The sequence below is a fragment of the Ixodes scapularis genome, unplaced genomic scaffold, assembly GCF_016920785.2.
Source record: "Ixodes scapularis isolate PalLabHiFi unplaced genomic scaffold, ASM1692078v2 PGA_scaffold2__306_contigs__length_199485367, whole genome shotgun sequence".
NCBI classification, from domain to species: domain Eukaryota; kingdom Metazoa; phylum Arthropoda; class Arachnida; order Ixodida; family Ixodidae; genus Ixodes; species Ixodes scapularis.
Window position 1 is genome coordinate 116,850,026 of NW_024609857.1, and position 121,896 is coordinate 116,971,921.

The 121,896-nt window shown below is 46.4% G+C and overlaps 2 protein-coding genes across 2 annotated transcripts; one reads left to right on the top strand and one right to left on the bottom strand.

Moving 5' to 3' along the window:
• The first annotated feature begins 55,432 nt into the window (after positions 1-55,432).
• On the top strand, positions 55,433-113,744 carry LOC120838325. The gene is made up of 5 exons (XM_040208183.2): positions 55,433-55,493; positions 58,432-58,521; positions 67,526-67,623; positions 69,062-69,163; positions 113,643-113,744. Exons 1-5 carry the CDS (start codon positions 55,433-55,435, stop codon positions 113,742-113,744), a joined length of 453 nt encoding a protein of 150 aa, XP_040064117.2.
• A 3,660-nt stretch (positions 113,745-117,404) lies between these two features.
• Positions 117,405-119,873, bottom strand: LOC121836389. Its single transcript, XM_042291283.1, has one exon. The coding sequence runs from the start codon at positions 119,865-119,867 to the stop codon at positions 117,405-117,407; it is 2,463 nt and encodes an 820-aa protein (XP_042147217.1). The 5' UTR covers positions 119,868-119,873.
• Positions 119,874-121,896: the final 2,023 nt, after the last annotated feature.

Here is a 121,896-nt window from a genome sequence, read left to right on the forward strand (position 1 = left end):
TTGACCAGCCTCCCCAAATGCCTATGCTGGGGAGAATGACACAATAGCACCCATCGTGCTGTGCCAATGATGAAGTGAAGCGAATGGAATAAGAGGAGAGAAAAACTGCAGGTCGTTTATGGCGGCCCCCATGCACAGCTACCTGAAAGCGTCTATAGCTCATGGGTGTTGAAAACCACCAGGTTGTGACATGGTGATGCCGAATACTTTACTTTGAAAATATCTTGCTCCATGAAAATCTAATGGCCTTGGCACGAATAGGCTTTGCGTGGTTGCAACGACTGGATGCGCACCAGCCTCAGGGTTTTCCCCTTTGAATAGACTGATCTCACCAGCTAGTTTCGTTCAGCTGCCACTGCCACAATCCATTGAAGGAACATTACAATTCTGCATGTGGGAAAACCCTGCTGGAGCTTTGCGCATGACGAGACGACACGAGCCGTCTTGTGCACTACCGCCTGCCTCCTGTGAACTAAAGTTATGGTAGCGTCACGCATGTGTGGAACGCTTAAGGCCTTGTCACACTGAGGCAACGCAATGGGAACAGCAACGCAGCACGTTGTCGAACAGTCGGGCAACTTGTTGCTCGCTCCCCGTGGTGTCCAATAAACTTGTCACATCGTGACAACAGCTGCACAACATGGACGGCAACGAAAATGTTGCCTCGGTATGATAGCTTTCGGCAACAAAACAGCAGCAACTTCCGTTGGACATTGTGTGTTGCATTGATCGCTGGCTGAACGAATTTCGGGCCGGCAGCACGACAACAGGCATAGCTTCGATGGCAGAGCTAATTCCCTATCAGTAACATCTGACTCAAATAAAGGCATGGAAAATTATATTTAACAATAATTAAGGCTGGCGTGCAGCTAATATAATTTTATGAATGTTTTGACTGTGTAATTATTGCGGAAGGCGATTGTCGAAATGGTCACAGCCACGGTCGCGAACGTTCATACTGGTGTTGAAATTAGAACTGTTGAGTGACCAGCTCACATTACTGCTAGAGAAATAAATTGACATGCCTACTCATCCGCTGATGAAGTAAAATAAAAAGAATCCAGGAACGAAAAGATAAAAAGAAATCGAAGCATTAAAATGACCACTCTGATGATGATTGTTGATGCTTGGAACTTGGAAACAGCTGCTACCAGACACCTGACTTTTTTTTTTTTGAAAAATACCCGGGACATCTTTGGGAATGAAGCGATCACATAGCAGGCAGTAGGCAAATAGACAGCGGTAAAAATATTTATTCCGCGATTGTTATGAAGGCTGATCGTGTCGGTGTCGGAGTTTTTAGGCATTGTCAGGTCAGTTCGACACCATGCTACAAAAGCAGCTTTGGGGTGCTGCCAGTGCTAGCTCAATCTTACTGCAGAAATAGAAATTGCACGAAAGAAAGAACCGGGCAGAAACACTTTATACGGTGGCGTAAATCCCAAACATACATCAGCGATCTCACTCTTCTCGGTTTGGGCTATCTGCTTTGTCAGCGAATGAAGAACATTTTGGTAAAATAAAAGGTAAATGATACTCTCCGTGTCAAGTTTTTTCATCACAGTCACTGGTTGATGTCGTCCCGTGGTAATTTCTGGCCCTTCGAACAAACTAGCACTTTGTAGTCCCATTTCAAGCACCACCGCCGTGCCGCTCAAGAACGAAGGTAAACAATGAAGGTGGCAGAGCGTTCCCGGTATTGTTTCTGACGCGTCAGCGCGGTAGGATAACAAATTGGCGAACACGGTTGCAAGGCAGCAGCAGCATGTTGCCCAATTGTTGTTGCTGCGATGTGACAGGGTTGCCGGCAACATGATGTCCTCGTGTTGCCGGATAGAGTTGTCCAACTGCTGCTTCAGTTTGACAGGGCCTTTAGTGCGATCGGTCTATTGGTAAGATTGATGGCAACAATAGATGACAGTTTCCATCTACGGTTGCGGACACCTGGAGCACTAGCGGAGGCAGCTGTCTCTAATGTCTCGGCTTTTCTTGGTGTGCCAACGGCATCCTTCTCCCTTGGTGTGGCATGACTGCTTTACAGCGTGGACGGTGTGATCGTCATGCATTCTCTCAGATGCGTGGTGTCTACACCGCTAGGAGAGTAGCAGCGCACCCACAGTGCCAAACTGTCGGTGCGCTGGCGTATATGAATGGAGACGAATGTATTTTTCCTGGTAAAGTATTTGATGACATTGCCAACTGGCATGCTTGCAGCCAGGCTAGCAATGGCTGTGGAGAGGTGACTCGCATCCCAAATGTCCCAGAGGCCTCTGTCTCATTTCGATCACTGCAATTGATATGCTTGCGAAAATGGGACATTTACAATAAAAATATAGCAATTCATCCAAGATGGGTATTAAAAATATCCTTTTAATGAATCTGTAGATGCTTGTAGTTTAATTTTATTATCGCTGCAGGTTCAGGAGGTTAATTAATAACACAATTTGATTGTTTTAGTTTTTCTGGTTTTGTAATTTATGGTTCCAGGTGCTTCAGCAAAAGTCATAGGCATAGTTGCATGTTATCCCTTCAAAAGTTTATAAAGCATGAACTAACTGTATTTTCGATGGTGATCATATGATCATAACAAAAATAGCATGTCACTATTTCAGCGGTTGCTGCTTGTGAACTTGAGACTGGAGTGGATCTTTTAGGGGAAGCGTTCTGCACACGCGCGAGCGCCCAATGCCAAGCGGTGGAAGTCGGCACGAGAAATCGAGGGAACTCGGAAGGAGGTTGCGGATCAGCGAGTAGAACACATAAATGCAGCATATATATAATTGGTTACACAAAAAAAGAAAGCGGACGGAAAGAAATACACGATGTTTGGGTGGGCGCCACGGATGCCCCTCTTTTAAGTCGCGTTGGTCACGCGATCAGCCAACAACTCCGTAGAAAAAAAGTACCTAGAATGCGGCTGTACCTCTAATTCCCGTAGTCATCAGCTGTGCAAATCACTGGAATAACCGGTTCTTCACGCCTTCATGGCCTCTTCCTATAGATTACGGTCAATCCCCCCTCCCGTGGCCGTGCCCATGGTCACCCAACTTTTGACAATCCGCCAGATTGAGCGAAAGTTTCCCTTTTTGTGATCGGCCGCCCTCAGTGGGGCCGGGCTCCCGTCTCCCGTTGGCACCGAGGACGTAGAACACCGTCTTTCGGCTCATTTCGGCTCCGGCGGCCCGATTTCGGTTCGAAACCGGTCCGAAAACCTTCTCTCCCGGCGGAAACGCCGCCCAGCTCTATTCGCGTCTCCAGCTCGACGCTCGCCCTCCCGCGGCGGAAACGGAAAGCGCGCTAGTGAGGGTCCCCCAATTCTCTTGCTCAGAGGGCACGGCGGAACTGCTCGCGATCATGGCTCGCGAAATGTCGTTTCCGAATGCAAACAACACTCTTCACTGTACCAACGTAGTGCTGCAGCCGGTATGGGATTGTACCTTACAGGAGAGTTTTAGTATTGCGCATAGAAGCAAACGCAAGCGGTGTGCGTTTGCGTTAGAGTTGCGTGCCCCACGTTGTGCGTGCGCCTCATCGCCATGTGCCATCCAAGACCGCGATTTCGGGCTCCGCGCACGCGCAGTGTGGAACGCGCAAAACTAACGCAAAAACACAGGGCTTGAATTCGCTCGTATACGCAATATTAAAACTCACTACTGTTTCACCGGCTTCCAACGCCAACGAAACGTGCTGCAGTGAGGAGACGTGCAAGCAGTTAGCGTTCCTTTGAACTGGAAAGGCTGAGATTGGTAAAAACGACGGCGAGCAAGTACAAAAGTAAATAAATGTTATGTAAAAACTACTAATTAAAAAAAAGCATTTTTTTTAACTTTTGGGCATTTGGTCTGGTATTATATTGGCAGCGACTTTGGACGTTTCCCGATTGTCAAAAGTCGCGACTTTGATAGCACAGTATACTTTACCCACAATTAATGTAATTTTACATGGATTTCTCACATTAGCTAGAATGTTTTCGTTGCTTTTAGACTATTTTTATTTTGTTTGTAATTAAAATGCAGCAAATTGGAACCAGTGATGATAATTAGCACAGTTTTCATTGTCATATTTCTTCGCGCGTTTAAAATTAGATCATAAGCAACATATTATGTTAGAGCTTGAAGAATTACTTATTCAAATAGGTGAATTTTAATATTATTATTATTTATACAAATCGCGGCAATGTATGCCTCTAATTAACGCCAAGATCACAAGAATACTCTATTTAACCATAATAGTCTTTCCAGAAAGGTATAATTCTGTTTTCTTTTTAGCATATAAAAAACTCTGACATAGTTATCAAGATAGACAAACAGTTAAACGCTGGATGTAATATGAAGTCCTACGCGTCACGCGGTGCTATAAAAACACACACACACTTCAGCTGTCTGACTCGGATTTCGTCTTAGGTTGTTGCAGTGAGAGCAGCGTTTATTAGTTTATGCGTTTCGTGGACATATTGTAAAAATTCGAATTATTCTCTTATTCTTATGCTGGGGTAATTGTCATTATTTCCCATGACAATTATCTGAGCGAGAAAAAGGCAGAGAGAACGCAAAGATGTATCAGCACTGATTTTTCCAACCACCACGAATATCAGCCTGGATCGAACAGTATGTCACAAAATAAAGTTTCCGCGAACAATTTTTCTAAGGAAATAATTACGATATGAGACACATCTTGAGTCATGGAAGAATCCGAAATTAAGACCGCTGTCGAGAAATTAAATTCAAAATAGAGGTAAGTTTCGGTTTCGTTCCAGAATTAAAACGCGCATCCTTCCGTAATTAATACGCTAAACACCGTTCTTGTTTTCAGGTTAAAGAGGTGACCTGCTCTCATAAAACATTAGCTACCTCGTATTAGCAAAAATAATTTATGTCGCTCAGTGAAGCCAGCACACTAGACAGGCTCAACAGCGGCACGCATCTCTGACCCTCACTAAACCCGCCATCTTGGAAAATGAGTGGCGCCACCTATAGTTACTTGGAGTCGCGAATAGCCAGGACGGGGTAAAAGACGACTTTCTGGTTGCCTTCTGATTCTTCCGCCACCGTCGTCATCGTTGCTCGCTAGATTACCTTGTTTTTCGTAGGTTCCCCCTAGTTCTCCCTACCAGGCTGATAATGAGGTATGAAAGTCCCTAGGTGCGTACCTTCGACTACTCGCGTGGCTCACGTGCTGTCGCGCACGCGCCGCAGCTCAGACAGCGAAGAAATTGGTAGCATAGCTTCTGTTATTGACTGCAGTAGTGCAGGTCACTTCCTCAATTTTTATTTCGTGCAGCCACCGCCTGGTGCCGTCGGTACGTGGAAAAAATCCATTGCAGCAATTGCGACTTCAAGATAAAATGACATTTCAACTGCTCGTCAAGCCATAATGGTGGAAATTAAACCTCAATCCTTTGGTGGGGCGTGCTTGTTTGTTTAGACCGTTAAACTTCCAAAATTGTGTTTGACCTGCGATGTCAAAACGTGGAAAAAAGTTTTTTCGTGTCAAGCCAGCCAAAAAACATCTCTGTCTGCTACACTGTTTCAGGCTTGTCACACTGTATCTTTTTTTCTCTATAGTGATTTCGAACTGCTATAAGCAACACCGGAGCCCACCGCCGAGTGCAGCACCTCATGTGGCAAGCACCAGCAAAAAGACGCGAAAGAGGGATGGCAGAGAAAGGCCCATCCTGTAATCGATGCCACCAGCCTGACAGCCCTCGAGACCACATATGGTATGCAGTAAACCAGTTGTCGTCGTTAACCTGTCTCGACCACGACATGGTGGCAGCGGTGGGAACCAGTGTCGCCCACGACCAGAATAAAAATTATATGAGGCGAGTGAACATTGCAGTATGCGCATTCTGCCATTTGTGTTGCAGCCACCTACAGCTTGTCAGCAACCCTTAAATAGACCCTTTTCAAAAGTGTGCACCATCCATACTCCGTTCGCCCTTAAGCTGAGACTACAGTGGGAGCTACGTGCCTGCCGAACCAATCAGCCGCCTCCCTCTCATCACCTGACCCGGCTCTGCGCGCATGGGTATGGCCGGGAGCGTGATGACGAGGCAAAAGAGAGGCGTATGACTGGTCTAACGAGGACGTAGCTTCCACCGCAGTCTCAGCTTAGAGGTGAACAGAGTATGGTAGCTGCAGCACCAACTATCAAAGCTCGCTATTGTTTGGGCACACACTCTGGGCATGTATTGGACACGAGGGCTGTGCAAGCATTCGGCGTGCACTCGGCTTGGCTTGTATCGAGAATGAATGTTCCGTCAGAGTTCGGTAAGGACTCTGATGCCATTACAGGTTTCGTGCCTAAGAGGAGGCGACCGCCAATGTTGCTCGATGGGATCATGAAAGGGTCCGTTACAGAGAAAATTGCCTTATCTCGATAAGCCTTACGCAAAATTGCTTGGTAGACTGACAACACTACGAGCGTCGCTATTTTAATGTTAGGAAGCGTTGTCGTAAGCGGTGGAGGCGTCGGGGACAACCGTACGATACGACAGTGTGGATGGCGCGGCAGCTGTGTTTTCCACCGTCTGACCATAAAATGTGAACGAACAGTTTAAGAGGCCTGTGTACACGTTGGCGACAACGGACAGTGTGTAAGCTTCCGCAGCGAAGGTGTAAGACTTGCTCCGCTGCTTCGACGAGATTTTCGCCGCCGTGCACAGGCCTCCGAGAGTTTCGTCAGACAGTTGCGGTAGGTTGTTTGATTATAATGCAATTAAATGCAAAGGTGCAAGCGAGCTGGACAAGAATGACGAAAATAATCCCTGGAGAAGGGGAACAAGGGGGACAAAGGACAAACATAAATCTGTTCGTCCACATTCCATGGTCGGAAGGCAGAAAACACAGCAGCTGCGCCATCGCACACTGCCCGTACGGCTCTCTTTGATGCCTCCACCGCACTTCGGTAACGACGACGTTTGCCAACATTAAAATGGCGATGCTCTTTGTGTCGTCAGACCACCAAGCGATTTCGCATAAGGTATATTGAGCCTAATTGACCGGTTGCTATTTCTTAATTTTTTTTAAGCAGAGCATATGTTGAAATCTTTTGACACAGTAAATCATGCGGGGGTGGCCGCAAAAGTAACTAAAATGTATTTCTGAAGGGCGGACCGTTTGTAGTACCAGCTTCCGCAGCTAGCAGCACTTAGCAGCACCCTTTCCGAGTGAGTGTGCCGACCTGCATTTTCTGGTATATTTTTTTTTTTCTCAAGCGGTTAAAACAATTTTGCCTTTTTTTTTTTGCATTGTTTGATATGAAGGAACAGCATGCGGCCGTGAAGTTTTGTTTTCTTTTAGAGAAAACGCTTCCGGAAACTCTAGTAATGCTTAAGAGAGTTTACAAAGAAGATGCTAATGAGAAATCGCAAGTCTACGAATGGTTTTCTCACTTTAAGGCCGGGGGATTTCTATTGATCGCCGACCAACCTTGTGCAGGGCGACCCTCAACCTCCTGAACTGATAAAAATAAAAAAAAAATAAAAAATTGGGCATTGTTCGTTTCGAGTTTGTTCCTCTTATGAAACTGTTAATCGGGCGTTTTACCTGGGAATTTTGCGAAGCTTGCGAAACTCAGTAAGGGAGAAACACCCTGATGTGAGGGAAAGGGGCAATGATACTTCCACCACAACAATGCCCCAGCACGCTCTGCCACGTCAGTGCAACAATTTATTTAGCAAAAATGGCATGACGCTAATCTTCATTTACTTTATTCTTAAGACCTCGCCCCTTGTCACTTCTTTCTCTTCGCTTGTATGAAAAGTCTCGAAAGGAAATAGGTTTGCGAACGTGGAAGGCCCTTCAAGTCAGACATTGCAAAAAGCGAGGAATGATTTTAAAGTGCTTGGGGAAAATATTAACAGCATGCCGCTAGATCCTTAGCAGACGATGCCGGTGGGCAAACTGACTCAGGAAGTGTGCCGCTTAGCGCTGCTGGAGGCGGATGCTGGTACTACAAACGGCCCTGGCTCCCTGAAATTCATTCCAGTTACTTTTGGGTACCGCCTCATACTTTTTTTTATTGCTAAAAGTAGTTCTATGGCCTAGTATCCTGCTTGGTGTAAATCATATCCCCTTCTTGTGTTGTACATATTTTCAGATATATTTTTTTTAGAATGGTGAAATGACTGCAGTGTTGTATGTTTTAATATGTTTGTAATCCATACATAGCATTGTTTTTGTCGGTTAAATGTTCCTTGTTATCATGTGTTTATTGGTTTGTTTTATATTCAAATGTGCCAAAAAGAAAGCTGCACAGTTGTTTTCTGGCTTCAGAAAGTATTATTACTATAATTATTATGGTTTGATAGTCCAGTGCTGAAAAAAGATTCCTTTTCAAATTTCCATCTCCACACCGTTTCGATAGTTGTTGTTTTAAAACAAGGCTGTTTTGAAATGTTTATTTATTTTTTAAAAGAAAATGTTCTCAATATAAACTTGCATTTCAGGTTTGGAAAAAAAAATACAAGCAACTGTTACCTGAACACTGTCTCCATTATAGCCATTTTATATACTGTATATACAGTATAGTTTTGGTTGTAATGCCCTAAAGTTTTCAGCTTAATACACTGTTTATATGAAGTGTCCCCCTGCTTGGAAAGTGCCAACCTTTTGTTGACAACGAAAAACTGCAAGATTTAAAATAATTTTATAGGCGTGTATATATATTCTCCGAATGCAGCACATAGAAGAAAAAAACAAGAAAAAAAAAACGTGGCTATGCTAGTTTATATAAATTATATATAGATCACAATACTTTTTTAGACATAAGTTTAATTTTGGGGTTTTTAAAGTGGAGCGAGTAAAGCGAGTCATCGGTTGCTCGACCGACGCTGGAAAGCGTGCCGCCACATTTGCCCGCTACAATTAAGTTACCTATTCGCAAGCACTGATTTCAAAGGGAAAAAAAAATAACGAATAGAACAACACAAAACTAAGAATTATATGTTACCTTTAGCCGATTATTGATTAGGAATGCAGATATTATTGCAACTTTTGCTGCTATTATACGTGCGGAACGAGCATGGGGCAACATGGCTTGAGTAAGCTTATCACTCACTGCGTGAATCTGAAACCGAAACTGATCTGGAGCATGCCGTGCGGTTTAACTTTAGCCGATTACGGTCATGTCGTGTTACCTTTCGAAGCGCTAGATTAAGAGAGATGTCTACCCTGCCAATTTGAATACAGAAAAAACTTCTATACCAACAATACTTGCAAATACTCTTTGTATTCATCTAGTAAACAGCGGCACTCACTTGCGGAATGGTTATCAGAAAATGGTAGGGCATACATACGAATCGGGTCGGTGGGGTGGTAGAGTAGAGAGTCGCGGACGTGCTGTGTTGGAGTTGTTTGTGCCTTGTTGTGCTACTGACCTGTATGCGCCTGTAACTGTTTGGTATGTTGGTTGGTGTTCGTGCGGTGTGTGTGCCGGTGTATGAGTTGTTGTACCGTCAAATCTGGAATATTCGCAACTCCAGCCCGCCGTTCGCCCTCCCGACCACGAGCGGAGAACTAGAGGCAGCGGCGGCGGCGGCGCGGAAAAGGTGGCAAGGGCTGTCGGCTTTGATACGTGAAGCCGTTGCAACGAAAAAAGTGAGCGCGTTAAAACAGGAATACTTGTGCTCCCCCTCGCTACAGCGTTGCACGAAGAATCGGGATGTCTAATTTCATTAGAGACTCTTCATATATTGCATACGCTGCGGATTGCTGGTCTTGTGCATGACCGCCAGCTCGATCTGTGCTCAACGTGACGGCAAACGCTCCCGCTAATAATGTAGAGCTCTAAAGTACGGCCTGCGAAAAGTGTATCTTTTTCCCTAAGTAGGAGGAAACTGGTCGCGCAACGGACATGTCGAGCAATACACGTCGGGAATGGGTTTCCATTTTAAGGCCGTAGGAACATGACGTTTTATTCCCAGCACTCTAAAAAGATAGAATACGCGTACTTGGTTTCAGGTAATTACAAAGTAAATAAAAAATGCCCGAGGCATTTTAAGCGCATCTGTAGCCAGCCGTTCGTGACGAGAGCTTAGAACGGGCAGTTTCGGCAAACTGAACCGCAAAATTGCAAAAAAACACGGTACAAAAAAAAAAAGCAGTATATTAAAATATGCATTTCTGGTAGAGCAATAAATAAAACCCCTAAACACCCCGGTTATGGTAATAGGCAGTTTTAGCATAGCGTTACCGCAGGCTACCGTTGGCTACCGTGAGCACAGCAACGCTCCTCGCACGCGCTGAAAATTGTGCTTCAAAGGCGCAGCGCGAGCCTCCGGTTGTAATGCAAGACCGCACGGTAGCCTGCGGTAACAAACTTTCTATCAATAACCATAGAGCAGTTTCACGACCACTCGATCCCCCCTGTTGGTGCGGCCTGCCGATATTCTTCCGAAATCAAAAGAGCGCGCGTGAGAGGAGACCTTCTCCCATTTTCCGTGGGGGTGCTGCACACCGGTGAGCGGTCTTCCGCAACTCCAGCGCGCCGCTCGCCCTCCCGCGGACGAACGGAGAACCAGAGGAGCGGGGACGGCAGCGGCGGCGGCGGCGCAGAAACAGTGGCAGGGACTGCGGGCCTTCATGCGTGAAGCCGTTTTAACGAAAAAATGAGCGCGTTAAAAAAGGAATTCTTGTGCTCCGCCTTGCAACAGCCTTGCACGAAGAACCGGGATGTCTAATTTCATCAGGGACTTTTCGTGTATCGCATACGCTGCGGATTTCTGGTCTTGTGCATAGCCGCCAGCTCGATCTGTGCTCAACGTGACGGAAGACGCTCCCGCTAATAATGAAGAACTCTATAGTACGGTCTACGGAAAGTCTATTCTTTGCCATAAGTAGGAGAAAACTCGTCGCGCAACGGAATATGTCGACCAATACAAATCGAGAATGGGTTCGCGTTTTAAGGCCGTTACAAGGAACATGACCATTTATTCCAAGCACTTTAATAATACCGAATACCCGTACTTGCTTTCAGGTAATTACAAAGCAAATAAAAAAATGCTCGAAACATTTCAAGCGCGTCTGTGTTAGCCAGCCGTTCGTGACGAGAGCTTAGAACGCGCAGTTTTGGCCAGAGGGACCGCAATGTTTTCAAATAACACGGTACAAAAATGTACAGTATTTTAAAATATTTTTTTTGTTAGAGGAATAAATGAGACCCCTAAACCCGCCGATTATATTAATAGGCAGCTTTTGCGTAGCGTACTACACCCCTAAACTTCAGTTGGGCGTACAGCGCACTGACGTTCAACTGGCGCCACCAACTTTGACGAGCAGCTTGATAACCGAGTTGTGCAACTTATTAAAATAGCTTAAATAAGTGTAAATGACTGTAAAAAATAAGTAGTCGGTTTTTTTTTAATTTTACTGCAACACCTTGGCGTTTTTTTTCTGTACTCTTTGATGCGTACATTAGCTGTTTAATATCTTATATTGCGCCGTCATCAAGCCTCTCGTGAAAGTTGGGGCCGTCAGTTTGACGTTAGTGGGCTGCACGGCGAACTGAAGTTTTGGAGTGTCGTATATCTGACAAGAGGTGTAACAACTACAACATTTTTTGTTTTTTAGAGTGAAAAGCACGGCAACGCTCCTGGCGCGCACTGAAAATTGTGCTTCAAAGGCGCAGCGCGAGCTTCCGGTTTTAATGCTACACCGAACGGTAGCCTGCGATAACAAGCTTCCTATCAATAACCATACAGCAGTTTAATTACGTGTTGCAATACACTAAAACCGAGACAGTGAGCAGCGAGTTGTGAGGCTGTAACGCGAAGACACCAATACTGTTAGCGGTGCTCTTCCGAAGCTTGATGGTCACCGTTCGTGACTCTCTTTTTAGAGCATTAATGGCCAGGCAAAGCGCAAGCATATCTTCATCACCCTCAACAATATTCTGCCGCAAACAGTAACGTGACTGGTGTCTAAAACGCGCACGCTCACCACAAAGCTGCGCAATTTGAGGTTTCTGCAACTTCTAAATAGCAGCCTGCTCGTGTTCCTAACGTGCATCAGCATCTCCGTCACCTGTAATACGATCCCTCCCCAACCACTTAGCATTTGTAGACAAATAAATCATTTTAAGAGCGCTGAACAGCGTCAGCGAGCAGGTACACGGGATATCCTGGAGAATCTATCCCCGTCTCTTCCGCCGTCTTGGAACTACCGCCCCGCCACCTATAGGGCGTTGGAGTTGCGATATTACGAACTCAACTGTCCTTCGTCACGCCGCGGTGGTGGAGCGCCGGACGCACTTCGGGTCTGGGGCGGTGGGCGGAAGTCGCCGTGAGAGACATGCATTCCTGTGTTCCTTCGGAAGAAACGAGACGAAAAACCTGCCTTCTCGTCAAAATGCTGCGACGGGGGTTGTTCCAAGAGAGTCTGGAAAGGTTTGAAGATCAGTTTTCGTGTGTTTTGGCCCGCTCCGTTCGTCCGAGAACGTGGATAGTAGCCGTGAAAAGGGCAAACCAGACGCTGCCGAACTACGATTGCGTGTGCGGGCGACGCTTTATGGTCACCAGATGTATTTACTTTCTCCCAACATGAACGAGAGAAAACCTCCAAGTTGTCCGGACCACCCACGGGTTCAGTGCGTCTTCAAATTCACAGGGCCGGCTGATCATTCGAACTTTCGTCTGCTCTTTCAATCTTGTCTGCTTTTTGTCGTCTGCTCGTTCAAACAAAAGCGGCCCGTAGACCAAACTTTGACCCGGTGATTTCACTAAGAAGTAATTGCAGGCCTCAAAAGACTTAAGTAGGCTCGGTGTAAACAGTAGATACAAGATGTTGATCATTGGTACCGGTGGCCATCGCCGAGCTGTTACGCTTGGTCTGTTCCCGCTTCCGATTTTCGGCATCGACGTCGATCATCGCCGCTACCTTCTACACTTTTGCAGCACGAGCGACGTCGCGACCGAATATAGCTAGAAGAATCTCATCATGGTTTTGGCGCCCATTCTGCGGCGTTCATGCGAATGAATCACCGCACGGCAAATTATTTACGGAAAGTTTAGCGGCGTAACGAGCCTTGATAATTTCGCTCAGACGATTAAACTGGTAAGATACTGCGATGACGACGTAGAATCGACAATTCCAAAGCGAAGAAAAGTATGCAGACTCACACAGACGCCGACAACATAACATTTGAATGGTTTGTTGACGCGCGACGCGGTGCTTCTTGCCCGCACTCCATTGCGCATGCGTTCGAACTGTCGTCTGCTTTTTCAAACTTGGCTGCTTTTTGTTGTCAGCTCGTTCAGACGACAGCGGCCCGTAAACCAAACGTTGACCCGGTAATTGCTACAAGAACTAAGTGCAGGCCTCAAAACACTTTCGAAGGTTGGTTGGGGTAAGTAGGCTAAGTGTAAACAGATACAAGAAGTTGTTGATCATTGTTACCAGTGGCCATCACCGACTTGTAATGCCCGATTCTACTTGCGGTTTTCAGTATCGACGTCCACCATCCCAGCTACGGTCCACGCTTTTGCAGTTCGAGCGACGTCGCGACTGAAAATAGCGAGCAGAATCTCATCGTGGGAGTCAAGCTTCAGCGCCCATTCTGCGGCGTCCACGTGAAGTGAATCGCCGCACGTCACTTCATTCCCTCAGTTTTGCCTCGTTAGTCTTGCTGAAGCCGCTCAAGTAGTCAGACATTGTTAGGAGGACGTAGCATCAACAATTCCAACGCGAAAAAAAGCAGGTGGACTCCACCGACGCCGACAACAACGCAATTCAATGGTTTGTTTATGGGCGACAACGGGCTTCTTGCCCACCATCCACCTCGCATGCGCGGCGCTGGTGGCGTCCGCTAGGGGCGCTCCGGTTTGTTTGTAAACATGAGTTCGTGTACACTCTGTTTCACCTTATGTTGTACCGCAGGAAAGGCTGTAAGCGCGAGCTCCTTGCTCTGGGGCAGATCTCGGCGGCACAAGCTCTCGTGCAGTAAGGGCAGCTGTCAGCGCTATGAGCTCGCGCTTCCAGCCTTCGCTGCGGTACAACATAAGGTGAAACGGAGTATAGAGAAGGCGCCCAACGCGCTCTTGCTCCGCTAACCAGATAATATATCTGCCTGACATTGGCTTCGCCGATACCGAGGCGCTGCTGCGGTTGCAGAAGGCAGCAAAACGCGCTTTTCCCCCACCTATGCACCGCTGTGCTCGGCGAAAATATCGTAGTGTCACTCTGCGCTCGCGTGTGTGGTTTGTGTTGGCATTTTGGAAGCTGCCGGAGATGTAAATGCGCGTTCTGGTTTTGAGTGCCAGACGGCGATGAAATGGCACTACTCCACTCGTGAAAGAGGAAATCCTGCAGTTGATGAAGTACAATGAAGTCTCTTCCGAACTTGAGTTCGCACCGCTGACTTCCATGGCTGGCTACTTGGCCCTCGATTGCGAACAAAAGGTGACCATTTTTATTTGTAGAAATTGTCGTAATTTCGAAGTAATTAGCTGAAACATTCAACCTAGCAAAGCAATAAGAATTTCTCAGTGAAACCAAGGAAGGCTAATGTGTAGAACCCTCTAAACTTTGCAGGTGACGTGTCCTCAATGCAAGCTAAACTTAAGGGAAATGCATCGCATGGCGGAGCATATCAGTCCATGTTTAGCCTTGACCAAGGAGGACTCAGCTATCCACGACCTGAAGCTGTCTGGCTGTGCAAGCTCGTCTGCACCTTTGTCGAGAGGGCTCTACAGTTGGCAGAGATTCTTCGTTGTGGAAGGTTTTGCGAGGTCCTCTCGAGCGCTGTACTTCCACACCTTATGGACTGCACGCTGATGTGGTGTGTTAACTGCCGAGATCCCTACCACAGCGAAGAGCTCTGCAAGCTCTTTCTCTGAAAACTCCTCAGAATTTTTTTGGCAAACTGGGCTGGTGACCTAAACAGCCCACTAGAGAATATGTTGAGGCCTTCGCGGAAGCCTCTTTCACGAAAGGTACTCCGCTTGTGAACTATATGATTTCCTTGGTCTGTTTTTTGTGAACAATGAAGTTTATATTGCTGAAGTAATGCACGCGGAATCCGAATTTATATTGTCCTTCACAGATGAATAAATGGCACAGCTCGCGCGTGCTCGAGCGTCGGTTAAAACCGAAAATTAAACAGCCCTAGCTATATCCAAATATAACTCCTATATTACAGTGGTAATAGAAACGGGGCAACAGTTACGGGAACAAGAAAAAGACAATTCGCTCATACTGCCAGCAGAATGCAGCTCTAACGCGCAGCCTGCAGCTAAGTGAGCTTTTCGCAGAAAGAATCACGTGCTTTTATTCTACACAGATTTGTCACATCATTCATGCAATCTGGCACTCGTTTCAATTGAGACTTGCGGCTTCACGAAAAAAAATCTAAACAGCCACACCGGGCCGGGCCGGGCGTACTGCTCCTCTCTCACTATACTTCGTTTCAGCTTCGATCCAGACGCAGCCGATGCTACTAGCGCGAGCATGTGGCCACGAACAGTGCTTGCACTGCACGAGCGCGCGTGCTTGGCAGGGATGCTGAAAGCCAGGAGCTCGCGCTTGTAGCTTTGGCTGCGTCTGGACCGAAGCTGAAACGAAGTATATATTTCGTCTTACCTTAGCATGGACTAACCGCGAACGCTGTGCTAGCGCGAGCGGCTAACCTTTACTGCCTTGACTGGAGCACTCGCTGCACGAGCGCTCATGCAGCCGTCGAGGCTTCCTTCGAAGCAACCATCTCGCGCTTTTAGCACGCGCGCTAACAAGTACATACTAACGTGAAACGAAGTATAGAGTTTCTCGATATGCTCCCCCAAAAGGAACTCTATCTCTCACCGATAACGAGCGCCAGAGCTGGCGCTGCGGGATAAAGTAGAAATATCGCTCTCACCGGCGGAGTGAGGCATACGGCAGGCCGCTCCCAAGGGGAGTCCTAATCGAGTGGCTGTGGCAGTTTGATCACGCGTTACAATACACTAAAACCGAGACGGTGAGCAGCGAGTTGCGAGCCTGTGACACAAAGACATCAATACTGTGAACGATGCTCTTCCGAAGCTTGACGGTCACCGTGCGCGGCTCACTTTTTAGAGCACTAATGGGCAGGCAAAGCGCAAACACGATATATCTTCATCACCCCCAAAAATATTCTGCCACAAACAGTGACGTGGCCGGTACGTAAAACGGGCTCGCCCACCGCAAAGCCTCGCAAGTCGAGGTTTCTGCAACTTTTAACTTTCATATAAACAAACTAAAGGCTGATTTATCCCGGGTAACAAGATGCATTTATAGAATACAGAATTTAATGCCGACCTGGTTAAAACACACGTTACGTTATTCCTTATTATACTCCAAAATTTGTTATGGTATTCTGGTCTGGGGAACGATGACAGCGACGAATTATGTTAAAATTATCCTTTTGCAAAAAAAAAAAAAAAAAAAAAATCTTACGAATGTCTGAAAATTATAAAGGGGGTGCCCAGAAATTTAAGAACACAACCACTCTTTATCAAATATAATGTGCTTAAGGCAGGTCAAATACATTACTTCCAACTTTTACTATAGATACATAAAAATAGACTTTACATTACACCAGCGAACAGCCTAAGTGCATATCCGATTAGAAATCCAAAGTGAAGGCTGCCGTCTATAAGAACCAACTATGGTCAACAAACTTTAATTTTTCAAACAACTAAAACTATAAATAGAACGGACTTCTACGTTAACTTTAACAACACGTTTCCTGGTTTTAAAATGGATTGTAGAAGTTTCCTGGTTGGAAAATTGCATTCTCATTTGGATAGTGCATTTCAACAAGAACATAATCACTTGGTATAGCTCATTTCAAAGATTTATGTTTTCATTGTATTCCTTCCTCTGAACTTGCTTGTGATGCTGATATGTCGGAGGAACACAATATTGCATTCTAGTTTTTTGTTTGTTGTTGCTGTTCGTTGTTACTGTTTTCGGTTTCTCACGACCAACACTCGTTTATAGTGTTTTTTTAGCAAACGAATGTAGTGTCTCTTTTTTCTAGTTTGTTTTACTTGTTTTTCTTGTTTTTTTTAACTGTCTAATGTTTTGTAGAATCTGTTATTATGTAACTACTTTGAGCTGCTGAACTTTAGGGGGCAGAGGCTTTGTCAGGCACCACGCCTTTCTCTGCCCCCTACGCGGCAATCCCGCAAAACAAATAAAGAAAAAAAGAAATATCAGCATGATCGTTTTGCTAACGCGAATCAACATCTCCGTCACCTGTAATATGATCCTGCCCTAACCACTTTTCATTTGCAGACAAATAAATCATTTTTAGCGCACTGATCAGCGCCAGCGAGCAGGCGCACGGGAAACCCTGAAGAATCTATCTCCGTCTCTTCCGCCATCTTGAAACTACCGCCTCGACACCTATAGGGCGTTGGAGTTGCGAATGCAAAAGCATAATTTTTTTAACGCGATCTAGTAGTCACTAGTACACTTCCTAGGTGGCGCAAGCTGCCGCCCAATTCAATAAGCGAAGTGTCGAGCAGTTATGTATTTATTGAAGTGCGAACAGCTGGTCCCAGCAATCCACTGCCCTCCTTACCTCTCCTTCGATAACAATCTTGATAACTGTGCCCCCAGCTGAATGGTTGCTCCGTGCGCTGAATAGCGCGAAGTGCGTGCACAGTCGCGATGCGGATAACCAGGCACTTGAAAGTGGATAACGAATGGTAACCGGTGAGCAGGAGCGTTGATCGGTGGGTTTCTGACGGGTTCTGACTACTCCAAAGGGTAGTCAGAAGCCGTCACACGACTATCCTTTTGTTGAGAGTGCAGTGCAAAGATAGTCTTTCAAGAGCCACTCGCCACGCGCTAGCGAATTGCGCAATCAGCCCGTAGGCCCCTAGATGATAATGGACACAGCTCGCATAAGGTCCGAGCCCATTTCATTCCCACTCCATTCCGGACAAAAGATATCCAATTCCATTCCCATTCCATTCCTCCGAGCGCTGCCGGCATTCCATTTCCATTCTGTTCCGAGGTAGCGAAAATACGGAATGATTCCGGTTCCGGAGTGGCGACTCCGCAACACCCCTTGCAACTGGCTGACGCGGGCCCGCCGTCATGGCGACGGCGCCTCCGCTAGATTCTATGCTCCAGATATTTACGCTCTGAAAGGGGCGTGGCACGAGCTTCGATCACATTTTTAGTAGAGAAGTAGGCATCGCACAAGCATAATGTTTGAATTTCTAGGATGCTTGAAGCCCGTAAGGTAAGTTATCACCAAGAACAGACGATCTCAAAGACCTCTTTAGTGCACCTTTAAATGTCTCGTGGAGTGAAGCCGGCGAGAAACGGTACCTAGATTCCCATTGGCTGAGCGAAGCGAAACCTGAATTCCCATTAACCCATCCGCAATAAAAAAAAAAAAAAAGTATATAGCAACGTAATGCTTCGGTCACGGAAGCCCTTGTGAAGCCGGCAGGTTTCGCCGGGCCTGCGCAGTGGATGAGCGTGATATCACCGCCGAAGAGCCGTGTGCGATAGGAAGACGTGGCCCGCTGCTTGTGGGAAGGCGCTTCTTAGCTGTCTCTGTCGAAGTTTCGGAGGTGCAGAGGGGGACGGCAGGGTGCACCAGTGAGGCGTGTGTTAACCCCCGCTCCCCCCTCGTTCACGCCGCTTCGCGGCGACAATCTGCGGCGGCACATGTCAAGGCGACACGAGCGGCCCAGATGTCTAGATATTTGGCGCTGAACAAAAGGCTATTTTCTAGCGAAAACCACAAACCCCAACACCGCGTAGTGGCGCTAAACCCGTCCGGCTCGCGCGACGATGATCTGGGTGCAGGAGCAGAACCCGATATTAATGGCGTCGGTTCTCGATAGGGCCGTAAGCTGCAGTGAAGCAGGTGCAGGTAAAGCCTCTTCATCTTGAGAAAAGTGGCGCCATTAATTGTTGTGGAAATGCTCGAGACACGTGCCGCGCGCCACTTCTGGGGAGGACATGGCGTCTGAAATCTTGCTCAGTGCTCCGCTGTGCCCCCATGATCTTCCTAAGGGCTGCACGTTGCACGTGCTTCGTGCATCGACGCACCTCGCGCTACTTTTGAAACATGAAGGGGCTCTAGGTGCAGCCAGCCAGCGAGCAAATATCCCGAGGCGGCATCTATACATCGAAGGCGGCGTCTCTGTACGCGCATGGCACGTTTACCCACCGGCGGAGCGCACATTTATAATGTGCCTCAAAAAAGGCCACTCAGGGGACATGGATTTGCCCCATGGTTTGGCTCCTTGGAAAGGCAACGATACGCTGCCCGAAATGCCGGCAGGAGCTTCAAACTGGGTGTCTTGCCAAAGATAGAGTCAACTAGAATTCATGCTGGTCTCACGCATAACATACGTATGACAGTATGAGCATGTGGTAGTCGCACGCGCCGGCCGCCGCTCCCGCTCGAAACAAATGTCGATTCGTCCAAACAAAAGCCGGCCGGCGGATTCGTGCCGAGCACGGTGTAAGAAGCGAGGTTAGGTGGAGGCACTTCTCCTATACACTCCCCAGCGAGCTCGCGGCCAGATTGTGGCCGTGTTCGAAAATTTACACGATACGACTCCGGAGTAAAGGTTCCGTACCGTAACCAATCAAAAGTGACTCGCGCTTACTCGATAACCTCAGAACACGCGCTCCAGAAGCGGGTTTGAATCTCCGGAGTAATTTCGCTGGCCTTCTCGATCGGTGGGGAACGTCGGACCGAATCAAGTAAATACGTCACGTGAACTGTTTCCTGTATGCTCGTCGTCTGCCTTCTGCGCCGACAACCGCCAAAGCTCGTTTAATCACGTGGCTTTGGTGGCACACGTTTGGAAGGACGAAAAATGAAATGCAGCCATTTGTGTGGTTATTTTGATTTGCTGTTTTCATCGCAGGAATTTACTGTGCACCACATCCAGAGCGCGCACTTTCCCCAGGAAGGTATACTTGTTATTATCATAGTGCTTGTTATTATCAGGGTAAAAAGGACTTCCTCCCATCTTCGTCCTCGGTGTTGGAGAGAACTCCGTATTCTTACGTTAAAGGCTGAAAATGTTTAAACGCCGTAGATGATGCGGACGTTCGTTCTTTTTTTCCCCAGTGTGTGCGCAATGAGAGGATAACGCTTGTGAAGCGTTACAGGCACCGAAGAATTCATGTATAGGCTCAGTCAACAACCCCACCACACCTCTCTCCAGAAAGAGCATATAGCGGTTTGAAAGTTCTCTTTGTGATTTCGCGATCATATTCGCATCAAAGCGAACGTAAGTTACGTATCCCCGTTGAGAAAGCCCCCTGCGTTATACCGCTACGCCGTGTGGAAGCAATTTCTGCAAAACGTAATCGGTGCAAATAACGATGCTTGGAACGCATGCGTTTAGGGCAGCTGGAATGAGCTTACAGCGACCGCGCTGATTAATAAAAACAAATTTTTGATGTATAACTGAAAGGAGTGAAAATATTAATCTTAGTATGGAGCCTAAAAGGAAGGTGAGCAAAAGGAGCTCGTGGAGCCACTTCAGTAGACGCCTCGTCAGCATTAATATTATAGTCTCTTCGAGAGCTTTCTTCATGATGAAAAACGATCGTCTCCTAGTTTCCGCCATCGCTGCTGTTTTTTGTTTTTTTTCTTAAGCTCAGGACGAGGTTAATCTGCGTACTATCAAGATGATTATCTCGGCCGTTTCAATATCGAGTCACGGATCGTTTACTCGCGGTGTCACCTGGTATTACCCGCTGACGTAAGAGACAGGCTACTCGGGTAAGATTTCGAACCGAACTTGTGTTCGCCTCTACGTTCTCTCCCATGAGCTCTTCTCCCAGTGCGGCCACAGTGGCGCTAATGCCGGGGGCCACAGGGAGCAGACAACGTCTGCGTCGTCTGCTTGAAGGAACGGTGTACGATGCTTTAAAACATCGCTCACGTTACGACAATAATGTAATCACACACCACTTTGCTGTCATATAACGTTCAGAAATTGTACAAGCTTGTAGCTAGTCGGGTTTTTGCGTAAGACTGGCATTTCATGAAAGCTTATCGAACAGTGTATGCCTTCTACCATGGCACCACCAAAACGTAATGTTGCGCAAGGCACCTCCCCGAAGAACCTTTGGACAGATTTTGCGCATGTGACTGCTTTCTTGCCAGTCAGAAATTGGCGAGAAATGGAGAAAGTTTCGCAGTAAGCCCGTAAACCGGCAGTTTCGAAATGCTTGAATGCGAGGATCTCTCGATCTCCATCTGTCGGGCGCCTCGAAACGGGCAAGAAATCCTTTGTACCAAATTGTAGCTTTGGGAACCGTTCGTGTGGGGAGCACATCTTGTTTAAATAACTTGCGGACCCGGATCGTTTCGCATTCTGGGTCGTGCAATGGGCATTTTCCGTAGTTTCCAAAGCGCATGCACAGAGCAGTAGCAGGCGGGAGTCTGCATTTTTTGATGACGCGGTGCGTCCGGGTTCGGGACTGCGAGAAGTGGTGGTGTTCGCGCGTTTCGAAGTTCTTCGACATGCCCAACTCTGTTTTGTGGTCGGCTGCCGCAGCGACAGCAAGCGTTGTGGCGGTTTAATTTTCTTCTAGTTTACGTCTAGCTTGCACCCGACGAAGTGGTAGCTGCGAATTCGGGCGATCCGTCGAAAGAATGCGGACGGTTCGTAAAGGCTGTCTTCAAAGCGCTCCCGCGTTTGCAGTTGCCACTTCAGTTTCCTGTTTTCGTTTCTTTATTTTTTATGGGCGTGTAAAACAAGTCAGCAGATTGGCTAGGCATGCTGTTGTGCTGCTTACGTGCCACGCAGAGCGAACGCCTCGGTGTTTGTGTTTCTATGACGCTGCGTTTGACTGGCGCACGTTTTTGCTTGCTAAAGTGTCGATCTTACGTTGCTACGCAAACCGCCTGTCTGCTTTTTGGCTGTTGTAAACACTGGACTCGTCCAAGGTTACCAAATGATCGCGAAGCATTGAGGCAAAGCGGTTATGCTGCACAGTTTGTTGGTATGTGCACACCCGGAAAGAAATAAGAGCAGCTGTTTCTCTCCACGGCCGCATCAGCTGCTTTTGTGGTTAAATAAGGAAGAGAAAATAACCGACTTCACATGTAGAAGGGTGGTGAGCTGGGCTGGTTTGTACCGGTTACACATGATTAAAATCAGCGAACAGCGTTAGGAAACTGTAGAAGAAAACAGAAGACAGGAAAGACCCTGAAACTCACAACTCAATGTATATTCCGAAAAGAAGAAGAAAAAAAATAATACAAAATATACAGGAACGTGCCAATGGCTAGCGAACTATGTAGCGCGAGGCGATAGCTTTAGACTTTTAACGCTTTAAAAAGAATATTTATTTTTGCGATAAAGCCACTGATGGCTGACTCACGCAGCGCTCTCCCAAAGCCTGTATAAAAAACGCCTCATAAACGTCTCTGGTAAGTTTTGCCTTATATCTACATTTAATATTAGTGTTAGCAAGAGTTGAACTACATGAAAAATTTCGACAGTGTAAAGGCAAGTCACCACGTACGTTGGATCTAAGTGATAGGTAATGTTCACGAAGCCTGTCCTTAATACAACGTCCAGTCTGTCCGACATAAGTTCTACAGACTGGAGGGTGTATTAACGACAGGCTTCGTGAACATTACCTGTCACTTAGATAAAGCGTAGGTGGTCACTTGCCTTTACAGTGTCAAAATTGTTCATGTAATTCAACTCTGGCTAACACTAATATTATAGCTAGATATAAGAAAAAGCCTACTAGAGAAATTTAGGAGGTGTTTATTACACAGGGTTTAAGGGAGCGCTGAGTGAGTCAGCCATCAGTGGCTTTATCACAAAAAGAATTGTCTTTTTAAAGCGTTAAAGGTCTAAAGCTATCGCCTCGCTCTCCAGAGTTCGCTAGCCGCACGTGCATGTATATTTTGTGTCATTTTCTTTCTTCTTCTCTTAGGAAGATATATTGAGTATTGCGTCTTTCCTGCCTTCTGTTTTCTTCAACAATTTCCTAACGTTCTTCGCTGATTATAATCGTGTGTAATCGACTTGATATGTTGTTTTTCTGTTTGTATCAAGTGAATAAATTATTTTTCAATATTGTCTCTAGTTGCGAGTCTCAAAACAAACAGTTGGGGCCGATTTTGTGTGTTTGCTTTCTTGAGGATTTACAGTGGCGCACAGCTTCAGCCTGAAGTGGGGTGACATAAACACTGATGCTCGCTCTGAAATCGTCGGCTGCACGTAAAAATCTCAAATATTCATCAAGTACGTATTTTAGTGATGAATTTGAGCTTGTGAAGTTTCAAATTGTAGCTCCCTTCCAGTAAAAAAAAAAGAGACGAGACTAACAATCTTCCCATGGCCAACGGCGTTCGCAAACGAGTCTTTCGTCCCCGAGCGTGTCCGCCGTTGTCCCGGGCAAGTTTCTTTATCTCATTTTTGAGAGGAATATATAGCTAGGCTTCGAAATTTCACAAGCTGAAATCAACCAGAAAAGTACACGTTTGATGAAAATTGCAGAATAGTACTGGCAGGCGCCGAGTTTTTCGGGTAATTTTAGAGCGAGCCTTAACATTTATGAGAGTACTATTCGATTACAATTTACGACCGTTTTAAACAAATAGCTCACTTTTCAGAAACGCTGTGTCTAAAGGCACGTCGGACGTATCCGGGACGCGGAGTCTAAAGGTACGCCGGACGTACCTGGAACTTCTAAAGGTACATCAGGCGTACCCGGGACGAGGAGTCTAAAGGTACGTCGGACGTATCCGGAACGAGAAGTCTAAAGGTACGTCAGGCGTACCCGGAACGTCTAAAGGTACGCCAGACTTACCCGGGACAAAGAGTCTAAAGGTACGTCGGACATATACGGAACGAGAAGTCAAGAGGCACGTCGGGCGTACCTGGAACGTCTTTAAGGTACGCCAGACGTACCCGGGACGAGGAGTCTAGACCTACGTCGGATGTTTCCGGAACGAGAAGTCTAAAGGTACGGCCGACGCACCCGGAACGTCGAGTCTAAAGATACGTAGGCAATATTGTACGCACCCCAATTCTGTACCAGAAATTAGAGATCGGAGACATGCGATGTCTGCTCTCTATCAAGGCTGAGCGTCCGAAACGTCGCTTGTTTTCTTTTCCCCTTTTCTTTGCGCGTCTTAACCACGTTTTTAGTTTTGTGCCCATCTTTACGTGCCGGCAGCACACCACCTTTTTGTCCCTGGCACTCAGTATTGTCATCAGCTGGTAGATGGCGGCACACAACGGCACTTGCGATACCGCGCAGGCGCGTTAGAATATACTAGGCACAAGTAAAGCGCTGTGTGATCCGTTCCTGTTTCGTCGCCGTTCGTTTGACTCCGTCGCTTGACTTGCAAGCGCGCCTCTTTTTTTTTTTTTTTTTACGGGGTTGAGGTTATTTGTTTAGGCGTTCAGACCTTTGCTGTTTATGAACGCGAAGAGGTCTTTGTACACAGTGAAGACAGAGCGAACGGTGATTACGTACGCGAAAGACAACGGCCACCACGGCACTGCAAGGCATCTGCGATACTGTGTGATACGGTGGTGAAGACAGCGGGAGTAGGTAATCAAGGGCGCCGCGACCCGTAAAAAGTGTACGGGACCGCGCAAGAAGGCAAACGTCTACATCCGGAACTCGAGAAGAAAATCCGTGACTTTGTAGGCAGCTAACTGGACGGTGTCACCGAGGACTCGTCGAGTCGTAGTGAGAACAACTGGTTCATCGTGGTGCGCGGTAAGAATGGACGTCGAGCGGGCTAATTCTCTTTAGGGTTGTTTTTTTTTTTTGTTTTTTTTGTGGCATTTATCTTATAAATTTCATTTAATACATTGATATTTCTTGCCCAGATTTTGTAATTTCGAAGCATTTCCTTAATAAACACCCGCACGCCCCCCCCCCCCCTTTTTTTTTTCTTTGAACATTGCGGGTGTGAAAAGAAAGGAGTGCTTAGCATGGACCAATTACAGTAGAAATGAGAAATAAAGATGGAATTAAAATTGACAGTTGGGTCTCAGTAAGGCGTGCAATTACCCGCTGTGATACGACCCTTCCCCATTGCGGCTACGTCCGACGTATCTCCCGGTTCCGCGCACGTCTGACATGTATCATAAGGCTCCGAAGTCCGGATACGTCCGAGGTAACTTTAGACTCCTCGTTCCGGATACGTCCGACGTACCTCTAGACTTCTCGTTCCGGGTACGTCCGACGTACAGTGTACTCAACTGTTAAACATAACGCGGGAGCGGTGGCCGGAGAGACTGCATGCGCCACCTACCAGCTCACTCCGGAAGCTTAAGCAGCTGCTGTTTTCTGGACTTACACTCCCAGCTCCGAAACAATCACCGATGCCGTGACTTGGCGATAAAGAAAAAAAAACGCCTTTTGATTTTTTTGTTTGTTGTTGTTTAAAGAAGGTGGCCTTTATTAGAGAAACTGCAAGATCACCGAGATATGGTAGCCCGGCATGGTAAATGCGTAGGTCTGACTAAACAGACTGGAAAAAACAACAAAACAAACAAGTAAAAATTTAAAGCGTGGGTGATAAAGAAAGGAACGTGGAGGTCGTGCGATAATTGTATCGGGGAGTGGCGACAATCCCAAGAAGAGCCGGCTTATTCTCTGCTGCATCATTGGTTTAATCGCTATACTTCGTCTCATCCTACGATGGACTAAAGGCCAAAGCCACGGGCCGCAAGGTCCAATGACGTTGCAAGATAAAATATGACACGTTTAGCATTGGTTAGGGGTGGACGAATGATCCTCCGAGTCCAAAAGCGCTGCATCATTTTTATAGCTTCGACACTGCAAAAAGCCTGTATGACATAGCTTTCTTTGCAATGTAAAATTGTTGAGTCACTCAGTGCTATTCAATCCAAACCACCGTCCGCCCCTCCCCATTAGTGATTCGAGACGCGGTTGCCAATACGCGCATCGAAGCGAAACACCACGCAACTTGTAAGTGGCTCGTGATTGGATCTGGCGGTCCGTAGCTTCTGCCTTTAGTCCATCGTAGGGTAAGACGAAGTATAGACAGCTCTGGTATCAGCTTCGGCCACCGCTCCCGCGTTATGTTTAACAGTTGAGCACACTGTACCTTTAGACTTCTCGTTCCGGGTACTTACGTCCGACGTACCTTTAGACTGATGAAAAGTGGCTTATTTAGACTGATGAAAAGCGGCTTATTTTCATCAATCTTGTCCAGCTCGCTTGCACCTTTGCATTTAATTGCATTATAATTACAACCTTTAGACGTTCCGGATACGTCCGACGTACCTTTAGACACAGCGTTTAAACAAGCTTGCCTTGACTGTAAGTTGCTCTCAAATATTTACTAAATTTGCTGTCGATACTGCATATAACATGAAACCTAGCTTAATGCAGCCCTTTGTACTTTCTTATCGATTGAATATAGCTTCAATTGTGCCGTCTGTCACGACGCGCACCACGGCGAAGTCTGTCGTTCATTCATTGGGCATAACAGACGAAGTCGCGTGTATAGTCAACGCGTTTACTGAAAACAAATGTAAACTGGTCGATCGCTTTGAATAGAGGAAAAACAAACGCTGAATGGCTTTACCGACAGCGTTCAGACAGCCAACATAGCTTGGGACGGGCAGAACCGGGAGCAAGTTAGGTCACCAAAAACGTTTCCCCTGCTTCCCGAAACATGGCGGCCAACATTTACGGAAAAAGCCTCCGACCTCAAGCTTCAGCCCGACGATTGTGTTTGCGACAAACATTTCAGCCCACATGTGATTTCCAAGACCTATTACCTAAAGCGTGAAGAAAAAGTACCGAAGTACGCACCAAAAAAGGTAAGTACTCTCGGCAGAAGCGGTGCCATCGATTTATTTAATTGTCCCAAGTATTTGTACTCGGCTTCGTCCAAGTCGTCAAGGAAAGCGCCGAAGAAGCGACCGCTCGTTTTCTTTTTGTGAAACTTCTGCAAAGCGACGCTGCTCTCAAATTGAGTCTAGAGCGGCGGCGGTAGTCGGCACTAAGCAGCGGTGCCTCCGGTGACCAGTCCCGACAGTGAAACAAGCCGCGCGAAGGAAGGTGTGGGGAAAAATGAAGAAGCAGAACGGCATAACCACCAGTGACCCAAGCCGTGAACACCGTCGTCGTGGGCACAGTGTTCACGACAGCAGCACTCGATAAGGACATTACAGCCATGTCAGGCATCACAACAGACAAACAACAAACAGTGAGGTTACATTAGTGCTTTAATAGTTTCAGGCCAACTTTAAACGCAGAGCTGTGCTGGGACGCTTTTAATGTCAGAAACTTTCAGTGCACAAGTTTTCACAAGCGAAGGCACGAAAAATGTGTTCTCTACCGGTTTTTAGGATGGGGGACATCGTGCAGAGAGAAGGCTGAGTGACCAGGTATGCTATCGCATACGGAATTTTTTGTTTATCGGGATACGAACTAAAACCTGACATTACTCACATGTAGTTACTAGCTTAGATGGTTTCAAAACATATGAAATCTTCTAACGCTTGAATAAATCCTTTGGTCACGCGAAACGATATGCCACCTTATGACTTCTACAGCGCCGACAAAAATATGCCCGACAAAACCAACAACAGCATTGTTATGACACCACTTCAGGAAATTTCCAGCTGAGACAAAATAAAGGGGGCTTATATCATTGCCGTATCTCGGGAAACGTACAAGCCCCAAAAAGAACACAGTTGCAGAACCTCGTTAACCGAGCACTGGATAGTGTAGGCACACGCACACTCTTCAACGCTAAATTTGGACGTGTATCTCAGCCGCTGATGTTTTCTTCTCGTTGCAAATCGGGGCACTTCAAAAGTGTTGAAATTTTTTCCGACCGAATCGCGAATAAGGCAGATTCTAGCAGCGTTCCTGGTTGCCATTTTTGAAAATACGAAAGACCCCCCCCCCCCCCCCTTCCCCTTCTAAAGCGCCACCTACATCGAAGAGTACTAAAGGCGAGAGATAGGAGCGAACATTTTTTGTCGCCCTCGCGGCAGACTGTTTTTACCTAGCCTCTTTTCTTACATCACGGTGCCGAGGGACGTTGACGCGGGAGAAATATTATGATCTTTTTCCGCCGACATTTCTAACATTTGGGATAAAATACATTCGTAATTGAACTCGCTATGTCCATCATTGGCCTCTTTTCTGACCCTATGAGGGTGCCACCAACCCCTCAGCCAAATCAGGGTTTCAATCGCGCTGTTGCCGATCGGCGGAAGTAGAAAAGACGTGAATCACTGCATGCATAGACCAAGCTGGGTGGGTGACGGGGCCAGCGGGGCGAGGTGTAGTGGATGACGTCGGCACGATTGCGTTCGGAGCCTGACTCCAAGACGATGCAAGGGGCTATAACCACAATGACAACAATGCGTAACCGCCCTCGGTGCGGCAGCCACAAGCTTAACCCGCAGCCAATTGGGCAGACGCTTCGCTCCAAACCTCCAATCAATAAATTGTACATTATACGTCATGGAGCTAAAACATTTTCTTGTTTTTGTAATCTTAATTTTCTAGGAACCCTAAAAAAAATCGCATATCAGAAAAAAAAAAATTTTTCCTCCATGTTCCTACGTTCGATGAGCTTCGTCTCAGCAGAAATTCCAGACCAGCCCGAAAATCATTCAAAGGATCCTTTAACACACAAGGTTCCACCATTCAGTAGGAAAAAGAAATATTGCGCTGCAGGTGGTAGACACAACTTGTTCGCGCGCACAAGGACATCGTCCACACGCACGTTCTCAAATAAACATCTGTGCAAAGCAACAGGAAAGACACCGTCCATCGGGTCCCGCGTCAGCTTTTTTTCGGGTCGCAGTAAACAAGTATTCCCGTGAGTAACGCACCATCAATAATTCCAATGCGTTGACCACTTCCTTCACAAACCAAACAATTGTGGCGGGAGGAGCGATGAAAGAAAACACACAGAAAAAATAGACTGCAATTGAGGGGTTACTCTGGTCTGAAGGATGATTCGCAAGAAGGGTATTTGTTTGATTTACCAGAAAAAGAAACCGCGAAACCATCTGCCAAACGAACAGGTACAAACCGAGTCCTCCATGTGAAATTTGCCGAAAAAGGTTTTCACACCTTATTGCTTCTCCTTTTCTCTTCCATATAGATACAGCGAACACTCTGTGAGTCATTTAAACATGGGGGCGTGCGCGATGTAAGACCTGCAGTTCGTAGCAGAGTTTAGCAATAAAAATAAACATTGCAAACTGCGGCTCTAGTCAATATTGGCAGGTCCCGTCCACACCTTTTGATTTCCCGTTCCCTTAAATCATTGGTAATACTCGCCCAGTACTCAGTGTTAGCTGGCATGTATTGTAATTGGATTCTAAGATATTTACACGCACCCTTTGCCATCTGAAACCATTAAAAAAGTAAGGGCTTGTACCTTACTCGTCATACTATCTGCCATTATACTTATCGAAAATCACAAAAGCACCTGTTTGTTTACAGAAATCGCTACGCAGTTCCAAAGCAACAGTGTCGCTCTCTTTGTCACTACAGTACACAACGATGTTGCTTGCATACGCTAAACGTTTTGTTCCTAATCACGGATCCGAAAACATTTAACTCGGATTTAAATAATAACGCTGAAAAAACATTTTTCCAAATAAACTGAGAAAAATAAAGGTGACATTGGGGGTAGCCTTGCCGCACCGAGAATTCTTCATAACTAGATTTGCCGTGCAACTTTTATACGACATTTTAACTCCTGATATAATTTTCCCGACGTTAGCACGGCAAAAATTCTTTTAAAGAACATCGTGGCACACCCAGGCAAATACCTTCACTAGATCGTTTGTAGCGTCGCTACAATATTTTCTTTGGCTGACAGACATTTCAAAATAGTCCGTGCCACATGTATGCTCTTTTGTTATTCTATCGTTGCACGCTATTTTTCAAGTGGGCGCCAGCGTCTGGGCGCTTTGATAGAACAGTTAGGTGAGTCGTGTGGGGCACCGATGCTTCACGCAGCTTTGAATGTCGTGTTCTTACATGGTGCATCGGGGGTCACCGGTGGGCAACGACAAGTCGTCCCGGCACAGAGGTTAGTCGGAACTAATAAAATACAACGCGAAACATACTTTTCCCCGGCGTTAATTTTTTTTTTCAAACACATCGCACCTGCACTACACAAAAAGAGTGGATATTTGATGGCGCATATCTGGAATATCCGACGCGACTGACCAGTGACCCATGACGCAGTGAGCGTGTCCAGATGGTAAAGCAAGTATACGCAGGCGAGCTGGTTAAGGATAGAAATGGTGACCCTGGAGCGAGGGGACAAAAAAGGACGAACTCCCACAAAGCTCCGTGTCTCTCCGTCCCTGTTTGTCTTTTTGTTTCAGGGCTACCATGCTTATGTGTTAAGAAAGTAAGCACCGACAAAGAAGGTTTGAAGAAAACAGCAGCCAAGTTGGTTCGCCGCAGTCATCATCGCATTCCGTTTGCTTTTGTTTTCTTTTCAAGTACAGAAAAGTGCTACTCGAGCTGAGTAGAGGCTGCAGATTGACAGGCACAACATTTGGCTTTTTGCTTTCTCTCATGGTCGCTAAGCTACCGCTCGCCCAAAAGCATTTTAGCAGCCGCCCGTTCCAAGGGACACTCCTACAAACTGGAATATAAATAAGACACCTGATTTTCACCACCTCATTGAACTCCACATCAAGCATCTTGGCGCAAGGAAAGGCACGTAAGCTCTCTATCTAGTGTTTATATAAATATTGAGAATGCAATGATATTAGAGGCTATGTATGTGCTCTATATGTTGTATATTTGGATTTGTTTTCGCACACGCATAACACCCGTCCGTTAGGCTATATTCGGGACATTTATTGGAGTGATAAACATACAATTTCACCGAAATGTTAAATCCTAAAATTGCCTCTAGATTTTACATTCTAACATCACCATATGTTTTAGTTGTCTTTTTCGATAAATACGAGGAAGAGAAAAGTACCTGTGCTAAATAGTTTATTTACAAAAAAAAAAAAAAAATAAAAAGACATAACAAACTATGTGACACAAGCTCGATTTTATATATTCTATTTACATGGCTCATGCAAATTATAACTTTTTTCCCCGTGGAAAAAAATTAAATTTTTGCACAGCTGTGAGTATTAGCGTTCACGAAAATCGAGCGGTCTAAAAATTACAAAGGCAGTCAGTATTATTCGGCCAAGTTCCTTGTGTTAAACATGGATCTTTGTACTCTATATTGCAAATTTTATACCAAATGACTTACGTGTACCCTGGGCTCTACCGGTGTACTTTTACTTTTATTCTAAGGCCCCCAGCTAAGAAAGGATGTCAACAGAATGGTTTTTAGCGCTGGGTTGAATTCCGACCGGCCGTCAACACGTGAGCTATATTCTGTTTCACACTTAGCGTGCAACACTGTCAAAGCTACTGGCGCGAGCGCGTGGCTTCATCTATGGTTTTGTTTGCGCCAAAAGCGCGTGCAAATGATCAACGAGATCAAGCCTCACGCTCGCGCCAGTAGCTTTGACTGCGTTGCACGCTAAGTATGAAACAGACAATAGGGTGATTTTTAGTCATTGGCCGGACGGGCTCTTCGTCTTCGCCTGCGCATTATCACCCCGGTCTGGTGCTAGTGTTTTCAGTAAGACACTGCGCAGTCCTTATCATTCGAAAGGACTACCTACCAAGTAAATACTGTTGTTACTATATTACGGCGTTGTTGATCATATTTAGTTAATCTTACTCGTTACATTTTATAAAATTAACCTTGTTTTCGACGGCAACAACTGTAAATCGCTTAGGCCATCGAACAAAGCTCCCATAGATACATAAAGTTAAAGTATTGCTTAAAATGAATTATAGGGCTATAAATATTTTTCCAAATAACAGCATGGCTTTTCAGCGGTTACATATATTAAAATATCACTAACTGGGCGGTATCACGCATTAGCTGTTCTTATAGGAATGTGGTAGTGGTATAGCTAATCAAATACTTCTTGAATTCGCTAAAGCATTCCCCACGTCCTTCATCGGAGGCTTCTACTAAAACTTGCATAACTTATTATTCACCCAGATGTTCCCGCACGGATAAAAGACCGTTCTTTCATCTGTAATTTGGAACAGTTCTGTTAATAATTCAAACTCCTTTGTCCAAGTGGCATATAGGGTTCCACAGGGTAGCCTGATCGGTTTGTTAGTTTTATATTTTGATAGCATTTTTTAGGCAGCGCCCACTTCCTCCCCTCCCGTCCTCCAGCTGTATACCTTATTTTTCGGGACTTCTTAGATTTAGGACTTCGACCGCGAGGGGGTCTCGCGCGTTTCGCGTCGATTGGGTGAATAAGCAGGGATTTAATTGAAACGACTCTGATAACCAGCCACCGCTTCTCTCTGCCAGTTATTGTGAGAAAATCTTTGTGTATTGGTTTAGAAAATTCAGAAAGGAATGAACTTGGAACTACTAAGAGACCAACACTGACAGAACAGATTGGAACGAACGGGATACACTCAGTGGTTTTTACTCAAGTATTTACTATACACGTGGGAGGTTGTCGAAATTCGGTTTCCTATTTTCAATTTAATAAGACATTTCTTTCTCAGGAAGATTTTTGCCGAACCAAAGTAAAAAAAAAAAAATGCACGCTATTTTTTGTGGTGGATGTTGTTTTGTGGTAAAGCGCTGGATATTCAATTTTCATAATCCAGTTTTTTAACTGGGGTAGAAAGCAGCACACCACCACCAGCGCTTCGATATTTCAGAACCAAAACTGTTTGTTAAAATAAGTTGCGTGCTACGGTTTCAAGCTTCGGTAAAATGTCCCAGTATAAAATATCACATCACCAAATAAATACAACGCGTGAAGCAGCCTTTGCCACACGTTACCCAAGCAGTACATGATGCGAGCTGACGAGCCGAGGGTTCCAAGAGCTGCACGGTCTTTCCCTGTCTGTCCTACCCGGGACGTCAAGGACCTCACAAACGATGATAGTTATAGCTTGAAAAGCGCCCACTGTAGTTCGCGCACGCCGCCAATAATCACGGACGAGGTGACAACGGCACGGCATCTTTTCTAACTCCCGCCATCCATCACGTGCTCGTTTATTTTCGACGCGCCTTGGCTCACGCAACGAGGTAGAGGTGCATAAAGTTATAACCCGGAAGTTTCAAAGCAGCCCCCCCCCCCCGCCCCCCCCGGTTGCCGCCATGATGTACGAAAATGTGACTACTCGTCACGTGACCTCTCATAACCTCTTACGTCACCGGCAAGATTGCAGGGCCCAGAGTTTGTTGATGCGAGTTTGTTCGAGGAGTGGCAGTCGTGATGTGCAGCCGTTTGCCGACAGTTTAGGAGTTTTTCGTGCTTTCTGACGCTGGTATAATGTTAAAGTCTGAAGGGAGACCTTGTACGCTTTTTGCGCAAGATTGCTCTAGGCATTAACACCTGTGACTCATGCGACAGCATCAGTCGTACCGCCGTTGCGGTGTTCGGTGTCCTCGACGTGTTCAAGATCGATAGAATGTTTAGCATGAGCTTTTCGCGCTCTCGTAGATTAGTTTGAACGTGGGAATATGGGAGAATCGAATTGGGCATATTCCAAAGGAAGTTGTTTCAGCCGTATGCCACCGCGGAATCAGAGCAACTTTTAGCGAGGAAGCTCTTGCTATCTTTAACCTTCCTACCGACTTCATAAATTGGCAGTTCTCAATATTTTGATATAAACACGCGTTCACGACAGTAACGTGCACTCAATGGCAGACGTCTTTTCACTAAAAAGTACTTTTGTTCAAGTGGCCTACACGCGCAGCCCGTACAAAATATTAAAATGATTTTCTTTAGCTGTGCTTCTGTTTTGCGCTAATTAACATCAGTCGGCTATGATGTTGTAATTATCGTGTGTATGTAGTTTTAACCTGCCTCACTCCAATGCCTACGAAGGTCATTAGAGGAAATAGATGAATAAATGAACATTTTTACATAACTGGAATTTCCTTTGGGGTGCACCAGGTGTTTATGCGAGGTGGAAGGAGTGCAGGTCCTATGCAACAAGACTGCTTACACCGCTAGCCTGGTTTCTTTCATTAACACCTATCGGGAGTCAGAGATTCGAGTGTCCTCAAAACCTCCACTGCATGCAGGAACAGGCCACTGCTAGCTTACTTGGCCAGTTCCTTTTCTGAGGTTTGGGAGCACTTCAGTGTGACAGGACTCTGCGCTTTGCTACCATATTCTATAGCTTGGCGCTAGCTGTTTTACCCATAGTGATTTCCTACGAATAGCTCCTACAAGACAGCAATCTTAAGGCTTTTAGTGATAGCAGTCCTTTTTGTTTTCTAACCCCTAAGACTCGACAGAAACAATGGGGTGCCTCCATAAACAATTTCTAGGGTTCCTCTGGTTAAGAAGCAATATCACAGGAGGAGGAGCTTTTTCTCGATATCTGATTTGTTAATTTATTGTAGGGGCGGCCATCGTCTATTTTTCTCCAAAGCTTTTGAGAGGTATTGTTTTTGTTTTGTTTTGTTTATACCTTTATTTAAGACATACCAGTACAGAGATGTCTCAGGGGACGTGGCTAAAGGCATAAATCAACGGTATCAAAACATGAAACAAATGAGGAGTGATACAATTTCCCTCCAGACGAAAAATCTGTACAAAACAAAACAAATACATCACAAAAGAACATAAGTGAAAGGACATTTGCTTGTTATCACCTTAAGCATTTTGCTTAAAACACATCCGGTTCTATTCCCCTGTGGGTAAATGTTCTTTTACAATATTTTTGTATTGATAGAGGGATCGTACGCAATCCAATGTAGCTGAAATAAAATTCGTCTGTAATGTGCGTGTATTTTGTACTGTGGATGGTTTTAATCTGCACAACTGGGCATGTGTCACGTCTCACAGCTGACACCACTCAAATTAAAATTGGTACGTACGTGTCTGCGCTAGCTGAAGCTGTGTTTAGAAATTGATAATTCAATGAACAGTTGGTTAGATAATCGAATATGTTTATTTTCATTTGATTATATGATCATTATTTCTAATCAAACAGTTCCATAACAAGTTACTTCTGCGTCACTCTTCTGTTAGGCATCTAATTGTAGTGCCTTTGCTCCTTGGTGTAAGATGACGCTCCATCTCCTGGCAAGCCAGATTTCAGTATGATTGAGTGGCGACTCTGACTGACCCCATGATCTCACTGGCTTCACACACGGTCTTGTGCTCATGGGTTATATATTGTCGCTGCAATGCGATGTTTGGACGCTGCGGAGCTGGCTGATATGCATGTGTTATAAAAATAGCTGTTCTCATATTACTACAACTTATAATCCGCAAATTCTTGCTGGAATTTTTTTTTACGCCGAAGTTCTGGCACGCATTGCTTACAAGGCTGTGCCTTTTCCTGTACCTTGGGCTTGCTGGATCGTGAAAATAATTGTTCTATGTCCACTCCGCAACGGTAATTTTTTTTTTTCTACATGCCGCAACTAACGGCACTTGTGTCAGTCTTGTGTGGCAAAATGAAGTCGGGTGATGCTTGGTGTTTAATTTTCGAGGACCAATCATTCTATTTCTTCAAGCCACTCAGCGGCATTCTACCTCAAGGGTGGGAATCGTGTCAGAAGTGGCCCTCGTAGAGTGGGCACAGATGATTGGTATCAGTATATTGTTATTTCCCTTGGACAACGAACGACACCAAAATCAACTGTCCTTGCTTTGTCGCTCACCTGCTTTGTCGTGCTCAATGCAGAAGCATGTGTCGCGGTTACCTCCAGTTCAGGTCGGTTTCCGTTGTTGAAGCCCGTGATAAGGGTGTGGTCACTGGTTGTCTTCGTTGTAGATTCTGAGAATCCTGTTATTTGCGCCAAGTCAAGGCGACCAGTACTTACTTTTGAGGTGCTAGTGATTTACGCGAATTTTCTGAAACCAGTATCATTTCGTTTATATTAGCTTAGAGTTGTTGAATCGAATAACTTTATCTCAAGTAATTTACGTCCGACTTGTGTCGGGCATTGAGTCGTAAGGTGTTATTCCCAAATGTCAAAAAATTCTCAAGGCAGACCAGAATTCACTTTGGCCTCACAGTAAGTGCAGTGAACGACGATGCGTCACATGGCGCTGTTAAAGGGATGCTGAACCGAAATCTGGATTCCCCAAAACACGCGGCAAAAGCGTTCAACGGGATGCTACAAACACCAAAACATCACTCATACAGTGATATCTTGAACGGATGACCGTATTTTTTAAAAAAAAGGCGCATTTGGCAGGAATGTTGACGTCATGTTTCTCCAAGAAGGAGAGGGAACGGCCTCGCGTCTTCTCCACCTCGTGGCCTTGAGGGAGCGAAGCGAAGAGAGGAGGAAACTATAGGTACCTTGACGGTCACGCGCCTCGTCGCGCTGGTTCGATCTCGACTTCTTTTTCTAAAAAATACGGCCGTCCATTTGAGATATCGCCTTACTAGTAGTGTTGTAGATATATTGTAGCGTCCCGCCTACATCTCCAGCATTGTTTTTTTTTTTAATCCAAATTTCGGTTCACCATCCCTTTAAAATCGATCGTAGATCGTAATGCGAGTTTCCAAACCTGCAGGGTCGGGTCAGTTGACAGAAAACAAGGAGTCCCGAAAGGTACAGTCCTCGGTCCACTACCTTTTAATATATCGGGTGTTTTTGCGAAGACTTTCAAAAATCCTAAAAACAGGGCGTTTTGAAAGAACAGGGCGTTTTGGAAAAAAAAAAGAAAAAAGAAACTGTCTTTGGGAACAAACTACCAGTCACGGCTGACGTCAGGAATGGCCAAAAGCATACTAATTAGCCAGCTAATTAATTACAATGTGTTAAGTAACCTTTTAATTCGGTGAAATAGATATAGCGTTCCAATTAGAATGTGGCTAAACGTTATCGAAAACCACTCAATCAGTCATTTTCAGAGACTTTGAACGCGCGAGAAGAGTAGTAGCGCACTGAAGTTACCGCTTGTAAAGCAGGTACAAGGCTGGGGCTGATAAGAGGCGAAAAAATCGCGCGGGCGCCTTACCGCAACTGCTAGCCTTGTACCTGCTTCACGAGTGGTAACTTTAGTGCGCTAGTACTCTTCTCGCGCGTTCAAAGTCTTTCTGAAAATGACTGATTTAGTGGTTTTTTATAACGCTCAGCAACTTTCTGATTGGAACCATATGTCTATTTCCAATAATTAAAAGGTTAATTAACAAATGTTAATAATTAGCTGGCTAATTGGTATGTTTCGTCACGCCGTTTTGGAAGCGAAGATAGAAACGTTGTTTCGGGCGCTGTCGGGGGGACGCAAACGAACCTAACCACATGACAGATTACCAAGGAAATTTGTTGCCCGATGAAGTAAAGCAGCACGCAGAAATAGATGGCATGACCTCTATCTTGCATTTAAATATACGTTCTGTGAAATGTAAAACGAATAGTTTTATGACACTTTTACACCAGTTTTGTTTTATGTTTAAAATAATAATGCTTTCCGAAACATGGTACCAAAGCGAAGACGATGTTCTTATCTTATCTGGCTACAATCATTTTTTCTTAAACCGGAGTGGCAAACGAGGGGGCGGGGTTTGGATTTATGTCAAAGAAGATATTCAGTGTGAAATACTTGACCCATTTAATGAAATCACAGATGACTATGAGATTCTAAGTCTGAAACATGGGCGCCAGCTACTATCTGTATTGTATCGCCCTCCAGCTGGCAATCTGAATAATTGCTTGCATTTTCTTGAAAAGTATTTGGATTTTGTTAGTGCTAATAACTATTTGCTTGTTCCTGGTGGTGATTTAAATGTGAATATTTTGGAGAACTCGCCTGTTTCGTCGCGACTTAAGAACACTCTCAGTAGTAGCGGGTTTTACAATGTCATTTCGTCTCCTACTAGAATTACCGATTCTACATCAACTGCTATTGATGTTTTTATTACAAATATAAACACTGTTGTTGCCAGCGCAGGTACGATAAGTAGTGATCTAAGCGATCATTTACCTATATTTTTATGTTTTAAAACTCGCCAATTATCCAGCGGCATTAGTAAACATTTTACCTTTCAACCTGTTACAGACCGCCAACTGCGGTGTTTTCGAAGCACAGTCATGGAAACTAACTGGAGCCCTGTATTCTTGAGAAAGTGCGTGAACAGCGCGTATGATGAGTTCATAAGTACATTCACGTCAATTTACGTCGCATCTTTTCCATACAAGACTGTCACGACTAAAAAGCGAATAAGAAAACCATGGGTTACCCCGGTTATTTTAGCAATGATACGGAAAAAAAATCAATTGTATCAGACCTACCTCTCGTCAAGAGATAACGATGATAATACTGCGTTCAAGAAATATCGCAATCAACTTACATCTACACTTAAAAAGGCAAAGTCAGATTATCACAAACGTCTCTTTCATGCCGCGCACAAAAAGAGCCCCGCCATTGTATGGCAGTCCATAAACACAGTACTTCAACGTAACAATAAAAAACAATCAGTAGATACGCTTTCGATATCTGGTGAAAACGTATCGGGAATACCGCTCTCTGATTATTTTAATCGCCATTTTACAAACTTACCTACCCGCACTCACAACGCGTGTGCTTCCTCGTCTATCTCGAGTCGAGTAGACGAATCTGTTTTCCTGGCTACTACTGACGAGTCAGAAGTGTTTAATGTATTTATGAAACTTAATAATAGCAGAAGTCACGACATTGATGACATACAAATAAAGCCCGTCAAATTTGTGATTGATATAATTGCCCCAATGTTAGTATATATATTTAACTTGACCTTGTCAACTGGCAAGTTCCCAGATAACATGAAACTCGCGAAAGTTTCCGTTTCACATAAGGGAGGCGATAAAAATGTAATTACAAATTATAGGCCAATATCTGTTTTACCCATATTTTCCAAAGGGCTAGAAAAAATTATTTTGCGTCGTTTGGATAACTTTTTTGATAAACATTCAGTGCTGACTGACTTCCAGTTTGGCTTCCGTAAGGGAAAGTCTACGGAATGCGCCTTGTTAACGCAGAAGGAACTAATATTAAAAAATATAGAGCAACGACAGATGACACTGGGACTTTTTATTGACTTTAGCAAAGCTTTCGACTCTCTTAACCATGCAACGCTTCTTGATAAACTTTCCTGTTATGGCGGACGGGGCACGTCTTTGGCACTCATTCAGTCATATCTACAACATCGCAAACAGTGTGTCTCATTAAATCGTTATACCTCATCTTTGCAACTATTGAAGTCTGGTGTTCCGCAGGGCAGCATACTCGGCCCACTTCTGTTCAATGTGTACATAAATGACATCGTCAACATTTGTCAACACTCACGTTTTATAATGTATGCAGATGATTCTAGTATTTTTATTTCTGCGACGAATATCGATGAACTGATTATTAAAGGTAATGTTATCTTAGAAAAATTTCTCTTATGGTCAGAAAAAAATGGCCTCGAAATAAATACTACCAGAACAAAAGCGATTGTTTTTAGACCTGTAAATAAACATATTGATGCTAGTCATGCTCTTAAGATTGGAAACAAGGAAATTGAAATAGTAAGTCATCATAAAACGCTAGGCATAATTTTTTCAGAGTTTATGCAATGGGATCATCATATAGAATGTCTAACTCACAAACCGGCAAAGGTAGCTGGCATCATCGGTCACTGTCGCTCTCTTTTGCCTACAAAAGTTAAGATTCAAATTTATCATGCTTTGTTCGGCTCACAAATCAACTACTGCCATTTAGTTTGGGGCACAACAACCAAAAGTAACGTCAACAAACTAATAACGCTTCAGAAAAAAAAAAATTATTCGTTTCATTGCTAATGTTCCGTACGACACACATGCTGAACCATTATATTTGAGCTACAATATCATGAAAGTTTTCTTGTATTTATGACTATCGTTTGCTATTTTCTTACGCCTTTTCAACTTTGGAGTTTATTGCTTTTTTGTCACAGTTAGCAAACCTGACTGAGCGTGAATCAGTCTTCGATGTTCGTCGTAGAGAATTCTGGAAGGTTCCCCATTTCCGTACAAATTATGCACTGCAGTCTCTTGCTCATAATCTACCTACATTGCTTAACAACATTGTAATGAACCGCATCGATATTCATTGTATAACTAAGAAAACATTGCGTACATTTTTGTGTTGTTAAATTAAGAAAAAAAAATTTTCTCTAATGTCGGTGATTTTAAAATTTTTATTGGAACATTTTAAATTGTTTTATTTGAATATTGTAAGAAATATTAAGGATTGTTTAAATATGATTGTGTTCCCTGTACATGCAAGGGCACCGGACCCAGTCAAGCTAGCTTCTGTTAGCTTTTTGTCCGGTGTCCTCGGCATAATGTTGCTGAAATAAAGTTCAAGTTCAAGTTTTTTGGCAATTCCTGACGTCCGCCGTGGCTGGTAGTTTGTTCCCGAAGACGTTTTTTTTTTCAAACGCCCTAATTTTTAAGATTTTTGAAAGTCTTCGCAAAAACACTCGGTATATGTTCACGAGGTAGCACAGGCTAGGTTAAAAAGTAAGCTGCTTCAATTTGCAGATGACACGGTAGTTGTATACGCACATAAAGATTACGAAGTAGCGATAGTGATGATACAAGATGGTATACATATCATTATTCAATGGTACCGCAAAAACCAAATAATCGTAAACCCTCCTAAAACGCAGCTTTAGAGATCCAAGGAAAAAAATCACAAATGAATTTCAAATAAAAATGCATGACCAGAACTGCAACAACTGCTTGTGCATCATGCGAAGACACGCTGATGATGTCAAGCACCCGTGTATGCACGTAGACAAACATGATTGAATGGGATAGCCACATAGCTCAGGTTTGTAAAGAAATTAAGGGTATTAATGGCACATAAGTACCACATCCAGAAGTAGTACCGCGATCCATACTTAAAATGATACACAAGGCACTGGGTAAATCCATACTTCAATATGGAATAACAGTTAACGGGCACTGTGCCAAGTATTTACAACTAAAGATAGAATCGATTCAAAAAATGATAGTTAGGAATATTGGTTTCCGAAGCGAAGAAACTGATCTCTCAGGTTATCTGCGTAAAGAATTAGGAATGTTACGTGTCAAAGATCAAATGAAGTGGGATAATATTATAAAACACTTTTTTTCAACAACAAACATAGGGGGGGGGGGGGGGGGGGGAGGTGAAAAAGAAAGGACTTAAAGATGAAATAAAAAAAAAATAGTTGAACTATTTATGAGGTCAAGATATGGACAGGCCATAAGGAAATATTGCATACCTAAGCTTTATAATACATTACCGGATGAGTTACTAACCATAAAATCCCCTGAAAAAAATAGGAAAAGAAATAATTTTACAGGGGAAAAAAGTCCCATAAATTGTAATAAGAATAAATATTGGAGTATTGCAGAAAACGCATAATATAAAAGTTTTTTTTCTTCTATTATTACAATTATCTTGTAAGTCACAGATTCTATTTCCCTTCACAATATTTAACTACTAATTCAATGTGATTGGACGGGCTTTACACATATAGTCATCAAGTTAGAGGAAATAATATAAGCTGTAAAAGGCGATGGAACTGCAGTAATATATACTTATATTGGTATCCTTTGTTGTTACTAGTTATCTGTGCAATAAAAAGCAGAGGCTCCTGTCGATTCCCACGCACAAGCCATTATTGACTTATGTGGGCTTTACATTGTATTATTTTCAAAGAAAGTAAATAAAGATGTTATTTCTTTGTATTTATTTGTATTTATTTGTATATGTGTGTTTAGACAGCGGGAAATCAATTTACATTAAAATGGCATCTTATATCACTGCTTCAGGGAAGCGTCTTGGCCAGTTTAATACAACTGTTCACTTTGTACCTTTGACATGCGTTACAGAAATGCGTACCACTGTAACACCCCTCGATATAAAACCAACAAGAATAGGCTCGCTGGCTCTGGGGTGCACCTTTTCACTGGAGGAGCCATAAAGACATGCTCGGTCATCGATCCTGTGTGTAGCGCGAGGCTGACCAAAATGTTAGTTTCCGAGCTTTCCACTCACCATTTTGCAGGAGGTTCTTGCTTAGGGCGCGTTCAAGGTCCTGCACAAGATTGGTGTGAGGCAAATTAAGGTGAGGAGGAAACATTTTTTATTGGGAGTTCATGTATGCCCTAAATTTTTTGTTAAACAACATGATACTGCCTCGTGCGTGGGAGAGTTAGCAACGGACACTGACTTAAAAAAGAACAGGGTTCGATTCCTGCTTGTCGCAGTCCTTACTTGTTGACAATCATCACCGGGGCGGCTTATGAACAGATTTGAAGCCTGCATGACGTCGTCACTAAGCATTTCTCGTACCCAGTCTTGGGCAGTAACTAGTTACTAGTAACGCGTTACCGGTAACTAATTACTTTTTCCGGTAAGTTTTACCTGTAACGCGTTACTCTTTAATATTGGTAACTTGTAACTGTAGCACTGTTACTTTTTTATTGGGTAACGGTAACTGTTTAGAGCCGTTACAGTTGCTTTTTTTTACGATATAAATTAGAACCCACTGCCGCGGACATGGAGAAATTGCCATCTTGAAGTATTTTTCTCCAAACTCCTTGCTGGCAAAACAAAGTAGGAAGAGGAAGAAGCGTCGCCACGCATTAAACAAACAAAAAATTGCCTGGTTTAGACCACGACCGAGGATGGATGACGGACGAGTCAGCACGAAACCGGGAGATAAAGGAAGCCGCGCCCACGGTGCTAGGGACGGCAAACAATCAAACAATGTCTGTTTCACCAACTTTTGCTCACTCTTCTTTCGTCGGGAACATCTGCGGGTGCCGGTGGTCGTGCGATGTCTCCGAGTATTCCCTCTGGGATGTGTCTGGGATATGTCCGTGCTGTCCATTTTACACCCCGCCGTTCGCCGTTTCCTCATCCCTATTAGTTTTCAAGGAAGCCGTCCCCATTTTGTGCAGAAAGCCGACGCTTGTTTAACTTGTTCATTCAATTCGGAGCCGCTCGAGCGAACACGACTTTCACAGTTGGCGTTTCGGACATAGACGCCGCGATGATTGTCGTACACTTGTAAAGCACAATAAGCTAACTGACCCTTTCCCCCTTTATTCTTTGGAAGCTGTTTGATCCGCTATGTTTAGGCCTGCTTCCGAGTATATCCCATAAGGTAATTATGTGACCATCTCTGTTCTCATTCGTTTCGGAGTGAAAAATAAATCAAAAACTTTCACTGAAGCGGGCCGATGGCAATTTTGAAAAACAATCCATTCTAAGTTATAACAATTATTGCAAATAAATTATGGACATCAAAATGCTCAAACGGCGAATGACGCAAAAAAGAAGCAACCTTCGGGTTTCAATTTTTAAAATTTCTCAGTTTACCTTTCTTCTCACTATAGTGTAACAAACAAAATAATATTGTTTTGGTTTGTGATTCCTTGTGTCGAATTTCGGTACTGTAACGAGAAAGTAACGGCGTTACTGTTTTTGCAGTAACTGTAACTGTAACAGGTTACTTTTTGAAACCGGTAACTCTAAGTGTAACAGAGTTACTTTTCCCCCCTAGGTAACTGTAACTGTAACACTTACTTTTTACTGGTAACGTGCCCATGACTGCTCGTACCTGCTCCTGAAGGGCTTCCATCTATTTGAAAGGAAAGCTGAAGAGCTTTAAAAAATAATTTAATAATTTATTATGACGTGTGTGCGCCTGCCCAGTCCAAATATCACAAAACCTTTACACAATATAATTGCTGGGCGCACCCTCCTCCCCCCCCCCCCTTAAAAACAAGAAAAAGAAAGGCGAAGAAAACGGGATTGACGGCCGCATCGGCACGTCTTTGGCTGATCGCGCGTGACGTGCCACTATGTCAGGAAAGGACCATCTCCATTCTCGGTCTCCCCATCGCTTGCGGAAGAATCGGGCGCCGATACTTCCAGCTCTTCTAAATCAGGCTCGGTTTCCCATTTTACGAGATCTTTCGACGGATGCTGATGGCGCATAGTTTAGGGAGCCTTCGGCATGAAAAAGTACGCGTTCCAGAAGTTGACAGGGCAGACGAGTGGCCTTGCAGTGGTGCGGAAAATCACGAGAAACCGCTTGCGCCGAAGGGTAGCAACGCGACATAGACGCTTCATACGTGCCGGAACCTTGACCGCTGCTTATTATAATTCAGAAAAGTGTTCACAATAAACAAACTGCTGTTGGCGAGACAAGAAAGGCCGGATTAGCATGGCTCTTCCTAAAACGGTCGTCAGAAGAAAGGAAGGCGGCCAAGTTTGCCTTCGTGCTTGGCAGCGGTTGGACACGTGATCGGGCAAGCTGCATTGTTCACCAACGCTGGAGCTCAAAGAGCCCTTCCTCGGCAAACAGAAAAGCTTCCCGTGTGCTCTTCTGTCACATGAGGAGCGTTTTCTTATCGCGATGCCCTTGCATGTGTTAATTTGGCCTACCAGCAAATGGTTCATCTTGAATGTCATTTGGATGGCCTAAAGGTTTTTAGCGTAAACGTCATTTTAAGTGCCCGCCTGAAAGATTATTATACCACACGAGTAATTGCGTAGAAGGGTCAGCCGTGTTTGGCAGCGACAATAAAAAAACAACCGCATCTCCACGTGGTGAATGATGTTGATTGGGGTGATGCTCTGGTGGTGCGTAGACGCTGAGCCGCAGCATGCCGAGCCTTTCGTTCGTTTTCATCCATGCCACGCTGCGGTCAAATGCTCGAATGCGTATAGAACCACGTTTCATACCACACATTCTCTTTCCGACATGGATGAAAACGAACGAAAGGCTTGGCATGCTGCGGCTCACCGTCCGCCAAGACAAGCACCCCCAGAGCTTAGCCCCAAGCAACACCATTCAGGGGGGGATCGGTATCCGAGTGGTCTAGCGCACACCAGCTCGGAGCACGTGGAGCGAAAGCTCGCGCTGCAGAACCCAGGGATCCCGGGTTCGAGCCCCACCCCTGCCCGTTTCGATCTGGATGAGCATCGTACCGGCGTGCGTTCGTGTATCACTAGTGCGTGGTGCACGTTAAAGTCCCCAGGCTAGCGGCTGTACCGCACTGGCTAAATTGTTCATCTACAGCTGGGAGACTCGTCGCCCCTGTGAGGCAGACCAAGTTCTAGGCTGTATAAACACACACACAACCCAATTATTATTCAACACCATTCACCACGTGGAGATGCGGTTGTTGCTGTTTTTTTTTGTTTTTTTTTGTCCTACATGAGCACGGGAGCACGTGCTCACGTGCTCGTGACCCGACGGCGGACGGACATACGGACATGGCTAGCCCCTAAGGAGCTTCGCCCCTAAAAGCACGCGAAACATCCTTGCGATAGTGGTGAGGCCTTCCTTGGCCTCTACATTCGCATATTTCTCTCAAGGATTTGTTGGCTGCACTAGAGCACCACCGTGCTTTATCGTCCTTTCAATCACCCTTTTATCTCAGAGAACCGTTTAACGACACACGCAATTATTTCAAAGCTAAACATTTCCAAGAAAATTACAGAAACTGGGAAATTGTAATGTTCTCAAAGGAAGCTTGCACGACTCTGGATGTACTTGACCTGAAAAACAGTGTAACTTATAAATATAGGCTTACAACAGAATATCGTATACTCTTTAATTTAAAAAGGCACTCATGAGGAGAATATGTACGCCGAGACTAAGCAGGCAAACCTAGACCTAGCCTACGTTAGCGAGTAGCACAGGCACGCCCAAACCCTCCCATTTGACGATGAACGCATTGTTAGCCGCCTTGAGTTGGAAGCCGTATACCTAGTCCCCTTCCAACTTCTCCAAACCTCGGCCGGAGCAGAATCACCCACCCGCCTCGCCATCTTCCCAGATTGTCAAGAAGGTCTCACCACGCTAGGAAAGCCACCCCGAGCAGGAACGCTGCGCCATAGGATCAGGAGCCTTTGCGTCGAACTCCTCAGCACCAAACAAATTAAGGTAAAAATCGACTCAGCACCTGGACATGCAGGCGGCCGCGGCAACGAGGCCGGGCACGCGTGTGCGAGCGAGCCCGAAGGCCATTCGCTCAGACCCGGACATCCCAGTTTCCTTCGAAACATCAGACCCCGACCCTGTCGAGCGGAAGGCTGCGGCGCGCCAGGCGATCCGGCGTCGACCGCTCGAGAACACCCCCTTCAATCCTTTACACCTACCTCGAGAACGTTTCCAAGGCGCGCATGTCCTCATTCACAAGGCTCTCGCCGGAGCGGCCTATACCGAGGACCTCCTCTCCAAATGGAAGGACCACACCCCCAAGAGAGGCCGAGCCCTCACAATGACGACGAGGGGGATCAGGTCTCATCGTCACTTACACCACCGGTGTCCTGCTCCAAGTGCAACAAAGGCGTTGACCATTCCCCACCTACTTTGAGAGTGCATCGGCCTGCAGCAGGTCCGCGCCCAGCATGTAATCACCGACATTCACAGACTGGAAAAGTGGATATCACCCCAGAACGCTGGCCGCGCCAATAACACGCTTCTTGCGTTGTGAGCGTCTGCACGCGCCACGGGTGTCCACAGCCGAATGGAATTGTCCCCTACCCTTTTAGAGCGAAGCTCTTAGGCGCCCGTTTCCGGCTTGAGCGGCGTCGCCGCCGGCGTAACCAAGGTCACCCCAAGGTCACGTTACCCCCAGGTTATGTGACCCCCAAGGTCACGTGACCCCCAGGTCATGTGACCCCTCCTAAGGTCACGTGACCCTCTGGAGGTCACGTGACCCCCGGAGGTAACGTGACCCCCCAGGTCACGTGACCCCCCTCCCCGAGGTCACGTGACCCCTGAAGTCACGTGACTCCCTGAGGTCACGTGACCCCCGACGTCACGTGACCCCCCCCCCCCCCCCCGAGGTCACGTGACCCCCCGATAACGTCATTGTCACTGATGACGTCACTGGCATCCGCATCGTCATCGTTATCATCAATGATGACGTCATCGTCACTGATGACGTCACCGGCATCCGCATCGTCATCGTCATCATCACTGATGACGTCACCGACACCCGCATCGTCATCATCATCATCACTGATGACGTGACTGATGACGTCACCGACATGCGCATCGTCATCATCACTGGTGACGTCTTCAGTGACGTCACTAATGACGTCATCGGTATCCGCATCGTCATCGACACTGATGACATCATCGGCATTGTCATCGTCACGTGACCGTCACGTGACCCCCCTCCGGTCAGTTGAGCCCCCCCCAGTACCCTTCCCTCATCCTCCTCCTCAAGAGCTGCGCTCTAATTCGGCGTTACAGGGAGTTGTAAACGGCTTTCACTTTTTATACCTCGGCCATCGAGTAATCCTTCAAACAAGGGCATTCAATGAGTCAATCAATAATATTTTTACCACATGACAAACTACTAACTTGCGTAGAGGAAAGCATCGATAACCTCGAGACGGCAGTATTTAAAAAATGCAGCAGGTATGACTGCGCATGACTTTCTCGATTTGCTTTTTACATCGGAGCTGTTAAGGGCTAGTTTCTCCGGGATCGTGTCCGGTACCAAACAAATGTCGACACAACACTAGTTGCCGCCGTCGCTCATAGATTGCGATAGCTGTCCAGAGTGTTGTGTTTGCTGGTTGTCTGCTTGCCGCCGTCGCTCATAGATCGCGGCAACCTTTCCAGCCTCGGCAACAAGATAACTGGTTGCTGCCGTGGCTCATAGATGCATCTATGAGCCACGGCAACATTTCTTCGGAGGAAGAAGAGTGGGAATGGAACGAGCGGCGATGTGCGCATCAGCGCGAGTGGTTCCGCAACCGCAGCGAGGCCACTATCGCCTAAAGTTCCACTGCGTCGAGCGCTTCAGATTCCCTTGGGAAAGAAGAGCAGATCGCTCGCTTGGGAAGTCACCATCGAGAACAGAAGCTACAGCTCCGCTGCTCTTGCTTCTTCTCCAAGTGGAAAGGCCGAGTTTTTTTTGTTTTTTTTTTAAATATTATTTCGATCTTTGTGGGGTAGAACAATGGTATTTTAAATCAGAAACGAGGGGCGAGGAGTATATATCGGCTCGTGTTTATAGCCAATTTTAAGCGATATATTTTAGCCTGTCATAGCAGAATCCTTTTGGAACGCCTGAATGGCTTTTATGGAAGAAAGGTTTTAGATTAGTTGACGTTTATTTAGTTTTTCTTCGCCATGATATTTCTCACTTTCCCTCGGCGATGGACAGTGTTTCAAGAGTCGTTAGTAATGCCCTAAAACCTCTTCAACCTATGGGTAACGTCATACACTTTTTAAAAATTAAGCTTTCTTTATTTCGGAGGAACGTGTGCGTCGAAAGTACCTTCCATGAGCCCATAAACCCCCCTTACCTTTCAAATCATCCCATACGATATTGGTTAAGATAGTAATTGTAAATTTATGCTAGATGAACGCTCTAAGAAACTCGTGTCAGCATGCGATACCTTTAAGTCTGAAGGAGAGACTACCAAAAACCGGCCGCCATCAGGCGGCCGGTTTTTGGTAGTCTCTCCTGGTGTCACTTGCCAAAAGGGTTTTGAAAAAGCTATGAGTGGAAAGCAGTCCAGATCAAGATACAGTCCGAAAGAAATAAATAGTTGCGGTTATACCATACAGACACAACACCACACATATTTTTAAGAAGGTAGAAACTTCGTTAACGCTAAGGTGGTTTTCTTGGCACCGGAAAAACTTTCCCAAATGTGTAGGCCGATGGACGCCTTCTACAAAGGCCCGGTAGGCTGCCTAAAAAAAGCATTGCAGCGTGTTTGCAGCATACGCAGAAGCAGTAGTCTATCAGATCCCGCTGACGTGTGGCAGGAAATACGTGGATAGACGGGAAGTTGTTCCAACGATAGATTATGCGAACAGAACCAAAATTGAGTTAGAAACGGTATGGTCATTTGTCGACGCACTGTCATGACTGTGGATACACACCTGAGTTCAAGTCATGCACGATCATCAGTAGACGCAAGGGTGCGGAAAATCATGAAGGTAGACCTGCCAAAAAGTTACGGGGATCGGTGCGTCAGTGCGGCAAAACTAGGTCACTGGTGCGCAACCAACAAATTTCGCTTGTCCCTGGCATCGAACCAGGGACCACTCCACTTTTTGTAGAGTGCTTTACCAAGTTAGATGGACTCTGGCGGTTCTTATTTGTGACCCAGCCCACCTCGTCATTTTCTGAAGGCGGCGAGAGAGCTTCCCACTTAGAACGGAATATTTCGCACCGGTGTCGATGAGCGCCGTTGCTTCATGGCCGTCGATGACATGTTAGACACCCTTGCTGATGCACCGTCGTTAGAATGAGAGCTCTCCGGCGTACTTGGAGGCTCTTTATTTGGTTTGCATTCGGCAACGCGTCTCCTCCAGGCATTGCAGCAATTCGTTTTCCAGACGAGAGAGGGGGAAAGCTGTCCTAGCGAGAACAGTCAATGGGCGAAGGTGCACATCGAGGCGATGGGAATTGGGAGCTTCGGGGTAGTGTCGGCATCCGTGACTGAGGCCGTCAGAGATACTTTTCAATGTCCCGTCGTCGCTTCCCTAAACGTGGTCGAGGGTCATTTAGCGCAAATCCTCGCAGGCCAATTTGTTGGTACGGACACTTTCAGTAGACTTCAGTAGAGTAGTGATGGGGCGATATCAGAAACTCGGATGGCATATAAGATCCGTTTCATGTGATATAAGATCAGCTGTTAGTAGCGCACTGTGGTGTCTGATTCTCGTCTTTTTGTCCTTGTTGTTGAGCGCTAAAATGTATTCCAAGTTCGGTAGACTTGATCGGCCTCACCGCACTGGCAGCCGCCTGGTCGTCGGTTGACCGTTCGCCACACTTCCGTCTTCCGCAATGTACAGTGCACTCAACTGTTAAACATAACGCGGGAGCGGTGGCCGGAGAGACTGCATGCGCCATCTACCGGCTCTCTCTGGAAGCTTATGCCGCTGTTGTTTTCTGGAGTTACACTCCCAGCTCCGAAACAATCACCAATGCGTGACTCGGCGATAAGAAAAATCGCTTTTTTATTTTTTTTTGCTGTCTAAAGAAGGTGACCTTTATTAGAAAAACTGCAAGATCACCGAGATATGGTAGCCCGGCATGGTAATTGCGTAGATGTGACTAAACAGACTGAAAAAAAAAATTTAAAGCGTGGGCGATAAAGAAAGGAAAGAGGAGGTCGTGCGATAATTGTATCGAGGAATGGCGACAATCCCAAGAAGAGCCGGCTTATTCTCTGCCGCATCATTGATTTAATTGCTATACAACTCTGACATCAGTTTCGGCCACCGCTCCCGCGTTATGTTTAACAGTTGAGCACACTGTACGTTGTTCGGTGGATGCACACCGGTTCTTCCTAAGTCGTAAATACTGCAGCGTTAGGATTTCCCGTTAAGTTGGCGTCAGGTACTGATGGAGAGCCGGTGGCAGTCATAGTTGTCATTGCGGCGTAAGTCACCCTCGGTTCGTCAGATACCGCTTTGCTCGCCTGACTCTTCAATTGAAATGCACGCTGAACGTCTTCACAAACAACCTTTGCCATTGAAATGGAAGCCAGGGAACTGGCAGCAGAAAATAGCTTCCTGAGCTCCTCCCGGACAATGTCGGGGATAATGTCTCGGATGCCTAGAAGGCTGGCGTCAAAGTTGCAGCTGGACGCCTTGAGTGTGAAGACGTGTGAAGAGTGTGAAGGTGACGAAACCCTCTACTGTTGTCAGAGGGTTACGTATAAGGCCGCAGAAAATGTCCCACACGCCCCGCATGTGAATTCTCAGCTTCTCTTCTGTAGCTTGAAGGTCAGCGCGGGCGCGCGATCAATGAGGCGCGAAATATCCACCTTAAAGGCGGTAACGCTCTGGTTGGTGCTCTGTGTCCTGGACCGAAGCAAGTCTTCTGTATCTCTTGTTGATGTTGGCTGACGAACGTGCGCTTCAACTCGATCTTGCAAACTTTACCACCGCGTCAAGGAGGAATCGTAGTTCTAAAACCAGTGGCTGTCATTTTCTTCAAGCGAGAAGTACAAGTTCTGCAAAATCTGGTCATCTGTCCACCCATTGTGGTGGGCGACACGGTAGTGTTGGTCAGTCCGGTCATCGGCGTCTTCATATTTCGCCATGGAAGGGCGTCGGACTACGAGGTGCGATGGTCATGTAAACAACGGTGGAAGCGGCCGAGGTTTGGTGCAACAGGTTGGCCATCGTTGGCTTAGTCCGCTTCGATCTTTTGGCAGGATACCGAATACCGGGCGTTCTCCCTAGTTCCAGCAACTGGGTCGGGGTTCAGGTTCTTCGCGGTATAATTACGTGGCTCAATCTTCTTGTGGGACTCACTCGTCTTGCAGTTTTTCTGCCAGGCTCGGGGTGAAGCTTGGCTCACGGCTCCCCAGGGAGGGGGGGGGGGGATTATAAATGAAAGGGCTGAGGGTAAAGTACCCACCACCTCCACCAGAGCAATCGATAGCAACCGAGCATGGCCTTGAACGTTTCAAAATAGCACAGATTGATTAAATAAAGGGCTCGACCAAGCATTCGTGGTAACAGAAAAAAAAAACTTTCTGAAGTGTTTATCCTGACCAGTAAGAAGCTGCTTTCCTTTAGTGGCAAGCTGTCAGAATAAGTCCGCTCTTTCCGTGTTTCGACGACTGCCGTGGACGAACCGAACGGAAAGGGGTGTGGAACCAATTTTTTACTTTGAGCTGCAAGACTTCTGCTTCGTGAAAGTGCCCATTACGGCAGAACTATTTAGAAAGCAGCACAGCCTCATCTAGCACGGCATGGAAACTTCCTGCTTCAAGGCAGCTCTCCAGTGCGCCGCACAGGCAAAGTGAACCTTTGGTTATTTAGACGAGCTGCACCACGACTGCACACTGTCAAGCACGACTTGCGCAATTTCCGCAGCGAAACTGTGGTCCAAATACATTGCTCACGCTTTGTTGCAGACCTCGGTAATTACGATAATCAATGAGAGACCAAAAACGTGCAGGGGAAACAGCGCACCCGCAAAAGTAGTCACTCAAGTATTTTGCGGGTGCGCTGTTCCCCCTGTACATTATGAGCAACCAACTTGCCCGAATCTCTGTGTTAACCAAAAACGTCGCGTTTGATTTCTCCTATCAATATCCGAATCAATTCGAGATTTGAGACGATTGTGTATCTTTCGTTGCAATATCCCTGCCGATCGCCAGAGAAATGCGCAATTAAAGTTACGTTCCTCCGTGTTTCCTACGCTAAACTCTGAAATCGCATTCAATCGGCTTCAGATCACGGTTCCTTTATCTGAAATCAACTCACTCAGACCAGCAACTACGAACAACAGAACCGACAAGCTTCGGCACAAGCTTCGCCACAACTGCCTGGGCGCTGCCATCTTGCCAGTGAAGTCACGCATTTGTTTAGGTCACGTGACGAATAGTCACATTTGCGTAGAATGGCGACGGCCTGCGGGGGGAAGGGGGGGGGGGGGTAACTATAAGCTCATCTGCCTCGTGGCACTCACAACAAGCCGAAAAATGTTACCAACTGAAAAAAAGCAGCAATAGAAATGCCATGAAACCGCTAAACCAGCTACATTTAGTGCGCAGGTCAAGAATTATCTTTCAGAGCAGTTTACTGCTGTGCTTAGTTTAAAAACATTGGAATAATTCAGATAACCTTTAGAAGGGACCTATGTTGTTCGAAGCAAACCACTTCAATGCACAGAACGATGTCCATCGCACATTATTACTGTTACCAGATGTTGACAGATGCATCGTATTGTCATACCTCCGTCCTTCTAAGTTTTAGTGCAATATTTTGATGTAAGTCAAAGCTTCAACTGAATTCAGATGCTTCACAAAATTTATAACCTTCAACGTATCTGACTCATTTAACGTCTCTAGAACGTTTAAATAACCTTTTATAGTTTTTATTACTTTTGTGCAAAGTTAACTGGGCCCATTTCATATGGCAGACTTAGAAAGCGAATACACTGATTTCTGCACAAATCAGTCAAAGTATGTGTCGATGTTTGCCACAGTGATAGCTCAGTGGTGTGGCGAACTTTACTCTCGTTAACCACAATTTTGTTGACAGTGAATGGTGGTGATCCCGTGACTCTAGCTTTATACAGAAATTAAGTTATTTTTATATTAATAAATGTAAACTTGGTAACATTTTCATTTGAGCTGTACACCGGCAAAAAAAACGAAAAAAAAACAAAAAAACGTTAACATAATTTTCAAACCGCTAAGGAAACCCGCCTCCCGCAAAAGGGTAATTTATTCTGCTAGACGACTCAGAAAGCCACAAGGTTTAGTCGCAAAACCGCCAAATCGGCAACACTGCGAACAAGCGTTGTTGAATGTAGGGATGGCGAGCTAGAGGCTGAACCGCTGCAACTCCTCCAAATATAAAAAAAAATGGTAACACAGAGCGCAGAAGACGAGAACACCGAGTAAACAAAAGAACACAGGGCGAGCGCTGAAGATCTATGCACCAACTTGCCAGCATCGCCACCTTAATGCAACTCCTCCCTATCCCTGACTGTCAAATTCTCGGAAACCGAAACATAAAAGCGTGCCCGAATTAGAATTGAAGAAAATAAAACCGTAAAATTCTGCAAGTGTTTTATATCTATGGAGTGTGTGTTGATTTAGTTGCTTAAAAACGCACAGAAAGGTCTTCACTAAAAAAATGAAAGCCGTTTACAACTCCCTGTAACGCCGAATTAGAGCGCAGCTCTTGAGGAGGAGGAGGGAAGGGTACTGGGGGGGGTGGCTTCAAGTGACCTCGGGGGGCGGGGGGTCACGTGACCTTGGGGGTCACGTGACCTTGTGGGTCACGTGACCTTGTGGGAGTCACGTGACCTTGGGGCGTCACGTGACGTCGGGGGGTCACGTGACCTGGGGCCACGTGACGATACCGATGACGTCATCAGTAGCGTCACTGATGACGCCATCAGTGATGATGATGACGATGCGGATGCCGGTGACGTCATCAGTGACGTCACTAATGACGTCATCAGTGATGATGACGATGACGATGCGGATGCCGGTGACGTCATCAGTGACGTCACTGACGACGTCATCAGTGCCTATGACGTCAACGGGGGGTCACGTGACCTCGGGGGGTATCCCCAGGTCACGTGACCCCAGGGGGGGTCACGACCTGGGTAACCATCGTGACCCTCGTGAGGGTAACCCTAGTAACCCTTGTGAGGGCAACTCTCGTGACCCTCGTGAGGGTAACTCTCGTGACCCTCGTAAGGGTAACTCTCATAACCCTCGTGACCCTCGTGAGGGTAACTAACCCTCGTAACCCTCGTGAGGGTTACGAGGGTGAGTAACCCTCGTGAGGGTAACTCTCATAACCCTCGTGACCCTCGTGAGGGTAACGAGGGTTACGAGGGTGAGTAACCCTCGTGAGGGTAACTCTCATAACCCTCGTGACCCTCGTGAGGGTAACCCTCGTGAAGGTTACCCTCACGAGGGTTACTAACCCTCGTAACCCTCAAAAGGGTTACCTTCACGAGGGTTACCCTCACGAGGGTTACTAACCCTCGTAACCCTCGTGAGGGTTACAAGGGTAAGTAACCCTCGTGAGGGTAACCCTCGTGAAGGTAACCCTTTTGAGGGTAACTAACCCTCGTAACCCTCGTGAGGGTTACGAGGGTAAGTAACCCTCGTGGCCCTCGTGATCCTCGTGAGGGTAACCCTCATGAGATTAACCCTCGTAACCCTCGTAACCCTCACGAGGGTTACGAGGGTTGCGGTTACGCCGACGCCGACGGCGACGGCGACGGCGACGCCGACGGCGACGGCGACGGCGACGCCGACGGCGACGGCGACGCCGACGCCGACGGCGACGCCGCTCAAGCCGGGAACGGGCCCCTAAGAGCTGCGCTCTAAAAAACAACGTAAGTTTACTGATAGAAATATTAATTATTCGTGAGAATTAATAATCAAGATATACTGAACAAAATTATTTCTCCTACAGCGCCTTTGGCTGAAAACAATGCGCCATCCTTCGTGGTTCTGCGCGGTACGGGTACATTTGACAAGAACCGTTTCATCAAATGTTCAGCGAGATTCTCTATGGCCCCAGGGCAGTGAACAGAAGGCGCCTTGCTCGGCTGCTACTCAGCGCGGCTGGTGGGCAAAAAGGGCAACTTTGGGAAGGCCATGTCACCGAGTGATTGTACACGAGCGCTGCGTCACTGTTCGGAATGGCGTTCGGAAATTCGCGCTCGGGATCGGGTACAATGATCGAGGCAGCGGGCGTTCTGAGAGTCACGAAAATTCCCCTTAAGATGGCGCCAGATGTCAAACCAAACTTGATCGCCCGGTGGATATATAGCTCCTAGTAAAATGCAAGGTTACAATTATCTAGCCATTTTTCGTGGCAAAAACTGGAACACTAGTTTTTGTTTATTTGCAGATTCGGCCATATTTTTGGGACCCTAATTTGTTGGAAATCAAGTTATGAAAGGCTTATACTTTTTAATTTTGGTTGCAAAACTAGCTGCAGAAGGATATGCTTCAAGTAAGTGTCATATTTCATCATGTGTTTTGATTTCTACAGTTGAAAACATTTATGAGGCTATGAAGCTATACATAGGGAGCGGGGCATGTGGCACAGCGCCAATACTGCGGATTTTCTTTTTTTTTTTTGTTTTGGTTTCTGTACCGTTTTTACCACCGCTGATATGTCGATAAAGAATCGGGAAAACAAGTTGAACAATGCGGGGTTGCACAAGCAGCTGAAGTTTATTAATATACAGGTATAATAAAAGCGGCCTAGAGATGCCAAGTCGACTTTGTGTAAACTCAGACATAGTTGTGTTCTTTTTGTTAGATCTATGGAAGCGTCCCTTTAACCATCTTTACCATTGTCCATAGCTTTAAATTCTTTGCCTATTAAATTCGTTAGCAGTTTGGGGGCAGCACGTTACAATCTACATTTCCAATAGAAAAACTAAGAGAGAAGGAAAAGGATATAGTATTGTTACAGCGACGATACTAGATTTTTGTTTCGATCAGTGTTTTGAAAGAGGGTCGGAAATTACGAAAATAATCCGTGGAGAAGGGGAGCAAGAGGGACAAAGTACAAACATAAATCTCCAAACACAGCTAGGTGACTGGTGAGCGTCTGAAAAAATCCGCCTGGTCCGGGTATCGAACCCGGGACCTCTCCGTTACACGTGGAGCGCTCTACCAACTGAGCTAACCAGGGGTTAGAAGTCAGTAGAGCAAACGAGTTTTATCAGCTGCCACCAGTCTAACATCAACAAGGGTGAAGCTTGCAAATTTAAGGTCTTAATTATAATGCACTTAAAATGCAAAGGTGCAAGCGAGCTTGCACCTCTGATGAAAAGTGGGTACCGCTTCCTATGTTCCAATATTGCTGTTTTAACGGTACGCATTTTTTGCTTATTACTTCTCCCGCTGATCCCTCCACTTAACCTATATATATATATATATATATATATATATATATATATATATATATATATAGGTTAAGTGGAGGGATATATATATATATATATATATATATATATATATATATACTGGTAAATTATTTAGAGAGAGAGGACGGCTTTACTGTTTTAGACAAAGAGAGAAGAGGGTAAAACTGACGAAAACTCACTGCATCAAAAATATATCGCAACATTTTTACTTTGCTTTGTTGGGGTTTCGGAGACTTTTCTTTTAGGTTTTCGTGTTGTTTCCTAAGAACTGGTTTTGTGTCAGTGCGAACTGAATAGCGGGTATGCGGTTCTAGGACAGACAACACCACCGAGGAAGCCCTTCTCCAGAACCGAAGACAATTATGCCATCCCGATCAGGTGGTATGGCGGAGCAAAGTTTTGAAGTAGTTGACTTGACTACTTTGCATTTTAGTTAAGACAGAAGGCGCTGTAAACTTGCTAATGAGTTTCAAAATGTCGCAGTAACTTTAGAAGCGTGTCATTTTGTCCGAGAATTCAAAACATTTGTGTCTAAAAAGAATAACCCGCACCTTTGTTGTATTTAGGAAACAGTGTTTGTATATTTCTTGCAGCAGTAATATTGGTCAGGCCTTCTACTTATCCTGGCCATAAACATCTTAACATTTGAAAAGGTGCGCCCAGCTTACATAGTAATTTTGAACCTCAATATGTTAGAATGGTTGTATAGTTAGTACTGATCGATTCTATAACACCTATATATATTAAATAATAACTCCTGAGAATATTCATCGAAGCCCAACAAGCTCTCAAACGCAGTAGACTGTTAATGTTAACTTTCTAGTGGCTCCCTGTTTTGGTGCGCAAAACTTCAGGGATTGTATGGTGAAGCATAACCTCCGGCCTCTATACTTACAAAGCCTGGCAGATCGCCACGAGAAGCGGCCAGCGAAATTGAAAGGGTAGAGCGGCAGACAACGAATGAGACGGGAGCCTAAAACCCCTTTATGTTTCAAAAGTAGCGCAAGGTGCGTCAGTGGAGAAGGCACGTGCAAGGTGCAGCCCTTGGAAAGATCATGGCGGCGCAGCGCAGCACTGAGCTAGATTTCAGAGGCCATGTTTTCCACAAAAGTGGCGCGCAGTTCGTGTCTCGAGCATTTCTACAACAATAAATGGCGCCACTTTTCTCAGGATAGAGGGGCTTTAGGAGAGCCACGTGACGGGCGCCCCGTTGCGGCGAGACGCTGAAACACACTTCTCCCAAGCGATGGAATGCGCGTTCGTGCTCCTCCCGTTCCTCGCGCTACCTCTTCTTTTCTCGTCGGGTTTGAAAACCATGCATTGTGTCCTCGCCGTTGGAAAAGGTGTTGGGTAACGACCAGGTTCCCCGAGAAAGGCTCTGTGCTACCAAATCCTCACGTTCCAAATATGCGACCGGGCACTCTATGGCTCCATCGTCGAACTGCCAGGCTTTGTGAGTATAGAGGAGACTATGGTTGAAGTCAATCGTAGCTCCCTAAAACCGTCCTCAAAGTAGGTTGCAAAGAGGAATTACAGTACTCTTGAACCAACCTCGACGTAGGTTTGGGAAGTTACAATTCTATAAATACTACTTAAAAGTAGGATATAGAAAAATAGAATTTATGTTGACACACAAACTTATCAATTAGCAATGTACCTAGACCATATGATTTCAGCTCCATTATAAAATAAAGCAATCTTTATCATTTTATGCTCTATTCTTGTGCCAACCATTGATCATTGTCTCACATATCAACTTTCGAAGCGTAATCTTAGATGACAAATGATCTCTACTTGTGTTCCCCCAAATTACAACTGCTAAGCATTTATCCTACAAAAAACTGCTCTTTCTGTGATAGTTCATGTCCTAGGCATATTCGAACAAATAAAGACAAAATATTTTATGTGCGCTCGCAAAATAACAACTTATTAGTGGTATGTTTATTGTTTCGTATTTTGATCGCCCCAGCACTCATTTATAAAGCTCTGTCATTGCATTTGCTCTTTTCTTAGGAGGAAATAAGTCAACGGACTTTAAACAAAGGTTACAATACCAAGCCACTTGCAGTTCTTATGTTCTGAAGAATTCCAAGGTTGAGAATGGTAAGATAACACAAAAAAACACGAACCGAGCAAGAACGGCATTCCTTTATATAATTGTTGACTAAAGACATTGCTGAACAGCATTAACGGGTACCTAGAAAAAAAAAAGTTTTTTTATCGCAGAAAAATTCAATGCATTGCCGGAGGCCCAGACATCATCAAAATTCACCTTTGGTGATTGGAATTTGATTCAAAGGTCTGATAAATAAACGTTGTCAAATTTAAGGGCTATAACTAGTTTTCAAAAATTTATAATAAAAAAATGGAGTCCACTCTTTTTGGTATACGTTATATATTTGTTTCATGCATTCACAGACTCTTTTCCGCTACCATTTCTATTTTGGGGCCTACGTACGATGATGAAAGTGCCCGCGATGTATTAAATAGAAACGTGGCTCCTTATTCTCGGAGATGATGATTCCATGTTTCTAAAGCTCATAAACAAAAATAATACATGTGCACGTGACGAGAGAAACAGTGAGAGGAATGCTGGTGCACGACGAGCACGTACCTATGTGTCGGCAAGAGTTGTACCATGTTTTATGCGGCGGCGTGTGCTTCGAAAACACCTCTGATCTGATACAATGCATTAATAAGACGGATAGGAAATACCAGGCAGGCAAGGTGGAGTGGTGGAGTGAGTAGCTCGGTTAACGCTGTGGCGTATCTCGGCAGTTCGAGAGACGCTGAGATAGCTGGACGTTCGAAAAAGAATGAGCTCCCGAGTAGCGCTCTTAACGGCCTTTCAAGGTCGCTGTTCTTCCTCTTTTGTCTCAAAGAGTGAATGCAACGTTATCCTGCTACCGCTGATCATAGGAACTGCTGCGCTAAACTAACTGTTTTTACGATATGACCTGCAAGGACGGCCCTACCCGACTGAGGACTTTAGAGGAGGGGCTTGGAAAATGAGAATACTGTAAACGACTTATTTATCGCGGGCTCAATATTTCCCGATTTAGGTAAAAGCTGAAGTTTTAGAATAATTCGCGGGCTCTAATTTTCGCAACGAGGTGGGATCTCAATATAGATTCCAATGTGTTTATATTTTACCGGGATTGTTCGCGGAACCCGTTTTTCGCGAATTGTAGGCAATTCGCGAATATTACGTCCTCGCGAAAATTGAGTCGCTTTCAGTATACACACTAAACATGTACGAAGACTTAACTTGTCGCGCTTTTCGTTTTCAACCCTTAAATCCTCCCCCCCCCCCCCCTTCCTCCTTTGCCGGCTTGTGCTAGTACTCATCGTCACTGAACATCCCGTTTTTTAGCTTTTGTCATTATTAAGAAATTCTGCCTTCTCATTGAAAGGTCTTTGCTTAGTTTTATTACCGATTCCTACTTTATGATTGTTTGGAAAATAAGAGCGTAATTTTGAAAGGCGGTAGATAATAGATATGCAGAGAAGTTCCGGTGTTTTACTAGTATCACATTTGATTCAGTTTATAAGCAAACAATTTCTTCTAGCCCTGTCCCCCAGGCAGAGGTCGGTATTTTTGGTTGATGTCACTCACTTACAGTTAGCTCATTATAACAGGTTAACAACTCTTGTCACCCTCACCCTCATGGCCGCACTTACCTTCAAGGGCTCACTTAGGAGCTCACAAAGTCACGCCCCTCATCGAACTCACAGACTCACGCCCTTCACTGAGCTCATGAACTCACGCTCCTCACCGAACTCACAAACTCACACCCCACATCGAACTCACTCACTCACTCGATCACTCACCGACCTCACTTACTCAGAAGTAGTTCTCGCCCTCACCGTAGTCGCTGCGCCGGCGCTCGTGTTGCGCGGGTGTCGCGCGGCTTTTACAACCCTGCCATGGTTGCTGCAGTCTTGCGCCGCTTCGGCACCAGCCGTCACCTCGCCAAGCGAAGAAATGTTTTCTCTTTTTGTTCGTTTTGTTTTGACTCCTTCCGCGCGCTGCTGAGCGCTTGGGGGTCAAGAAAGCATCATGGCGAGTCTCGTGAAGAAGTACTCTTTTGCGGTGAGCACTGTTCGTTTCAAGCATTCGCGACAATTTAGTGCAAGTAGGGAGTGAGCTTCTGCATCGTCGTTTATTCAGGTGTGAATTATTATTATTCAAGCATGCACTACCTTGAATGTGCAGGTTGTTTTTGCATATAATATTGCGAACTTCTCCTTAATGGTAGGACAGTTTTCTCAGCATTTTGTTGTCGATTACAACAATTACAAAACGGTCTGTATTGGTAGTTATCGTCGTTCATACAAATGAGTTCACCTAAAATAACTGCCTGGTGGCTATTTTTATAAAAGGAGGTATGATTGAAAAACTTCGTGCGTACCATATTATTTCATATTAATTTTCTTTATCCTGTCTCATTTTCTGTTGCAGCTCACATACCAATTAAAACTAGAACGTTCTAATCTACCGACTCTTTGCATCGTAAAATGTTATACTTTTTTGCATGCTGACATAACATCTTTATCGGTCTCAGATGTCTTCGGTACTCTTGCTGCTCAGACAATGTGCGTTTGTGTATTTTAAACTTGTCAATATGTCGAATACAAAGATTTACAAACTACACGTACAAAGTTGTGTTTTTTAATATTATATTTTATTAGTTTTTGATAGATGGTAATTTTTAATGTGGGTTCACTAGTTTAAATGAATAAACGGCCTACATCTATAAGCGGAAGTTATTTTATCTTCGATAATTAATTTACTTAACTTAGAACTATTTATATTCTAATTCGGATATCTACGCGATGTTTGAGGAGGGAGGAGGACGGCGGTCATGCAACTTAAATAAACGTTCCACAATTCTTCATAATTTGTTTTGTTGGATACTAAACATTAGGACGCTTAATCTCTTCGGGTGAGGAAGGTTGCTTCCGTGCCGTCACGCGCAAGCACGCATGTAAAATATATTTTTAATTACTTAGGTGTGGACACTGTCACTCACTTGTATGAATATGAGGATGCTGAACTGCCAAGTAGCGCTCTTTGTAAACGACCTGGACGTGCGTGGCGCGAGCTGTACCGGTTGATAAATAAAAATATATAGGAATAAGAACTATAATATCTGGAGCTAGTAAGAAAACCCTTTCTCCGGCACGGGAAACGTTTTCGGGTGCAGCCATTATTTTGACTATGATCAATAACAACCTCTTAAGCCAATAACGGGGTGCCGGATAGCAGGTTTGGATCCTTGAGTTGTTATCATCAAAATGAAGTTAAAGTATAAAGATAGTTTCATATATCTTTGAATATGATCTAGGAACTTATCGTTTCCAACTTTTATGACAATCCATCACCAAATTAACCTTTACATGCTGCCAAATTAATGTAGCAGTGTTTTAACCCAATTGCGAACAACTCCGGCCGTTCGGCCGTACTTGTTCCACACGCGCGCATACGAAATATCAACTTCTGCCTTCAGACGTACCGGCGTCGCGCTTGTTTTCCTTTTTCAGAAAACAACAAGACGCCGCGAGTATATCGGGGACTCGCAGTCTACACAAGAGCGGCCGAGGCGGTCGGGAGAGCCCCCGCTACGAAGCAGCGACTAGCGGCAAAAGAGCACGCCAGGCCGCCGCCGAGCCGGCCGGAGCCGAAGAGCGCAGATCAATAAATAGGCACCTTTCCTCCTTTCCCATCACTCGTAGGGAACCAGCCGTACGAGTTAACAGCACCATTGCGAAGCGAGGATCGACTCAACTTCCACGGAAATGTACGAAGTCACACTACCCGCCCTTCCTCGACGTCACCCGCAAGCCCCCATCGAACCGATAGCCACTCATAAACCGCATGCCTCGCCATACTCATGAACTCACCGACCTCATAAACTCACGCACCTCACTGAACTCATGATCCCAACGAACTCAGGAACTCACGCCCCTCACTCAACCTCAAACTGTTGGGTTTTTAAGGCTTACACACTCGCTCACCCTCACGTCACGCCAGATTGGTGAGGGTGAGTGAGTGAACTCCTAATTGAGTGTTGCCGAGTTATGCCTAAAGATTGTCAATCACCTACTTTGGATTCGCGAAATTCATATATCAGCTCTTTGACTGAGGATGCTATCGTACAGGTACAAATATTTACATTAATATGTGGGGCCCTGGCTGAGAGAGGATATTCTTTATATCAGCAATGTTTTGCGTCATTGCTTATCGACTTTCGCGCCATTGTTGCAGTATGCCCTAGAATTGTTTCTGTAAGGCCCTGGATTGAACTCCAGATCTCCAGTCAGCACATGCAATTCACAAACAATTCCACAGTAACGAAAAAAGAATTAAGCAAATGATGCCTGGTCTTAAAAGTACAAAAAGGACGATATAATTTCGGTCGAGGCAGACAGTATTGTTTCTGCTAACCCGCGTTTAGAATAGATGTAGACGATTTCACAAATGTTACTTATTGAAGGTTTTTGTGTGCCAACCAGGATTCCCTGAAATGTCCAGGTGGTCCCTTCAAAGCTTTTTGAGGGGTTCGAGAGGCCCGTTATAAATTTGTGAGAGGTCTGTGGGACTAGTCAACATCTTTCTCAGGTGATCACACAATTCTCGATGATCGTTCTATGTGGAAAATAGTGCGTGACCCTTCCGGGTCTGCGCTTCATGATATGTGCTTGGTCGCTCAGTTTCGTTCGTACGTCCTACGAGTGAAATCGATCTCCTAAATAAACTTCAGCATCCTGGTGCGGAGCTACATCAACAGCTTTCGCAAAGCCATTTTCTCATACTCTTTGGTCCGTCCGGCCTCGGTAGCTCGTTCAGAGAGGAAAAGCAACGATGCTACAGCGACGACACCAGGGCTCCGTATTCGGCCAAATCGAAAGCGAGAGCGTTCTCGGCTGTTGATAAGACGTGGCATCACACCTTCCTCCTGGTTGGGCGGAGTCAACAAATGAGAAGTGAAAAACCCGCTCGAAAGTTCGCGATCGCGAAATATTTTGTGAGAAAATGTCATCAACATACAAATATTGAAAAATGCCCAGCGTCCTCTGATATGTAGTCCTTAGTACTCTATCACTCATCAGTTGACGTCATCCCTTCTGTTACATGGCGAAAAGGTGGCGGCGATAGTGTGGCGGCGCTAGAGGGACTGAGGAGGAGTGATTGATGATTTCAGAGCTTCGACTGATGTTAATGCCACGTTAGCACAGACATGCACGTCAGGAGGACAGAAGCAATATGCCGGTTCCTGGGAAAGCACGTCATTCACGAAGACAGCAACCAGAAGACAAGGCTCTGGCACGGAATGAATAGAAACAGATGTGTTGACTGGTAGTTTATACTTCCGAGCTATAGGCAATCCGTGGCTCCGTGGCTTCCTGCCGGTGGAAACGTAACTTTCCAAGTCCCGTGCTGCAGGCGTGTACATGAATTTCTGCGCTTGCAAGCTGGTCGCAATGGCCGACGATCAGAGACGTCTGCAGTTTTTTCTTCAGTTGGATGAATATCTGAGCTGCTGTTCTGTCCATTGCAAACTAACTGCGCCTTCCCTGAGGCGCGTCAGCGCCGACTCGTGTGACAGAGTATCCAGGGCCAATAGCGAGTCGATGCACCATGTTACAACCGTCGTTTTCGTGACGTTTATTGTCAGCCCGGAAACAGGGCATGATATAAAGATCGATTCCTTTCAGAAACATGACCCAGAAGCTTCTCAAAGCGGAACTTTGAACCGTACACAGTTTTTTGCCGACAAGGGTACTTGAACGAAGATGTGATGCCCGATGTTCCGCGCTATCGTCATCATGCCGCCCTACGTGGCATAAGTTTCTTGATGTCGTTCACCTAAAGCCGTAATACGCGTAAGACGGGTTTGAATTTACGCTGCATGTTTGATGCGTCATGGTTAGTTAAGAGTGTTTAAAGCTTAAAATGCTTCTTAACGGAACCATTCTATCCCAAACGTTTATTCATCCTTTGCTCCATCTGTACGTGCATTTTCAGCTATACTTAGTGGGAAATTGGAATCACGGGACCTAACGTCAGGTGACCTATACGCAGTGAGAAAATTGACGTCACGTGCCTCCTACGTCGATTCCGTTGCTCCGCTCAATTTTCCTTTAAAATGATCGTCTTCTCAACTCATCACCAATTGATTTTGCCTCTAAATTTAGAGGGAGGTATCGACGTCACGCGACCGGATGTCACGTGACATATACAACAATTTAGTTTCCCCACTAAATTCGGCAAAAATGCACATTATGTGAGACACCGATACCCTCTCCCCACGCCATCACGGAAGGAGCTGGTGCGCTCCTCCCGTGATGTCACCGCTGGAGGCGATCGACTCAGGCCGGGAACCTCGGGATAACGCTGATATGAAGGCATTGCGCGTGAATATGGTGTCGTAAAAACAAGTTTTCATTGATACAAACATGTTTTATAATCTGGAAGGTAGTTTAGAAAATACAAAAAGCTAGTAAACAAATGTTCTTGCGCGGGAAGCGATTTAAGCGCCACTGAACAGCTCGGGCATGTAAGCATTGCGAGTGGATTTACGCTCGCAGCAACGAAATTATATTATCACAATCATGTTTATTAACCAGAATGATAGCTATAGGTATCAACTAAGCTAAAAAGGTATGTAGAGGTAAATTATTAGTGCATAGAAAAGTTGAGGCGCAGCGTAAGAACAATACATGTAGAAAGGTGCTTCGGGAAGGTGGAGTTTGCTTCTAGTCAAGCTTCTTTAGGGATGTAAACATTGCTCAGAAATGCAGATGTATTTATAAATAATAATTTTCATAAACTGGCATGACACGGAATAGTGCAGCAAGGCAAGCAGTTCATAATAGTAATGTAAGGCTTACAAACCAAACGTTCACGGAAAGTATTGCCTACAAAATCAAACCCGAATTGTTGAGGAATTCTGTCTTACATTTCAGAAAAAACAGCATAAAGTTACTTTATTGGAGAGAATAAAAATGACGGCGAATGACAGTAGGAAACATTCTCTTTGAAAGAGTTGCTACCTACCTTAATCTTTTTTTTTAAGTAATCAAGGTCAATTCAACTAATCAAATTCTTTGCGGCTTTACTATATTTTCAGCACTTAAAAACGCCTATTATTTTTATTGTTTATCGCTCAACAACATATTTGTTTATTCAAATGGCTATCTTGCATTGCAACACAAACATCAACAGGACAGCAAACGCTTCCTTACCTAGGAGTTCTGACAAGAGACGGGTGTCTTGATAAAGACTGGCATACGGTTAAGTGATTCTGCACCAAAACCTACGCTTTAATTGTACCATTTCGCTCGCGTAGCATCCCATACGACCAGCAAATAGCATAAAAAGTTCTTACATCTTAAAGGTACTTATGCAGTCAAGACACCGCCATAGGTAAATTTCGGTGCCTCAGCCACGGCCGATTGATGCCTCTCGACATCTCTCGAGAGACTTTGTGAAGTCTCTCAAGCGATGTCGAGAGACTTCACTTTGAACCATACAGGTTCAAAAATGAAAACTTGCAATCCCAACCTCAGAAATAAATTGATGACACAGCATGTTTTTATAATACAAACGCTGACTTATGCAAACGGGTGAACTTAAAATTATATTTGGCAACATTCGGAATACGGCACAGCGACTACTACGACGTCCAAATAGCCGACTACCACAAAACAAAGAATAGCAAAAGAGAGAAGCTTAAGGAAAAGCTGAAGGAGAAACCCATCTTCCTGTATTGCTTCCTCCTTCTGACGTTTGTGACGTCATACCTTCAAGGGCTGTGACCTTCCTTCTAGGTGGTATTCTCAAGGGAGTTCTCTCCATCTGACTCCTCTCCCTCGCAACCCCCCACTCTCTCCCCTCCTTCCCCACCTTGCTCCAATTTCCTACCTATCCCTTCCTCCTCTCTCCTTGCCCCTTCCCCACCTTCTTTCACCTCGTCCTCATTCTGCTTCAGTACCCTCTCTAGCTCCTCTTTCCCTTCCTCTCCAGCTCCTTTATCATGCGACACCAAATCAGTTTCCCTGCTAAATTTAGAGAGCAAATATACATCACGTGATACACCGAGTCAGACTCCCCTCCCTCTGACCCCCCTTTCACCTGCCTCCTTCTCCCAATCCATCTCCTTAACCTCCTAAAGCCTCTGCGCCCTCCCAGCTGCCTCCCTTCCTCTCCTTCCCCCCTCCCCTTCCCCCTTTCGAAGGTCTACAGTCCCCTTACTTCATCCTCCATCCCTATTCACCTCTCTTTCCCCTACACCCTCTTTGGTCACCAGATACACTAATTCGGTTTCGCCGAAATTAAGAAAAAAGGTTTTTAATTCCCGCAACAACTGTTTAACGATTTCCAAACAATTAAAACAATCACTCCTTATAAAACTTTAAAGGTGCAGGTTTTTGAGAGGGAGAGAGATATTTTAAAAGGGAAAGCATAAGAAGTGCTTTGAAGCCATAGCTTCGGGATTTCGGATGCCACCTGGGAAAGGTCGCTGCCAAGTTTTTACCGGCATTTATGCTGGGTTGCATAGGGACGATCCATTTATGCGACTCGCCCGCGGAAAGGTCGATCCCTGTGCCCCCAGGTGAGATCCGCATGCGCTGCCACCTCGGTCGCGCACGCGGTAGTAAGTACTCTGGACCGGAATAAAGATGTCTTGCTTTGAGCGTTGAAGAAAGAGAACAAAATAAAACAAACAAAGCATTTAGTGTTTGTGCTCCTACTGATTCACTTTTAATAAACTTTTCCGAGCTCCCAAAACACCACGTTTGAACTTAGCTATCCTAGTATAAGCGCAACCTCCACAGCCCTTCAGACTCTTACGCTGAAGATGCTGAGCATAATAGGATTAAGAAAGGCCTATTCAACTGCATAATCTACTCATCTAAGTCTTCCCGACTTAAACAAAAATCAGCCACATCCTATGTTTCCAAACTTTGACTAAATACAAAAAAAAAATATGACTGACATTTGTTTTATCCCACACATGGCACATTAGTCCTGCGATAGTACTCGCCAAGAAAGTTTGTTTGCATGTGGTTTACAAATTTGGTATCTAACTTTTGTTTGCAGACCTATCGAAGGAAGATCCTCCCATACCGGTTCCATTACCGTGCTGGAGTCATATAAAAAACGTAGGAGCCATATTTTGCCTACTCACTGGAAGCGATGTAAGTCTTACGAGGCATAGAAACTTGTAAAACTACAGTAACCCAACTATTACATGAACCAGACCTCAACCTTACACTTCTTTAAAAGAGCACTATTTTGTGAGAGAAGAAAAATATTTGAACTTCATAGCTGGTAGAATATTTTCGGAGGTATTGTCAGTCACAAGCTAGGAAATAGTTTACTAATATATGCAATAAGAATATGCACACATCAGGTCACACAACATGCGGATCAGTTTTATGCTTTGAGCTATTTTTTTGTTGCTGTTAGGGTGTGAAGGAATTTGGTGCGCAATGTTAAAAAAACTGCAATTCAACGTCGTAAAATTTCATTTTATATTATGATATGCATTCATTAACAAAAAATTGTTGTCCACTATCGGATGCCACGAGTTTTCAGCTGTTATTTCATATACGTGCACCCCTCTTAAGACCTGCCAGCTGTTAGGGGCACAATAAAGCACAACTTAATTGAAACCTTCATTAATATATTCCACTAAACATGGAAGCGCAAGTAAAGAGGTTATGTGCGCAGTATAACCAAACATCCCGGAGTTTGAGAATATCCAAGTCCACCAGCTCAACATAGTTTTCAAAGTTTTAGGGGGACATGGCACTACCGCTTCAGGTGATGTTTATGAAAAATACCTCGCAACGCCTGTGGTGTATAATATTGCAGCGTCTCCGCTTCAGAAGTTCGGATAGCATATCGTTGCTTTCAAGAGAAGTGTTGCTTTATTTGGATAGCAAGCAACAACAATGAAAGAAGGGAAAAGAAACAACAACGCCTAGATTGGACGAATTTGTGTTGTAAAAAACTTAGAGCGAGAAAAACATACCAGATACACCAGATACTCAGTTTTCTATAACTAAAAAGCAGTGGTGCAAGACTATCGGGAGTACCATTAATACAACCAACAGTAGAATCCCACTTTTACTATTTATTAATAAAAAAGACTATAAGTAGTCCTAGCGACAGTCTACTATCATAAAACTATCGATAGCCGAAAATTCCAAACAAAAACGCTATTGTACTATTGATAGTCGACTACGGGTGGCTATTAATACCTCGTGGGTCAAAGGAATCGTTGGCCCTTTGAAAGAACAACATAAATTTGTTTCTTAACGTAGAACGAGGTTACGATTTTGGACAGAGGTGAAGATAGTGCAAATTCTGTATAAAAAAAAAGAGTTCACATAAAATTATGGAACGAATTCACTACCTACGGCACCGTCTTCATTTAAAGACGGCCGCCGCAGGTCATTCTTTATTTAAAGTGCATTTTCGTTTTTACTCACTCGCTGGTGAAGCACCCTGTACAATGTCGCCATTATTTCAACAAAAATGACCGCATCGTCTCCTCTAGCGTTTCTAATCGTGCGCCTATCTTATTTAAAAGTTGAGACAACTCTTTACACCAATTAATTTTTTTTTCAGGGTTATTCAAGATTTGATTGGACGTCCTGTCAGCTGCAATGCATAAACAGCGATTTCCAACTGGACTTACCATTTGAAAATTTTAATCCGGATGAATTAGTTGTAAGTCACTTCAGTATCTTCTCGCTTTGTACGCGCACTTCCTTCCAACAAGTTCGAACTAAGTCGTTTTTTTTTCTTACATTTAAAGAAGGAGTTAATTATGATATCTGGTATATCACGCAGAGTAAACTATCGGGGCATGAATCTTGGTAATGAGGCTGGACCTCGACTTCCATCAGGTCTCTAGTGCAGACGCTGGCATGCCCCACCTGTTCACTGCCATAAACCTTCGGGTGCGAAACGGCTCACGCTGCATGGGGTTCCAGGTTGGCATTACCTGTCAGCCTGGCGCCGCTCGCTCCGAAGTGCACTGATTGCCGTGGACAAACACACCGTTCTCGGTACGGGGAGAGGAGGCGGGGAAGGAAGGGTTAGAAGTGCGTAAAAAGAAGATAGCAAGCGGGGCCAAGCATGTCTTGGGGCAGTCGCATTGAGAACCGCGGTTATAGATAGCCTTTCGCACAACAGACTGACTGAGGGGACAACTGAACTTGACCGGCGAATGATGCGAGTCAGTAAAATGTTGTTATTGTGAGCGAAGAGGCGGCTTGATCAAATCGGGCGTCAAATAAGGTCGAGTTACTTGACCTTATTCGACACAGTATGAAAAACAATATGTTATTTTTCATTTCCTGTACGATACCCTTTGCCATTCATTCCAGACCATTAGAAAAGATCCGGTCCGCTTTCATATTGGTTCGCAGATGTTAAAATTGACTTTCTATTTCTAGAGGCGGCCTGGGGCTCCAATCTGGACACTTGGCGAAAACGTCGGCGAGACATCCGGCAGCCGTGATTGGCCATCGCCGCACTTGGCCTTGGTGCCGGCCAATCATCGTCGCCGGATTGCTCACTGACTACTTAGCCAATTATTCAGATTAGGGCCACTGGTTGGTGCCGGAAATCATGCAGTCTGGAAACACATCACACATAGTAGCAAGTTGGGGAAATCACTGCAACTTATTTTGACAAATACACCGATATAAGTTCCGCATAGTTATGTCTTCACATGATCGCAGTATTTGTATAAAGATGCTACGGCCCTAGATTTGAATTAACGTAACAAATCTGTATCAATGATTCAACACTCTTGATGTTTTAGACATGCAGAATCTCGTGACATGCACCAACTCTACTGTGTTGCATCACAAAGCGGTTGTTGTGCTTCGTGCGCGTTTTCGGTCTGGGGGTGTGGGCGCAAGTCGCCATGCGTTACGGGCATTTCTGTGGCATTTTGAAAGAAACTAGACGAAATCCTCCCTTCTCGTCCAAGCGCCGCGACTGGGACTGTACCAAAAAGGCTGGGACAAGTGTGAAGATCAGTTTTCATGTGTTTTCCGCCTGCTTTGTTCGTCCGGGAACGTGGATAGGTGCCGTCAAAAGAAAAAAACCAGTCACCGACGGACCGCGATTGAATGTGTGGGAAGCCTTTGGAGTTGAATTAACGGCAACTTGAGGTTGTTAGATTTATTTGTTTTGTTCCAACGTGAACGTGAGAAAACCGGCAAGTTGTCCGGACCACCCGCTGACCGCCGTTCAGTCCGTCTTAACTTCCAAACGACCATCTGATTGTTCAAATTGTCGTCTGGCCCTTTCAAGCTCGTTCGTACTGTCGCCTGCTCGTTCAAACGACAGCGGCCAGTAGACCAAAAGTTGCGGTCAAAAGTAAGTGCAGGCCCCAAACGACTTCAAAGTACGAAGGTTGTTTCGGGTAGGTAGGGCTCGGTGTAGACAAAAATACAAGGGGATGTTGATCACTGTTCTCAGTGGCCATCACCGAATTGTTATGCTTGATTCACTTGTCATGATTCTGCTTGCGATTTTCAGTATCGACGTTGTAGGATACGCCAGATCCCACGTGGTCCATTGATCGGACGAACAATGCCACAAAATGTGCAACACAATCAGAAGCTCTCCACAATGTTCACAAAGTGCAACACCTTCACCACGAGGCAGATACTGGTGTGTCACACGGGAGTGACCTATTCTTAGACGGCACTGAAGAACCTTTACACGACGTTCCCTGTTATGAAAGCTCTTCCAAACACCCAGAACGGGCTTGATAATGTGAAGTTTGTTGTTGCTCTCTGTATTCCATTCCAGATGCCATTTGGCACGCGGAACTTGAGGAATTCTCCGCCGTCATGAGATTCCAGCGTTTCCTGTGAAGCTACACCAGCTCGTTTGAGGGCCCTGAAAGCACCCCTCAAAGGCGCCTTTCTAACAGCTGATCTACTAACCTTCTGTCGTGTACGGCAAGCGCTTGAGCGCTCCGTGGATGTCTTATTTGTGGGTGTCATTCTCTGCCGTGGGCTTGCAGATGGGAAGTTCTCAGAGCCTGTTAAACTATGAGACGCAATAAACTAAATGCGGAAAGCAAACCAAAGACGATAGGAACGCGGGAGTACTGCAGTGTGTCTAGGTCGCTAAATGCGTCCAACTACTCGATTGGGCGGATATGGTTTGTGGGCTGCGTTTCCAAAACGAACTGATAGGATGTGACCAAATCATTGATCCTCTGCAAGAGTCTCTGCCTCTTCTCCTTGATTCACGTGACGGAGTAACGCGCGCGATTTTTGACGAATTTGCTTAGAAGCTTGCGGAGGCATCGGCCATTACATTGCAAACTTTGTTAAAGTTTCAGTTATAGTCTCTTTAATTTATGCACGCTAGAGCGCCAAGTGGAGTGTCGCCACCGCTTTACTGTTGTTTTTTCTTGCGCTTTTCTCTGTGGAAGCCCGGGGCGTGCTCGTTTCTCCGAGCAGAGGGCCGGTCGCTGCATGCCTGAACACGTTATGTTTCACCACCACCGAGAGTAACACCGAGGCACTCGAGGAAGATGTTCGGCAGGACAATGGTGTCTAACGAACGAGCAGACAAGCGCTGCGTCAGAGTTCGGCTGGCAGTTGGCCTGTCGACTTCCGTTCCTGGCATATGACCGGATATGGTTAGATGCCAGCCATATAACACATTCTGCGTTAAACATAACACTGAAACATAATCTGATGCGTGTTTCCTGGATAATGAGGTATAAAACGAAACCAAGCCGAACATGAACGTTTTTCGGCTCTATACAGCATTTACCCGGTACGGGCCAAGAGGCTGCCATACTTCTTATCCAATAGCTGGCAATCAGTTAGGTATTTCTTCGTTGCTCTTTGAAGGAAATTAATTGCATTGAATATGTAATACTGACTAACAGGGCAGCCGTGTCACAAAATGTTCACTTAAGAACGCACTTCTCAAGGGATCCAACTTTCGATAGAGGACTTAAAAACAAGAATATTTTATTTTAGCAGGGTTTCGTACCGGCCATTATAACGGTTTTGTTCGGGTTCAGGTTAGTGGGCAGGTGTCGACGTTTCGGCAAGGGCACTGCCTACTTCACCCTGATGAAGGCAGTGCCACTGCAAAAACATCTAAGTATGAACAAACTAGGTAAATTGACCATCATGCAAATATATATATACAAGCTTGTCTTTTTTTTTATTCTTGCAGATTTGTATTTAAAAAAAAGCCATGAAAGCTACACTTGTGCGGTTTGTGCGATTGAGTTATACGCCCAAGGGGACATTATGTCGGTGGCTGATCTTTGCGATAAGTCAGCTAAATAATTGAAATTCAATAAATAACTTTTAATTAGAGAAAATAGACATATGGTTCCAATTAGAAACTTGCTGAGCGTCGTCCGAAACCTCTAAATCAGTCATTTTTAGAAAGACCTTGAGTGCGGGAGAAGCGCAGTAGTGCGCTGAAGATACCACTCTTGGAGCAGGTACAAGGATGGGGCTAGATAAGAGACGAAAAAATGGCGCGGGCGCCTTACCGCAGCCGCCATATATATATATATATAACGGGCATGGTGGCGGGAGGCCGAAGGCGTGGGTATATAACTGAGAAGAAAAAACCCCTAGTGAAAACAGCAACAACGGACGATTTAATCTTCGACGTTTTGGCCGGAGTCCGGCCTTCGTCAGGAAAAACTTTTACAGATGAACGCGGGTGGTATTTATACAGTGCTACGGTCGAGTCCAAATTTCGGCGGGGTGACGGTTGTAGCTTTCGTGAGAGAGAAGCGTAGGGCAGCCCTTATACGGGTGAAGAAGCTTGACGGTCGGGCCAAGTTTCAAGGACGCGGGGTGACGGTTGTAGCTTCTTGAGAGGGAGCGGCAGGGTCACTTTGTGTCCGGGCGGACAGGGGTGACCTGGACGATAGCGTACAATAGATGAAAGTTACACGCGCAAACTAAAGGGCTGTCTCAAAAAAAAAAGAAAGAAAGAAACAGGGCGGCACGGTCACTTGTGTTGTTTTCTGGGGCATGCATGAGTCAGACCTGGAAGGGAACAATGTTAAACCAAGAAATAAAAAAAAATATATGGATATATATATATATATATCAGTGTGTCGAACCGAAAAAAATACGGGTTCGGTTACGGTTCAGGTTCAGGTAAATTTATTTTGTTCCGGTTCAGTTCCGGTTCGATTAATTTGATCCGCGAACCGGTTCGCGAACCGGTTCGGGGCGCTGAACCGGTTCGCGAACCGGTTCGGAAATTATAAATGACAAATTGCAACATCAAAATAAATTACAAATAAAACATCTGAAATCAGCACATACGAAACGGGATACATCGTAGTGTAAGGCTCAGGGATTTCTACCGGGAATGGTTTCTTTATGTGCACTCAAAGGTTACCTCACCGACGTTTACGCATTCGGACTTCATCTAATTGGGTCCGACGCAGTAGCTGTAAAATCCGCGACCTCCTTACAAACCCCCTTACAAGTAGAACTCGCTAACTATCCCGCCACCTCGGCGTGTAAGCAATTGAAGGAACACTGGGGAGAAAATACAGCTTTCTTTATTTGAACTAGCCTTCGGTAACTCACATTAGACCCTTAAAGAAGTTTTCATTAAACAAGATACGGAATATGAAAAACACTTCACCGAACGCAACGCCAGAAGGACGTAATAGGATAAATATTAAAATAGAAGAGTTCGCTGTCTCACAAATATGTTAGCTTCTAAGTGCCTATACGAAACCGGATGCATTATTATCAAACTCCACAGCCTTTTCTTTTCTCATTCCGATGGAAGCAAGCTTCAAGAACTCGCGCGTTCTAGAAACGTGTTATGAAATGAGCACACAGCAGCGTTTTGGATTTACGAGATTGTAGGAAAATGAAATCCCGTGACGCGATTTTTTTTTTTTTTTTTTTGCACAGCCTTTCAATTTTTTTTCTTCCGTGCAAGCCGCTACCAGCGCAATACCGGTTCCTATGTTAAGATTCATGGATGCAGCGTTTGTCAAGATTCATGGATGCAGCGTTTATATTTCTAAAACTGAATGGAGAAGAAAAATGTGTAAGCGAGGTCTGTGTCAGTTGACGGCTTTTAAAAAACAAATGGCATTGATAGCACATTCATTGTCAACAGCGCGTGGCCGAACCGTTTTGACGAGCCGGTAACCGTTATTTTTTTTCCGGTTCAGTTCCGGTTCGGGTTCATCGCCATAACAATATAACGGTTCGGGTTCAGTTCAAAAAAAAATACCGGTTCGGCTCCGGTTTTCGGTTCGGCTCGGTTCCGGTTCGACACCCTGATATATATATTTATATATATATATATATAGAGAGAGAGAGAGATAGGGGAGAAAACAAGAATGGGTGACGGTTACGCTTTTTTTCTAAATGCATTCTATTGGCGTGGCGACGGCAAAACAATGTTTTCGTCCATACTGGAAGTGTGAAAAATTCGAGATAGCGGCGCCCTTGTAGAAAGGGTGTATCTATATGTTACGACAGTTTCGCATTCGGCTTCGTCAGGAGATGGCATGCATGCGAGGACATCAGACTGCGCAGAGCAGTAAGCGGGCAATCGGGCGAGAAAGACGTGACGTCAGAAAAAATAATAAGTAAAGAGATATATAAAAGAAAGCAAACATATTGAAGCAGAATCAGGCGTCGAGCATCGGGCCAGAAAAAAGAACCCAAAAATGATTAATCTTTTTATCTGGCGAAGAAGGAAGGCCAGCGATGCTGTACTATGGCGGGAATGAAGTAATGGCCGGCCGCAAGTCGGCTAGCCAGAGTGGAAAGGCTCGAAAGGTTACCGCCATCTATGAGCGACGACGGCAACCAGACAACAGGCAAGCCGGCTGTCTGGTTGCCGCCGTCGCTCATAGATGGCGGTTAGTGTCCAGAGTTCTGTGTCATCGTTTGTTTGCTGACGGACACGATCCTGGGGAAATAAGCCCTTAATAGCTCCGCTCTAAAAAGACAACCTGACCGCGCTCCCATGGTAGGGCGGCGGGGTTCAAAGCCAAAGAGGAGTATATGAGATCATCGACATGGCGGAGGGTACATGCATACATACATACATACGTATACACATATATATATATATATATATATATATATATATATATATATATATATATATATATATATATATGTATGTATGTATGTACCCTCTGCCCTGTCGATGATCTCATATACTCCTATATATATATATATATATATATATATATATATATATATATATTCTATATGTGTGTGTGTGTGGGTGGGTGGGGGGTTTCATCTCATATCGGACAGGCTAAAATTGTCTAATTTTTAATTTTGACGAATAAAATATATCTTTTGGGGGCATTTCTCAAATGAAGGAGGGCGCAAACCATATGTTCTTCAGATTTTTTGTTCTTGAGTTACAAAGCGTAGAAGCCGCAGTGGCAGAAACTAGTAATTTTGCGCGGTGGCGTGTTTAACACCCTCTGCCGGGGCTAGTGTTTTCTCTCCACCCTTTTAACTTTACCCCCTCATGTAATAGGTGCTATAAAGATACCTTGACGTATTCAGATATTTTTAGAAATTTTATTGTGTTCTAAACAAAATGTCAAACTCGTCACTCAGGTCGATTTTTGGTAAAATTTGACAAGTCATTACTTTGCCCGTATTTAAGGTAAATTTTCGTTCTTTAGCTCTATAAGAAGCCCAAAGCAAGCCCATTATAGATATAATAATATCATTATGATCTGTCTAGTAGCCGTTCCGCTACCTTCACGTAAATGTTGTAAAAAATTACAAATGTTGAAAGTTTAAGATCAATTTTCTAAAAAAAAAATAAAACATTTTGTAATTTTTTTTATTTTTTTTCTTCTTGTAGATTTATTAGTCGACTACAAGAAAAAGCAATGTAGAGATGTAATATTTTGGTTGTACGTCTTCTGTTTAAGCCGCAATCGCATGAAATATGTGCTCATTAGACAAAAATACAGTAACCTTACCGGCATTGTGCGCCTCTAAGATTTCAAAAATATGTTGTTATTTTTGGTCACCGGGAGTGTGGGAACAATGACACGTGCAGCCGTAGTAATAATGTGAACGAAGAGGGGAGAGAGTGATGTTTGAATTTTAGCATTAAAGTTAAGGGAACGGAAAGGGAAGGTGAGCTGGCGAATAATTGGGCCAGGAACGGGAATCAAACCCGCAACCTTCGCCTATCCGAGGCGACACCTTGACCGATTAGATCATCCCGCGGGATGATCTAATCGAAAGGAACAGTACAGAGGTCGAAAATTGAGTCCGCCGGAACCTGGGGCCGCGGCCCCAGGTTTCGGCGGACTCAATTTTCGACCTGTGCACTGTTCCTTTCGAATTCGGGCAATTGGGTAGAAGGCAGCCGTTACTGATTTAAGGCCCATGCTTGTCCTAAGTTGCAGCAGTGGCGTAGCACGTCATTTCAGCTTGCAAATGTCGGAAAAGGGCCCGTCCGGCAGCTCTGCATGATGATCAATTTACCTTGTGTTTTCATACTGGCTACTTCGGGTCAGGAACATTGGTGTTTTTGAAAGAACCGAGTTGGATGACCATCTCAGTATTCTATCTTATATGTAATATCCTGAAGGCAACGCGGACTGAATAAATGTAGGAATTGTACTAGTGTGGCAAATTTAGAAATAGAAGATTTTTATTATAAGCTCGATCACTGTTTCCAACTAGGTATTCTTAATCTTAAGCTTTGATTGAACGTAAATGTATAGCCTGATGCACCAGGCACGTAGCCAGGATTTTGTTTCGGAGGGGGGGGGGGGGGGGCTCGCCCATGACAAAATGCTGTATGAGGGGAAGGGGGGAGAAAAGGTCCCAGCAGGGGGGGGGGGGGGGGGCGGGCCCCATGCCCCCCGCCCCCTGGCTACGTGCCTGTGATGCACCACTCGCTGACGGTAATTCTGCTAAATTTCTATACAGCTTAAAACATTGTTGAATACATATCTTGTCTTCATAAATGATGCATTAATCCATGGCAGAGAGAATTTTATATATTTGTGCACCGGGCAATTGTAATAAATAATACAACTCAATATCGTATTTATTAATTTATTTATTTGTTTGAATATGATTGAATACAAATAAACAATGAATATACAACGCGAGTAACTCGATGTGGTCATCTCGTTTTCGTGGTGCCATCTCGTTTTCGTGGTATCCTTAAACTTTAGACTCGAGGACACAGGTTTCGGTTCATCAACTAATTTACAGACTTAAAAGCATGATAAACTAGTTTGCTTAACCGTCTGTACACGTAACGCAGACCTCAACTGCACAGCTTTTTTTTTAGGAATATGCTACTTTTATCTTTTTACGTGACGGTTTACAGATATCTTCAGTTGCGTATGATTCGTGTCCGCATGACAGGTAATCATGTGCTGAATCTATATTGTCACGAAGGACAAGGTGACGATAGGAAAAATAACTGAGGAAACTGAAACGTTTAATGCGGCGAACTTGTGCCCAAAAGAGCGTCGCGGGCGTCGAAGTCGGCGTAACAGCAGGATCGAACATTGGGGCGAGACTGACCCCGGCTCGCCACGTGGAGCCCCTTTTGTACTCACGTGGGAGTCTGGAATATTCGGCGTAGAACTTTCGGCGTGTAAAACATTCTAAACTCAATCGGATGACAATCTTCTCGAACTTACGAGAACGCCGAGTTGAAAGATAAGTAAAAGAGCATTCCGCTCCTTGGAACCCAACCTGATACCTCCGCGCGACAGCCAAGCGCGGTAACCACTCGGTCACGTACGCGCTCGCTCGGCGACTCGCGTGGCAAATTTAGGCTGAAGCCTTTTTTGGGGAGGCTTCACTTCGTATACTGCGTCCTTACCAACCCAGCTATCGGCTATTTCTTTGTTCGTTCTCGCTGCTAAAGTATTCATAGTACCATCCATAAAATATTTTCGTATTTCGTTCTCTCATCTCGCCAGTTAGGAAACAAAGAAAGCCCAAAAAACGTCCCTCTTGCATGGGAAAGTGGAAACCGGTTGAGGTACTCGTGAAGGTGTACTTACTTCCCAAGTAGTAACTTACTTTCGCTTATCACTTGATATTTAATGTTTATCGTAACTAATGAAAGCCAATTCTTTATATAGCTGTTTCAAAGTTATACATTAAGGAATCGAACGTGGAACGTGTTGGTGAGTCGTCATTGTAAAGGAAGGACAAATAGAAACGAGTACGAAAGAAATGAAAGGGCAGTTGCATGCTCTAACAGCTCAAAGTTTATTTTGCAGGGAACACACACAACTTTTACACTTAAAGTAAAAGTGCATTGTGGCTCAAAAAGAAAAACAGTTGGAAGTCAGCAAAGCCTTGCTCTTCCTGTTCTTTTGTACTCGTTTTCATTTGCAGTGCTTTTTACCATAAATATGTTTATTCTTTTAACTTCTGTTATATTCACAACATGCATCTTGCCTCTCCTGCTCTACCGACATTGCAGATGTCATTGAAGGGCACAAATTTGCGGCTCTTGTGCCAAAGAAATATCTTTTTGGAGACTTCGTAACGAAGTTGTGTAAAAACCGCAGCATATCTATGCGATCCTCCAATAAAAAAAAAGGTGCGCATGGCATCAAACGACTAGTACCCACTTGTGAGGGAGCTCGCTTGCAACACACTTATGATGGACGGAAATGTCGGCAGTACTTTACTTACCTACCAGATCTTTCTTGTGACATGATATTGGGAGGGATTTTATAACGAAAGAGGGCGTCGTCCTAGACCTCCTAATGGGAGAATACCGGTATGGCTGGAACTGAACCCCTTTATGTTTTCGGGTGAGATTTCAGACAAAAACAGAGTGTTCTCTACAGGACAAAACGCGCCGTTCTGAACCAATTGCGGACGTTTCGTTGATCATCAATACAGGACAAAATATGCGTGTTGCCTCAAGTTCGTCCTCCGGTGCAGATGTTCAGCGGGAACGCCTTCCAGAAGTGTTGCAACCGTTTTCCCACATTGCTACTGAGATTCGCGGGAAGACCAATATGCTATCGAACTAGAATTCAATATCGGAGATGCCCAACCCATAGGATTCAACGTGCGCTTCTTGAGTGTTCATAAAATACAGCTTCTGGACCGCGCTACAAAACAAATGATCGAGCCCTACCCGGTGCGCCCCTCTAACAGTCTGCTGGCCTTCCCTATCGTTCTGCCGCCCAAGAATGATGAAACGGATGGAATAGTGCGTCTGTGCGTTTACTATTTCCCTCTTAACACCATGACGAAAGGATCCCCTTTCGTCATGGTGTTAAGAGGGAAATAGTAAACGCACACCCTTTCCTACCGATCTCCTATGTAATGTATGCACCGAGATTTAGAATGTATTTTCAGCACTCTTGACTGTGGCTGAGGGTTTTTACAGATACCTGTCGCCAAGGCTGACACTGCTAAAGGCCTGTTGAAACAGGACACTTCAAAAAACGTGAATCAACAGGGCTTTGTCAAAAATCATGGAAGTTGATCCGTCCGGCAGCTTGCCAATTCGATGCCTGTTTGAACAGCACCAAGCAAATATCACGATTTTTCTCCGCGCTTCCTCCGCTTTTCGGTAACCTCGGTGCTCGTCAGACTTGACGTCGCACGCCACCTGCCAATACTGTCCATCTGTTCCGCCGGGCCCTCGTATTCTTGATCGTGTTCCAAAGTTTCCTCGATCTTACCCCAGGGTAAGGGTTTTGTGCCTTTGCGTTCGAAAACCTACTTGCGTCCAGCGTCGCTCTATTTGTTTGATCACTTGACACAACCCGCCGGATAGTAGCTCGAATCTACTTGGGAAAGAATTGGAACATAGCCCTTCCCCTTCCCCTTCCCGTTTTCAGGACCTGAAGAGCGGCGAAGGCCTTGACCAACTGACCGACAGCCAACAGGCCTTGACCAACTGACCGACAGCCAACAGGCCTTGTGAGGTCTGTTGGCTGCCCGGACTCACGTGATGAGTTTCTTCAAGGCCCCCGTAGAGTACACGGGCGAAACGTAAAAACAAAACAAAAAAGCTTTTCCCCCTGCAAAAAAAAAAAAAAAAAAAAAAGGACGAAGGTTGAGCGCCGCATTATTTATGCCGGAGGCGTATCACCTCACGATTTTTGAAGTATCCTGTATGGACGGGCCTTAAGATGGCTTTAATTTACCGAAGGGGCCTAGGTGAACTCGACAGACTCCTCTTCAACCTCTCTAATTCCCCCGCAAGCTTCTAGAGGCTCACGGAAACTGTGTTAGGGGATACTAAAATTAACTGTGGAATGGCTTACATGAACCACGTAGTGTTATTTTCAAAGAACTTGGAGGACCACATTAATCATTTGTAGGTTTTTCTGCAGCGCATGAGTGATGCAGGACTGACGATTAACCCATAAAAGGTACAGCTGGCTTTAATCAGGGTGGCGCTTCATCCATAGATTGGTGGTAGAGCATGGATTCCTCCATCTACAGGAGGAGAAGTTGAAAGCAATGATGGAATTTCCTACCACTCAGGGCAAAAGGGTCTACGGTGATATCTCGGCCATCGTGGGATTGTACCGCCAACTTATATAAAACTGCAGATTTGGCCCGACCTCCTCATGAGCTGCTGCGTGAGGATGTCCCATGGAATTGGACCGCAGTTCACGAGAGAGCATTTACAACGCTGGCAGTCATCACTGCCGCAACTGCTTCCCTCAGACTTCCCGGTCTCCATTCACCATTTGCGCTACAAACAGTACAAACAGACGCTAACGAGTACGGACTAGGAGTATGCAACTTATATAAAACTGCAGATTTGGCCCGACCTCCTCGTGAGCTGCTGCGTGAGGATGTCCCATGGAATTGGACCGCAGTTCACGAGAGAGCATTTACAACGCTGGCAGTCATCACTGCCGCAACTGCTTCCCTCAGACTTCCCGGTCTCCATTCACCATTCGCGCTACAAACAGTACAAACAGACGCTAACGAGTACGGACTAGGAGTATGCAACTTATATAAAACTGCAGATTTGGCCCGACCTCCTCGTGAGCTGCTGCGTGAGGATGTCCCATGGAATTGGACCGCAGTTCACGAGAGAGCATTTACAACGCTGGCAGTCATCACTGCCGCAACTGCTTCCCTCAGACTTCCCGGTCTCCATTCACCATTCGCGCTACAAACAGTACAAACAGACGCTAACGAGTACGGACTAGGAGTACGCAACTTATATAAAACTGCAGATTTGGCCCGACCTCCTCGTGAGCTGCTGCGTGAGGATGTCCCATGGAATTGGACCGCAGTTCACGAGAGAGCATTTACAACGCTGGCAGTCATCACTGCCGCAACTGCTTCCCTCAGACTTCCCGGTCTCCATTCACCATTCGCGCTACAAACAGTACAAACAGACGCTAACGAGTACGGACTAGGAGTATGCAACTTATATAAAACTGCAGATTTGGCCCGACCTCCTCGTGAGCTGCTGCGTGAGGATGTCCCATGGAATTGGACCGCAGTTCACGAGAGAGCATTTACAACGCTGGCAGTCATCACTGCCGCAACTGCTTCCCTCAGACTTCCCGGTCTCCATTCACCATTCGCGCTACAAACAGTACAAACAGACGCTAACGAGTACGGACTAGGAGTATGCAACTTATATAAAACTGCAGATTTGGCCCGACCTCCTCGTGAGCTGCTGCGTGAGGATGTCCCATGGAATTGGACCGCAGTTCACGAGAGAGCATTTACAACGCTGGCAGTCATCACTGCCGCAACTGCTTCCCTCAGACTTCCCGGTCTCCATTCACCATTTGCGCTACAAACAGTACAAACAGACGCTAACGAGTACGGACTAGGAGTATGCAACTTATATAAAACTGCAGATTTGGCCCGACCTCCTCATGAGCTGCTGCGTGAGGATGTCCCATGGAATTGGACCGCAGTTCACGAGAGAGCATTTACAACGCTGGCAGTCATCACTGCCGCAACTGCTTCCCTCAGACTTCCCGGTCTCCATTCACCATTTGTGCTACAAACAGTACAAACAGACGCTAACGAGTACGGACTAGGAGTATGCAACTTATATAAAACTGCAGATTTGGCCCGACCTCCTCGTGAGCTGCTGCGTGAGGATGTCCCATGGAATTGGACCGCAGTTCACGAGAGAGCATTTACAACGCTGGCAGTCATCACTGCCGCAACTGCTTCCCTCAGACTTCCCGGTTTCCATTCACCATTCGCGCTACAAACAGTACAAACAGACGCTAACGAGTACGGACTAGGAGTATGCAACTTATATAAAACTGCAGATTTGGCCCGACCTCCTCGTGAGCTGCTGCGTGAGGATGTCCCATGGAATTGGACCGCAGTTCACGAGAGAGCATTTACAACGCTGGCAGTCATCACTGCCGCAACTGCTTCCCTCAGACTTCCCGGTCTCCATTCACCATTCGCGCTACAAACAGTACAAACAGACGCTAACGAGTACGGACTAGGAGTATGCAACTTATATAAAACTGCAGATTTGGCCCGACCTCCTCGTGAGCTGCTGCGTGAGGATGTCCCATGGAATTGGACCGCAGTTCACGAGAGAGCATTTACAACGCTGGCAGTCATCACTGCCGCAACTGCTTCCCTCAGACTTCCCGGTCTCCATTCACCATTTGCGCTACAAACAGTACAAACAGACGCTAACGAGTACGGACTAGGAGTATGCAACTTATATAAAACTGCAGATTTGGCCCGACCTCCTCGTGAGCTGCTGCGTGAGGATGTCCCATGGAATTGGACCGCAGTTCACGAGAGAGCATTTACAACGCTGGCAGTCATCACTGCCGCAACTGCTTCCCTCAGACTTCCCGGTCTCCATTCACCATTCGCGCTACAAACAGTACAAACAGACGCTAACGAGTACGGACTAGGAGTATGCAACTTATATAAAACTGCAGATTTGGCCCGACCTCCTCATGAGCTGCTGCGTGAGGATGTCCCATGGAATTGGACCGCAGTTCACGAGAGAGCATTTACAACGCTGGCAGTCATCACTGCCGCAACTGCTTCCCTCAGACTTCCCGGTCTCCATTCACCATTTGCGCTACAAACAGTACAAACAGACGCTAACGAGTACGGACTAGGAGTATGCAACTTATATAAAACTGCAGATTTGGCCCGACCTCCTCGTGAGCTGCTGCGTGAGGATGTCCCATGGAATTGGACCGCAGTTCACGAGAGAGCATTTACAACGCTGGCAGTCATCACTGCCGCAACTGCTTCCCTCAGACTTCCCGGTCTCCATTCACCATTTGCGCTACAAACAGTACAAACAGACGCTAACGAGTACGGACTAGGAGTATGCAACTTATATAAAACTGCAGATTTGGCCCGACCTCCTCGTGAGCTGCTGCGTGAGGATGTCCCATGGAATTGGACCGCAGTTCACGAGAGAGCATTTACAACGCTGGCAGTCATCACTGCCGCAACTGCTTCCCTCAGACTTCCCGGTCTCCATTCACCATTCGCGCTACAAACAGTACAAACAGACGCTAACGAGTACGGACTAGGAGTATGCAACTTATATAAAACTGCAGATTTGGCCCGACCTCCTCATGAGCTGCTGCGTGAGGATGTCCCATGGAATTGGACCGCAGTTCACGAGAGAGCATTTACAACGCTGGCAGTCATCACTGCCGCAACTGCTTCCCTCAGACTTCCCGGTCTCCATTCACCATTTGCGCTACAAACAGTACAAACAGACGCTAACGAGTACGGACTAGGAGTATGCAACTTATATAAAACTGCAGATTTGGCCCGACCTCCTCGTGAGCTGCTGCGTGAGGATGTCCCATGAAATTGGACCGCAGTTCACGAGAGAGCATTTACAACGCTGGCAGTCATCACTGCCGCAACTGCTTCCCTCAGACTTCCCGGTCTCCATTCACCATTTGCGCTACAAACAGTACAAACAGACGCTAACGAGTACGGACTAGGAGTATGCAACTTATATAAAACTGCAGATTTGGCCCGACCTCCTCATGAGCTGCTGCGTGAGGATGTCCCATGGAATTGGACCGCAGTTCACGAGAGAGCATTTACAACGCTGGCAGTCATCACTGCCGCAACTGCTTCCCTCAGACTTCCCGGTCTCCATTCACCATTCGCGCTACAAACAGTACAAACAGACGCTAACGAGTACGGACTAGGAGTATGCAACTTATATAAAACTGCAGATTCGGCCCGACCTCCTCGTGAGCTGCTGCGTGAGGATGTCCCATGGAATTGGACCGCAGTTCACGAGAGAGCATTTACAACGCTGGCAGTCATCACTGCCGCAACTGCTTCCCTCAGACTTCCCGGTCTCCATTCACCATTTGCGCTACAAACAGTACAAACAGACGCTAACGAGTACGGACTAGGAGTATGCAACTTATATAAAACTGCAGATTTGGCCCGACCTCCTCATGAGCTGCTGCGTGAGGATGTCCCATGGAATTGGACCGCAGTTCACGAGAGAGCATTTACAACGCTGGCAGTCATCACTGCCGCAACTGCTTCCCTCAGACTTCCCGGTCTCCATTCACCATTTGCGCTACAAACAGTACAAACAGACGCTAACGAGTACGGACTAGGAGTATGCAACTTATATAAAACTGCAGATTTGGCCCGACCTCCTCATGAGCTGCTGCGTGAGGATGTCCCATGGAATTGGACCGCAGTTCACGAGAGAGCATTTACAACGCTGGCAGTCATCACTGCCGCAACTGCTTCCCTCAGACTTCCCGGTCTCCATTCACCATTTGTGCTACAAACAGTACAAACAGACGCTAACGAGTACGGACTAGGAGTATGCAACTTATATAAAACTGCAGATTTGGCCCGACCTCCTCGTGAGCTGCTGCGTGAGGATGTCCCATGGAATTGGACCGCAGTTCACGAGAGAGCATTTACAACGCTGGCAGTCATCACTGCCGCAACTGCTTCCCTCAGACTTCCCGGTTTCCATTCACCATTCGCGCTACAAACAGTACAAACAGACGCTAACGAGTACGGACTAGGAGTATGCAACTTATATAAAACTGCAGATTTGGCCCGACCTCCTCGTGAGCTGCTGCGTGAGGATGTCCCATGGAATTGGACCGCAGTTCACGAGAGAGCATTTACAACGCTGGCAGTCATCACTGCCGCAACTGCTTCCCTCAGACTTCCCGGTCTCCATTCACCATTCGCGCTACAAACAGTACAAACAGACGCTAACGAGTACGGACTAGGAGTATGCAACTTATATAAAACTGCAGATTTGGCCCGACCTCCTCGTGAGCTGCTGCGTGAGGATGTCCCATGGAATTGGACCGCAGTTCACGAGAGAGCATTTACAACGCTGGCAGTCATCACTGCCGCAACTGCTTCCCTCAGACTTCCCGGTCTCCATTCACCATTTGCGCTACAAACAGTACAAACAGACGCTAACGAGTACGGACTAGGAGTATGCAACTTATATAAAACTGCAGATTTGGCCCGACCTCCTCGTGAGCTGCTGCGTGAGGATGTCCCATGGAATTGGACCGCAGTTCACGAGAGAGCATTTACAACGCTGGCAGTCATCACTGCCGCAACTGCTTCCCTCAGACTTCCCGGTCTCCATTCACCATTCGCGCTACAAACAGTACAAACAGACGCTAACGAGTACGGACTAGGAGTATGCAACTTATATAAAACTGCAGATTTGGCCCGACCTCCTCATGAGCTGCTGCGTGAGGATGTCCCATGGAATTGGACCGCAGTTCACGAGAGAGCATTTACAACGCTGGCAGTCATCACTGCCGCAACTGCTTCCCTCAGACTTCCCGGTCTCCATTCACCATTTGCGCTACAAACAGTACAAACAGACGCTAACGAGTACGGACTAGGAGTATGCAACTTATATAAAACTGCAGATTTGGCCCGACCTCCTCGTGAGCTGCTGCGTGAGGATGTCCCATGGAATTGGACCGCAGTTCACGAGAGAGCATTTACAACGCTGGCAGTCATCACTGCCGCAACTGCTTCCCTCAGACTTCCCGGTCTCCATTCACCATTTGCGCTACAAACAGTACAAACAGACGCTAACGAGTACGGACTAGGAGTATGCAACTTATATAAAACTGCAGATTTGGCCCGACCTCCTCGTGAGCTGCTGCGTGAGGATGTCCCATGGAATTGGACCGCAGTTCACGAGAGAGCATTTACAACGCTGGCAGTCATCACTGCCGCAACTGCTTCCCTCAGACTTCCCGGTCTCCATTCACCATTCGCGCTACAAACAGTACAAACAGACGCTAACGAGTACGGACTAGGAGTATGCAACTTATATAAAACTGCAGATTTGGCCCGACCTCCTCGTGAGCTGCTGCGTGAGGATGTCCCATGGAATTGGACCGCAGTTCACGAGAGAGCATTTACAACGCTGGCAGTCATCACTGCCGCAACTGCTTCCCTCAGACTTCCCGGTCTCCATTCACCATTTGCGCTACAAACAGTACAAACAGACGCTAACGAGTACGGACTAGGAGTATGCAACTTATATAAAACTGCAGATTTGGCCCGACCTCCTCGTGAGCTGCTGCGTGAGGATGTCCCATGAAATTGGACCGCAGTTCACGAGAGAGCATTTACAACGCTGGCAGTCATCACTGCCGCAACTGCTTCCCTCAGACTTCCCGGTCTCCATTCACCATTTGCGCTACAAACAGTACAAACAGACGCTAACGAGTACGGACTAGGAGTATGCAACTTATATAAAACTGCAGATTTGGCCCGACCTCCTCATGAGCTGCTGCGTGAGGATGTCCCATGGAATTGGACCGCAGTTCACGAGAGAGCATTTACAACGCTGGCAGTCATCACTGCCGCAACTGCTTCCCTCAGACTTCCCGGTCTCCATTCACCATTCGCGCTACAAACAGTACAAACAGACGCTAACGAGTACGGACTAGGAGTATGCAACTTATATAAAACTGCAGATTTGGCCCGACCTCCTCGTGAGCTGCTGCGTGAGGATGTCCCATGGAATTGGACCGCAGTTCACGAGAGAGCATTTACAACGCTGGCAGTCATCACTGCCGCAACTGCTTCCCTCAGACTTCCCGGTCTCCATTCACCATTCGCGCTACAAACAGTACAAACAGACGCTAACGAGTATGGACTAGGAGTATGCAACTTATATAAAACTGCAGATTTGGCCCGACCTCCTCGTGAGCTGCTGCGTGAGGATGTCCCATGGAATTGGACCGCAGTTCACGAGAGAGCATTTACAACGCTGGCAGTGATCACTGCCGCAACTGCTTCCCTCAGACTTCCCGGTCTCCATTCACCATTCGCGCTACAAACAGTACAAACAGACGCTAACGAGTACGGACTAGGAGTATGCAACTTATATAAAACTGCAGATTTGGCCCGACCTCCTCGTGAGCTGCTGCGTGAGGATGTCCCATGGAATTGGACCGCAGTTCACGAGAGAGCATTTACAACGCTGGCAGTCATCACTGCCGCAACTGCTTCCCTCAGACTTCCCGGTCTCCATTCACCATTCGCGCTACAAACAGTACAAACAGACGCTAACGAGTATGGACTAGGAGTATGCAACTTATATAAAACTGCAGATTTGGCCCGACCTCCTCGTGAGCTGCTGCGTGAGGATGTCCCATGGAATTGGACCGCAGTTCACGAGAGAGCATTTACAACGCTGGCAGTCATCACTGCCGCAACTGCTTCCCTCAGACTTCCCGGTCTCCATTCACCATTCGCGCTACAAACAGTACAAACAGACGCTAACGAGTATGGACTAGGAGTATGCAACTTATATAAAACTGCAGATTTGGCCCGACCTCCTCGTGAGCTGCTGCGTGAGGATGTCCCATGGAATTGGACCGCAGTTCACGAGAGAGCATTTACAACGCTGGCAGTCATCACTGCCGCAACTGCTTCCCTCAGACTTCCCGGTCTCCATTCACCATTCGCGCTACAAACAGTACAAACAGACGCTAACGAGTACGGACTAGGAGTATGCAGCTTATATAAAACTGCAGATTTGGCCCGACCTCCACATGAGCTGCTGCGTGAGGATGTCCCATGGAATTGGACCGCAGTTCACGAGAGAGCATTTACAACGCTGGCAGTCATCACTGCCGCAACTGCTTCCCTCAGACTTCCCGGTCTCCATTCACCATTCGCGCTACAAACAGTACAAACAGACGCTAACGAGTACGGACTAGGAGTATGCAACTTATATAAAACTGCAGATTTGGCCCGACCTCCTCGTGAGCTGCTGCGTGAGGATGTCCCATGGAATTGGACCGCAGTTCACGAGAGAGCATTTACAACGCTGGCAGTCATCACTGCCGCAACTGCTTCCCTCAGACTTCCCGGTCTCCATTCACCATTCGCGCTACAAACAGTACAAACAGACGCTAACGAGTACGGACTAGGAGTATGCAACTTATATAAAACTGCAGATTTGGCCCGACCTCCTCGTGAGCTGCTGCGTGAGGATGTCCCATGGAATTGGACCGCAGTTCACGAGAGAGCATTTACAACGCTGGCAGTCATCACTGCCGCAACTGCTTCCCTCAGACTTCCCGGTCTCCATTCACCATTTGCGCTACAAACAGTACAAACAGACGCTAACGAGTACGGACTAGGAGTATGCAACTTATATAAAACTGCAGATTTGGCCCGACCTCCTCGTGAGCTGCTGCGTGAGGATGTCCCATGGAATTGGACCGCAGTTCACGAGAGAGCATTTACAACGCTGGCAGTCATCACTGCCGCAACTGCTTCCCTCAGACTTCCCGGTCTCCATTCACCATTCGCGCTACAAACAGTACAAACAGACGCTAACGAGTATGGACTAGGAGTATGCAACTTATATAAAACTGCAGATTTGGCCCGACCTCCTCGTGAGCTGCTGCGTGAGGATGTCCCATGGAATTGGACCGCAGTTCACGAGAGAGCATTTACAACGCTGGCAGTCATCACTGCCGCAACTGCTTCCCTCAGACTTCCCGGTCTCCATTCACCATTCGCGCTACAAACAGTACAAACAGACGCTAACGAGTACGGACTAGGAGTATGCAACTTATATAAAACTGCAGATTTGGCCCGACCTCCTCGTGAGCTGCTGCGTGAGGATGTCCCATGGAATTGGACCGCAGTTCACGAGAGAGCATTTACAACGCTGGCAGTCATCACTGCCGCAACTGCTTCCCTCAGACTTCCCGGTCTCCATTCACCATTCGCGCTACAAACAGTACAAACAGACGCTAACGAGTACGGACTAGGAGTATGCAACTTATATAAAACTGCAGATTTGGCCCGACCTCCTCGTGAGCTGCTGCGTGAGGATGTCCCATGGAATTGGACCGCAGTTCACGAGAGAGCATTTACAACGCTGGCAGTCATCACTGCCGCAACTGCTTCCCTCAGACTTCCCGGTCTCCATTCACCATTCGCGCTACAAACAGTACAAACAGACGCTAACGAGTACGGACTAGGAGTATGCAACTTATATAAAACTGCAGATTTGGCCCGACCTCCTCGTGAGCTGCTGCGTGAGGATGTCCCATGGAATTGGACCGCAGTTCACGAGAGAGCATTTACAACGCTGGCAGTCATCACTGCCGCAACTGCTTCCCTCAGACTTCCCGGTCTCCATTCACCATTCGCGCTACAAACAGTACAAACAGACGCTAACGAGTACGGACTAGGAGTATGCAACTTATATAAAACTGCAGATTTGGCCCGACCTCCTCGTGAGCTGCTGCGTGAGGATGTCCCATGGAATTGGACCGCAGTTCACGAGAGAGCATTTACAACGCTGGCAGTCATCACTGCCGCAACTGCTTTCCTCAGACTTCCCGGTCTCCATTCACCATTCGCGCTACAAACAGTGCAAACAGACGCTAACGAGTACGGACTAGGAGTATGCAGCTTATATAAAACTGCAGATTTGGCCCGACCTCCTCATGAGCTGCTGCGTGAGGATGTCCCATGGAATTGGACCGCAGTTCACGAGAGAGCATTTACAACGCTGGCAGTCATCACTGCCGCAACTGCTTCCCTCAGACTTCCCGGTCTCCATTCACCATTCGCGCTACAAACAGTACAAACAGACGCTAACGAGTACGGACTAGGAGTATGCAACTTATATAAAACTGCTGATTTGGCCCGACCTCCTCGTGAGCTGCTGCGTGAGGATGTCCCATGGAATTGGACCGCAGTTCACGAGAGAGCATTTACAACGCTGGCAGTCATCACTGCCGCAACTGCTTCCCTCAGACTTCCCGGTCTCCATTCCCCATTCGCGCTACAAACAGTACAAACAGACGCTAACGAGTACGGACTAGGAGTATGCAACTTATATAAAACTGCAGATTTGGCCCGACCTCCTCGTGAGCTGCTGCGTGAGGATGTCCTATGGAATTGGACCGCAGTTCACGAGAGAGCATTTACAACGCTGGCAGTCATCACTGCCGCAACTGCTTCCCTCAGACTTCCCGGTCTCCATTCACCATTCGCGCTACAAACAGTACAAACAGACGCTAACGAGTACGGACTAGGAGTATGCAACTTATATAAAACTGCAGATTTGGCCCGACCTCCTCGTGAGCTGCTGCGTGAGGATGTCCCATGGAATTGGACCGCAGTTCACGAGAGAGCATTTACAACGCTGGCAGTCATCACTGCCGCAACTGCTTCCCTCAGACTTCCCGGTCTCCATTCACCATTCGCGCTACAAACAGTACAAACAGACGCTAACGAGTACGGACTAGGAGTATGCAACTTATATAAAACTGCAGATTTGGCCCGACCTCCTCGTGAGCTGCTGCGTGAGGATGTCCCATGGAATTGGACCGCAGTTCACGAGAGAGCATTTACAACGCTGGCAGTCATCACTGCCGCAACTGCTTCCCTCAGACTTCCCGGTCTCCATTCACCATTCGCGCTACAAACAGTACAAACAGACGCTAACGAGTACGGACTAGGAGTATGCAACTTATATAAAACTGCAGATTCGGCCCGACCTCCTCGTGAGCTGCTGCGTGAGGATGTCCCATGGAATTGGACCGCAGTTCACGAGAGAGCATTTACAACGCTGGCAGTCATCACTGCCGCAACTGCTTCCCTCAGACTTCCCGGTCTCCATTCACCATTCGCGCTACAAACAGTACAAACAGACGCTAACGAGTACGGACTAGGAGTATGCAACTTATATAAAACTGCAGATTTGGCCCGACCTCCTCGTGAGCTGCTGCGTGAGGATGTCCCATGGAATTGGACCGCAGTTCACGAGAGAGCATTTACAACGCTGGCAGTCATCACTGCCGCAACTGCTTCCCTCAGACTTCCCGGTCTCCATTCACCATTTGCGCTACAAACAGTACAAACAGACGCTAACGAGTACGGACTAGGAGTATGCAACTTATATAAAACTGCAGATTTGGCCCGACCTCCTCGTGAGCTGCTGCGTGAGGATGTCCCATGGAATTGGACCGCAGTTCACGAGAGAGCATTTACAACGCTGGCCGTCATCACTGCCGCAACTGCTTCCCTCAGACTTCCCGGTCTCCATTCACCATTTGCGCTACAAACAGTACAAACAGACGCTAACGAGTACGGACTAGGAGTATGCAACTTATATAAAACTGCAGATTTGGCCCGACCTCCTCGTGAGCTGCTGCGTGAGGATGTCCCATGGAATTGGACCGCAGTTCACGAGAGAGCATTTACAACGCTGGCAGTCATCACTGCCGCAACTGCTTCCCTCAGACTTCCCGGTCTCCATTCACCATTCGCGCTACAAACAGTACAAACAGACGCTAACGAGTACGGACTAGGAGTATGCAACTTATATAAAACTGCAGATTTGGCCCGACCTCCTCGTGAGCTGCTGCGTGAGGATGTCCCATGGAATTGGACCGCAGTTCACGAGAGAGCATTTACAACGCTGGCAGTCATCACTGCCGCAACTGCTTCCCTCAGACTTCCCGGTCTCCATTCACCATTTGCGCTACAAACAGTACAAACAGACGCTAACGAGTACGGACTAGGAGTATGCAACTTATACAAAACTGCAGATTTGGCCCGACCTCCTCGTGAGCTGCTGCGTGAGGATGTCCCATGGAATTGGACCGCAGTTCACGAGAGAGCATTTACAACGCTGGCAGTCATCACTGCCGCAACTGCTTCCCTCAGAGTTCCCGGTCTCCATTCACCATTTGCGCTACAAACAGTACAAACAGACGCTAACGAGTACGGACTAGGAGTATGCAACTTATATAAAACTGCAGATTTGGCCCGACCTCCTCATGAGCTGCTGCGTGAGGATGTCCCATGGAATTGGACCGCAGTTCACGAGAGAGCATTTACAACGCTGGCAGTCATCACTGCCGCAACTGCTTCCCTCAGACTTCCCGGTCTCCATTCACCATTCGCGCTACAAACAGTACAAACAGACGCTAACGAGTACGGACTAGGAGTATGCAACTTATATAAAACTGCAGATTTGGCCCGACCTCCTCGTGAGCTGCTGCGTGAGGATGTCCCATGGAATTGGACCGCAGTTCACGAGAGAGCATTTACAACGCTGGCAGTCATCACTGCCGCAACTGCTTCCCTCAGACTTCCCGGTCTCTATTCACCATTTGCGCTACAAACAGTACAAACAGACGCTAACGAGTACGGACTAGGAGTATGCAACTTATATAAAACTGCAGATTTGGCCCGACCTCCTCGTGAGCTGCTGCGTGAGGATGTCCCATGGAATTGGACCGCAGTTCACGAGAGAGCATTTACAACGCTGGCAGTCATTACTGCGGCAACTGCTTCCCTCAGACTTCCCGGTCTCCATTCACCATTTGCGCTACAAACAGTACAAACAGACGCTAACGAGTACGGACTAGGAGTATGCAACTTATATAAAACTGCAGATTTGGCCCGACCTCCTCATGAGCTGCTGCGTGAGGATGTCCCATGGAATGGGACCGCAGTTCACGAGAGAGCATTTACAACGCTGGCAGTCATCACTGCCGCAACTGCTTCCCTCAGACTTCCCGGTCTCCATTCACCATTCGCGCTACAAACAGTACAAACAGACGCTAACGAGTACGGACTAGGAGTATGCAACTTATATAAAACTGCAGATTTGGCCCGACCTCCTCGTGAGCTGCTGCGTGAAGATGTCCCATGGAATTGGACCGCAGTTCACGAGAGAGCATTTACAACGCTGGCAGTCATCACTGCCGCAACTGCTTCCCTCAGACTTCCCGGTCTCCATTCACCATTCGCGCTACAAACAGTACAAACAGACGCTAACGAGTACGGACTAGGAGTATGCAACTTATATAAAACTGCAGATTTGGCCCGACCTCCTCGTGAGCTGCTGCGTGAGGATGTCCCATGGAATTGGACCGCAGTTCACGAGAGAGCATTTACAACGCTGGCAGTCATCACTGCCGCAACTGCTTCCCTCAGACTTCCCGGTCTCCATTCACCATTCGCGCTACAAACAGTACAAACAGACGCTAACGAGTACGGACTAGGAGTATGCAACTTATATAAAACTGCAGATTTGGCCCGACCTCCTCGTGAGCTGCTGCGTGAGGATGTCCCATGGAATTGGACCGCAGTTCACGAGAGAGCATTTACAACGCTGGCAGTCATCACTGCCGCAACTGCTTCCCTCAGACTTCCCGGTCTCCATTCACCATTTGCGCTACAAACAGTACAAACAGACGCTAACGAGTACGGACTAGGAGTATGCAACTTATATAAAACTGCAGATTTGGACCGACCTCCTCGTGAGCTGCTGCGTGAGGATGTCCCATGGAATTGGACCGCAGTTCACGAGAGAGCATTTACAACGCTGGCAGTCATCACTGCCGCAACTGCTTCCCTCAGACTTCCCGGTCTCCATTCACCATTCGCGCTACAAACAGTACAAACAGACGCTAACGAGTACGGACTAGGAGTATGCAACTTATATAAAACTGCAGATTTGGCCCGACCTCCTCGTGAGCTGCTGCGTGAGGATGTCCCATGGAATTGGACCGCAGTTCACGAGAGAGCATTTACAACGCTGGCAGTCATCACTGCCGCAACTGCTTCCCTCAGACTTCCCGGTCTCCATTCACCATTTGCGCTACAAACAGTACAAACAGACGCTAACGAGTACGGACTAGGAGTATGCAACTTATATAAAACTGCAGATTTGGCCCGACCTCCTCATGAGCTGCTGCGTGAGGATGTCCCATGGAATGGGACCGCAGTTCACGAGAGAGCATTTACAACGCTGGCAGTCATCACTGCCGCAACTGCTTCCCTCAGACTTCCCGGTCTCCATTCACCATTTGCGCTACAAACAGTACAAACAGACGCTAACGAGTACGGACTAGGAGTATGCAACTTATATAAAACTGCAGACTTGGCCCGACCTCCTCATGAGCTGCTGCGTGAGGATGTCCCATGGAATTGGACCGCAGTTCACGAGAGAGCATTTACAACGCTGGCAGTCATCACTGCCGCAACTGCTTCCCTCAGACTTACCGGTCTCCATTCACCATTTGCGCTACAAACAGTACAAACAGACGCTAACGAGTACGGACTAGGAGTATGCAACTTATATAAAACTGCAGATTTGGCCCGACCTCCTCATGAGCTGCTGCGTGAGGATGTCCCATGGAATGGGACCGCAGTTCACGAGAGAGCATTTACAACGCTGGCAGTCATCACTGCCGCAACTGCTTCCCTCAGACTTCCCGGTCTCCATTCACCATTCGCGCTACAAACAGTACAAACAGACGCTAACGAGTACGGACTAGGAGTATGCAACTTATATAAAACTGCAGATTTGGCCCGACCTCCTCATGAGCTGCTGCGTGAGGATGTCCCATGGAATTGGACCGCAGTTCACGAGAGAGCATTTACAACGCTGGCAGTCATCACTGCCGCAACTGCTTCCCTCAGACTTCCCGGTCTCCATTCACCATTCGCGCTACAAACAGTACAAACAGACGCTAACGAGTACGGACTAGGAGTATGCAACTTATATAAAACTGCAGATTTGGCCCGACCTCCTCGTGAGCTGCTGCGTGAGGATGTCCCATGGAATTGGACCGCAGTTCACGAGAGAGCATTTACAACGCTGGCAGTCATCACTGCCGCAACTGCTTCCCTCAGACTTCCCGGTCTCCATTCACCATTCGCGCTACAAACAGTACAAACAGACGCTAACGAGTACGGACTAGGAGTATGCAACTTATATAAAACTGCAGATTTGGCCCGACCTCCTCATGAGCTGCTGCGTGAGGATGTCCCATGGAATTGGACCGCAGTTCACGAGAGAGCATTTACAACGCTGGCAGTCATCACTGCCGCAACTGCTTCCCTCAGACTTCCCGGTCTCCATTCACCATTCGCGCTACAAACAGTACAAACAGACGCTAACGAGTACGGACTAGGAGTATGCAACTTATATAAAACTGCAGATTTGGCCCGACCTCCTCATGAGCTGCTGCGTGAGGATGTCCCATGGAATTGGACCGCAGTTCACGAGAGAGCATTTACAACGCTGGCAGTCATCACTGCCGCAACTGCTTCCCTCAGACTTCCCGGTCTCCATTCACCATTTGCGCTACAAACAGTACAAACAGACGCTAACGAGTACGGACTAGGAGTATGCAACTTATATAAAACTGCAGATTTGGCCCGACCTCCTCGTGAGCTGCTGCGTGAGGATGTCCCATGGAATTGGACCGCAGTCCACGAGAGAGCATTTACAACGCTGGCAGTCATCACTGCCGCAACTGCTTCCCTCAGACTTCCCGGTCTCCATTCACCATTTGCGCTACAAACAGTACAAACAGACGCTAACGAGTACGGACTAGGAGTATGCAACTTATATAAAACTGCAGATTTGGCCCGACCTCCTCGTGAGCTGCTGCGTGAGGATGTCCCATGGAATTGGACCGCAGTCCACGAGAGAGCATTTACAACGCTGGCAGTCATCACTGCCGCAACTGCTTCCCTCAGACTTCCCGGTCTCCATTCACCATTTGCGCTACAAACAGTACAAACAGACGCTAACGAGTACGGACTAGGAGTATGCAACTTATATAAAACTGCAGATTTGGCCCGACCTCCTCATGAGCTGCTGCGTGAGGATGTCCCATGGAATTGGACCGCAGTTCACGAGAGAGCATTTACAACGCTGGCAGTCATCACTGCCGCAACTGCTTCCCTCAGACTTCCCGGTCTCCATTCACCATTCGCGCTACAAACAGTACAAACAGACGCTAACGAGTACGGACTAGGAGTATGCAACTTATATAAAACTGCAGATTTGGCCCGACCTCATCGTGAGCTGCTGCGTGAGGATGTCCCATGGAATTGGACCGCAGTTCACGAGAGAGCATTTACAACGCTGGCAGTCATCACTGCCGCAACTGCTTCCCTCAGACTTCCCGGTCTCCATTCACCATTTGCGCTACAAACAGTACAAACAGACGCTAACGAGTACGGACTAGGAGTATGCAACTTATATAAAACTGCAGATTTGGCCCGACCTCCTCATGAGCTGCTGCGTGAGGATGTCCCATGGAATTGGACCGCAGTTCACGAGAGAGCATTTACAACGCTGGCAGTCATCACTGCCGCAACTGCTTCCCTCAGACTTCCCGGTCTCCATTCACCATTCGCGCTACAAACAGTACAAACAGACGCTAACGAGTACGGACTAGGAGTATGCAACTTATATAAAACTGCAGATTTGGCCCGACCTCCTCGTGAGCTGCTGCGTGAGGATGTCCCATGGAATTAGACCGCAGTTCACGAGAGAGCATTTACAACGCTGGCAGTCATCACTGCCGCAACTGCTTCCCTCAGACTTCCCGGTCTCCATTCACCATTCGCGCTACAAACAGTACAAACAGACGCTAACGAGTACGGACTAGGAGTATGCAACTTATATAAAACTGCAGATTTGGCCCGACCTCCTCATGAGCTGCTGCGTGAGGATGTCCCATGGAATTGGACCGCAGTTCACGAGAGAGCATTTACAACGCTGGCAGTCATCACTGCCGCAACTGCTTCCCTCAGACTTCCCGGTCTCCATTCACCATTCGCGCTACAAACAGTACAAACAGACGCTAACGAGTACGGACTAGGAGTATGCAACTTATATAAAACTGCAGATTTGGCCCGACCTCCTCGTGAGCTGCTGCGTGAGGATGTCCCATGGAATTGGACCGCAGTTCACGAGAGAGCATTTACAACGCTGGCAGTCATCACTGCCGCAACTGCTTCCCTCAGACTTCCCGGTCTCCATTCACCATTCGCGCTACAAACAGTACAAACAGACGCTAACGAGTACGGACTAGGAGTATGCAACTTATATAAAACTGCAGATTTGGCCCGACCTCCTCATGAGCTGCTGCGTGAGGATGTCCCATGGAATTGGACCGCAGTTCACGAGAGAGCATTTACAACGCTGGCAGTCATCACTGCCGCAACTGCTTCCCTCAGACTTCCCGGTCTCCATTCACCATTTGCGCTACAAACAGTACAAACAGACGCTAACGAGTGCGGACTAGGAGTATGCAACTTATATAAAACTGCAGATTTGGCCCGACCTCCTCATGAGCTGCTGCGTGAGGATGTCCCATGGAATTGGACCGCAGTTCACGAGAGAGCATTTACAACGCTGGCAGTCATCACTGCCGCAACTGCTTCCCTCAGACTTCCCGGTCTCCATTCACCATTTGCGCTACAAACAGTACAAACAGACGCTAACGAGTACGGACTAGGAGTATGCAACTTATATAAAACTGCAGATTTGGCCCGACCTCCTCATGAGCTGCTGCGTGAGGATGTCCCATGGAATTGGACCGCAGTTCACGAGAGAGCATTTACAACGCTGGCAGTCATCACTGCCGCAACTGCTTCCCTCAGACTTCCCGGTCTCCATTCACCATTCGCGCTAATAACAGTACAAACAGACGCTAACGAGTACGGACTAGGAGTATGCAACTTATATAAAACTGCAGATTTGGCCCGACCTCATCGTGAGCTGCTGCGTGAGGATGTCCCATGGAATTGGACCGCAGTTCACGAGAGAGCATTTACAACGCTGGCAGTCATCACTGCCGCAACTGCTTCCCTCAGACTTCCCGGTCTCCATTCACCATTTGCGCTACAAACAGTACAAACAGACGCTAACGAGTACGGACTAGGAGTATGCAACTTATATAAAACTGCAGATTTGGCCCGACCTCCTCATGAGCTGCTGCGTGAGGATGTCCCATGGAATTGGACCGCAGTTCACGAGAGAGCATTTACAACGCTGGCAGTCATCACTGCCGCAACTGCTTCCCTCAGACTTCCCGGTCTCCATTCACCATTCGCGCTACAAACAGTACAAACAGACGCTAACGAGTACGGACTAGGAGTATGCAACTTATATAAAACTGCAGATTTGGCCCGACCTCCTCGTGAGCTGCTGCGTGAGGATGTCCCATGGAATTAGACCGCAGTTCACGAGAGAGCATTTACAACGCTGGCAGTCATCACTGCCGCAACTGCTTCCCTCAGACTTCCCGGTCTCCATTCACCATTCGCGCTACAAACAGTACAAACAGACGCTAACGAGTACGGACTAGGAGTATGCAACTTATATAAAACTGCAGATTTGGCCCGACCTCCTCATGAGCTGCTGCGTGAGGATGTCCCATGGAATTGGACCGCAGTTCACGAGAGAGCATTTACAACGCTGGCAGTCATCACTGCCGCAACTGCTTCCCTCAGACTTCCCGGTCTCCATTCACCATTCGCGCTACAAACAGTACAAACAGACGCTAACGAGTACGGACTAGGAGTATGCAACTTATATAAAACTGCAGATTTGGCCCGACCTCCTCGTGAGCTGCTGCGTGAGGATGTCCCATGGAATTGGACCGCAGTTCACGAGAGAGCATTTACAACGCTGGCAGTCATCACTGCCGCAACTGCTTCCCTCAGACTTCCCGGTCTCCATTCACCATTCGCGCTACAAACAGTACAAACAGACGCTAACGAGTACGGACTAGGAGTATGCAACTTATATAAAACTGCAGATTTGGCCCGACCTCCTCATGAGCTGCTGCGTGAGGATGTCCCATGGAATTGGACCGCAGTTCACGAGAGAGCATTTACAACGCTGGCAGTCATCACTGCCGCAACTGCTTCCCTCAGACTTCCCGGTCTCCATTCACCATTTGCGCTACAAACAGTACAAACAGATGCTAACGAGTACGGACTAGGAGTATGCAACTTATATAAAACTGCAGATTTGGCCCGACCTCCTCATGAGCTGCTGCGTGAGGATGTCCCATGGAATTGGACCGCAGTTCACGAGAGAGCATTTACAACGCTGGCAGTCATCACTGCCGCAACTGCTTCCCTCAGACTTCCCGGTCTCCATTCACCATTTGCGCTACAAACAGTACAAACAGACGCTAACGAGTACGGACTAGGAGTATGCAACTTATATAAAACTGCAGATTTGGCCCGACCTCCTCATGAGCTGCTGCGTGAGGATGTCCCATGGAATTGGACCGCAGTTCACGAGAGAGCATTTACAACGCTGGCAGTCATCACTGCCGCAACTGCTTCCCTCAGACTTCCCGGTCTCCATTCACCATTCGCGCTACAAACAGTACAAACAGACGCTAACGAGTACGGACTAGGAGTATGCAACTTATATAAAACTGCAGATTTGGCCCGACCTCCTCGTGAGCTGCTGCGTGAGGATGTCCCATGGAATTGGACCGCAGTTCACGAGAGAGCATTTACAACGCTGGCAGTCATCACTGCCGCAACTGCTTCCCTCAGACTTCCCGGTCTCCATTCACCATTCGCGCTACAAACAGTACAAACAGACGCTAACGAGTACGGACTAGGAGTATGCAACTTATATAAAACTGCAGATTTGGCCCGACCTCCTCGTGAGCTGCTGCGTGAGGATGTCCCATGGAATTGGACCGCAGTTCACGAGAGAGCATTTACAACGCTGGCAGTCATCACTGCCGCAACTGCTTCCCTCAGACTTCCCGGTCTCCATTCACCATTCGCGCTACAAACAGTACAAACAGACGCTAACGAGTACGGACTAGGAGTATGCAACTTATATAAAACTGCAGATTTGGCCCGACCTCCTCGTGAGCTGCTGCGTGAGGATGTCCCATGGAATTGGACCGCAGTTCACGAGAGAGCATTTACAACGCTGGCAGTCATCACTGCCGCAACTGCTTCCCTCAGACTTCCCGGTCTCCATTCACCATTCGCGCTACAAACAGTACAAACAGACGCTAACGAGTACGGACTAGGAGTATGCAACTTATATAAAACTGCAGATTTGGCCCGACCTCCTCGTGAGCTGCTGCGTGAGGATGTCCCATGGAATTGGACCGCAGTTCACGAGAGAGCATTTACAACGCTGGCAGTCATCACTGCCGCAACTGCTTCCCTCAGACTTCCCGGTCTCCATTCACCATTTGCGCTACAAACAGTACAAACAGACGCTAACGAGTACGGACTAGGAGTATGCAACTTATATAAAACTGCAGATTTGGCCCGACCTCCTCGTGAGCTGCTGCGTGAGGATGTCCCATGGAATTGGACCGCAGTTCACGAGAGAGCATTTACAACGCTGGCAGTCATCACTGCCGCAACTGCTTCCCTCAGACTTCCCTGTCTCCATTCACCATTCGCGCTACAAACAGTACAAACAGACGCTAACGAGTACGGACTAGGAGTATGCAACTTATATAAAACTGCAGATTTGGCCCGACCTCCTCGTGAGCTGCTGCGTGAGGATGTCCCATGGAATTGGACCGCAGTTCACGAGAGAGCATTTACAACGCTGGCAGTCATCACTGCCGCAAGTGCTTCCCTCAGACTTCCCGGTCTCCATTCACCATTCGCGCTACAAACAGTACAAACAGACGCTAACGAGTACGGACTAGGAGTATGCAACTTATATAAAACTGCAGATTTGGCCCGACCTCCTCATGAGCTGCTGCGTGAGGATGTGCCATGGAATTGGACCGCAGTTCACGAGAGAGCATTTACAACGCTGGCAGTCATCACTGCCGCAACTGCTTCCCTCAGACTTCCCGGTCTCCATTCACCATTCGCGCTACAAACAGTACAAACAGACGCTAACGAGTACGGACTAGGAGTATGCAACTTATATAAAACTGCAGATTTGGCCCGACCTCCTCGTGAGCTGCTGCGTGAGGATGTCCCATGGAATTGGACCGCAGTTCACGAGAGAGCATTTACAACGCTGGCAGTCATCACTGCCGCAACTGCTTCCCTCAGACTTCCCGGTCTCCATTCACCATTTGCGCTACAAACAGTACAAACAGACGCTAACCAGTACGGACTAGGAGTATGCAACTTATATAAAACTGCAGATTTGGCCCGACCTCCTCATGAGCTGCTGCGTGAGGATGTCCCATGGAATTGGACCGCAGTTCACGAGAGAGCATTTACAACGCTGGCAGTCATCACTGCCGCAACTGCTTCCCTCAGACTTCCCGGTCTCCATTCACCATTTGCGCTACAAACAGTACAAACAGACGCTAACGAGTACGGACTAGGAGTATGCAACTTATATAAAACTGCAGATTTGGCCCGACCTCCTCATGAGCTGCTGCGTGAGGATGTCCCATGGAATTGGACCGCAGTTCACGAGAGAGCATTTACAACGCTGGCAGTCATCACTGCCGCAACTGCTTCCCTCAGACTTCCCGGTCTCCATTCACCATTCGCGCTACAAACAGTACAAACAGACGCTAACGAGTACGGACTAGGAGTATGCAACTTATATAAAACTGCAGATTTGGCCCGACCTCCTCGTGAGCTGCTGCGTGAGGATGTCCCATGGAATTAGACCGCAGTTCACGAGAGAGCATTTACAACGCTGGCAGTCATCACTGCCGCAACTGCTTCCCTCAGACTTCCCGGTCTCCATTCACCATTCGCGCTACAAACAGTACAAACAGACGCTAACGAGTACGGACTAGGAGTATGCAACTTATATAAAACTGCAGATTTGGCCCGACCTCCTCATGAGCTGCTGCGTGAGGATGTCCCATGGAATTGGACCGCAGTTCACGAGAGAGCATTTACAACGCTGGCAGTCATCACTGCCGCAACTGCTTCCCTCAGACTTCCCGGTCTCCATTCACCATTTGCGCTACAAACAGTACAAACAGACGCTAACGAGTACGGACTAGGAGTATGCAACTTATATAAAACTGCAGATTTGGCCCGACCTCCTCGTGAGCTGCTGCGTGAGGATGTCCCATGGAATTGGACCGCAGTTCACGAGAGAGCATTTACAACGCTGGCAGTCATCACTGCCGCAACTGCTTCCCTCAGACTTCCCGGTCTCCATTCACCATTTGCGCTACAAACAGTACAAACAGACGCTAACGAGTACGGACTAGGAGTATGCAACTTATATAAAACTGCAGATTTGGCCCGACCTCCTCATGAGCTGCTGCGTGAGGATGTCCCATGGAATTGGACCGCAGTTCACGAGAGAGCATTTACAACGCTGGCAGTCATCACTGCCGCAACTGCTTCCCTCAGACTTCCCGGTCTCCATTCTCCATTCGCGCTACAAACAGTACAAACAGACGCTAACGAGTACGGACTAGGAGTATGCAACTTATATAAAACTGCAGATTTGGCCCGACCTCCTCGTGAGCTTCTGCGTGAGGATGTCCCATGGAATTGGACCGCAGTTCACGAGAGAGCATTTACAACGCTGGCAGTCATCACTGCCGCAACTGCTTCCCTCAGACTTCCCGGTCTCCATTCACCATTTGCGCTACAAACAGTACAAACAGACGCTAACGAGTACGGACTAGGAGTATGCAACTTATATAAAACTGCAGATTTGGCCCGACCTCCTCATGAGCTGCTGCGTGAGGATGTCCCATGGAATTGGACCGCAGTTCACGAGAGAGCATTTACAACGCTGGCAGTCATCACTGCCGCAACTGCTTCCCTCAGACTTCCCGGTCTCCATTCACCATTCGCGCTACAAACAGTACAAACAGACGCTAACGAGTACGGACTAGGAGTATGCAACTTATATAAAACTGCAGATTTGGCCCGACCTCCTCGTGAGCTGCTGCGTGAGGATGTCCCATGGAATTGGACCGCAGTTCACGAGAGAGCATTTACAACGCTGGCAGTCATCACTGCCGCAACTGCTTCCCTCAGACTTCCCGGTCTCCATTCACCATTCGCGCTACAAACAGTACAAACAGACGCTAACGAGTACGGACTAGGAGTATGCAACTTATATAAAACTGCAGATTTGGCCCGACCTCCTCATGAGCTGCTGCGTGAGGATGTCCCATGGAATTGGACCGCAGTTCACGAGAGAGCATTTACAACGCTGGCAGTCATCACTGCCGCAACTGCTTCCCTCAGACTTCCCGGTCTCCATTCACCATTTGCGCTACAAACAGTACAAACAGACGCTAACGAGTACGGACTAGGAGTATGCAACTTATATAAAACTGCAGATTTGGCCCGACCTCCTCATGAGCTGCTGCGTGAGGATGTCCCATGGAATTGGACCGCAGTTCACGAGAGAGCATTTACAACGCTGGCAGTCATCACTGCCGCAACTGCTTCCCTCAGACTTCCCGGTCTCCATTCACCATTCGCGCTACAAACAGTACAAACAGACGCTAACGAGTACGGACTAGGAGTATGCAACTTATATAAAACTGCAGATTTGGCCCGACCTCCTCATGAGCTGCTGCGTGAGGATGTCCCATGGAATTGGACCGCAGTTCACGAGAGAGCATTTACAACGCTGGCAGTCATCACTGCCGCAACTGCTTCCCTCAGACTTCCCGGGCTCCATTCACCATTCGCGCTACAAACAGTACAAACAGACGCTAACGAGTACGGACTAGGAGTATGCAACTTATATAAAACTGCAGATTTGGCCCGACCTCCTCATGAGCTGCTGCGTGAGGATGTCCCATGGAATTGGACCGCAGTTCACGAGAGAGCATTTACAACGCTGGCAGTCATCACTGCCGCAACTGCTTCCCTCAGACTTCCCGGTCTCCATTCACCATTTGCGCTACAAACAGTACAAACAGACGCTAACGAGTACGGACTAGGAGTATGCAACTTATATAAAACTGCGGATTTGGCCCGACCTCCTCATGAGCTGCTGCGTGAGGATGTCCCATGGAATTGGACCGCAGTTCACGAGAGAGCATTTACAACGCTGGCAGTCATCACTGCCGCAACTGCTTCCCTCAGACTTCCCGGTCTCCATTCACCATTCGCGCTACAAACAGTACAAACAGACGCTAACGAGTACGGACTAGGAGTATGCAACTTATATAAAACTGCAGATTTGGCCCGACCTCCTCGTGAGCTGCTGCGTGAGGATGTCCCATGGAATTGGACCGCAGTTCACGAGAGAGCATTTACAACGCTGGCAGTCATCACTGCCGCAACTGCTTCCCTCAGACTTCCCGGTCTCCATTCACCATTTGCGCTACAAACAGTACAAACAGACGCTAACGAGTACGGACTAGGAGTAGTGCCTCTGCTGGAACATAATGAGGTCTTACGACCCGTTGCATTTGTGAGCCACATACTGTCGGGAGCCGAGCGTTATTATATGGTCTTCAAAAATGAGTGTCTAATAATAATATTTGCCTTTAAATTCAGACGGACCAAATAGCGTTCACCTGGCTGAAAATCTTAAAAACCAGGAGGACGTCTATCTCGATGGGCTCTCACCTTACAGGGATACAATTTATTCATTGAGTGCCGGCCTGGTAAATCGAGCATTGCGGCGGACGCCTGTCCACCGCAGGAAAAAGAAGATGCGACGGAGCTTGTCGCTCTTACCGACGAGGAACTTCCCTGGGGTGCGGTCGTGACCCAAGAACAGCGGCTCATAGCCCAGCGAGCAGACCATCTGTGCCGGCAGGTATCTACGTGGTTAAATCAACCCAGTTCCAGAAAACAGGACGTGACTGCTGGACCCACAGACACTTACGTCCACAGTAACGATGGCCTTTTACTTCTAAATACACCTGAAGCAGATGAGGTGACCTTACCACGTCGCCATTCCGCGTTGTCGTGCCGAAATTAGTAAGGTAATATTTTATAAGTTACATTTACGACAGTTCCCTGGCAACTCACAGTGATGGAAAAACGCCTACCAAAAGCTCTACCGCAATGCAACCTGGCCTCGTATGAACAGCGATGCCTTTGCGTTATGCCCGCAGCTGTCTTCAATGCCAGACAGTAAAATCTGAGGCGGAAAGCCCCTTGGTTTCATGCAGTCGGTTCAGAGTAATCGTCTTGGAGAACTGTTGCCTGTTATATCATGGGTTCATTTCCACGGAGCCCACATGGCAGCCGGTACCTTCTTGTGGTCGCCGACCACATTTCTAAGTAAATCGGCCTTCATTCCCTGCGTCAACCTACGTCTAAGAAGACATGGGAAAAACTTACAGAAACGTTTCCTCAGTTTGGGTATCCCTGCGTCCGTTTAGCGGGCGAGGTCACCTACTACGCAGGTATTGTATTTGAAAAGTGTAAAACTTTCGATATCCAACACAATAGTAATTCCCCTTAATCACCCCCCCCGCCAATATCACTGAAATAGTAAATCGCAACCTCCGGGCAAAGCTGGTTTTGTACACTAGCAAACACCGCGACTGGGACTTTTATGCCCCAGAGATGGCCTTTGTTGCTCACATCACATAAAAGCGATCCACGGGTCTATTGAATTTTGGAGGGGAACTTAGACTACCAATACAAAACGATCAAGAGTTTTCCCTAGAGGCTCGCCCGCGCTAATCACACTCAAAATTCGCACAAAGGGTTCGATAATATACGGAATACAGTGACAATGGCTCGGGGGATTATCGAAGTAGCCCAAACATAACAACTAACCCAATATAGTAACGGCCTGAGAAGCATCGAATTTTCCGTCGCAGATCTGGTTCTCCGACGGGCTCACTCACTACACTCGCTAAACGATGGGACGTTCCATTTGTGGTCGAGACGCCAATTACACGCCTCGCATATCGAATACGGTGCACCATAACTGGCGCACTCATCGGACCTGTTAACATCAATGACTGCAAACTTTTTTATTAAACGTGGCGAAGAGTGTTGAGAGTTAAGTAGCAATGCCTCCATCTTTTCTAATTGTGCCACTTCTTGATCTCGACTACCTGCAGTCATGCAGCCAGGTCACCTTTGGTAACAGCCACGCCGCCCACCCCCGCGGCATTCCTCTCACCACCGGTCGCGCTTCCCCGGCAGCCGGTGTCACCAGCCATCGGCCGGCATCTCAGTACCCACAGCGGCGCCCGCGAAACTATTAGGCCGCGCCTTGGTGCATCATAGAGCAGCACGCCCTCGTGGAGTTCGCTTCCCACGTGCGCTGGGACCGACAGCCGCTCGTCCCAGAAGGACTGGTGCCAGCGGACACCCCAGCACCATTCTAGGGACGCACCCTTAATGAGCGCTGCGCAGAAGACACACCGTCAATCTATACCGACAATAAGCGCGCCGGACTATGCGCCCTGTGCCGGGTGCCCATGATAGCGGAAGACAGTCAACTACACTGGGCCTTCCACACCGAGCGTCGCAAACGAAAACAGGACAATGCATCGGCAGCAACTCGGCCACTAACATCTGCCGACGTCGAGACGGCACTCTTCGACGTGTCGATATCGTGCCCCGAGAAACTCAGGGCGCCTTACTCGGCAACGCCCGTTCTTGATGATCTAACTTTCGACAATGTCTAATCCTCTCTCTAACAGCACCTCCCCGCCGGACTTCGATACTTTGTGATCTGAAAGCTGCAACCACCACCGGCCCTGATCACCCAACATACACCACCGATTTCCTACTGACAAGGAAGAAGAGGAGATGCCAACCGTCTACTGTCCAGCATCGATACCCGGAAGAGTGCGGGTTCAACACGCCCAACTGAGCTATGAACAGCTGGGGAACTTCTCCGGTAGACGGGAACTGGGAAGGCTTGAAGTTGACACGAGCTACTCCTACTCCGAATTCTTCAGTGCCGCTTTAAAAGCCGGTAAGTTTAGGAGCCAGACCATCAGGGTCAACGGCTTTGTAGAGACGGTGATGTCTCGAATTTGTACAGGCCAAATGAACGAGCGCCGTCTCGGTATCATCATCAATGCTTCCTCCCTCTGCCATTTATCTGCTTCCACCGCTCGACACGTGTGCCACATCGAAGACCTGCATGGACTGTTTTTCTGAAGGACTTGAGCCTCAGTTTCCGGAACGTCAAGTTTACATACCCCTTTGTGACGCCCGCGTACGTGCTGGAAACAGACAAACAAGGGATAACAAGCATCCCCTCCCCCCGAGGGGAGAATGTGTGGGGAACGAAAAGAAGAAAGTAAAGGCGACTTAAAACAGGGTGACGGGCCGGCGCGCGAGGCAGTCGGAGCTCGAGCTTCGTGAGAGTCGGTATTCGTTTCTAAGTCTCAAAGTAGTAATAGTAAAAGTAGCATTATTATCAGTGCAATGGCAACGGCAGTGTTGCTGTCGGTGGTGCTGTTAGCAGCAGTACTAGTACTAATAATGGAAGTAGCACTAGTGGCAGTAGTAGTAGTAGTGGTAGTAGTAATATTAAGGTGGCAGTATGGATACCGATGGATGAAAAATTACCTTTTTTAGAGAAAGTAATGTGTAGTCATGAACGGTGCAAAATCTGAATTTGTTGCTGCGACATCTGGCGTTCCGCAGAGGTCAGCCTTGGGGCCTTTTTATTCATTGCTTTTATAAATGGCATACCTGTAGGGATTCACACGCTTCTGAGGCTGTCCACAGATGATTGTGTTTTATATCGCAGAGTAGAACATTTACGTGATTCTGCTTTTTTACACTCTTATCTAGATAACATTTCCAGTTGGTGCCGGAGGTGGGAACTAAGTCTCCATGCTAACAAGTGTGTCCATGTCACTTTCGAGAAAAAAAACGCGACAGCATTTCACCATGTTATTTCATTAATTATCGACATTCAAATAGAAACATGGATGTGAAGTATCTTGGAGTCATTTTATCAAGCGATCTTTCTTTTAATGCTCACGTAACAGAATCAGTAAACAAGTCTGGTAGAATGTTAAATTTTACTAACCGAAACCTACGCCGTGCTCCCAAAGAGCCAGAAGAAACTGCTTACTGCTGCTCGGTAAGACCGATGGTTGAATATGCGTGTGTTCTGTGGGACCCGCACCAAGCGTACCTTGCCACTAAAATAGAAAATATTCGAAACCGTGCTGGAAGGTTTGTATCGGGAACGTACAATGGAACTTCCAGTGTGACAGAAATTAAACATGAAATCGGTTGGGAACTATTGGATTTAAGGAAAAGATAAATATCGTCTGAAGTTTTTATTGTCTCTTTTAGTAACTTAACTAGAATTGATAAATATAAATATCTTGAATTGCCAAACTATTTTTCAACCCAAATAGATAATTGAAATAAGATAAAATAAATATCTTGCCGAACTGATTATAAAAAAAACAACTAATTTTTCCCTCGTACAATAACGGATTGGAATTCATTACCTGTATCATTGAGCATTCACTGCATATGACATAAGATAGTTTTTTGCAATATCCTAAATTATAACATTCAAGAGTTTGTGTTTTATTTAATAGTATTTATTGTATTTTTCCATTGCATTTATATTCGTTATTATGTGTTTTTTTGTGTGTTTCCTTGCTGTAATGCTTCGGCGCGGCAGGTTGTTTCTGTAAATAAATAAATAGTAGTAGTAGTGGTGGTCAAAACAGTAGCTTCAAATTCATCTACAAAGAAACATGCACCGCCAGCCATCATTACTGCAGTTTGAAACATAATATTGAGTCATCATTACTTCAACATAACTGACATCAAAAGAACATATGATCTACCAAGAAAACATTTTCCAAACAACACGACTGAAAGACGTTTGGGTTGCTGAAACTCTAAGGTAACGTACATACCTGCCCCGATATCTTGCTTAAAGACCGACCAACGAAATCATTTTCCGCAAGGTAGGAAAATGCCCCTCGCGCCCTCCTCTTTTCACCCTCTCCCAGAAATCACGTGACGGCAGAGGCTTCTTTTGTGTCGGCGTTTTCTGTAGGGATAATCCTCGAAAACCGCGAAATGAGCGGCTAGCTGCGAGAGCCACAACGACCTTGAGACGTCCAGGTGTCTTCCCTCGTTGACGCGGGCACGCTCAATCCGCGAGATTGAGGAAGCCAGCGCGACCGAACGCTTTTTCCCATGAGCTGCAGGTCCGAGGCCGCTCGGTCGGTGGAGATCGAGGGGTCTTGGTATGCTGGGTTCGTTCCAGCAGCCGCTCTCTGGCATCGCGCGGCTGCTGGAACCATTTCCGTGCCGGCACGAGGATTGGCTTGCGCAATAAAGGGTTCAGGTTGTTGATTATGAACCGATTGACCCGACTTACCACATTAGAGCAGTTCATTTTCATTACGACAGGCTCTCTTAGAGCGTCTTGCATAGTTCAGCTGGCACTGGTCCGTTTTTATTTTCGGTTCCTTTCAAAAAGTGAGCTCTAAGCCACTGGACCAACCTACAACATTCAAAATTTACGGAAGCGGAGAAGTGGTTGGGAGGGCCAAGCGGGCAAGGGTTGCACGCCTCTCGAACCGCCGTCCGTTACCTTTGCTTAGTGGCTGGGCTTTGCGAGCAGAATGTGAGCTTGCTCGAGTAACTTGGATCCGTTCAGAAGATAATCCCCTCTAAACGACAATCTCCGCCGCCTGGGAAGAACGTAAGTGGGCGAACGAGACGCCTCTGGGTTTTGCGTCACGCCTGCATTTCAAGGGTCAGACTTGCTGGTTCCCGACAACAGCACAATTGACGGCTCCGCCCGCGTCTTTGATGTATATTGATACGAAGAAGAAGAGCGCGACGGCCCGCGGCCGTAGTGCGTTCTGGCTCGCGCTCTGGCGGGGAATCAGATTAAAAACCTACCCTGAAAACCACCCCGTGTACATAGTCAAAAATACGATAAGCATGGAATGGGAGTGAACGTAGACGTATAATGATCCGATACAAAGTTTCGCTTGATTCCTAAACGAATAATGTCATAGCCAAGTACACCTTCACATCAAATTGTTAGACAAAATTGAAGAGAAGATTGTCTGTTTCTTAAAAAAAGAGATTTCGGCCCCTTCTATCCGGTCCGCTTTTCTATAGGCCTCAATAACGTGGGCGAATCATTCATTTTGTTGCATTTCCACTTCTCCGCTTCCGCAGATTATGAATGTGGTAGTTTGGTCCAGTGGCTTAGAGCTCATATATTGAAAGGAACCGAAAATAAAAACGGACCAGAACAAGCTGGACTAGGCAAGACTCTTGAAGACAGCCTGTCGCAATGGAAATGAACTGCTCTAATGTGGTAAGTCGGGTAACTCGGTTCATAATTTTTCATCGCCTTTTGAAAGGCTCCGAACAAACAAGGAACCAGGACAAGCTCTGGTTGTCCCGGTTTTTTATGTCCTTTCCGCGCTCCTCAAAACGCACAGGGTTTGGTTTCTAAACGATTTTTTTATCTTGGCACGGAAATAAGACAAAAATACGTAATAATGCTTCACACCAGTGCAATGCAATAGAGACTTCTATCTTCAGCAAGCTGCTTTCCGCCACGCTTCCATGTCATTTTTCAGGCCGCGAATGTTTGTGCACAGTGATTAAACTATTTACACCTAAATTGACATGTACTATAAATATGGTAATTATTTTAAAAGCAGCATGTTAGTGCACACGAATTCTCCCAGTGTCTTGCCTTTTAATGGCGTGGAAGTAATATGGAAATATCCTGTACATGATTTGTGCAGAAGGCTGGGTTCAATGTCTCCTATATTTCTACAAACTCCGTGGCAGACGCACTACCATATAGCCTGCTGTCATTTCTCCAAGAAGCGAGGTTTTGATAGAAGTTCGTTGCTCGGCCGCCATTTTTTGTAGTGGCGCGAAAAAAAAAAGGAGAGAGAGAGAGAAAAGCAACGGTTTTTGCAAGCTGAATTTTTTTTTTTTTTTGCCATTGCGATATTTTGCTGCTTTTAGGTATGCTTTTGTGGTGTAAACAATTTTACGGAATCCCACATATATTTCATCTTCAACGACAGTTGTAAAGTATTACGCACTGCCTCGGGTGCTTTGACCTTACGCACTAGAGCGTCACAGGAGAGAGTATTTCAGCGAATCGATCACGTTTGTGGCATCACGACGAACACACTTTCACCACGAAATCGTAACAAATAACGATTGATGATGAAATTGATTGGGTCCCAACAGTAGAGCCACATTATTTCGGTTGCAAATAAACTGGGCGTCGTTCATGCGATGTGTTTACTTCCACGTTCGAATGTGTTGAGAATGAGTTGCCGAAAAGCGCAGTCTGCAGGCTGCTTCCTGGAGTGGCCTGATATCTCCCCAACTCGGGAAAGGGAAAGGGGGGGGGGGGGGGGGGAAGCTGTGGATGTTGTGGGAAGGTGTTAATATTTATTCTCACTCAGGAGAGTCGCCGGTCGTTAAAAAGTCGACTCGCTGATAACGGGAAAGCCTGTGGGGCCACATCTATAGTAACCTTGAGTAAAATGTGGTATACAGCTATGTTACTGAGAAGTTGAGATAGTGTAAACGATTGGGCGTTGTGGAGGCAAGTGAAGCAAAGACCTATCTTACGATTGTGCCGTCTTCATTAGAAGCAAGAATTTCGGTTTGCTTCTTCAATCCCTCATGACGCCAATCTTTCCAATTTTGCATAAATTCGGGACAGCGTTTGTTGATCGCGCAAGCCCGCGCCAATATTTAAAGGACTTTATCAAGTTATAACACAGTCATCGAGCAGAGGTAAGGACGACTAAATACGGAAAAGAGTCCAAAATGGGATGAACAACCTATGAGAGGAAACCATTTCGTCGTTTACCCTGAGACTGGGTTTTTTTTAGAAGAGCAGAAGTAACAGAAAAAACAGACAGGTCTCAAACTCAGCTACAAGTTTATTTCAACAACCTCCTCTTACATAGTTCGTTCTCGTCGTCATCAACCAATCACATACGACTTGTCCTCTGCACCGTGACTTTACAGGTTCCACTCTATCACAAAAGAAGCGGACACTCCCAACGTTTCCAAGTGAAAAGGTTCTAGCAGCAGATATGCCTCACAAAGACTTCCAGCAACTCTTTTGTGTCCTCACAATAAACAGGACAAGAGCCCACAACAACATCCCACTCAAAACCGGTCACCTCCAAAATTATAGAAAACAGACAATACCCTCCAATACACACCACAGACATCTGCTCTTCTAAAAAAAAAAACCCAGTCTCAGGGTAAACGACGAAATGGTTGACTTCCACCAGCTAGCCTGTACTTTGACTCTTTTCTATGAGAGGAGATGTGTTTCAAACAGTAATGAAGAGATTAGGAAAAGCCAGTTGATTTATAAGTTTCAAAAATAAATGTATTATCAACAACCTGAACCCTTTATTGCGCAAGCCAATCCTTGTGCAGAGACGGGAATGGTTCCAGCAGCCGCGCGATGCCAGAGCGCGGCTGCTGGAACGAACCCAGCATACCAAGACCCCTCGATCTCCACCGACCGAGCGGCCTCGGACCTGCAGCTCATGGAAAAAAGCGTTCGGTCGCGCTGGCTTCCTCAATCTCGCGGATTGAGCGTGCCCGCGTCAACGAGGGAAGACACCTGGACGTCTCAAGGTCGTTGTGGCGCTCGCAGCTAGCCTCTCATTTCGCGGTTTTCGAGGATTATCCCTACAGAAAAAGCCGACACAAAAGAAGCCCCTGCGGTCACGTGATTTTTGGGAGAGGGTGAAAAGAGGAGGGCGCGGGAAATGATTTCGTTGGTCGGTCTTTAAAGACGGATGAAGAGCCAGGTTAAATGCGACGCTTCACCAATATATAATTTAACCGGTAAGGTTTATTTGAAACCAAATTTTGGTTAAGGTTCTTCCCACCTACTTTTCTAGGTCAAAGGAAAAACAGATTGAATGATAAAAATCATATATTTGTTTTTAGTATTCTAAAACAACATTGTACCTTTTTTTTTTCTTACACAGATATGCCCCTCTGAAGTGCAATTAGTACTAAAAAAATGGGAGCGGACATGGAATGACAGAAAACAAAGAGCTACAAAAAACTTGTGCAAACAGGGCACGTGACACGTAACAAATAAACAATAATTGCCAATAAATCTAATAAAACTTTATTTAGAGTGTATGCGTACTGCATTTTAACAGTTGACAGTACGTCTTCAGTCGTTGTTCATGTATTAAGCTGAAATGTAGATACTGGACGTGTGCGAACATTGGAGCTTTATTTGAATCGAATAATTATTGTCCGAATAATTCGAATCGACTTTTGAATTCTTATCTTAATATATAAATAGATGTAGCAAATATTAGTAGTGCTGGAAAAAATGTGTGTTTATTCAAACACATTTTCATATAGAGATATTAACGAGGTAGAGGGGCTCAGAGCAATAAACCGAAATGCCGGTCCGCAGATGGCAGTAACCCCCCTCCCTCCCTCCCTCCCTCCCTCCCTCCCTCCCTCCTCTCCGCCCCCCCCCCCCCCCCCCACCGGGCCCCCAAGGCCGCCGCTATTCTAAGCAATTATGACTACTCATCACGTAATCTAACCAAATACGTTACGTAGCAGGTAAGATCATAGCGCCCAGACACCACTGGTCCTAGCTGACCCCAGCTGTGTCGGATGCGTTATTTGTTGATGTTGGTCCGAGCGAGTGGCTTTCAGATCCGGGAGCCGTGATGTGAAGAGTTCAGCTTGTTCTCTCACTCGGATATGAGGTGGAAATACGGAGGTACGAAACTTTAGTGCGCATGTCGTTCCTGGTCGGCGGGGATACAGGCCACAAAAAAGATAGACTCGCCCCTGAGTTGCTCGAACCTCAGATTCAATCGAATATCGCTGAAAAAACTTCCAAAGCTGCGTTTTTGTACTTTCGCTGACCACGGAATGTTTGAAGTCTGCAGTGAAGCGTGTGCGATGCATTTGGGTTCACAGTTTAGGTACGGCAGTTGCGTAACTCGCGCTTGATAGTGCGCAGCCGTGGTGCAGTTTCGACCAGATGATCAGAGGCTCGCGTTGGTTGTGCAGCACAACGAAGAGCTGCATTGCAGCTGGTAGTTCCTATGCCATGCTAGACGATGCTGTGCTTTTTTTTAGAGCGCAGCTCTTAGGGGCCCGTTCCTGGCTTGAGCGGCGTCGCCGTCGCCGTCGGCGTAACCAAGGTCATCCCAAGGTCACTTGACCCCCAAGGTCACGTGACCCCAAGGTAACCCCAAGGTCACGTGACCCCTCCCCAAGGGTCACGTGACCAAGGTCACGTGACACCCAAGGTCACGTGACTACCCAAGGTCACCCCAAGGCCCAAGGTCACGTGACACCCAAAGTCACGTGGCTTCCCAAGTCACGTGACCCCCGGGGTCACGTGACCCCCGATGACGTCATTAGTGACGTCACTGATGACGTCACCGGCATCCTCATCGTCAGCGTCATGATCACTGATGACGTCATCAGTGACGTCACTGATGACGTCACCGGCATCCGCATCGTCATCGTCATCATCACTGATGATGTCACCGGCATCCGCATCGTCATCGTCATCATCACTGATGACATCACCGGCACCCGCATCGTCATTGTCATCACCACTGATGACGTCATCAGTGACGTCACTGATGACATCACCGGCATCCGCATCGTCATCGTCATCATCACTGATGATGTCACAGGCATCCGCATCGTCATCGTCATCATCGCTGATGACGTCATCAGTGACGTCACTGATGACGTCACCGGCATCCGCATCGTCATCGTCATCATCACTGATGACGTCACCGGCATTCGCATCGTCATTGTCATCATCACTGATGACGTCATCAGTGACGTCACTGATGACGTCATCGGTATCCGCATCGTCATCGTTACTGATGACGTCATCGGCATCGTCATCGTTACGTGACCCCCTAGGTCACGTGACCCCCACCCACCCAATCACCCACCCAATCTACGCCAATGTTCTGGCGTAGATTTAGGAAGTACAGGTGTTGCAGTTCAATGCCAGAAATGTGCTGCAGCGTTCATTTCTGCTCAATGTCGTCCCCGGCAGTCGTCGTAACAGCAAAGGAGAGGTTTTATTCGGGTGGCTCACTACGAAATCAATGCAGCTTCTCTGCTGGACAGCACGAATGCTTCTATATAAGTTTTGTTATATAAATTGCTTTAACAAAGCATGTAGGGCGTATATTAGCTCCCAAAGCAAAATGTCTGCTCCTCACCTCAGCTTGCCTCACGCGAATCTTGTGCCAGACTTTGAGCACATCGTAAACAGTAGACTTTTGCTTAATGGCGAATTGAAAACTATAAAACCAAATTTCGGTCAGCCTCGGGAAACATACTATGAATTAAAAAAAAGCCGAGTACGTAAATGTCCTGTCGGTCCTCCAGTGAAAGGTCGCACTGAAGGACCGGCAAGCAGAGAGCCCAATCTTGCTCCCTTTATGTCTGTGAGTGTTACAGTCGCACATATTTGTGTAATTTCTACCATGTGGTGCATGCCAAATATACGAAGTGAACAGTTATATTGCACTGGCCGAGATGCTTGCCTAAATCAGTGATATAAGCTGACATTTCAATGTAGACTAAGTTCCCACTGTCTAAAGATATGTCAGCTGGCTCTACACGTTTGGCGACTTGGAAAAACCTAAATTCATCACTTGGCCAATACCACCACTGTGAAACTTGATGTTCCTAATGTCCTACATCTTTAAATGCGGTATTTACTGACGCCATATTGGCGGGCATTGTTTGCAACGCGTGCTCAAAAAGCACTGCTAAGGATTGCTCTTAAAGATGACAATCGTGACGGTTTGAAATATACGTTGCAGACGCGTTGTGCAAACTCACTCACAGCACGTGCTCAACAGCAACCGGCGCAAGCTATGGCCGCCAGTGAATACCACCTCTATACTACAGTGTTTCTATACGAAGCGTTTGATCATTCCGAGACGCCAGCGACTCTTTCACGGTATATGAGCGCCATTAAGGATACGGTAGGTATTGGATGAGCCGCGTTTTTATTGGTTGTCTTTCCGTGCCGTAGAAGCGTCACTGGTGACGCCACAAAAGATGTCACTGGTGATGCCACAAAATAAATCAAATGATTTTTGTAATTTTAGATACAATAGTAAGGGTGCAGGCGAGCTGGTGGATGTTAACCATGTTGAATATACCTGAGACTGGGGTAGAAAAACATAAAAGTCGAAGAAACAGAACGGGACAGGACGACGTCTCAAACTCAGCTACCAGGTTTATTCAGTCCTCCTCCTTATATAATCCACAAACAGCCCACCACCAACACAAAGGGGCAACTCTAACCAGTTCAACCGCCAAATCCTCCAGACAGTCACTACCAACACAAAGGGACAACCTCTAAACAGTCCAAACGCCAAACCCTGTAATTCCAAACTAGCGCTATGGACGGCCTTCATGCTGATTCACAAAGATAACTCAGCAATCTCCCCCAAAATTTAACAAAAGGACCATTACCTCTTCCAAAGTAACAAGGATCCACAAACACACACAAAAAAAGATTGAAAAAAAAAAAAATTTTTTTTTTTTACTTAAATTGTTTTTCTTTCCTCCTCGACGAAAGGATGACACGCACTTCACGTAAAACGGTGCAAAGTTGAACAGCACAGCTTTCCCTCTGTCCACCCAAAAAAAAAAAAAAATATATATATATATGTATATACATATATATATGTATATACACATATATATATACATAAATATAACTACATTTTTAAAAAACTTTTGGAATTTTTACCGAACTGTAGCGACGCCTGGCTTATGCAATTACCTAAAGACTTTATTCGCACCGTCTCCCTTACTAGCCTTTTTGTGTCATTCCTCTCCTTGTGAATGATTTCTGTCTCCGACCAAATAGCAGTGCAGTTGTTACATTCGTTGACATGTTTTGCGATTTCGGAGTTCGGTGCATTGTTCTTCACGTTTCTTTTGTGTTCACTTAATCTGTCGTTGATGCATCGTGATGTTTGTCCTACATACTTAAACCCGCATTCCAGTGGTATCTCATACACCACACCATTCTCGCAATCTACCGATTTTTCTCGATGGTTCTTTCTGCAATTGTTCGCACCTGTCTGAAATGGCGTCAATCTACTAAGTTTAAAATCTGAGCTGAAGACCGTGTCTACTCCAAACTTTTTCGCACAAGCCTTCAAGTTGTGCGAAATTTCATGAAAATAGGGGATCACGGCAAATCCAGTCCTTTTACCCTGTTCCTTTTCTCTCCTTCCTTTAATAACTATTTCTAACTGCCGTTTGATAAAACTGTCTTTATACCCTACATTGATCAACCTTTTGCATTGTCTTTTAACCGAATCCGTGATGAAATGAACACACGATCTGTCCAGCGCGTTTCTGACCAACGACTTTACAACCCCAGCCTTTACGGTCTTGGAATGACAGCTAATCCTTGGCAACACCGGTTTAGAACTTTCTTTTCCGTATTCCCAACATACCCCTTGATTTACATGTATACGTAAGTCCAGGAACTCTAGGACCCCTCTTTCTGGTTTTTCCGTAGTAAACTTCAATTCCGGAGCCGCTGACCTTATCTCACGTTCCAGACTGCCCGTTAGATCATTTGTTACCGTGCAAATTATGATGTCGTCTACATATCTTCTTACTAACGCCATACCAGGGGACTTCTCCTTTAGTCTGTTATGCACTACTCGATCCAAGGAGTTTAAGTACACTTCCGCCAAAATCGGTGCGACCGACGAACCTATACAAACCCCGTCTTTTTGAACATACTTCCTTCCTTCGTACTCGATTACCGTCGACTTCAGGTAAACCTCAAGGATCGTTAGGAAACTCTCTACGGATATACCTGAACCTGCTTGGAACTTTACGAGATTCAACTCTAATACCTCTCTCACTCTCTGCATCAACCGAGTCTTTTCTAGCGAGTAATAAAGGTCCTTAATATCCATGGACACAACAGAACATTGCTGTCCATGAAATTTTTCCAACATGTCAATCAGTTCATTTGAATTTTTTAGAGACAAAGAATTATCTAGGCATGCATACATCAACCCTCGCTGGAGAAACTTTGAAACTACTTTCTGCCAGGTTCCGTTCTCGTTGATGACCGCACGAAGAGGCATTTCAGGCTTATGGTCCTTGAGAAAGAACTTGATACTTAATGTCGATTTTGTAGCACTCGTGATACTTTTTGCTACATTCTTAAAGTCGTCTTCATTCAGGATTGCACAAATGTTCCCTCTCAACTTTCCTACATTGCCCGCCCACTCAGAAAACAAAGATTCCATTGCAACTTCTGTTTTTTTCTTGAATACTGCCATTGGCAAGACGGCAAACTTTCCAGACTTATCCGTTTCCAATAGTTTTAGGGACTTCGTTTCTAACTCCTTCTTAACCGCGTTAACTTCTCTGAAATTTCTTTTGTCCTTCGGGTACGCCTCTCCCATGACTTTCTCCATCCTACTAATAGCGTGATCTATAAAAGCGACCTTTTCTTCCGGGACGACCTTTCTGGCCACAGTGTGAATGGTAGACAACACGTCAAGTCTCGAGGGTTTTACATCTAAACAACACTTCGGTCCCTTAGCTAACACTTCCTCCGTCTCGCGTGTTAACGCTTCCCCACATGGATTGATAGGAGACTGTCGAGACTTAGGCCATGCATCAATCCCAAACCACGTTTTTTGCGGCCCAATATTAACAATTTTTGAGTTTTTTAGACTGTCCAAAACATGTCTGCGCTTCACATACCATAGTCGGTCGAACAGGGTTCTTTTGCTGCTGGTCCATTGATGGTACTCCCGGTGGTACTTGAAATCATCTCCCAGGAGAAGAGTCCAAAGTCTGTCGCAGGCTCCTTTGATGTCCTGGATCCTTTTGCTGGCTCCGTCCCGGTAGGCCTTGATGATCTTTTTCTTGGCGTACCAAGGAACACTGGTTGACGACAGATGCTTGAAGTTTTCCGGGTCCACGAACTTCTTTCGAAGACAGATGCCGAAGAATGCCACATCCGCTTCCAGCTCGGCCAAACGACGGCCCAGCTTGTCCAAAACCGTAATAGCTTGGAGGATTAACGTGTTGGGTGGAGGTGCGAATGTTGAACCATAAGAAAAGGCGACTAAGCCTGCCTCTGGGATGATCAGAGATACAATAGTAAGGGTGCAGGCGAGCTGGTGGATGTTAACCATGTTGAATATACCTGAGACTGGGGTAGAAAAACATAAAAGTCGAAGAAACAGAACGGGACAGGACGACGTCTCAAACTCAGCTACCAGGTTTATTCAGTCCTCCTCCTTATATAATCCACAAACAGCCCACCACCAACACAAAGGGGCAACTCTAACCAGTTCAACCGCCAAATCCTCCAGACAGTCACTACCAACACAAAGGGACAACCTCTAAACAGAGGTTGTCCCTTTGTTTGAGAGGGAACATTTGTGCAATCCTGAATGAAGACGACTTTAAGAATGTAGCAAAAAGTATCACGAGTGTTACAAAATCGACATGAAGTATCAAGTTCTTTCTCAAGGACCATAAGCCTGAAATGCCTCTTCGTGCGGTCATCAACGAGAACGGAACCTGGCAAAAAGTAGTTTCAAAGTTTCTCCAGCGAGGGTTGGTGTATGCATGCCTAGATAATTCTTTGTCTCTAAAAAATTCAAATCAACTGATTGACATGTTGGAAAAATTTCATGGACAGCAATGTTCTGTTGTGTCCATGGATATTAAGGACCTTTATTACTCGCTAGAAAAGACTCGGTTGATGCAGAGAGTGAGAGAGGCATTAGAGTTGAATCTCGTAAAGTTCCAAGCAGGTTCAGGTATATCCGTAGAGAGTTTCCTAACGATCCTTGGTTTCCCTGAAGTCGACGGTAATCGAGTACGAAGGAAGGAAGTATGTTCAAAAAGACGGGGTTTGTATAGGTTCGTTGGTCGCACCGATTTTGGCGGAAGTGTACTTAAACTCCTTGGATCGAGTAGTGCATAACAGACTAAAGGAGAAGTCCCCTGGTATGGCGTTAGTAAGAAGATATGTAGACGACATCATAATTTGCACGGTAACAAATGATCTAACGGGCAGTCTGGAACGTGAGATAAGGTCAGCGGCTCCGGAATTGAAGTTGACTACGGAAAAACCAGAAAGAGGGGTCCTAGAGTTCCTGGACTTACGTATACATGTAAATCAAGGGGTATGTTGGGAATACGGAAAAGAAAGTTCTAAACCGGTGTTGCCAAGGATTAGCTGTCATTCCAAGACCGTAAAAGCTGGGGTTGTAAAGTCGTTGGTCAGAAACGCGCTGGACAGATCGTGTGTTCATTTCATCACGGATTCGGTTAAAAGACAATGCAAAAGGTTGATCAATGTAGGGTATAAAGACAGTTTTATCAAACGGCAGTTATAAATAGTTATTAAAGGAAGGAGAGAAAAGGAACAGGGTAAAAGGACTGGATTCGCCGTGATCCCCTATTTTCATGAAATTTCGCACAACTTGAAGGCTTGTGCGAAAAAGTTTGGAGTAGACACGGTCTTCAGCTCAGATTTTAAACTTAGTAGATTGACGCCATTTCAGACAGGTGCGAACAATTGCAGAAAGAACCATCGAGAAAAATCGGTAGATTGCGAGAATGGTGTGGTGTATGAGATACCACTGGAATGCGGGTTTAAGTATGTAGGACAAACATCACGATGCATCAACGACAGATTAAGTGAACACAAAAGAAACGTGAAGAACAATGCACCGAACTCCGAAATCGCAAAACATGTCAACGAATGTAACAACTGCACTGCTATTTGGTCGGAGACAGAAATCATTCACAAGGAGAGGAATGATACAAAAAGGCTAGTAAGGGAGACGGTGCGAATAAAGTCTTTAGGTAATTGCATAAGCCAGGCGTCGCTACAGTTCGGTAAAAATTCCAAAAGTTTTTTAAAAATGTAGTTATATTTATGTGTATATATATATGTGTATATACATATATATATATATATATATATATATATATTTTTTTTTTTTTTTTGGGTGGACAGGGAAAGCTGTACTGTTCAACTTTGCACCGTTTTACGTGAAGTGCGTGTCATCCTTTCGTCGAGGAGGAAAAGAAAACAATTTAAGTAAAAAAAAAAAAAATTTGTTTTTTTTTTTGTGTGTGTTTGTGGATCCTTGTTACTTTGGAAGAGGTAATGGTCCTTTTGTTAAATTTTGGGGGAGATTGCTG

What these genes read in the sequence shown, in the direction of transcription:
- LOC121836389 (XM_042291283.1), bottom strand. Translation starts at nt 119,867, where the DNA reads ATGGTTAACATCCACCAGCTCGCCTGCACCCTTACTATTGTATCTCTG.
- LOC120838325 (XM_040208183.2), top strand. Translation starts at nt 55,433, where the DNA reads ATGAAAGGCTTATACTTTTTAATTTTGGTTGCAAAACTAGCTGCAGAA. An exon ending in GCCTACTCACTGGAAGCGAT is followed by an intron (nt 67,624 to 69,061) that starts GTAAGTCTTACG and finishes TTTTTTTTTCAG; the next exon opens with GGTTATTCAAGATTTGATTG. An exon ending in TTAATCCGGATGAATTAGTT is followed by an intron (nt 69,164 to 113,642) that starts GTAAGTCACTTC and finishes TTTCTTACACAG; the next exon opens with ATATGCCCCTCTGAAGTGCA.